Here is a 137649-nt window from a genome sequence, read left to right as displayed (position 1 = left end):
ATAGACCACAAGTTTAGGCGTCCGCAAACGGTTAGACGTTGCTACAAGGCAACACAGACTTCTGTATGAACATCGGAAACCCGTTAAGACGGAACAACTGAACATACTTTTGATATTTTCCGGCAGTGTTAAATGCCGCTCTCGTCTCTGTGCACCTTGTTGCAAAGTCTCCGCTTGTCCGGGTATGCAACATTACAAAAATAACGCTCTAAAAATCAATTTTAAATATCTTCTATTGACGCCATGGTAAAACAAATACTTTTTTGTGTGATAATGATAAAAACCCTTACAGGTATATCCGTATTTATATTGACTATCGGCGAAGTTTTTTCTTCATTATATAGTAATAACGGATTACAGACCGAGCAGCCGGTATCTATCAGTTAACCGTAACCTTCATTGTTAAATACTCTTCACACGTATAAAAAGTTTTGCCGTACAAACTACTATCAAATTGCGCGCTCTATCCGCCATACCTCCCGCTGCTTTCATACAGTTAAAAATATTGCTTTTCTGTAAACTATTTTAGCAAAAATAACAAATGAAACAGGTTACGCGCCACATCGGACAGTGGGCGCTGTGACATTGTAAAACACTATTTAAAATATAAAATTATTTTTCACTCGGCGTAAATATTGTGTTTTCGTTTAATTTTTCGAAATGAACCATACCATCAGCTTTCCGCATAAGCATTCACAGAGTAAAACTCATGACCTTCTGTCGGTGTTTCTTGCCCGGCCTTTGCCGGCAGATATCTTACAGTCTAAGGTAGCACCGGCGCTCACGGGACGGCCGCGAAGCGCGGGCCTCATCGAGCAACTCGCCGCGCTATTTATTATCATAAGTATAGCACTAATAGAAGTTCGGACCGCGATCCGGCGACCGCGAGACTTGGGAGTGCGTCGCACGGGAACGTAAAACTATAACCTCGTGTCGCGCACATACACTGGTGTGAGCGCCGTCCGGTGGAACCTCACGAGTGGCACAAGGATGGCAGCGGCCAGTAGGGTGGAGGAGATTGGGAGAGCGGAAGGCGACATGCCTGCCGTCGTGCCCGCTTGGTACGGAACAGAGCAGGTGGGCGCTCGATCTTCCACCGGCACGCATTTCTCTGCGGGCGGGCGTAGCGGCTCGGTAAGCCGCGCGTCGCAGCGGTAGCACAGACGACCCTCGCAGTGCCAGTAACAGCACTCGTCCGGCCCGTAGTTCGACTTGTTCGCCTGCGCCCCGGTCTCTGGTATCCGCGCGTCTATAATGTACATCATATTTATCATTTTTATTCCATAGAAACACTGCCTGTAATAAACACTACCAAATCTGTTATTTGCAACCCCTCCTTTTAATTATTGAAAAACGCTCAATGCAAGTCGCTGTCGAAAATATTGTTGGAAATCTATGAGGAATGTCTATGTCCAGCTGTGAACGTCCTACGGCTAAAATGCTTAATACTTTTTGTCTTCAGTCTGTTATGGATTTCGTAATATTAATGTACTTCTAGAGGTGATAGTTTTCAGAGCATTAGTACCATCATAAATGGATTTTTGCTTCTTGGACACCTAGGTTGTAGTTTTCTCCTAAATCACCATACACATATACAAACCACAATATTGAAAGAACAGATAGTTTAACCAAAAAACAATTGTTCAGTAAGTAAAGAGAAAACCAAATTGAGATTTATTTGATAAAGCGATTCGAAATGAGTGAAAAAATGCTTTTAGATAATTTCAACCAACGTAACTACTTTAAACACAGTAATCACTACAATTATATGAATCTATGATATGTAACATGCACTATGACTACGGCAATGAGATGCTAAAGCAAGAAAAGACAGTAAAAATCGTTGATTTTATAAAGCAAAATTAGATAACATAGTTAACTGTATAGAAAAAACTTAAAAATTTTAAAAAACGCAGATGGAGTTAAAAACGATGCAAGATATTTTTAACTTACGTTAAAAAAGTCTGCTTTATCTTTAAGTCTCTTTGAATATTAAACTTTGATACTTTCCACAAAGAAAAAGAATCATATTTTAAATGCACAATAGAAAAATGTGCGAACTGTAGATATTATAATCAATTCTACTACATTGTATACATGTGCACTGTAATAAAAAAGCAATCTTAAAGCACTCAACAACAGCTTCGTGATCGGTTAACAAAACAAAAGAGGATAGTAGAGAGAGAATACAGAAGCAACAATTGGCTACTGCAATGTGTGAAAAGAAACATAAAAACGTCTGCATTCACAGCAGAAGCCACTATTTGTTTCGAGCTCTCTTGTTCTGAGCCCCGGCCAAGCGATGGTGGGAGCTAATCGCGCCTAATTCAAACCTCCCCCGCTGTCTGAGCCGAGTTCTCGACACCGATCATTACCCATTGTGAAAACCAACAATGCTACGTTGCGTAACATGAGTGATATGTGTAAATTAAATATTTTAGTTGTAAGACTTGTAAAAGGACAACATTCACGTCTTTTACACTATGCGTTTATCAAAATTATTAGATGGACAGATACGCTTGTATGTAAAACATTAAAATAAACCGGTAACACCTTAATTTCGCCTGGAAATGCTAACAAATATTTAATGAGTTTTAATATACGCATACATGTATAATAAAGTACAACAACATAGTTTCAAATAGTTTAAAAGTAGTTTATTTAATTAATGTTATCATAGCATTTAAAAGTTTTTTGTCATTTAAAATGCCTGTGGTACTTGGTATGTCGACTTATTTACATGATGCATTATAATGTACACATACAGCAAACACTGTTAAATTTCATTTAAAAAAGGCAACTCATGAGTTTCTGGCTGTCTCTTCTCAGCAAACCAGCATTACGAATCGGTTACCTAATGTCAAAATAATTAACGATTTTAAAGTGCGTGTAAATGTCTAGTTGAATTAAAATATTTTCAATTAGAACTGTGGGCTAAAAATAATATTATGCAGAATGAAATCGCTTGGACTATTACAAAAATTGTCAAGTGAATAATAATGATACTAGAACATCGCGCAGTATTCAGAAGAATCGTCGTCATCATGTCAGCCGATAGTCGTTCACATGTAGGCATGGGTCTCCCCCAAAAATAGCAACAATGACCTGTTTTGCGCTGCTAATATAACAACTTCCTTGATTATTGGTTCACCTAGTGAGAGCTTACCCACGCCGCGTTTATTAATTTGTGGTCGCCGCTCGAAAGCTTTTCGCCCCAACGGCCGTCGATTGACAAGCGATATGCTCTGCCCACCGCCATTATAGATAAGGCTTCTACGATGAGACCTGGGTTTGGGCTGTTATTCGACGATATTACCCGCTTCGCATTCCGTCACAAGGTTGTACGAAAGTACCAAACTGACTTAAACGGTTACAATTGCCTGACTAATAAGAATCTTCTTTGGATTTTGGCTTTCCTGTTGACGTTTAGCATCTTACCAATTAACTTTATTGTTAACTGTGTGCTTTAGTAATAAATTGCACCAACCGAGGCATAGGAACGTGGGCTCGCCGGCGTACTGTGTCGGATAGGCAGGCGCGCGGTCCGCCGGCAGGAAGTAAGGGCAGTGTTGCTCGACCAGCTGGCACACGGAGAGGCAGGGCTTGAGGCGGACGAGGGGCCGCCCCGGGCCGGCGGCGGCGGCGCGAACCCAGCGGCCGACCACGCCACCTCCGCTACGCCGCCGGTCCAGGTGCCCTACGCGCTCCAGGTGGCGCGCGTGCCAGCGCGCTGTGTGCTCGCCAGGCGCTCGCCGCGACCTCCCACCCTCCTCCGAACCCTCCTCCGCACCCTCTTCCACCCAAAGCGGCACCATCGTGCTACACGCCCAACGACGGTATGTCTCCTGTAAATATCAAGTTTTACAATTAAAACACTGAACAGAAATATAAACGGCTTGTTATATGCAGATTTTTAATGTGAACTTTTCTTTTCAAATCAACATAAAACAAGTGTAGCTTTTAAAAGTGTACTTATGGCATATTGTTTTATTATAATTTCATAATATTTTTATATTTTCATGTTATCGCCGGTTAACGAAGCGCAGGTGGGCCTCCCTCCTCCTTCCCTGGGTGGACCAACGGCATAGTTAAGGTCCCGGGAAGTTGATGGATGCGAGCAGCGCCAGACCGGTCATTGTGTCATATTAATAATCAAACACACCCACACAGATATGTCCACCAAGACCAACAAAACAGACATCGATTCTTCTAATTAAATATTCAGTCACATTTAGATTACGTCATGGATTGTAGGTTTGAAAGTTGCAGTAGTTTCGATTGATTTTGTGTAGACTCTATCTTTAACATTGTCTAACAAGATGTATCGAACGACCTTAAGCCGTATGATCGGGGCAGCTAATTTCATAAAGTTTGGTTGTACATGCGTTTTTTCATTGGTTGGGTGGTTTGTGATACAGTTCTTTGACAACCAGACAAGCGAGAGCCAGAGATACAAGCTTGTAGTGCATATTTTTTCTGCAATTATTTATGTAATACCATAAATACTTTAAAAACGCAAATAAATTTGGACCACTGTATAATGTGATGCTTTTGTTAATTTTAAAATAAAAAAATATATAGTTTCATCATCTATGACAAGGCGTGCCGTATTTTGAATATTTTTTTTATTTGCTTTATCAAAGTAGAATTAGAATATCTATTAAAAAAAACCTAATAATTGATGCAAAGCATGTCATTTAAAAGTCCTTTTTCGATAAGAAGGGATTTCGTATAAATATTATTCTAATTCTGAGTTCAATCAATAACCAATGTAAATATTTATTTTGGTAAAAATTCCAGAAGCAACTGCCGGAGACGGCAGGTCTACATAGTTAAGTCGGAAATCTACAATTATTGTCTATAGGGGCGTTACAGGAATTTCCGCTACTTCTCCCAGCGCTAACGCATTTCGAAATGGTAGTAACATAACTAACATAACATTGGTGTAGTAATAGCAACTGACCAAGTCGAGGTTCGGCTCTTCCTACAGCCCTTGAGTCGCCCTTGAGTTTTATTGAGTAGCTGCCACTTCAAATCCAGACAAAATTTTAAAGGCAAACCAACAAATTTATCACAAAAAATAGTAAAAAAAAGTATCATAATTAAAGTACAGTCTACAAGTTATTAAGAGAAAGAAATTAATGTACTTAAGCTTAATAAACATTCTTACGTCACGTTAATAGAACTTCGAAAACAATGTACGGGATTATAAAGAAATTTTCAAATTTACAAGGTGTACGTACTGCAACATAGGATCACCTTTCGCTCGTGGCAGAGCGGTGACGCCCAACCCTTTTCTATTTTATAGCAACACCGCATTTTTCACTCCCACAGGAAATCAAACTGCGGCGAAGCAGTGATTAATTAGTTATTCAACGGCCGCGGCGAAACGACGCCCATCTCTATCACATGCAAGAGATGCAGGCGACCAATTATTATTGTCACGGAACTAAATTAATTTTCTCCTCACCATGCGATTTATTAACGATCTTCTTCAACGTTTTATTATTATGTTTCAAACAATAGATTATAAAGATTTTAACAAACTTAATATCTCATAGCACAGTATAGATTTAATAGTCGTCAAAAGTAATTGACCTAAATAAATCCAGAAATACTTATGTTATGAATAGCAAAAAAATTCATGACTTTTTTTTCTTAATTGCTCATACTGGTACGTCTCAAACAATTCTAAAGTAGAAAACAACAGTTTTTGTGTTTAAACACATCATGGTAACATAACTATTTTAATAACTTACTGGCTAGTTTTGCTCCGTAAATGTCATATTTAATCTGGCTTTTTTAATTGAATGTTAATGATATTAATCTAATTATATACGAATAACCTTTTCTACATGTGATTGTTAATTTATTGGTTTCAAGAATATATACTGATTAAAAAATTAGCACTTTGTAAAGTTATAAGAATGCTTCATCATCATCATCATCATTTTAGCCGTAGGAGGTCCACTACTGGACCTAGACCCTCTCCCTCTTGATTTCCCAATGCCCTGTCGTATTTTATTAATTTATAAGTATGTTCTCTCTTCTATTCCTTTCTTTGTTAATATCGTTAAATTTAGCAGCAAGTGGTAAGTCTTTTCAACTTCACTATTATAATTAAAAATTAACAAAGAATTAGTATGCTACACTCGATATTTTCTCTAGGACCTCCCTAGGTTTTAAAGGTTGTCTGGTAGAGATCGCCTCGAGCGATAAAATCGCCTTTTGTACCATATGAATTGTTTCTTTTTTTCCTGTATTTATTGTCTATTGTGTAAAAAAAAGTGTTAATAAATAAATAACAAATATATTTTCATCACAAAAAGAATTAGGAATACAAAACTAATACGTTATTAATACTAAAAAAAACTACTCCGGACCTATCATTATCATCACTACAATCTTAGGACGTCCACAACTGGTAATATGCCTCCTCCGATGATTCCCAAGACTAATGACAGTGGAAACTGCATTAATATAATGTAATATGGAACAAATTTGCTTCATTGTGGCAATACCTATGTATGTATAATAGGAAATTTTAAGATAAATTAGTCCCCACAGACACAAAACGGGCCACGAAGCGTAAATCTCTGCTTTGCCAAGTGACGACGTTCTGCAATTAAATCCCTCACCCCCCTGCCCTTACCTTGCCGCCCGCCCTATCTTAAGACGCGTGACAAACACCGTGCTAATATCGGACCTCGATACTTTTACAGACATTAATTAAAATGGCTACTTAATTTCTGCAAGTGTACTTTATTATATAACACAATTTTACTTTAACTTAAACGTTACACGCACTAAAAAAACCTTCTCGTACTTTTTAATTAAATCAATAAGATAAATTAATTAGATTTAATTATAGCTCGCGACAAAAGTATCGTTAATAATATATTCGTTTGTTCTGAAATAGCAATAGTTTTACAATATAATAATATAATAGAGCAGATGGCCGCTAGGGCAATAAGTTTCTGTAGTGGAAACTCTACATTAGTAAGCGCTGTGTAAGACCAGCGTGATAGGCATACGTCCTTGTTGCAGTTGTCGAGTGACGGAGGATGTAGTTCGTTTCCAAGCGGTATTTTTGGGAACCTATTGAAAAGGCCTTTGTTCATCAAGGTATATCCTACGGCTGAAATAATTACGATCATGAAAAACATAGGTTGAATTAAGTCTCTAATTTCGTAAGCAGTACGCACGGCGGCAGAGAACTAAGACTTGCGATCTTATGTCACGGTTTCGTTTTCCGGAATACAATCTTAAATAATTCACACTTTTCCATAAATTATTTATGATTGCTACTGCTCACAAACAAGTTTACAGAGGTTGGGTAATAGCGTCCTCTGCGTACTACAATACCACATTGCAATCGCCAAGCCGCCTGCGTAGCTATTGTAGTATATGCTTCCACAGACATCTTTGGGGCAGACCTGTACATTGCAGTAAGTCGACGGTGACAAGTCTGCAATTTAAAACTAGCGTTCAAGTAGTGTATATTTAAAAAATACAACAAAAAGGTATTCCCACGTCGCACATGCAACAATAGAGTGTAGATACCTGTAGTTCTATTTGATGCCCTAGAGAGTTATTAGCTTGTTGCGGTCTTTAACAAATCGGTACAAATGTGCATAGTGTCGAACAACGTCTCTGTGGATTGAACAGTTGCCGCTATGATTACTGTCGTATTCATATGTTAATCACACTGAAAACTAGGCATTTATATATAGAAATCAATATGCTACAACTGTAACTTACAATTTTTGTCAGTAACAGCTCTAGTTATTTTTACAACGTGATAAAATTTATGTAATACATACAGGATTGTCTATTCACAACACATATTATTCTCTTTAGTGCATGTGTTCGTAGGTTTTTTAACGTAGTCAATGAATAAATCATTAGCTGTCAATTAATGTTTGTTACACCGTACTCAAAAATTAATGGTTTCAGAAATAATAAATACCGTAATAATAATATAACAAAGACTTTAAAATAATTATTTTCTGTTTCTATCCGCAGATTTTGGGCTATCAGATTACAAAACTGCCCAGTCGCATTCCAATAGAAAATAAATAGTTAATGTAATATATTTCAGAGTGATCACAAATCGTACACAACTTAATTAAATGAGTATATAAAATAAGCTCATGTTATTAAGTTACTAATTGTTTAAAAGCTTAAAAATAAAACCTTCTAATTAACAAAGCTTCCAATAAGTCCAACGATTATCGCAATATCAGAAAAATTGAGGTCATTGGTATTAAGCTCATAATTAATTTAGAGTTTGTTAAATATGTTTTAAATATAACAATTAGTTATTTTTTCTGTTAAAAAATACAAAAAATTACGCTTCAAATTCTGCTCTCGTAATAAAAAAATTACATATATCTAAAATAATAAATACGTAAAGAATTAAATACAAAAAATCGTATATTTCTTTCCTGATCTTAATTTTGTAACGCGTAGTTTTAATGGAACTCAGGACACCCTGCCGCTGCTTTTTATAACTGATCACCGTTTCTGAATTGGCATTTGGCACCAAAACCTCAGTTAAGGTCATCAATTATGAAGGTTTATACAGGTACCTCTGTTCAGGCAGCTACACATTACTTTATTACTTTATTTCCGTGGAACCCTGGCCCCCAAGAAAGGAGCTTAGGTTGTATACGTTTAGCATTCAAACTCAAGGGCACCGGAGAAGGCCGAAACTTGATCTGTTATTGTTGCCTGGCTAACTTTACGACTTCGAAAAGCGTTAGCGCTCGAAGAAGTGGCTGAAAAAACTCCAGCAACGCCTCTGCCAATAATAATTAAGAGATTTCATCCCCTGTAATTTACCGGCGGTCTTCAGCAACTTTTTTGAGCTTTTTACAAAATATACATTTGTATCGGTCAGTGATCGAGCTAAAAAGCATTAAGGTTGTTAGTAAAGAATTTCGGATAAAGAAAACAATCAAGTAACCACCAAAGGCAGGCATTGTTATAAATAATTCGTCTACATAGTAAACTGATCAAATTTTTCATGGGTCTTTTTTAATTTTTATACTTTATTTCAAGTAATGGCCTAAAAAACTATTAGTACCAAGGACTTAAAAAAATCTTTAGTAACAAAAACAAATAAGGCTTTTAGTCACATAAGGTTTAACATTAACGGTAAATATGACAAGCTAGTGTTTGTACATAAGATTGTCAACAATAAGCTTATTTTAATTATATTATACCTTTCTCTGGGGAACATAAAATTAGTAACTCTTTTGTCGGTAACCGTGTACAATATACTCTCATGTAATGTCTTTAAATAAATAATCATGTAAATAATTAATGATGTCTTATTAAAAAATCCATTACGCAAAATGAACGATATTTAAGTAACTGTAAAATTAGATAATTAATTGTTCTACTACTATATTAAGGATATTGCAAAAGTGTGTTTGTGTGTAAGCTGTCTAAGCTCCGGGCGACTTTGACGTCCTTGTATATTTATGTTAAACAATGCCATAATAGAGTAAATCAAACTGTTTCTAGTTTTCTTTAAAATAGGCTCTTTATGATTTCCGTTCTTTTCATTAGAAATTAAAGTGGTCAATGTAAATCATGTGAACATGAATGACATTAATCTGACAATGCTATAATTATTAAATACTACCTTTAAAAATGTTAAACTATTCCATCTTAACTTTGTAATTGTCGGCCAATTACGTACTCGTTAAGGACGTAACGTGTTAGACGCCGGTGCCTTCACGTAAGTTATTTATTCAAGTGGAAGCGTAATGCTTCTCTAATGGCTAAAGTTGAGTCATAAAGCTATATAAGGCAGCAGTGATGATCGAACAGGGAAAACAACACTCACAGGCGACGAACCCGTTGCATATTTTAATGCTTTCTATAATTATTTAAAGGCATTACTGGTATTTTAAAATACAACGATCAAGTTTTTAATGTTGGTAGACTTTTATAAAGTTTTCTAAGATACATATCTTCATCAAATTTACTTTTTTACAAGTTTCTTTTTTTTAATATAGACTACAATGAAAGTTTGGTATTAAAATTTGTAAAAATAATGATTGATTCGACAATGCATATTTTTGTTTTTATAGCGAAATATATTCAGTGTATTTATATTTCTAAAGAGGTGTTTCGAAATTTGAAATTATTATTTTACAAGCATTCATCATCATAATCTTCAACAATACAATTTCAGAACGTTCATTGCTAGAAATATATCCAATAGGACTGGCTTGGAACATCCTCCTAATTAACATTTTTACCACTGATATAATCTATGTTATTTATAATGATTACCGTAATTAATATTTCCATTCAATGCCGGGGATTTTTCTAATTAGAAGAACGAAAGTAACCGATATAACTTAAGCGGATCGGCGTGTTAATGTGGTGGCTACATAGTGCACAGAACAGAAGAGAGATATAGAGTTTTAAAGTTCTCGAGTGGAGACCCCAGTTCGGGAAACGTGGCGTAAAACGTTCACCCAAAAGGTGGACAGACGATTTTGCGAGCTAAAATCATCAGAGGACAGTGGATGTAGACCGCTTCCTACCCGTCTTATTGGAATTCTATGTATGTGTTAAAATGGTGATTATGATGAGATCCATAAAGAATAATAGATAATGTGTTGACTGTGTGAGATTATACAATAACGTAATCATTCTAGACATAAAAAGCCCTGTTCTGACACGTGTATGCGTGTTGAAAGTATGTTAACGATGTCATAATGCGTCGGCAATTTGCGGTTTCCAGTGTCCATTTGTACGTGACAATAAAAGTGTGCTTAATAAAATCTTCCCCCTATCAGGATTGTGATTCAATTATCTTCAAACATAATTAATTACGTCTTTAGTGATCCATCTCTTATTAAAAAAAAAACGCTTTTTATGTATCAAAGCACCGTGCCGCGAGGTAGAGCGACGATGTATGTAATAACGAAGATGATATATTCATAGTGCATTATATTGTTTAATGCACATTTACAGTTGTGGGTTATTCCATGAACATAATGATTGGTTCGTGGTGAAAAAAAATCTTTAAAGGGATGAATGTGTAGCTCATTTGTCTGCGAAAAACATTTACAAGTATTTCTGATCAGTCCTATATAAAATGATAACTTTGAAATATGTTATATTAATTAATTATGCAGCGCAACGCCAGTCATCGGGGCGATCTTAGGTGGATGCCTATATCTTGCAGTGGACATTCATTGGCTGAAAAGAAGAAGCAGAATTAATTGTTTAAAAGAAATTGGGAGATTTTTTGACAGGGCGTAACATACATTAATTAACAGTAAATAAGCAATATATTCACTCCTTTAAAGCCTTCACACCTGAAATCAATAACTAATGTTTATGACATTTGTATAGTTAACAGAAAACATAAAAATATTTCATAAAACAGTAGTATGTACATACTATTTTGTGTTATGCAACACTCTCTCACGAAAGCAAATGGTAAGGAAACGCGGTACAACATCGACACAATTTTTATATAACATTTTCATGTTAAAAAAAAACTCTCAATTTTAAGGAAATGTTTTTTTTCTATACGGGCTCTAAATTTAAGTCGAAATTTCTTTCAATAGTATATTTGTTAAGGAATTTTAACTATCTCTCTCTCTCTCTCTCTCTTGTTCTCCACATCAAAACTGTCACCAGAGGTATCCATGTCATAAATGACCGACTTTGACATCTACCCATTGTAATGTTGGGTAAGATTATAGAACTACAAAGCTTTCAATTTATGATATTCCGGTCTATTAAGGAACATAATCAATTAAGGGACCGCATTCACGCAAAAAGCGCTCAATAAACCCATTCATAGAGCATTACGTCGTCTCAATAATCTAGCATTTCTAGTTAAGTCTATAACAGATAATATCCGCCGCTTGATGGATGAGGCCCGGCCGGGCAAGTGCTACGTCACGCCGATCAAATCACACCGCAGTCTGCCCTCGCATCACAATAGAGTAAGTAACCTACATCTCACTCTGTTGTAATAACTTCCATTCTTGCAAAACAATAACCACTATGATTTATTGTTTTGCACCCGATAAATTTCTGATATCGAAAACGTTTCAATACTATCCAAGTAAAATTCTTTTTTTTAGTACACATTTTGATTGGTCATAGCTGAAAAAGTTTGAAAGGGGTAAATGTGTAATTCATTTCCTGGCAGTTACTATATGGTATACGCTATGTAAAAATTAATGGTTTTAAAAATAATAAATAATGTAATGAATTAGTCAAAGCGTTTTCAAAATTCGTATTATTATACATACATATTAAAATGAATTAATCTTTACTATCTAACGTTGCAGATTTTGTTTGCCAGAAGTTACTAGCTTGTCATGTTCCAATAGAAAAAACATATATTTCAGAGTAATCACTTTATACTAGGTAATTTGAAATGAGTATAAAAGCTTTTTGCTGACTAATGCGTTCACCCCTTCAAAACTTTAATACCTATAACCAATCACCCTTATTACTTGTAATCGTTGTTATTAAAGTTTTGTAATAAGATGAAAGACGAAAACATGTTTGTGTTTTTACAGCGGAATATGTTCGATATGTGTTTATAATCTTAAAAGCGTCGATTTTTTAAGTTGAAGTTATCGCATCTGCGACTTTTCACATAATATATGTATGTATATTCTTTAAAATGATAACCATAAATGCAAGCTCACATTCGTCTGTTACAGTACAGTTTTATAATAAAGTATGTATATCAAACACCTCTAATATGCACTTCTAAAGCTTAAATCATTAAAAGCAGTAGAGGAGAAGTGACAATATTTTAAAGTAATGAAATATATAAGAATAATGAATTGAAAACATTAGTATTTGTTTTAAACGGCTTATCTTAGTTCCGGGATGGGCGCTCCCCTCTAAAGCCCGCGTGCGCCGCGGAAACGTCTGATCAACGCGCTCGGGATAACGCGATAAGAGGATTAGTCCCGACAGCCAGGAAAGCAGATTGTTTGTGTACCGTTTATATTGTTAATATCACTCTTTATTGATGCGATCGCCTGATTTCGTACCGCGCTTTCTCACCTTACGTTTTATTAACGAAATCTCCCGCGGAAATTATATACACTAGCGAGAAATCAATTCTTACTCTCTGGTTTTTAAATGTATAGAAATTTAATCGCTGGCTATAAACTTATGATTCTACATAATTTGTAAATATTTTAGGAATATTATAATATAAAGCGCATTTTAAAGGTGGTCAGACGACATTGTTAAGGCCCTCTGATATTTGTTATCTATATTATTTAAAACTAATATTATATATACAAGTTGAAGTCGACTATTGTGCATAACGAGATCGAAGTATAAATAAGTAAATCTGTAGACAAACGAAAGTTACCAGCGTAATAGCGAATTGGTAAGTTTAAGTGAGCAAGCCACTGAACGCCCAAAACGGATGACCATAGGTGCCTTAAGGTTCTGAAGTGAACCCCGCGGCGCAACAGCAAGAGCGACATAGAATGTCCACCTACAAGTCTTATTGGTAAACAATGGGGCATGCTTATGTTCCGTAAAGGAATGCCTTATGGCTGAAATGCAGTGATATTTTTATTGTAAAAGTTTGAATATAATTCTTAATTACACACCGAAATCACCAGATGTATGCATAAGTTGTTTCCCGGTTTTTGTGAAAAAAAAATACATAATTTCAAAGGAAATATTTTTTATTTATACAACATTCTGAGGCCACTTTTCAAACTTTTTCAGAACTTTTCACCTCGTAACATAAGAGGATTTGTCTTATTAGACCAGTAACAATATGCGGAAATGATGAGGATAACATTTAAGCACTACTTAGACTAAACTCAGACCTCTGATTTGCTTTCGGAACCCAGAAGGCTTTTAACATGGCCCATTCGTTCATAGTCGACAATGTTCGGAAATCTTCGGTGTTGTTCGATACTATTCGTTTCCATTATCCTTTGCGTCTTTTACATCTTCGTCGAATTTCTTCATAGTCGTACGGCCTTGAAAGAATGTTTTGTCACGGTCTTTGCAAGGCCCTTCTAATTTCGCCTAAATAATTTTAAATTTGATAATTAACGGTTGCCGTGAGATAGTGCCTGATTTTGAGATCATGCAGAATGGAGATATTGGTTCGGCGCTGAGTCCGTGATCTGGATATTCTTCTTCTGCAAACACTGATAGCGTATCAAAGCGTGTTTGTAATGATTTTTACCGTCCACGTTAAAATACTGACACAGAATCGGAAAGTAACATGAAAAAAAAAAACAAGTGTAACAACAAAATTTATAATTGTAATATACTTCAACGATGACATGAAATCTTAACTTTTTCTTACAAAGCCTAAATCTCTTCGCACTTTTCTATTGTTTCAGAAAGAATTCATATGAAGGTGATCGATGAGACAGGGAACAAATATGTTTGTTTTCGTTATAATATTGTTAAAGCGGCAAAATAACTAGCCGTGTCAACGTGTTTAGATCATTTTTTGTGAATGAATTACTTCGTCTACTTTTTTATTGAAAATTCTATCCGTGAACAAAAGTATACACGAAGAATTTTAATATTTTTATCTCTAATACTTTAGGACTAAGAGGAAATTTTTATACTAGAATATACAAGAATAATTGACTTTACATATTAGAGTCTAGTTCAATACATTCCGTTAATCTTTCACAATTATCATTTACGGTCACTAAAAATATAGGCATAGCAATGACAAAATGAGAGAATAATAATACACATATTTCAAACAGACTTTTATAAAAGAAATTTCAAAAGTACCATGCACAATGACTAACATGCGTAAAATAAAACCTTTTCTCATGTTTTTGAATGGGCAAACCTTTTTATTTCGCATTGCCGTTATATTTTTAATCACAACATACAAATATTTACGTCACAGAAATATAATTTATCTGAGAATTTATATATTTTCACAACATTAAAATGCTTACCGGTAATAATTAAAATAATTTTGTCATGAATTATGTTTGTATATAAGCGAAAGTCAGTATACGAGATAAGAAACTATAATAAATAAGTGATACACAACGTAAAATTAACGAAAACGTATTTTTTTTCATTAATTCATGATATTGGATTAAAAAAGTTTAAGTAATTTTTTAAATCTAAAATTAATTCTAGATTCTGTTTGTTTCATCAAATATTGAGCAATAATTTCTAATAATTCTATCGAAAGCAGCAATTTTAACAACACATTAAATATTTGTCTACTTATATGTACTACACTTAATTATATGCTAATGTATCAGACGCATATTTTAACTCATAAATCACATATGATTTACGTAAGACGCTGGACGCACATCACTTCCTACCGGTCCTGTTAGAAATCTATAAGGGAAGCCTATGCCTAGCAGTTGACTATTGCAAAAATTATGATGATGATATGATTGAAATATCAAATGAGGGGCATATTATTTAATTAATGGTCTGATTGGAAGCTAACAATAATAATGATTTTTTTTAACATTAAAAGGTCAAATAGAAAAGGTCTGAACAACTTTTTTCTTGCGAAGGTTGTCGGCAAAGATTGGCCGTTGTTCGCCAGACGCTCCTGCTGAAACCTGGAGGTTACATAACCTGTACGTTGAAATTTGTAAACTTCTGTCAACTGTCACTTAATTAAATAAATGTTATGCTTAGTTACTCGTTGCAAAATTATGATTAACGAGAATGAACGAACGAAAATAATAAAAATAAAAATTATAATAAATATATAATATAACATACAAAACAAAAATTAATATTTTTATTAAGTTCAGGGACACCCATTAATATTAAAGAGACGCGAACGAATACAACCTTCAAGGCTTCTTATAATATTAAAAAAACAGCCAAAAACCGAACCAAACCTCACCGAGCAAAGACCAGCCATCAAAACGTAATTTGGACGAATAAAAAGTCCTGAATTAATTGGAAGAGGACGCGCTGTATCCCTCGCAAATACTTCTCGGGCCCCTGCCTCTAACATTCTACGCTAACTTTATTAAAATATCCTGTCAAAGTACACTACGCGGCGCAATATCATTATGAAGGACGCAAAATTGTTAGCCGACATCTGTATAACTACTTTTTATACCATGTAACAGAGTATATTTAAGTCTCATTCTTTATAATTAATTATTTCTTTTGGGCGTAATTCAAAAATAAATTGTTTAATCAAAATCAATATTTTCGTTTTTTTTTTAAACATAAGATATTTCTATACATTGTCTAGCCAAAAACCTATTACACATTCTTATGCTTAAATCATAAAGTCAATGAATTAGAAAACGTGGATCTAAATATTTACCATTTGATATCTAACATGAACCAGTTTGTACTTAACTATTGCAATTTTGTAATAAGTAATAACTTGCAATAATTCCATAGAAACTATTATTAATAAAAGTAATATTCATTAAGCGTTAAGTTTTTAAAGTAACAGGCTTCATAAAAAAATCACGATTTAAAAATGATCATCATGGATCTTAAAAGGAAGATTAATGTTATAGACATATATTCCCGGAACTCAAAGCAAATAAATATTTTTAACTAAGTTCGCATATTTTCTAAAACAAAAAGTAATTGTTAGTATAATTTATACATACATATTAATAAATATTATTAATCAAAAAGTAATTCTGAGAGAAGTAGCAAGGTTAGGCGTTTTGTCACCAGGAACTACGACTAACGATTTATCATCCGTTACAAATATTGCAAGTAAATATCCACGAGAAACATCTGTCGCCAAACAATAGCATCCACTTCATCAAGACGGCTTAATTCCTGTTTAAACGACCGTAGCGATCGAGAATTCATCGTGACCCCTTATAGTTTAATGGTCCCGACTTGTTTACGTAATAGCAGACTATTTCTAACCTGCCCTACTTAGACCAATACCAGTGTTTAAATTTAAATATTCATTACACAATTATAGAACTGATTCTTGTTATTTTATACAGGTAATATTTTGAAGCGGAAAACGATTTTCTATCGCTTAATGCCGTCTCTAAGCGCTTATACATAACGACGATATGACAGCGGTTCACACGGAATAAAAATTATTCCGTGTAAATTCCGTGGGAACAAATTATTAAGACTAATGACAAGAAGTTGCTTTGTCACCTACGTGCATATAAATATAAATAGAAATAGCAACTAAAGTTAACATTTGAACAAATGCCGACAGCGGTTACTATTTGCTTATTTATTGCTTGTTGATTGTATTAGCTTTAGTTTAATTTACTTTTGCAAGCCCGATTTTAGTACACGAACTACCATAAGACTTGTTACACACTTAAACTAATTAGTCTAGAGCCCATCTGACCTAAAAGTGATATTGTGTTACATACACAGAGTGACAGGTTAAAGGTATAAAAGCTTACTTTGGGTGAATCTATACCTCAAGTGACAACAAAAACCTTTAAATCTTTAACATCTATTTCCAATTATTCTATATAAATGATTATACTTCAAATATATTTTTTTCTTTTGTAATGCTGCAGGCCAGTAACTTCTGGCAATACGCAGGACGCAAGTGCAGATAGTAAACAATTACTAATTTGAATATGTTCTAATTTAAATTTTAAAATAGCTTTTCTTACTGTATTACCGTAACCATTGATTTTTCTTAAGGTGTACCATACTTTAATTTATTTAAGTAATAGTTTTCGTAATGTTAATTCAAGACCGATTCTTCTATTTCATAATTCTCTTGCTAATTTTAATACTCAACTTGCCGTTTACATTAAGCTTTTGCTTCCATTAACTTATTTTTAGTTGCAGCTTGTGGTAACTGAATAATTAACTGTATTAGTAAAATAACTGGGTAATATTGTATATATCATGTTATTACGATTTTAAGTGTTTACTAATATAAATCGTTTAAATTCTTTTTGAATATACATATCTTCGATTTAGAATAAACGAATAACAACAACAAATCTAACGAAAGCGAAATAATGGATACAAAGCCTAAAATTATGCTGCTATCAGGAAATAAGTAATAACTTTATTAAAAACCATATGCAACACACGTAGTTAAGGCAAAATTAGTAGGAGAAAATGTATATTGCACAGATGTCGCCTTTGTAGTAAAAAACATTCGGAACATGATTTAGCTTCGAGTGAATCATCAATTCAGTCGTAACTTTGCAGTACATTTAACGACACGAACTAGATTAATTAAGCACGACCATGTTCTGTCCGAGTAATTATTTTTCAAATTAAATCAAGTTTGTCTCTTAACAAGTAATTAGATATTTTAAAATTGATACAGTTACGAACGTATTTAAAAAAATAATTTCATTAACTCAATATTATGTCGAAGTTCAAACGAGACGCCACGATTTTTATAAAAGAAGGACAGTTAACTCATGAAGTTTTAATATAAACTTACACTTCTCATATTTAATCTGAAATTAGTATAAAATATACAAGGTGATTGGTTATAGAAGTAAAAGATTTAAAGGGATGAATGTGCATATAGCTTATTTAGCAGAAAAAACCCTTAAAGCTCTTATATCTATTTTTAGTTATCCCACATTGAGCACTATGAAACATATTACATTTTTTTTCTAAGGGAATGCTACAAATCAATAACTACGGGCAGTACAAAGTCTGCAGGTACAGATAGTAAACAATAATTCATTTTAACATGAATTTGCAAATGCTTTTTACTAAATTATTATTACATTATTTATTATTTCTGAAACTATTGATTTTTGGATAAGGTATACCTTACGTTACTGACATCGAATGGGCTATTTAATAAGGTTGTATTTTAAAACATAGTCACGTCGACATATGTAGATATGAATGTCGAATTGGCTCGTTGCCTGATTCTAACGTATAAGACTCGAGTAATATGATGAGGTTGTAACATGCTTTCGGTTATTATAATTATACTACTTTATATTATATACTATAATTCTACGTTTTTTTATTAACGGAATTTTATTTTATAACTAAATTTGAAACAATATTCGATTTTGATAATAATGCCAGATTGGAATTTTCGATAAGGGTTGTTTGGATCTACGAATTGTGGGTCACGTGTTCGCGTGTCACGTTGATGGGAAGGCGGCGACACGATGCAGGGTCGTTGCACGTGCCTGACATCGATTTAGCAACTCCCTACGTTGTGTCGAACCAATAGACGTACACTTGCAGCCATATAACTACCATTACCTGTTGCTTTTACGTTTCGATTCATTGAGAACCCTTTCACTAACATTTTTTTACTAATTTCATATAAATATAAAGATAAATCAATAAAATATGTTTAAAATTTTTTCCTTTGTAATTAATTATTCCTTTCATCTAATTTTACAAAATAAAGGAACTTGATTAAAACCAGAAGAAACAAAAAGGCAGAAAAACTGTATGTCGTGGGCAAAACATTTCATTACGTATTGCAATGTTTTCATTAAAAAAGGGAACATTACTTTTAAATATTTACCACGACACATCAAACATGAACCTACACTTAATTCTACGATTTAAGCTGCAACTTAACTATTCTCGACGTGTCTCAAAAGGCGTACGGAGATCTTTGCCTTGTAGTAGGCGTATATCGGCTGATATGAATGAACGATTGAATCAAATTTTGTCCAGCTGCGAACGTTCTATGGCTAAAATGATGTTAAAGATGATAAATTCCATAAAAAAGTTAAGATAATTATCAATTGTTAAGTTAATATATAATTCAGTTTTAAAATTGTAATGACTATACATAATTTAAAGATTTATTATTTAAAAGCTACCCTCTTATATTCAGATAAAAAACAAGTTTATTAACGATGACATAATTTATACAAGAGCTGATACATAACTAATAATATTATAATAAGAGATAGTGTATATACATAAAGCGAAAATTGGGTTGCACATAACGAAACTTTTCTTTTCATAATTGGCATATAGCTTACAAGAGTGGTCAGTATCGGATTTCAAAAAGAAAATAAAATATGGCAAGCGGCCAAAAACTGAAGTAGGGTCACATCGTGATACAGCGGCCGGTATAGTGGATTAGTGACAAGGTGAATCCATACCTGACTCGTAAATCTCGTCTTACTGCATCAAATAAACATTCACGATAGATTAAAAAATAGAACGGCAATGTAAAAAATATAACATAGTTTATAACAGAACTTTATAATGCACATATGTGGCAGTGGAAAACTTATTCATATTGGTATTCTAAAAAAATAAATCATTTTTAAACAATCAAGTCATTCTATATGAGCTACAATTAATTTCAACCCTTTTATACACAAAGCTAAATCGAGGAACGAAACCATAATACAAATGCTTATGATTTTGAATAGGCTTCGGTAAGCATATAAATATAAATTTATACATATTTTTATTGTTCCCAATGTTGAAATGTCAAGGTTGAAATATTGATTGTATCAAAAAGAACGTTACAACAAACTCTGTTAGTGATTCTTGGTAACGCTAATTAAGAATTTTAACTGCAATACAAAAATGAGAAAACGGCAGTCGCTAACTAAATGTACTAAATAAATAAAACATTTAGTTAGCGACTGCCGTTTTCTCAGAAATTCCCATAATAGAAAGTAGTGACCATTTTGCAAAGTTTGTCACAAGCATATACACAAAAAAGTTTAAATAGGACAAGCGGACACGCACTGCAGATGCGATGGCGTACGAGACACGTGAAGTTGAAAACCAGATTTGGTGAAGGTACTTGAGATGGCTTTTTATTTCACAAGCTCGTGTTCGAAATTTAGTAGACTATACTGATCGCAAGGATCCGACCGTGTCGGTCGCGAGAAATTATCCTAGCGTGTTTAGCAGAGTAAGTCTTTCCCCGAGTTTCGTTTCGATGTACAAAATCATTAAGTTCGCGGACGGATGCATTCCTTGTGAATACAAGAACAAAAAATTCCGACATTTGCGATGAATATTGCATCTAAGTTTTTATTGCGTTGATATAATATAGCCATTTATTTCAATATAACAAAGTTGAGTCCATTTTAGACTGAACTCTCACTGCTGCTCAGATGGCATTTGCAGACTTCACGAGTCTTTATTCATCTTTATTATTATATTTCTGAAACAATTTTAACTCACTTTGTTTTGTAACGGTAACTGAAGTTAATGAAAGGATTGGTGATTATAAAATAATTTATCAAATAAAATAATTCACATTATTATATTATTATTCATATTATTTTTTACTTGTTATAACTGAACCTACTGCGGTAAAATGTCTGCTTAAAATATTTCCGCTGCGTTATTTTTTCGTCCGCCTATCTTCACCGCGGTTAGCATAACTCTTGAAGCGATGACTCTCCACTATAGCAGCAACTCACAGCATAATGTTGAAATTCTGTGCCAAATGATGTTTAAAACTGCCTTTTTGTAGACCACTGCAAACTAGCAGTTAATTTACATTAATGTTAATTTAATTTCATAATGTTTTTAAAGTATTTAAAGTACATTTGATTTTTATGATGTATATTTTTAAAACAAATTATATTTCGTATTCAAAATTATAATAAAAAGTTTATCATCATCATTATCATCTTTTTAACTGTAATACGTTCTCAACTGTAAATGGGTTCCATAGATTTCCAATATGACCGATCGGAAATAAGTGTTACAATCAATTTGTGATATTACTTAACAAAAGCATTCTCGCATCATCTCAGTACTAACACTACAGTCCATTTGCATTATAACTGCAGTAAATCAACATTTTTGGACGGCTTGCCCGGATGCCTAACACTTGGTGCAAACTTTCGTCTTACGATACTGAGAGATATAGGACCAAAAGATGTAAAATTGTTTCACTGGCAACGCTACCTAACCTCTCTAGATATACGTAAATTTAATTTAGTGGTAAACACTAAACTGTTGTCTTAAAGCCAACATTTTTTATTTCAGAGCGTGTCTAAGCATTTGAACTAGTTTAACCGTGTTATGCATAAATTACTGTTTCAATAAAATAACAAATAGTGTTCGGAAAAATATGCTTTGGAACTATTATGAATAAAAATTTCGATTTCCAATACAACGGTTTTTATTACATGTATTTATGGAAATAAAAATTATATTTGGAATAGAAAAGATGTATAGTGTCGTATAAGTGTCGCCAATTCTGACCGTTTCGATTGCCTTTTCTTTCCTGTAATTTAATAACATTTACTTTGTAACGTAAAGGCGGACGTGAGGTGAAAGCAATGAAGGGCTCCGAAAGAATATCACGAGTTTTCTTTATAGCGGATTTCAAACTACAAGATTACGATCGGAACGATTATGAGCGATCCCTTTTAATGTTTAAAATTAATTTCTTACGTGGTAAGTTATTATTAACAAATAATCGCCAGGTTTAGCATTCTAAATAATATAAATAAAACATTTGTTTCATCTATGCGTGAATCATATCAGCCAGTACATTTAATAGCTGCCATTACTTTCCCTCAACGCTACGGCATAATTCACACTCCGTCCACTTGATATACAGTCGCGAATACCGTAGAACAAATTTTTCCAATAACATTCCACTAAAAGATTTGACAAATGTAAGCGATAAATATCTATACGGTGTTAGAAATAAAGTTGATATTCGCAACACGCGACGCCGGGTAACTTACAGGAACAATGTAGGGGAGCGAGGGGTGAAGGGTAGGTAGGTCAACGTCCCCTCCCCCTGCGTTGTAGATGGATGAGCGAAGGTTTCGTAGACTCCAATGCGGACGGGAGTGTAGCGACACGATTTTCTGACACGTCTAAATAACCAGATATTAAATACATTAAGATTTAATATACAATTTTGTAATATTAATAATTAACTTTTCTTAATTAAAAAGTAAAAAAGTAAGATTCAAATGTTTGTAAAATTATTTGAAAATCTATAATATCGTTATTTTTATTTGCTAGAAAATAAAGCTATTATAACACTCTTACGTTAGCATATCGCGAAAGAAGAGCTATATGTATCAGTAGTGTGGTAGGAACTAACAAGTGGAGATTGTGAGCGCAGATAACAAAGCAGACGGGTGAGCGACGAACGACGAAGGCGGTAGAGTCGCGCGCTATCGGCCCGATCGGGCGCCCGCGCCACTCCACTGGGTTTTTGGGTCAAGCGGATTGTGACTAGCGCGGTTGCCTCCAGCGAACGCTCCCACGTTCTCGTTAATTTACTGCTCTCTTTAATACAATGTGCTTTATTTGTTTACTACACTATTTAATTTTGGCTCTTAATTAATGAATCTACACTTTAAGCTTAAACCATATTAATACTCTTTAGACTTTACATTTATAACGATCAGTAAAAGTTTTACAAAAATTCAATCATCATTTCAGCCGTAAGACGCTTACTACTGTATATGTCAAGTAATAGACGGCTTCCCGACGACATGTCCAATCGGATCGGTTGAAAATAACCAGCACAGACGTATCCAGCTACTTCTGAACCTTAACAAGGTCGTCTATCCACATTGTGGATGTAGTCGTTATCCAAAAATAAATTACAACAGTTGCTTTTGACAAGAGTTTAATTCATTCCTAATATTTATTTTTTTACTCTGAAATAATAAATCTACGCTTTAAAACTAAACTGCTGTAATATTTTTTTTTAAATTGTTCATTAAAAATATTTCAGCATTTTTAAATAAGTAATAAATTATTTCAAAAATAATTTTGCTACTTCTATCTATTCCCGTCAGCCTCTTGTATAGTCTGTGGACCGATAAGAAATAAAAATATAAATCTTAGTAAATATACTCAAATTGTTCTTTTACAGACGATACAAATTCCAAAAAAATATAAATTCCCTCAGCTGCTTTTGACAAACGTTTCCTTTCATAACCAAGCCATCGGATCAAAAAAGGGAATTTTATGGATTTCGAATTCTCAAGTTGTTTGAAGTAATCCAGCCTCGTCTCCGCATTGTGGAGCAATCTGAAGAGAACTTCACGATTATTAGGGGACATGAGGGCTTCCCTTGCTTATAACGTTATTTGATGAATGCGTCGTGGTAATTTTTTTTCTAGATTTTTTACAAAGATGTTATAGACATCTTTCTTAACAAGGGCCAAAAAATATTTTTGTTGTATCTATATCCTATTAAGTATATAGCCTATGTATAATAACTATGTATTTTTGTAACATATGTTTATAAAACATAATAGTTAATGTTTTTAAAAAAATTCGAAATTCTTCAGTTAATTTATTGCTATTATACTGTATACATCAAATAAAATAAGGCAGTTGACAGCATTATCTATATTGCCATATGGGATGCACTGAGCCAACACAATTATAAAAAAAATTACAAGAAGTGCACCAGCAGGGTAAAACTAAACGCAAGAGATCTCTTAAACATAGAAAGGGAAGTTCGACTGGGTGATTCCTTGTCATCCAAGAGTTTCATTGTAGTAAATATTATGAAAAAAAAATCTAAGATGGGAAACAAGAGGCATTAAGTTACAAAGCAGTTATCTCAACCACCTTAGATTTGCAGGACACTACAACAATATGGCCCAAACTGCCACTGATTAAAAAAAGCTACACAGTAGGGTTCCGAAATAAAATATCCAAAACAAAAAACAATGACAAATAGCAACCGAATTTCAATCATTATTAAATGCAAAACATGGACTAATGTTAAGTGATAGTTGGAAAACAAATACCATAAACACTCATGCATGATACTTAGTCTACTCTATGATAGCCAAATGTGGATTTTATCGATACAGTTAAACGCAGAATTTAGATCACGAAAACAGAAAGTAGCATACTCGGGATATGAACAGCTCTAAAAATCATATACGATAAGACTAGATATAGGTTGCATTACTAACGTTCACGACGCTGTCACCTAGGCTCTCAGATCATAATGGCGATATACTGGGTACGTCACACGCTGTAAAGATAAAAAGTGGACAGTGCAGTCACCGAAATGAAAAATTTCAATTGGCAAATGAAAAGTTGTTCGGTTATACAGCAAGGCTACAAGGTTTAACAAGGCAAAAGACAGTTATGCATTAAACACCCAAAGAGTGGTCCGAATCAAAGAAACAGAAATTACTAATAATATTAACAAGTATCATTAGGAAATACAATACTAACATTAACGTAAATGTAAATTTTTACGATTTGAAATTTAATGGCTTCATTCATTCATTCATTCATACTATAAGTTTTGTTAACAAGTTCGTAACTTGTAAGAGATCTTCAGTACGAACTTTGTTATAAGAATAGATATTAGTTTTAATACCAGAAATTATAATTACCAGAAATTATAATTATAAAAATATAATTCTACGCAATTTTTAAAAATTTAGGTATTGCACAAATTTTTAAGGTTTTTTTTATTAGTTCTGAAATTTAATATGGAATAAGTAGAACAGTCGTGTCTGGACTCTGAGGCACATTTTAAAAAAATGGCCATCGAAAACAAGTTATCTTCCTCAGTGAGAACTAAAGAACATATAGTGAATTTTTTCCGCCACTTTTTTTCCTAGCGCTAACGTTTTCCGAAATGGTAATAAAATTTGTTAGGTACTGTAACGAATCAAGTCCAAATTAAGCTCTTTCAAACACTCTTGGGTCGAACATATTGCTAGACACAAATTGAGTCACAGCCCAAGAAGAGGACTTCCTCTCTTAGGAGCCTTGAGCCCCGAGATTACTCTATGGAGCGAACACCTAAGTGAGATAAGAGCTCGGCGGCCTACCAAGCGGATAAAATTGCATGAGATTTAACGGCTCATATTGTAGTTCACCAGTGAGCCTTCGACCTAAGTTATGTACACAGGAGGTTTTTATTTAGCAGTGGACATTCTGCGGCTGTAATGATAAAGTATATTTCACAACGACTAGACTAGACTTAAAGTCATGCTTTCTAACGCCACGGCTAATCAAGAGTCCAGGTGACCGACGGAAAATGATGGCTCACTGCCTTACACAAACGCACTGCAGTGTTATTATTGAATTGATGAGCGCAAATCTCTCGTGTGTAAAAATAATATTAATCAAATTGAAATATCAATTTATCATTTATTACTGTTAACAAAGAGGTAAAGTCTGGTATTATAAGGTAAATGATAACCTTTTAATATTAGACTTATCCGCCTTACACTACTAGCAATTTTAAATTATTATACAGTGTAAATAATACTGAGCATTGCATTAGAATAACGCAAGAATGCACTAATAAATATTGCTTTTTATTTAAGGTTCTTAGCATTAGTGAGCTTTTTATTCTTTGGGTTGTTTATTCTTCTAGAATATTACTGAGACGTTCCTTCCATTCCTGAATTCAAACCCCTACCGACTAAGAATATATTTAATGTGCCAGTTCCCTGACAATGTTAACTCGATACTTTAGCTTCTATGTGTAGCCTTATTTTTTAACGTATTTGACAAAATGGAACTATTCTTTAATACGAAATATTTTTGTATAAATGTCATGCATCATTTCTTCTGCGATATCTATGGAAGCGAAAGTTTTAACCATTTTCGTGACACTAAAAAATCGATGCTCATGACACAATTCACCTTATCTGTCTCTCTCTCGCGAGCGCGAATTAAAAGCTAACTTCATCTCCAACAATACGCACTGCGACAAACATTGTAAACCTTCTAAACAGACTCACTAGTGGTTATACAAGCAGGATTTTTTTTAATCACACTACGTTCAATAATTTATCAAATGTCATATTTAATCGCTCTGTACAACGTACATTAATTTTTTCGTAAAGTTTCATACACAAATCGCTTATAATATATATGTTATTGTCAAATATGTCATGTAAGTCTGTTCAAATAATTTGTAACCAATTAAATTGCACGTCAAATAGACATATTGTGTTTAAGTTCAAATTTACTTATCCCTTCTCCTGGAAACGGAAGTACTTCTCGTGTACACTATCTTAGCTGTAAAAATATACGATAATTAATATTAATCTGAAAATATATCTATTAAAACTTGATATATCTACGTAACCTATTTAACGACCTAGTATATAAAGAAAACACGCCCTTTACTTTTATTTTCAAATTCTTGTAACAAAGATATAAAAGCACTAGCAATTTTTTACATCAAATAATCTTTGTTTAGTTATCACTGAGGTAAAATTTTATTATAATGGTTTCATAGATAGTGGTCAAATAATAGAGACCTATACCATTACATTATTCACGTAAAACAGCACTGCGTATTCAAAATGCCGTGTTTATTTGTGAAAATGTAGTATGCATAATGCATTCATAGACAACAGCTCGAATATTCCCAATACAAACACAAAAGTTATGGAATAATACCTCTAATGAATGTCGCCCAATATTACAAAATTACGTGATGCGGACGGATTTGGGTTACCCGCAACTTCGATGATCGTCATCCATACGGTAAACCATATTGCATTTAAACACAACCTTTAAAATTTCAATTGAAAATCATTTTAATTGGTTATCTGGAAAGTATAAGTTCTAAGTGTGGACGGCAAAGATTTTAACAATAACTAGTCTGAAAAGATCATTCATTAAGATTACGTTAATATTAAAAAATTAAAATATTATTTTTTGTAATATGTAGAGAAAAATATTAAATATCATCTATATCAACTTACCGCAACACAATCAATATACATAAGTGACATTAAATATGAAACGAAATTTACGTTGTAAAAGTTAAATGAAAATCTGTTATTAATAATGCTTGGTTTTTGTACGCTGAAATGCATCGAAACATGCTATATATAATTGCATTTATAAACATAAAAGTTTTAGAGTACTTAATAATTGTAAAACGATCTTCTGCGGCGGCATGTTCCAAGAATCCTTTAAGCGGTCACTATCGATCATAGATATTTGCATTTGGAACGCCCCTTTGCTCGCTTCATCTGCTTGTGACATATCCTAGTAGGGGTATGTCCCAGTTATGACGTAATTGCGGGCACATTAACTATAAATATGTTCCAATTCTACATTTTTGTGCAAGTACAGTAAAATAAAGAAAAACCACACTTTCGTCTTTCTAATACTATCCATTGACTGACAGAAATAGCACAAAAACAATGTTGCTTTAACCGTTCAAGATTACGTCCATGCTGGATATGGGGCTCCCGCATAGATTTCCAATAGAACCGATCAGAAGTGGCCTGCAACCTGCGTCTTCCGATTTCCAACTTCTTTACAAGATTCTAAATTGTTTATACCATTACCGTGTATACAGATTTTGAGGAAAACTGAAAATTTTATTACAATACTACAAAAGTGTCATACTTACTTTAATAAAAGCTTAGCACAACATAATTTTCTCTCTAAGTTGCACTTAAACAACACGCGAGCATTTTACAAGATGGAAGTTAGTCCTTTGATTAATAACATAGCATCAGTTAATTACAGCTTCTCGCTCGCTAACGTTACTTACTTAACTATGCCTTGTTCAAGCTATTTTTATAACTGCAAGAGCAGTTACTTAACTTAAGAACGTTACAAATTCATTCATTCATTCAAAACAGCCAATAGAAGCTCACTGCCACGCAGAGACCTCTCCAAAAGATTACCACAACAATTGGTTTGTTCCACCTAGTAAGGGGCCTACCCATGCCGTGTCTACTGGCACGTGGACGCCACTCGAGAATATTTCGGACCCAATGGCTATCGGCTGCACGAGCGATGTACCCCGCTCACTGCCGCTTCAGAAGAGCAATTCTTCAAACGGTTCTTCTACGGATCTTCTCATTAAAGAATTACCTAAAACATTTTGCGTGGACGCAGTCTAATATAAAGTGTAACCCGATCTTCAGTTATACAATCTATTAAATTTCTAGTTTAAAACATAATGTAAATATAAAAAATATCTGTTGATATTTATTCTGTTAACCCAGAAGCTTTTACAGTTTTATATGTATAGCTTTATGTTAGGTAAGGTATAAGAACCACTCTACAACATACTATATGTCCACCCTTTAATCAATTAAAGGATGAACATATATTTTGCAATCACCTGATTGTTAAAACTTAATTGTTGAGGATAGACGAATAATTGTAAATATTGTTAGTGAAAATAATAACGACGCACCGATGGCACAAGGAAGAGAGTTGTCTCGTTGCTTAAAGAAGATGCTGCCACGCTTCTGGTATACTTGTGATACAGGGAAAGCTGAGAACGCAGTTTTTTAAAAAAAAAAAACACTATTGAGGCTATTTCCCTGACATGTGTGATGAACATGTTATACACATTAATAATGAAATGGTTACGTAACAATTTCACAGATGTGGTTAAATAAATAAAATATAAGCCATTTCCTTTCATTGTTCTGTGGCCGCTGCAAAAGTAATCAATTTATCTTTCGTAAAAGCAAATTTTTCATTAGGATAAAAACTTACAGGATGTGTTTCTATATGTCTTTGAGTATAAAATAAAGAATAAAGAAACATTTAATCCAGCGGTCAGTTAGCCCGTGCATTTGTTTTTACGATCTCTTGGTATACAATACATTTTATTATCTATGATTCCCAATTCACTTTGTATAATACGACATAAAAGTAAGTTAGAATATCAGTTTTATTATTAAAATTACTTATCAAAATTCAAAAAAGGCTAAATCGCTGAGATCCGATGGGCTATAACGATTTCTTGGAACGGCTATATGGCCGTGCAGTATTCTATTCTCCGTATACCATGTTACCGTGAGTCAATTATGATAATTAATTAAGAATGAACCAACCAATCGTCATGTCAATTCCAACTGGGTTTTTGTTGTACACGATATTATTTTATTTTCGTTCTTTATTAATACTGATCTTTTTTAAAAATCTGCCTTTATATTTTGTTACGTCTGTTTCACTATTGATTAGATAGTAAAACTAATATTTCTGGTGATAAATCAATAGATCAAATTGTATTAAACTGTTGACTGTTTTAAAACAAATTACAGGTACACTTAAGAATAAAACATTAATGGGTTCAGCGTATCACATGAATATTCTAAATTATCTTTATCTTTATTTCTGCGGTAGCACACATTCACTGCCGGACATAGGCATCCCCCATAATTTTAATAGGTTGGAAGCGGCCAGATTCCATCAAGCGGTTAGTCTTCCCATAACCTTTTCAAGATCGTCTTGTGGGTCACCCCGTGGGTGAACTACGCTGCTTCCGTTTCGTGGTCTGCTACTCCAGAACATCAAGGCCCCAGCAGCAACATGTTTCATGGCTTGCTCACTGCCATTTCAACTTGTTAACCCGTAAGGCTATGTCCGTTATTTTCGTTCGTCTACGATCTCCTCCACCTTTCCTCTGCCCCTTTCCATGACTCATTGAGTAACTAAGAGCTTATCGATGAGGCACAAAGGGAGAGACCATTACCGCGCCGTAAGTCATCACTGGTAATACGAAATGGCTGTAGTATAATCTAAAATGCATCACAAATTTATAAAGCAATTATATGTGGATGGGCGACTATCCGCTTGTAGTTTCAATTTGGCGTAGGCAGCGAAGGTGTAAACTTTTACGCTGAAGTCGGTAGTTGTTTTAATTTATTTTAAAGTTTCAACGTACATGTACAATATAGACGTTTGGAACCTACTCTATTTCATAAACCCAAAATACGTGTACCACATTGGTTTGCTTTATCTATTTATTTACTTAACCTTTACTGTTGTCAGAAGGACCTAAAAATAGGTAAAAACCTAAGTAAAAAGGATGATGTTACCGCAAGTGGCTATTTCTTCCAGACAACCATTAGATGAACTTTATTAACGAGGAAAAATGAACACCGCCCGGGTCATCAAGTGATGAAAAGTTTTGAAAATAAATGTACATACACATTACTGATCACGGATTAGTTATAATAAAAATAAATTTCCTACATATAATAGATTTCAATCTATGTACTGATAAATCGTAATTTCTATGTAACCTTAGAGTTTATAGACTGGAAATTTTGTAAGATTTTCTTTTGACAAGTGGTGGTCAGCTAAGACTTTTTTAAATTTCCACCTGCAAATATAATAGGTTGAAGTGGGGTTTATTAAATTCGTGAAGGGGGAGAATAGTCAATTATACATATGTCATAAAAATAAGCACATACTATACCTAAAGTACATAGGTTAAATGCAATATATAGACATGTGCAGTGATAAGCAGAAGAATACATCTCAATATTAATTATTACTTTCTTTTCACAGTGCATGTCATGAAGCATATTCTATGCATATTAGATATGAGATTAGATATGTTAGCTTAAAGAAACAGTGCATATAGTTGTATATTTAATCAGACTACAAATCTACAATTTTTATCGAAATAAGTGATTTGCACAAACCTATGTCTAGTGGTTTCCACTCACGGTTCTGGAGTGAAGACCACAGACCGGAAAACGCAGCGTAGGACGTTCACCTTCAAGATTGAGAGACGACCCAGTTATAGTTTACTTAGGTCCTATTGGAAATCAAGAGAAAGGCAGTACACATTCTATAGCTGAAATTATGATACTGACAGTATGCCGTGTTTTGTCACAAAGTGACTATGCGTATCCCTAAGCGAATAAAAATAATGTACGATGATCTATCCTAAAGGCATATTAGTTTGGAAACCCTCACTCTGAACAAACTCCACTAGCAAGTGTTTCATATCCCCTCCGATGCATTCAGAATAGTTAGAAAACAAGACGACTGATCAAAAATTTTAATTAAAAGGAATGTGCCTCGCTAAGCAGTCTAATCAATGATAATATGATTTTCTGCATACACAAAAGCCATTAAAAAGTAATACATAACTTCTTTTTCAACCATTTTAATACGACGAAATAGCATATTACCCTTTATTTAAGGTTTCAAATATCGGTATACCGGCACACACACATACGGACACATCCACGCCTGCATATGCACGTACACAGGTTAGTGCACATGCACCAAACAAAAATGACACAAATACTGGGTTAAATTACAAGTTGAACTGTATCAATCTCAATTTGATTTAAATTAATAATTTCTTTGTAAATATTTTTATCTTTTATATGGAATCAAAAGAAATGTACCATATGGAATCGAACTCAATGTATTATTGTAATATATTAATAAGCGTTGTTATTGTAAAGAAACACGATGTCTCCTTACACCGGCACCAATACTTAAAAGGAGGCGCCTGCGACCAGTTATTGTGAATATTCTCATATAAATATAATAATAATCCAATCTTTTATAATGTTTATAAAAGAAAATCAAATTGTTTTAAATTATTATTTTTACCTGTTTCTTGAGGTATTTATGAACTCATTAAAAAAAAGGATATTGAATAAATGAATTTTTACCTTTTAATGTATTTTACCTGTTTTATCAAATCCTTTGCATGTCATTATAAGCTTGTAGACTTTGTAATTAATATTTTTTAACATTCACTAACAATGCATTGAGCAACGATAGTCCTGCGATTGAGGACTGAGACTTGCGATCGAAATGTCGCGGATTCGATTCCAGGGATACAATCTTATATAATTCACACTTTGTTCGTTAATTATATGGGATTGCCACTCACACACAAACAACTGTCCAGAGAATGAGCATCCTCCGTGTACCATAATACCGCACTGCGATCAGATATTTTTCGGAGATACCAATGCCTTGCGCAAAGCGTCTGTGTCCTGAAACGACGATGACGACAACTAACGAAGTTACCAAATTATCGTTTTCTAAGTGTCAGTCTAAGTGAAGCAAATTGAATTTTTTTTAATACGCAGAAAACCTTCAAAAATTATGTTTCTTGTAATTAGTAAAAAAATTTTGATGGAATTATTCCTAGTTTCAGGTCGTATTATGGCGGCATTTAATGGCGTGCTATAGCACAGTCTCTTTAGCTTTTATTTTATCGCAGTTTTTAAAATAATACCATTTTCAACAATTTAATAACTGATACGTAAAAAAAAAACATTTAAGATATTTCAATTTCAAGTATATACCAGACAATGTTCCCTTAAGCTAGATTTAAAATTGTCAAAAAACAAATTTTACTCTGTAAATGGCCCACAGGCTCCAGACTGTTTCAATTTTTATAAAAAAAGTAATTTTAAATTCTTTTAAAAATCAATACGTGCGTATATAGTTCCACTGAGCTTATTTTGGCCCGTTCTTCTTAGATATGAAGCATTTCTCACCTTAACAGATGACAGACTTAACGTTGATTTGAGATGTAATCTATAGTATAATTAATAAAGAATTTTTGAATTTGAATGGCTAGATGATTGTGAGAATAAAAGTATACATTAAATTACTTATTTTATAAATGTATTGTAGCACTATCTCCTTCTTTAATAGGAAACTTAACAACTAAAAAAGACCCCACAACTATCGTGTTCAATACGGACACAAAATTTATAAAAGTTCAAAGAATGTTACACATACGAAATCGCCCCAATTATATATATAATAAAGGTGACTTTTTGTTGGATAAAAATTGTTGTGATTGTGTTTTCAACCAAAATAAATAATTTAAAAATATTTTTTCTGCATATATGCAACAAGCTCACCAGTGATTGGTCTCTTTCGTTTCACTGCAGCAGCTGCACTGCAGCGTCGATTACATGCTGTCTTTTGTAATTACAAAAATTTATAAATAAGTTAATATGTAAATACTTTCAAGAAGAATAATATTTATAGGAAATCGACCGATCCACTCCGTCATAATTTCATATATTTGCCGAAGCGTTAACAGTATTTTGGCATACAATATTATTTAAAAATAATTTTTAACGTCTCCTTTGCACTCTACGCCTTTTTCGCATATTAGGAAAATGTTTTATGAATACTTTTGGACGATTTATAAATAAATAGGAATAGAAATTATGCCTTTATTGGTGATAATAACTGAAATTCTCAGAATTGAATTTAGCAGCTTCCCTTACAGGTTCGCAGTAAAGCGTAAAGCGTAATTTCCTGTACATTTTTACTATTTTTTTTAGTAAAAATGTTAATTATAACATTTTTAAAAATCATAAGCTCTGTTAATACTGACTTTCCAATAAAAGAAATAGACTCAGCACATATTATTCAAGTTTTGTTAAACGTTAATAATATTATTTCAGCAAACGGCATTATTGTTTATTTATTTTACATAATCAACAAACTCCCAAAATAATTGTTCTCATGTTGTTAACACAGTGCACCTGAAATATCAAAATGTCCTTCAAAATCATCATTATATTCATCATGTCAGCTGATAGACTCCGAATGCAAGGCAAAGGTTTCTTCCTAAAGATAATGATAACCATTCTTGCAATGTTCACATCATTCCACGTCCACTATGTCGTCGGTGGGCCTCCCGAAATTAAAATATTCGTACAATATTATACATAAAGTCTTATTCTTTGTTAGAAAATATAAAGATATTTTTAACAATATAACTGAGAAAATGTTGTACACTGCAGTATAAAAAAAGCAATATAAGAATCAATGGATTTCGCTAAAGAAATCTTAGGGAAGCATCGAATTTGTAGGCGGGCGGCGTAGTGGCGGTACGGATGGCGAGCGAGCGGTGCGGCAAGGGGGGGCAGAGGTCACGGATCAGCTGGGCGGCGGCCATATTGATTCTCCGGCTTGTTTGATCGGCGTCCCCCACCCGCCCGCGCCCTCCGTCGCCTCGTGGATTAATAGACGGGAACAACTTTTATGATTTCAACTCAAACAGTGCGACGGTTGAATATAGGCATACGTGTAGTTATGCCGCAGCGCGATCGCTCCAAAACGGAACAAACAATGCACGCTTAAAAACTTTTTAAACAATCACGGAACTTTTCGAAAATAAAACTTTAAAAGACGGTGTGTATCGCATTGTCTCGAATTTTAAACATTTTCTATAACAGTTAGTAGATGACATCAGAAGCTTGTCATAGTAAAATACGCTGGGTTTATAAAATATATTTATTTTCGATACGAGATATTTTTAGCGTACCAAATTAGATGCTGGATGTGGTAGTACCCTTCACTATCTTTCATTAAAAATAAACACATCACATCATCAAAAATAACGTACAATATAACAGGTAACAATGAAAATTCATACACTTTCATTTCCATCTCGAGAAAATGAGACCCTTTTTACTTCTACTGAACATACGACTTTGCAATTAATATAATTGCTAATTTAGCTACTTTTATTTGGGACTACTTATGCTTTTAAATATTGTTATATACACTTGAAATATTTATAAACCTAATAAGCAAATTGTTATTTGATAAATACGTACATTAAACCATGTTATTAATCATTTTCACGTTCATTGTCATCATTGTTCATTTAAATGAATACGATATTAAAAGATTGGCTTAAAAAACTTGGTTTTTAATGACGAAATAACGACGACGTAACAATTAATACTAGCATATAAAATTGAATTTAAAATATTATTAAAAGTTTTATCATATCTTTCGTACAAGCCCTCGGTGTGTAATTCAACGGTACGCGGACATCGTTGGTGGTTCTATCCTTTTCATGGAAATAGAGCCGCACAACGCCCTAGAGACTTTCTCGTCCTCGTCCTCGTCCTACTTCATAACTCATTAAAACTACTTTTTGTGGTTCAGCATTAAGTTACTAAGCAGTAAAAGCTTTAGAATAAATTGTAAAACCCTTTTCAGCAATTTTCTATATTGTTCAGTAGACATTACGAATATATCTAGGTATGCGCATTAATACATTTGTTTTCATAATTCGTTGATTATTGACAACATGATGGTTGCGAAAATTTCTTCCGCCGCTTCTTCCATCGTTCTCCGAGATCGTAGAAAGTTAGTTGTATATATAGCACCAATAATCCTATAATAACAACTACTCAATGCAAAGTGATGCTAGACGAAGACACTTAACTAATATCTTGGCGCCCACCTGTTCGGTGGCATATTTGTCTAGACCTCCATCTTAATTACTAAGAGATTCAGACTCAGCCCTAGCGCTATTCCACTACACCCTGTTTCTCTCTTCTTCTACTTTTCAACCTATAGACATCCACTGCAAGGCACAAGCCTCCCCCAACGATTATCACGATGACCAGTCCTGCGCTGCAGGCATCCAACGACTTCTTTCGAACTAAACTATACCGTCTGCTACTGCATTATACACCAAATATTTGAGACATATTTCAAATTACCATATGATTATTAAAAAAAATTCTGGAATACTCGGCGTGACGAGGCGTGACGAAAGACGCTGGCCAAAGATCATACACCAGTCGACTGCTATAAAGTAAACTTTGATGCTATATATATATATATATATATATATATATATATATATATATATATATATACTAGCTGATCCCGCAAATGTTGTTGTGCCAAGAAATTTAAGTTTTTAATTAACAAATAAAAAATAAGGGTTGATCGTGGAGGGGTAAAAATTTAGGGTTGTGTGTATGTTTGTATGCTGTTTCATAAAAAGATAAAAACGAAAAAATTTAGGAGTGGACCACCCTTAACATTTAGGGGGATGAAAAATAGATGTTATCCGATTCTCCACTCTGACCGATATGCACGCTAAGATTCACGAAAATCGGTCGAGCCGTTTCGGAGGAGTTCAATAACGCACACAGTGACACGACAATTTTATATATTAGATATATATAGACTACATTTCAAAGAAATAAAAATAATATACCGTCCTATACAAGTTAGTGTGGCAGTCTAATTCCCGGCGCCCCTAAAGAAAAACCCATACATGACGATATCATAGAAAAAAAAACGTATATAAAATAGGGTATTGTATTTTGCGCCATTAGAACTATTAATAGAAATTTAATGCAACAATTCTCTGATATTGCTAATAACGATATGGTAACCAGAACTGCACTCTGCCATAGCGTGTAAATAAAATGATTTTTATTTGATGTTACTCAGAAATCTGTCTGTAAAAACTTTCTACATAGATAAAAAAAACTTATGCGCATATTCTATATTGTTATTCTCCAGAAAAATTATAATTGGTTGCACCCAAATAAAAAAGCATTAAAGGATAGAAAAAGAAAACAGAGCTTACATTTTTCTTAAAAAGTGCCTCGCATGTATGACACTTACTTTTATTATGAATGACGTTCAAAGTGGACAGAGGTTCAGTCGACATTATGACAAAGAATAATTACAAAGGCTTAAGTCGAATGCCTTTGTCATGGATCCGCGTGAATGTTTACGAATACTGCTTAATAAAGAAAAGAGAATGGTCTATCTCTTTGTCAGCTAATTAAGGCGCAATTGTCTTAAGAGAAAATATTTGAATAAGAGCTTTAGAAAACGTTACGTGGTTTTTAAAATAAATACTTATTTAGTGTAGCGAAATTAAGATTTAAGATTCAACAAATAAAGGGATCACTGTTAATACGTCACTCCAATACGACAATCAGCTTAGTCTACAAAATATTACAAATTTTATGTATTCCAAAAAAGTAAGCAAATTTTTAAATCCTACAAATATGCTTACCTTATTTGATGTCATTTTTGTCAATTTTAATTTATTCAAGAAATTTACTAAGGATTCTGTAAAGCCAGTCGACACGAGCATAGACACACGCTGTCCCCTTAACCGCAATGCGGTGTCGCAAAATAAAACAAATAAAATTATAATTCATTTATTTTCACCTAAATTATCTTTCATTTAACTTTCTATTAAAAAGAATATACTGAAACATACAGGGTGATTTGTTATAAGTGTAAATAGTAATAAGTGTAATTTTGAACAGCGAATATAACCCATTTGCTGCCAACCTATGTATAGTTCGCTCTATCCAAAAATAATAAATAATGTAATGATAATAAGATAGTAACAAAAAGCGTTTTCAAAATTCGTTTTAATACATATTGTAATTAATTATTGTTTGCTGTCTATTCTTGCAGACTTGGAACGGCCAGAAGTGAAATGCCTGTCCCATTTAAATAGAAAAATTACATTCATTTAACATATTTCACAGTAACAATCTTAAGCAAGGAGTTTGGTAATAAGCGTAAAAACTTTAATTTTTTTTTCTGACAAATAACTATACATTGATCTCTTTACAGTATTTACATTTATTACCTATCCTGCTTATAAATTAAGATTTTAGGTTACGAAGTAAAAGGATAATTAATTGAAATATCATTGCTTATAAAGATTAGGTCGTATCGATCCGTACACAGTTCAAACGCTTTGTCAAACGTCGTTCGAAGAAAATCTTAGGTCGGTTGTAGATTGAATGAGGCCTAAAGGAAAGTAGGTGAAGCGGAGCGGAGTAGACGAATCTCGAGTGTTTCTTTCACGGTGAAGATGGCGCGCGTGCACGAGTATCGGACAGCCGGACGGACGGCCCCGTCGCCCGCTATACTCGATATTCAACACGCAAATTTTAAGCACAAGGCGCTAGCATACCAATGAAGTATCTGCATTTCATTTAATATTCACTCCAAACTTACTTTTCCTAAATGTACTTTAACCGCTATACGATTTTAATTAATTTAAAAATAAATAGGAACTTCTACTAAAATATTTTTATTATCCACTCGTAAATAACAACATAATCCTTATTAAATAATTACTGGCTTTACATAGACCGCCCACTTGCTTTTCATTTACTTTTTTAATTTTAATTTAATAATTTAGGCAGTAAACAGTTTAGTTTATAATTTATAAATTTTGCTTCTACTAATTTTTAAGGACGGATCGGTATTATGCAATGAATAATATCATTTAAAATTTGCCGGCCCGCATTGCAGCTGATCGGACTGCACTTCGAACATCTCAATAGTGGAGGAGACTGCAATAAGATAAGCAATAAGTCTACAAATATTTTAATACTATTTTACAATAATTTAAACATGTATGTAATTTATGAATTTTATGACAAAAATGTATTTGTAATTCAATGTTTTACGGAAATAAACTTTATCACTTGGCTCATTTTTCAACGATAAGCTAATCTTGTTTGCAACTTAGATTTGTCTTAATATTTCTTTTAATATGATCATAATTTATTTTGTAGTCTATTTTAAATTAACATAATATTTGTCACATTACATAGAATTGAATAAAAAAAATAAATCATCATTTCAGCCGTTCGTGCTACACGTAGGCCTCCCCGGGGACAATACCAATTTCAATAACAAAAAACGTTAGATATAGATGTTTTTAAGGTTATATTTTATAGTATTATTGTTTAAGCCAGAGATCTAACAACGTTCGTATTTTGATACAAAACATGCTGTGTTAACAGGGCTTGACCAACATTTTTATTTCGTCTTAAAAAAAAGATTGTTAAAACTATCATCTACGAAAGGTTATTGTGATTTTTTTTACCTAGAACTGATTTACAAAACGCTGAGATCTCTTATGCATTATTTTTCAGAATAGAAGTTAGTTGGATTCCTGTTCATACTTCGTTGACCGCTAATATTCTAAACATAGGATGTTTCTTAAAATTTTCTTAAGCAATAGGTGAACTAGATCTGAATTCAACAGAATAGTGCGTGAATAATCAATATAAATATATGTATGTGTATACTCTATCGACGAAGCTGTAGAAATGCAACCAAAACAATAACAAAAGCCTTGTCAATAACGAATGTCCTTGACTACTCATATCACAGGTGAAAAAATATTACGAAGTCTGAATATATAGTTTAAAAGCCGATCTATAAATTAAATATTACCGTACGGTATCCACAGCTCTGTTTTCAGTACTCAGTTTGAATCTTCACTAAATAAGTAATAACTCTCATTCAGTGTACAAACTTCAACGTTATTTTAAAATTTTGTGTGAATCAAAAAATCGGCGCGAATTTGGCGCCAAACTTCTTTTTTTGTATTTACGCCTTTTTTTCAAGAACTTAATTAATATCAATCTTTCAAAGATTCTTTTAAAGTACCTAATTTATAACTAGTTCGTCTCCCTACAAGAACTAATCAGGGATGAGGATATTAGTAAATGAAAGAAGGTAACTAATATTGCCCAGCCGATTCGCAAGTTGAAGTGGCAGTTTACAGTCCACATAGCGTACAGAACTATGGCCATGGGGCTTTAAGGTTCTTAAGTAGAAATCACGAACTGTCAAGCGCAGCTTAGGACGTCCGCCCAAATGGCACAGACGCTAGATGCAAGATTTCTGATATTTTTTAATTGAAGTTAACGGTAAACTTATCCACTTATTATGGTTTTTAATTATGCATACATCTTTTCTGATCGAGATAAAGCCGCTTCTGTAACAATAATTAATACTGAGCAAATATTAATTTGCTTTCGCCTGTTTTTACCTCGGCGCGACAACATAATATCAGAACAAAAAGTTAATTAAAATAAACATTAGGTGAACCGACGTGTAGTGAGCAGTCGCTTGATGCGCAACACCGGTCATCCTGACGATCTCTGTGGGTGGCTTACATCTCGGGCCGAAGTCCATTTCCTGATTATTGTTAAGAAGCTTTATATAATTAAATAATACTCTACGTTATATATCTGTTTCATTCAAGTTATAATTACAAACCGATTTACGAAGCGGGTGGTTAATAGCAATCACAATACTAAAACAATACGATAATTTATATAATTATTAATATATTCGTACACATTTTTACCACAAGCTATAAAACTACACTAGTTTACTATTAGAAAAGTATTTAACAGCATTTGAGCTTTTGATTTCGAATAACCATTAACCGAACCAGAAATGACACTCGAAATCCGCTCTGACGCTTTTTATGCATTTTATATACCGCTTGCGAGTTATGAAGAACGCGGTAGTTTTTACCCGATGTTATTTAATTAAATATGTGTTAATTAAATCTGATCAGTCAGTAAAATCCTTGGCTCCAGATATATAAACTCGTTTGCAAACAAAGCAGATTTCAAAGAGATATATGCATATATCATGTAACAAAATATCATATAATAATAACATTAGATGAACTTTAGCCTAAATTACTTTCGGCGCTATTTCGTAATATCATTTTTATATTTGTAATTACGACTAAAATTAATAATAATATCGCTTCATTGTTTTCTCTCAAGATAATTAACGATGATTGTTTTATGATTGAACGATCTTTGAATTTACCACTTTTAATAAATTATAATGAACTATTCACTTCATATTTCGTCATCATTTCCCATAGATTTCCTATAACACTAGTTGAAAGCGGCCTGTATCCAGCATCTTACGTGGTTCCTCTCCGAAATCTTAAGGCCATTGACCATACATTTTGGTGCAATGTGCCCTGTCGACTGTCACTTTAACTTGGCAATTTACTGGGCAACCTGCTGGGCTATATCGGTTACATTTGTTATATGTTCATCTACTGATGACGTCATTCGTAATTTTATCTAGAAGGGACGCGAACTAACTTTTTATACGATACTTTTACACTATTTTAATATAATAATAAAATATGTTTAGTTCTTTTATAAAAATAATAATAACGTGTGCATATATATGTAATTACTCAAAGTAATTAAATATTTTACACAGGAATAAATTTAAGTTTAAAATTTGGGAACCTAAAATAGAGCAACGAATGTCATATACCATATATGTATGTCATATATACACTATGAATCCGCTGGCTTATATCAGTTACTATTTTTGTTTATGTATATATGCATGGCTTACAAAACCTTCTTTTTATATTCGTATCTGCGATATACTATAGTAATACTAATTATTAGAAATACTGTTAGGCCTATGCCTTACTGTGGGCGTCAATCGGCTGACATGCTGATAAATTATTATGATTTTATTGTTATAAATTATTTAAATATTGTTTATTTTATTATCAATATAAATATTCTTGTATTATTATTCATTTTTCTGCATTTTTTTCAGTTAAACCCACAGCCGTGTGTGCATCTGGCACAGCGCCAGCACAAACACTAATTCGTTGGCGTCGTTACATAATTGCTACGTTTTTGCGGTTCTCGGCTTAGTTGAATTGTGTATTTTCATATTCAACCAACCCGAAGTCCCCGTTGATATTTTTTCTCATAAATTAAAAAACATCATTTTTAATATTTTAAAAAAATGTTTCCATAATAAAGAATGATTGTTGGTGTACTATAGAGTTGATTTATATACACAAAGTACATTAAATACCTCTACAGTTTTAGTCATCGTTATATATACTAAGCGAAGTATAACTTAATACGCACCATTAAAATCAACCTTAACAGAAAGTTCAATAATAACAACATTGAATTTAAAAAAATTGAATCACTAAATGTTAATATTTGCTAATATTCTCATACTCAGTCGCAGTAAATTATATAGGTGGCATTAATTATTTTGTATCTGTAGCGGACTCTGACAAAATTCTAAAAGTACAAAAGTAATTCGTATGTATAAATAAATTTCCAATATCGATTTTCTTGGATTGAATTTGTTCGTTATTTTCGTTGATATTATAAAAAAAATTTAACGAATATGTAGCACATATATTTCCTAATATTATGGTTTTAAATTATTGCAGGTGAAAGAAGCAACTTGTAACGTTATTATTTAGGAGCCTAGAGGGCTACGCGGCTACGAAGCGCTACGGCGGAGAACTCATTATAACGCTGCTTCTGATACTCGAGTTACTTGCACTAATTTTTAGACCGTGCATAAGTGTAATGGATATTGTTGGCCTTTCACTAATTAAGTTAAACATAGACAAAAGGTAGAAATTTTATTTATTTTTAATAGTCTTCATTGCACACGTCAAAGAAATATATAAAAGTATGATGGTCCTTTCACTCAAGGAAATTTTTTACCGACAACCACAGTATTGTTTACTTATGTACATTTAAATAGATATATTTGTTTATGATTTAATTAGATGTCGTGCGCAAAATTTGTTTTTATAATTTTAATTCCCACTAGAAATAATATTTCATTTAATGTCCATTTAATAATTTAGATCATCAAAAAATATAACCGCACGCAATACATCATCTCGTTAACAGCTTTTAATTATAATGAGCACCTTTCCTAAGCACGGCGCATAAGTTAGACTCATTTCCTAAAACTTCTGAGCGAGCGATTTCTGTAGCTTTCAAAGGAAACGAAGAGTAGGAACAAGCGGTCGCACTTTAAAAGTTTGGCTACTTTGAACCTCTAACGAGGATAATTACCACCAAAATAACACATTGTTTTTTATAGAAAATATTTAATATACAGGTAATGCTACAAAGTGGCTACGTTTAGTTTACACTTGATTTTCTTTGGTAACAAAAAAGTGGAAACTGCTAAAAACTCAATTCTGAGATAATGTAAATAAACTACTTGTCTAGATAATTTTATAACATTACTGTTACATGTTAATTTTTTCTGAATAGTACAAATATTCATATTTTGCTAAGTTCATTTATCTAACGGAAAATATACGACCTAAATATATTTTCAATTAACTGAATATTAACAAATATAGGCGTTAATTAAATTATAAATCATAAGAATCAAAATTACCTATTCGCCTAGTCATCCACATCACAAAATAATTTGATTTCGATAGTACGCCTTGATAATACGTGACGTAAATGAATGTTTGAATAATATTTACTTTAAGATATCGTTCGTCCGTTTCAGCTCAAAGACGATCACTGCAAGTCATAACCCTCCCCCAAAAATATTTACGGGGTACACACCATAAGCGGCACTCTTGGTAGACCTTGATCATGATCGCATTATGTTATTGTGGTACACAGAGGAACCTATGGTACTCTGGAAACTTGTTTGTGAACAGTGGCAATCTTATATAATCAATGCACTTGAATCAGATAAATCATATCTAGAGAATCAAAGCCGCGACTTACGACCGTAAGTCTCAATCCTCCACCACCCTGCTTAAAAATATACCTGTTTGTAAAAAAAAACTTCAATTTGCTAAATTTGTGTTTTATAATATTTCAAGCAAATAAATTACTGTTATAAGTACTTACTGTTTGTTATTATATATAAATTGTATTTACTACTTTGACATAAGCCGTCAATAACTTTTAATTTTTACTTACATCTGTCATAAAATCATCAATCACAGCTAAAATGCATTCTTATCTATGAATCATTATAATTGTATAGTATATAATAATAGTAAATGTTTCTTTCTATTTTTATACTTGTAAAAATATTTGATTTGTAACATTTCTTTACTTTAGAATAAATATTACCAGACTACGCGCGGTTAACAGAGTTAAATTATTTAGATAAATACACTAAGACATAAAATATTTAAAAAGAAAACAACGTGGTTATCAACAAGCTACGTTTAAACACAACATGAATTCCCCACAGAACAGAGCCAAAAAAAAAACAGTAAAACATTAAAAGCGTGTGCGATGCGATTAAATGCCAAAAAAGTAAACGAAAGTACTCCGCGCACTGAAAGGCGAAGAGGCGTACATATGCAAGAGGGAGCAACCGAGCAATTAAAATTACCAGCGGAAACGATGCCGTCCCGTCCCGCCAGCTCAATATGGAAACCTTCCAAACTATTCCGTCGAGGCTCAGTAATTTTCTGAGCAGTGGACAGGCGTTGCACAAAGTAATTTATGCTCCCATTAATAAAACATGAATTCGTAAACGCGTTGACGCAGGTCAGTCGGCTCGTCGCCACCTCTTCTAACGTTCTACATTTAAACTATTTACCACTAACTACCGGCCTTTGACTGTCAGCTAGTAAGCGAAATTTGATTTGAAATATTGATCTTTTATAAAAAAAAAATATTTTACTAACTCTATATTCAAATATAAAGTGAAACTGCAGGGTAGCCTTTGTGAAACTACAAAATATATCGTTTAATATTCCTTAGTGCCTTAAAACGAAGATCTACTACCAATGCGTGTAATCAGCGAAGACATACAGTAATAATCGTGGTTTCTTTTTTGAAGTTCTTTATGAGATAAGACCAGGAATGTGATGATACGTAAACGAACGGAAGTAACCGACAAAAAGCAACAAGTTGATTGTGGTATGCAGGCCTCATAACGCGTAGAATTGTTTGACTTAAGGTTTGGAAGTGGTCACCACAGACCGACAAGCGCAGCGAAAAAAGTCCCCAGGTTATCGAAAGTAGCTGGATGCAAACTGCTTCCTACAGACCCTGTTAGGGGATTTCTTTTTCTAGCAGTGGACGTCCTACGACTGAATGATGATGATGGTTTTTACATATATTGGTATATAGACGGATAGATATTTTCCGCGTGCTGAATATAATGCCGGATTCTATAACCACTTATTTCGTCCGATAAATATAATTATTTTATAGTGTCCTAATGGACACTAACAATACATTCTTACTTCCTGAAACCTAATTAATTTATTCAGTGAACGCTTTAAATATAGTGCATTAAGAAAACAATTCACAGAAAGTAAAAATACGTAGAGCTATGGAAGTATAGTTAAATGTTTCTTAAATGTTTCGGAACGGTAACGCAACATAAGTTAATGTTACGTGTTCAGAGTATAATATAAATAGAAAAAAATATCCACAATAAATAATTTTTGATCTCCCAGGATACGCTGAAAACTTCTTTCATAATTTTTATTCAAAAACAATGTAAGCGCTCTACAAATAATATTATGTAGTAAAACATTTAATTATAAGTACATGTACCTTGCGTGAATTTTCTACATATTAAATTATGTACGGTGACCACACGCTCGTTTCTTTTTACGACAAAGGCGGAACTGTCCATTACGGTTTTATCTGCTGAATCACTGCCTGCACAACAGTAAAGAAAATTCGTGAGTAAATCTACACATCTGAGGAGTAATTGAAAAAGGTTTTAAATCACACAGAGTCCGCTAATTCACAGTGAAGCAATTTTAAAAGGCAGGCTGCAGTGGGTTTTGTAAAGATTAATTGCTTAACGCGACAGAGTCAATAGGAGACTCGTACCCTTTCAAACTCTACGAAATACGAGCCGCAGTATTTCTTTTGTGTTGTCGTAACAATAAATTATTCTATACAATATATTTATGTACAAACTGCTCTACGGCATGTTTCTAAAAACAATTTTTTTTTCAATCTCTCATTCTTTATAGCAATATGCCAAACAAACATTTTTACATATATACCATATCCTTGAACATACACATATATACATACCATCTAAATAAACCCTTGAATAAAGAAGACAATCACTGATATTTTTAACGCCTAAGAAATAATGTTTCCACTAGTAAGTTTGCTTTGCACGAAAAAGACTTCTTCACTAAACCGTTTTATGACTGATAATAAGTATACTTAAATTTTTCTGTTTTTTTTTCCTAATTGGCAAATGGCATCGCTATAAGAAAGTCTCTTAAAATTAAACTCACTTATCTACTGTATGAACGAAACATTTCTCCAACATTTTCAAGGACTTAAAACGAAAATCTACACTCATGAGTATTACAAGTTATGGATTATGGCTCTGAAACCTAACAATAGGCAGGCTGGGAGCTTAAAGTTTAGGATTGGTGACCACAGACTAACGAGCGCAGCATCAGATGACCAGGCTATTGTCTATTTATAAAATTTGAAACAAGGTTTAAGTCTTACATAGTTAAGAGTCAATAGTTCATATTTTTGTTCTCAATAACTTGAACTAATTCTAACACTTAATTTTTAAATCTTTGTTTCTAAAGTGCAGGAATTGAATCCTATTTAACCAGAATTATCCTCCAAAAAGTTACAAACACAATGTAATTCAGCCAAGCAGTCTATTAATTTTCCTCTTAGACTCCTAAAAGAATATAATGTCGGAGATCTTTTCAGATTAAACAGTAACATTGAATACTTCGATTTACCACGCATATACCTGATATTGAATTTTATTTAAACAGTCGACGATATCAAGTATTTGCAATTTAAACGGGGTCAGTAGGCTCTCATGGTAAACTTAAGTGATTGGTTAATAACCATGCGGATTGCCTCGATTACACTTGAAAGATAAACTGCATTTAGAAACGTTTTATGCAACGAATAAATGATAATTTTATGGTTGTACACTAATTTGAATTTGAATAATAAGATTTTATTAGGTGTATTTACTCCTTTAGAGAAACGTAAACTTATTCCAACACTTCCTTCTTACTAACTTTTACAATTGCTTTAGAATATAATGGTAGTATTAAAATGTTTCCGCTTTACGATTCTGCTTAAATCACGCACGGTAGACTGCACATCGTAATAGCAATAGCTCGTAACTCCTACGACTGCGTCTTGCAAAAGCCAATATAAACACAATCTGAAAAATCATCTCGTCCGTTGGTCACCAGCAAACAATTCCGTCGAACGAATCGTGCTCATATAAATAACGTCTGTTTTATAAAACAAACGGTGAAACTAACAGAAAAACAATTCATGATTTTTAGAAAGGAACGACTGCGCACTGCAATAAACCGACTATTTCACGTTAATTATGCCCTCTCTGGGCATAATTATACTTCCTTACCATTCATACCGGTCTCTTTCCTAGAGGAGATTCGTTAGACGCTTATTAACAAAGTCTGTTGATAAAAAACAGATATACGTAGGCAGGAACTTCAGTTATGTGCATTTTTATGTATTTACTTATAATTTCATAATAAAAGTAACAGTGAATGTTAGTGAGTGATAGTTTTATAGCCTATCATGTTAATCGAAAATAGTGTAAAAAAAATAGTTTGTATATTTCGTCATTTAAATTATCAAACGGACGATGTGTTAATTTGACAATTTTACGCTCCTGGTCGATATACATAAATAAATAATAGAAATCTTATGAAATTGATGTAAAATATTCTGCACGTAATTTATATATTAAGGATTGAAACAAACAATTTGTGTGTCAAACATATGTTTTTTTTTGTATCTTTAAAGCTAATTTTTTATAACATACGATTAGTAGAAATTCTAGTAATAACTAAATAATATATCTTTACTTTATTTAAAACTTGCACCAATTAACTACATAATAAATTTTGAATAATGTACGGTTTTCATAATATCTTATTTAAATACTGCTTTTATTTACAAACATAAACCACATAAAAATTAACCGGAAGTTACAATTTATTTGAAAGTAACGAACAAAATTGAAACCTTTATATTTATATTTAGGGCATCAATTTAGCTGATTTTAAGTTTTTCGGATTATGCTAACTTACCTACAATAATGAAAAAAGGAAATTGTATTTTTTTTATAATAAGTAAGAAGTTTCATTAACCCAATTTATAGGTCTGGAGTCTATTTTTTAGCACATTGTGCACATAAACACGTAATTAGTATATATACAGTGAATTGAACGTTACAAAAAGCATTAATTATCGTCAATATTATTTCAACGTTGTCGTAATTCACATTCACGAGCACTTTAGTATTATCGTAAAAAAAATAATAATAAAAATTACATATGATGATCCTTGACTGTTATATTCTTTGTATTAACATGCAATATCCTCACAGCTCACAAGCTGTAAAGAAAGTTCTTCTTTTTTCAAGAGAAAACCGGTATTTTAAGATTAAAAATATAGAATTATCTATGTAGTATAACTTATGTGCCATATATAAATTGCACTAAGCCTATGTATTTAATTACAGCTCATTATCGTTTAAGCCCACAGAAGACAACTGCAAGGCATAACCCTTTTCCAAAGAAATCTATGGAAACGTATACCAAAATCGCCACACTTAGTAGGCAGTTGGCAGCCTGTGTGGTATTATCTTTCGCAAAGGATGCTGCTGCCTATCATCTGGAAAATAGTTTATGAGCAGTGGTAACCATATATATTAATGCACAAAGTGTAAAGTGTATAAATCGAACCTACAACCTATGATTGCAAGTCTCAGTCCTATACCGCTGAGCTTCCGCGGCTCTATTTATAAATTACAGCCCATGTATTCTCTGAAAGGCCTGTCAACCAACATTAGAAACGTTAAATTAATTATATCAAAAATGTAAACATTTAAATTGTTGCCGTAGATAAGGGAAATCATTTCCTGAAATACTAAGCGCATGCGCTAGTCGCACGCCTGCGCAAAGACACTTAACCTCGTTACGAGACATGTTTTTGAATGATAACTTTATTCACAACGCGCTCCGTATAACCGCTTTCAGTCGGAATCGACGAGTATACTTCTGTAAAAGCACCTGAGAGTCTCTCGGAGCCGCAAGCTCATTTACAATTACCACGGTAAGCGTAGATATACTCGTAGGTACCAATGAAAAAAATGTTTTGTCTGGCAAAATATTTTTACGGGCTCGTGAAATTTTCACCAAGGGTAAAATATATTTGCATCGTATTACAGCAATTTATAACACATGCAGTACTACATATAAAGCCTCATTTTAAGAAATACAGGCAAGGCTTGATATTAAGAAATTACTACTAAATTTATGTAAATATATCTATTACTAATATCAAAAGCTTAATAAAAATCAATGAATATGAGTCAAGAACCTTCATATCCTTACCTAACCGTCATTTCTTTACAGTTAAAATTTTACATAAATTTTTAACTATTAGTATGACGCACAAATCACTAAACGACAGCATTACAACCTCTACGAAATTTTACGTAATGAAAAACAATAACACAGCAATCCCTAAAACCTTTTCAGTTTGCAACACTCAACAAACTAAAAAAATAACACGAAGAATGCACAATCATCGTTATCATCATTTCAGCCGCAAGATGTAAACAGATTTAAGTAAAAGATTTAAGGCTGCATCCAGCGTCTTCTTATGATCGTCTTTCGTCCTTATGGGTGGACGTTCTACTCGGCGCGTGCAGGTCATTGTTTTGTATATCAATCTAAGCCGGAATCCCTTCTCGGTGGCTTTTGGTACCAGCGCTTCATTAAGCGCCCGTCAAATCTAAAGACAGGGTCACCAGTAAATTAACGATTTCTGGCGGGAGGTGATGAAGAAGTCAAAATGTTTCTAATTTGCTAGCTCATATGCCGTGATGGTACCGTCTTATAGAATAGTTCCAATATTTCTCACCATGGTTGTCACAAAAGCCAGCTAGAGTAAAAAAATTCACAAACTATGGGCAGCAACATGTCCTGGAAAAAAACTGCACTCGCCACGAGGCATGTCAAACGTTGGGATAATCAACTCATACCCCCCGTAAAATACGTAATAAGCCGCTTGTTTTGTACCCCGAATTAATACTTAACAAGACTATACATATTTTCTAAAATTTTGCTAAAAATCAATCTAATGGTCAAAGTACATAATAAATGTATGAAACATTTATTTTGTACAAAATTTAAACACCGCTAATTGTACAAAATCATTATATAAAATCGTAAACATTGCTCTATACTATGGGAGAGGGTTATAAATGTAAACAGTGTGGCCATTCCTTTTTACGTTTCATAATTTTACTTTATTTGTGTATTTTACTGGCCGTAAGCTTGCTACGCGGAGACCACATTGCATGTACAACTTTGTTTACCTAAAACCGATGTGGTGATCAATAGGTTACAAAGATTTCTTAATTTAATTAAAACAAAACAAACAAGAATCACTTGTTCGTAGATGAGACCATAATTAATTTATTAACTAGATTTATATACTTCTCATTAAAACAAATGCGTTTATATTATACATTATATGTTTCTTGTTTACATTATACATGATGCCTTTTAAAACATTAAATATTTTTACCAAGTATTGTTAGAAACACATCCATTCTATAACGAATCATATCATGATCGCAACTAATAATTAAAAAGAATTAAATATTTAATTGATGGTGTTAATATTATCGTATTAATTATGAGGTGTTATTTTTATTTTTTAAATTAATTTTACGATACGATCAAAAATTATAATTAAGAATATTTCTTATCCTTTTTTATACATACAAATTTAGAACAACCATTAAACCTACGCACTCAGAAGCAAGTACTTCAGAAACAAATTACATCGTTTGCATCGAAAAAAACAGCAATTACTGCAACTTCCGTCTACGCAATACATTTGCGAATTACGGCGTTGTACGTGACTTTGTTTCATCGATTTATATTTATAAAACATATTAAAAGAGCATATACAATGGCAAATCAATAATACGTTTATTAAGTGTTATAATTAAACAGTAAAATTAAATAATATAATTTGTAAACGCTATCATTAATTATTTAATACAATACGAGTAAATTTTACTTCGATAATAGCAAATTGGAAGTCGCTGGCTAAGGGCAATGCGACACCGGTCATCGTGGCGATCTTTGGGGGAGGCCATTTGCCCTGCAGTGGGCGTCTATCGGCTGAAAAGAAGAAAAATAATAGCAACCGATCGAGCAGAATTTCAGTCTTCTCAGGCTCATATCTTAATAGAAATAAGGCATTGTCAGCTGAAAACGATGTTCTCCCTTACGGGTCTTGTCCCTGGTCACTCCATGTAGCTTTCTCCTATGAGACTTAAGAGCTTAGCAGGCTTTTTATCCGGTAAAATATCGAATATGGGCCATGATTTCCGACGGAATTCTAAGTTGCGTGATTGAATGACTTTTCAGAGCTTTGTAACCTCAAAACACTGTTTGTGGTAATAAGGCAAAGAATGACATTTATTTAACTTTTTTAGAACACATTTCGATGAAAAAAATTTTAGGTAATGTGACGATTTTGGTGCAAGAGATATGAATGAAGTGATGATATAATCATACTGTAGTCATTTAAATCTAATAGAATTGCTGTATTTTCATAACTAAGTCAACGATACCCAGCTCTGCCACGAACATTGCGAGCACTGTAAGGAATATAATTTCTTTTATTTATATTTTAGTTGTCTTTATAATTTAGTTGCTGGGCAATCTCTTGTATATTTTATATATATATATATATGTATATATTTGGTTACTCTCCAGAATTTTTCTGTGTCTTGTCGCCACCTTGCTACTACGTTTTTTGTTTGCTATATTTTGGAAATAAAAGTCAACGTTTTTAAATCTATTCGGTTAGTTTTGTACGCTAGTGCAAATTAACACCGGAGTTAGTGGCAGAACACACATTTTTACTCAGTACACGATTTTTGTTCGTAAACGTTTTAAAACAACATCTAAATCCACGTTCTAAATTTAAAGTAATTAGTTAAAGCTACAATTTCTAAACTTAAAGTTTTCTAACGCACATCTCGGTGGCTTACAGTTTAAAACTACCTTTTTGTAGCAATACCAAAGTTAACGGCCTGGTAAATGTTTAAAAGCTTCTTAGTGTTTCAGACTTAGGTGACAACTTCACATACCGGAGATTGTTAGTGGCATTCACAAGCGAAGTGCTGCAGTAACCGTGTCGTTTCTTGTAACTATATAGTCTCATGACTATTTCAAATATAATATATCTAATTTTTAGTGTTAAAGAATATTTATCGTAATATGATATCAATTCATAATGGCTTTTATACTGTTCATTGCTAAGTATACATGTGTACAATATTTGTGTTTTAATGTATGTTTTTTAATGCTATTATGTAATAGAAACTAAGTCAGTTCTTTAATTTTACTTTTTTATCGAAACATCAATACTACTGGTATTACATATTTATCACATATCTATAAAAAACAATACGAGGAAAAGAATGGATATGATAAAAGTTTTCATTTACATTGCGCTATGAAAACAACATGAAGCCATTCGAAATTCGAAATAAATGTAGTTATTCTTTGAGAAAAAAAAAGAAATGTGTTGAAACAATCAATGGAAATACGTTATCTCTGCTGGACCTGTTAAAATTATTATTTCACTATTAAATAATTTACTTTTATAAAAAATGGAAGATTAATTTAAAAGTTTTTCAACGATATCTAACAAATTAACATTTAATAAGTAAAAATAAAATCGAATATATAAATATATGGCAATGTTTATCGAGAATTACTAACATGATGTAGTCAAATTTATGAAGGCTTAAGTTTGTTATTATTTATTTAGGTGTATGGAAAGGGAAAATAAAAAAGGTACTGGGTAAAATTTTTGTTAAATTTATTGTTCGTTTTATTGTTAACAAAATTGAAGGTGAAAACATTTTTATTTCATCGTTGATAATATTATTTATTAATTTAGTGGAAATTTTATTTATAAATATGCATACATTTTGTGGTTATATTACAGAAAGAAATATCAATGTTTTGGTTTTGTGCACATCGTCGTAAAATATTTTATGCCGAGAAACCAAGATTTTATCGCAATTTTTTTTATTATTTCACCGCAACATTATGCTACCTTTGTTATGGTTTTGTTGGAGTATATAACAAAGTGTAATATTACGATCATAATGGGCGACATGTTTCTGTTATTTTAAATTCCATGGTAATTACCATTAATTTGTTACTAAATTACTGTGATTTAAGTAAAATTTAATAGACAAATAGATTTTTTTGTAGTTTGGTCTAAAATCTTGATCGGGAAGTCGGAAGCTAAAGGTGGGCAGTGAAAGGCCGGTCATCTTGTCGATCTTTGGGAGAGGCTTATGCCTTGGACGTCTATCGGGTAATGTGATGATGATGACAAAATTTTGATTAAATACCTTAAACTACTTTTTATGTTTTACATTTAGGTATTAAATAACGTTAACTTTTCTTGTTGAACAGAAGAAAGAAACAAGGCACAATAAACCTACCGCCTAAGCTTTTACAATGATCCTCAATAACGAAAGTTGTGAGGGAGTCTCTAAGGACTAGAAAGCAATATCACATTACCAATAATCGGCGCTCTAATTTCAACTTTTAAAACTACCTAGGGAGGGAACTGTATAACAAGCTATTGAAATATAATAAGTCCGCAACCTTTAAGTTAAATATCATTTGTTCATACTTAACGAAATATTAATGCAAAAAACATTACGATAAGTAATAAATAATTTATAAGTTTTTGAAAGTTTGTTATTATTCTTATATAGTAAGTAGGGTAGTAATAAATATAGTAAATTAAACTCAATTTACTATCATTTATTTTATTTATGTAAAAAAGTAAAAGGTAATTCTTTATTTATAGTTGTTCTTTTGATAAAGTTATAAATGTAAAATTTCTTAGAAAATTACATGTACTTACTACTGCAACGATAAATAAAGCTTACGAATATTGACTTACTCAGCAGAAAGATCGATACACGCAAATCGTCTAACCAAAACGAGACGACCAACGAGACGCGCGCTACACTCGTGTGCCGATAATTTCACTCTACAAAAATCTTACCTCTTTTGTTAGAAGGTATAAATCTATCGATAGACCCATAGTCTTACTTTCAATTGTAATTAATTAATTACAACTTGGAACTTTCTGCCAATTTCCACTTACCCTGATTATAAGGTTTTACGGTTAACAATCGTATAGTGTTTGTTACGCCCATGCTACACGTGTTTAACTTGCACGTTTATTTTGAATGAACAGAACAATCTCAGCGCCTGACTATAACTCATACTTGATAAAAATAACTGACGTCGGTTTGTTAAGCCGCACATTTCGGGGATATGCAGCCTATTCAAATTATGCATTATTCAACTAGGCACTTACACGCACTTTTGAATCGTCAATTATTTTAAGATTATAAGTAGGAAGTTACCACCGGCTCCGAATACTGGTCTGTTGAGAAGAGGCGGCCAGAAACCCTACAGTTGCTCTTGTCAATAAATTACAACAACGTTTGACGTAGACATTATAATGTCAGCCATGTAGATGGATGAGTCAACAACCAAGTTTCAGCATAGAGGCAGCATAGCGTTTAGCAACAACCGCTGCCACTCACCTGACATTCGTTACAAGTGTGTACTGAGAAGGGTTGGTCGCAGTCGTAGCGATCGAGGATGCTGACGAAGTCGCAGTGCACGCGCGCGACCATATCGTCGAGGGCGAGGAGGTCGTGCAGGGTGCGCTCGCAGCGCTCCCCGCCGGCCAGCACGTCGGCGCGCGCGCTTCGGTCGAGCGCGGAGGCGGGAGAGCGTTCACAGCAGGCGCGCAGCCGCAGCTCGGCCAGGCGCCGGGCCCGCATGCCCGCCGCCAGCGCGCACAGGTGCGGCACGTCGCGCCCCGCCAGCGCGGGCTCCGCGTCGCCGCCGCTGCCGCCGCACGCCGCGCGCCCGCACTCGTGCTCGCCGCCCGCGCCCTCCTCCTCCAGGTCGCACGCGCTCAGCCAGGGGTTGAGGCGCGCGAGCGGACTCACGCCCAGGCCCGCGGCCGCCATCACCAGCAGCAGCAGCAGCGGCGGCGCTCGCATGGCGGGGGCGGCGCCGCTAGCGGGGGCCGGCCCGCCGGGCGCGGCGCTGCCTCATACCGCATCGCGCATGGCGACCTACTCGCGCGGCCCGGGCCGCGGGGCCGCCGCGCGGGGTGGGCGCGCCGCCATGTCGCTCGCTCGCCGCTCGACTGACTCCCCCCGGGCGAGCATCGATCGCCCCGCGCCCCGCGCCCTCCGCCCGCCCGCCGCACGCCGCCCGCCGCCCGTCACCCGCCGACGCCGTTATGTAATCGTGCGCGCGCACTGAGGACCCGCCCGCCCTAGCCTCTGCCCTCTTCTGGAAGCTCTGCGCTGTCGCCCGTATTACACATCACCAAGTTCCTTGTTGCTTCACTAAAGTGCACCCAGATGGCGTTGATAGTCATCCATGTTACATAAAATTTAAACATTATTAACTACATATAAAATATTGTTTACATTAGTTGATTCTCCGTAGCCCAAACATTTTAAAACTTTATTAAACACGGGGCTTCTATTTTTCAGATTCTCGAGCTAAAATAAAAATGTTGCGGCACTGATCGCATAGAACTTAATAATTTACTGGGAATGTTTTATAAATTTACTTTTCAACTGAAACAAACACCTCACCCAATGTTAGGTTTTTTTTTATATAAATAAAAGTATACTTTGTTAACCAGAAACACTTAAAACGGTGAAATAAACACATTAATATAAAAGAATCTTTTCTTCGTAGACGCAAACCACAGCGTGGAAGTAACTAAATCACTAGCAGGTGCCGTAACCTACAAAACAATCCCTCTGGGGACATTCAAACGTTACGCCGTCTTGAGACCCAGACACTTTCCGTTGTTGAGGACGATGCGACAACTATTGCTCAAACTAAAATATACTTAAACTTTAGTCAGATAAGACCAAGGCGTTCTAATACGTGCGGGGAGGACGGTCGCAAGCATAAAGAATGTATCAGGCAGGTTTTCTTAGATCGTAGATAGAAGCGTTGCTAAGGTCTCTTTCTCCACTTCTTCTCCCAGTACTAACGACTTTCTAAGGGGTAACATTACTACCCCAGATTTACTGCCCAGATAATAGCAACCGACCAAGTGGACGTTAATGTAGTCTTTCATTTCGTCTCATTGACAAGATCACAGTCACCCATCGAGCCATGAAGGTCCGTTTCTTTATGCTCGATGTTTATCTACGAGATCTATTCAGGAATGAAGAGATCCGAAGACAAGCGAAAGTACACAATAAAGAATACATAATCAACGGTTTGACAAGTTAAAATGGTAGTGAGCAGGCTATATAACACCAAAACAGTAAGCCGCTGGGGCCGTAAAATTCTGGAGTGGATATCACAGACCAATAAGTGCAGCGTAGAATATCCACCCACAATGTGGATAGGCGTAATGCAGGGCGCTCGCATCTGATCTTATTGTAAATCTTTGGGAGAGGCTTATGTCCAGCGGTGTATATCCTACGTTCTAATAATTGAGAGGGTCAAGTCCAAATTCAGTGCTTTTCGGACACCCGTAACTCGAAATGCTAAACAGCTCCTCTGCATAGAGCGTCCGCCTAAGCGACGTGAGAGTTTGGCGGCCTCGTAATTCGGTAATAATTTTATGTACCGGCCTATACCAGGGGTCAGCAACCTGCAGCTCGGAAGCCACATGCGGGGAAGCCACATGTGAAGCTACCTTCTTTCTGGTCTTTAGTTTCATACGCAAATATTATTTATGTTATCAAAACGAACATTTAAACATTTTATTTAATGCAATATAAGTTACTTTATTTATTAAATGTTTATTATTGAAAAACAAATTTTACTTATAAGTGATTATTAAATATGCTGACGATTATAAACGATTGTAATGATCTTATTTAATGAAGCTGTTTTGACTTTAACTATAATATCGTATGTAATTTATGTAATTTGTTATGATAAACACTGCTCAGCCCTGCCATAAACGTTATTACAAAAAAAAAACAATATTACTTTATTATGAGTAACATTTAATACTATTACAGTGTATTCGTTTAATAAATTAATATGAAACCATTAAAAATATATGAAGCTTCGTTTTAGGTGGTCTCCATTGGCTGCAATACAATCCTTTAAACGTAAAGGCCAGATATTAAGATGGATTGTTTTAGGAAGTCCAAATTATCATTAAGTTTAGATGATACAATACTCTCTAAAACTGACGATCAATCAGAACCCGTTCGTTTCTAACCAAGATTGGGTCGATCGAGCTTTACAACCCGACGTCTTGCTGAATGAAACATTCTTAGACATTAAGCATGGTGTTGTTAATGGGCTTAACTTCATTCTCAAGAATGGTGTCTTGATACATCAGTGTATTGCCGATGTTTTAAATCGTTTTTCACAAAAATATGGCTAAATAACTTCTTCATATCCAACACCCCATCCAGCCACCATTTAAATCGGGTGATGTCCAAGTTGTAATCTGTTGACTAATTGGATAGGTTCTTGGGAGCTTTCGGCATAAATACAGTCATTTTATTTGTTAAAATATTGGTCAATTGTAAAAAACTTCTTTTCCGTAAATATTTTTTTTATGTAAATAACTTTTTTATGTACCGCAGTAGTTGCTTTGATTTTACCACCGTATTCTTTTTCAAATTATCAGTTAAGAAATGAACAGTGCGTCTCTTAGGCTACAAGCCCTAAGTCATCTTTTAAAATCTACGACGTGGTTCTAAATGCACTCTTCATTTCCCGAGATAAAATCTTTTGCTTTCGTACAAGATTTCTTCGAATTCTTTCCCTTACTGCTTTCATCGCCTTTTTCGTAGAACTACTTGAACGGCAAGCTCTTTTTATGACATAAAATTAATTTTATTCATATATATTAATTAAAGAAGAACATAAATTTATTATTATTACTATTATCATTGTCCTCATTATTATCTTTATTTTCATTATTATTATTATCATCATTATTATTATTATCATTATTATAATTATTTATATTGTTATTATTATTATGAACAGTATTTATACTCAGACTAGTTGTAGGAATTAATAGACATTTTATTGACCTGTTTTTTTAAACAAAGACCTTTATTTATACAAGTACTATGTATTGTGGCTCTTAAAAACTTTAATTTTGTTAATCGTAACTTTCAACGCTTCTCACTAAAAGGTGATCCCCTGGTCTTATTGGTAATCTATTGGAGTAGCCTTTGTCTAGCAGTGAACTTCCTGCGACTGAAATGATGATCATGATGATTTTATGTCAATAATATATACGTATGATATACTTATACTTTATATACGACATAGACCATTTTACGATCTAGGCCACCTCTGTTAAGGGTCAATACGGTTTGTTTTGTTTATTAAGACATTGGTCTATAAAGGATCTTTTTCGTCGTTGTTTCAGCCCATAAACACCCATTGCATGGCATTGGTCTCCCCCAAAGATATCAATGGGGAGATATACCAAAATTGTCATTTGGCACGGGGATTGACAATCGCACTATGGTATTACGATAAGCAGAGGACTCTGCTACTCACTATTTGGAAACTTATGTATAGTGGCAATCCCATATAATTAATGAACGTAATGTGTATAATACATATGTTTATATCCGGGGAATTGAATCCGCAACCTACGATCGAAGTTTCAGTCCTGCCGGGATACAGCTGCTCATTATATAATCATCATGCTGGATAGGGCAATTAATACATGTTATTTTTGTTATTGACAAATGCTTGCGCTAGTTGTTGTTGTTGCTAGTGGTAGCAGAGCGTTAAAAGCGTTTAGCTTCAACGTTTTCTCAGTAAGCTCGACGACAGAGAGTACTTTTAACATTGACATTAGATATTGAATCGGTCACTTAGGAAGACGCTCCACGGAGAGACTAGACGCAAAGATCCTCGAGAATGGACCTGGACGATCTTTCAACTAAACATGATGAAGACCTGGTTCTGACAGATATAAATTTAATTTAATTAGTGACGAACGGTTGACAGTTCTACCTATTTGGAAAGTAAACCATCAATGCAACGTATTTGTACAACATTACGCATTGTTCATTAATTGCCTCTATCGTTAAGCAGGCGCGATGCGATTAAACGTGGTTGTATAGCTTCATCGGTTATCCCCTTCACTCGTATAGCGAATTGCTAGCATCTCCTTCGCACGAGGCAACGTAACGCGCTCGCAGGTTGAGTGCATTCACTCCCGCGCAGCTTCACCCGGTAAACAACATAATTTAAGTCAGACTTTGTTCCGTGCCTACAAATAGTACGTGTTTCTAAATTACATCGTAATATCCAGGATCAGTGAAACCATATGTTGACTATACTATTTTATAACTAGTCTAAACTACATTTTGCTTCTGCTCAATCAATAATTTGACGAGATTAAGAAATCGGAACGAAGGTCATATTTCATCACAATGGACGCAACAAGTAAGTATGGTTTTATACAAGTATCTTATCTTCTTAGTTTGAATTGTTTAAACAGTCTCTAAGACATTAATTATTCTTGTAGTTATAAATGAAGATCAGTATTTTACATAGGAAGTATAGGTCATTTTGGTGCGATATCCTTCTAGCGATGTAGACGACTTCGAAAATTTGCTTTGTCATAATATTTATATTCGTACAAATATATGTTTATTTGTAAAAATGAAAAAAATCAAACCCGAAGGCCGCGCTTAAATAGTACTAATTACCCTAAAGAAATCGTAATTTTAATTAACTTAATTTCCAAATACACGTTTCTTGCGAACGGTAATTATGCATGACCAGTTTTTAATACAAGTTTCATGTTACAATTGCGACTTAATTAATTTAAATATACTTTCGTTATCACTTTCGTAAGCAAGTCAAAGACTGTATTTGTATTTCCAAAATAAATTATTCTGCATATCCCTTATTTGGATCTCCACTTATTTTTTTTTCTTAAAAAATTACCTTTCAAACGTATGTGTAATAATATTTTATTAGTCATCGAATAAGTTTTTTTCGTTCCACAGAGTTTTTTATGTATAATTATAATGTCAAAATAAATTTGCAAAGTTAACAAATGCTAAAATTTTCCGGAATTGCCCAACGCGGTTTTGTTGTCACGGCCTAAATAACGCGCCGAGTAATCGTTACATCATCGTCTAATAAATCATATCATTAATTACTACAAAAAATACAGGTGAAATCGATTTAATAAAATAAAATATTAAATACAAATTGCCGGATTTAATGGCGACAAGTAATTTAGATAGCATAACTTTATTTCCCTGTATAGTATTTTTATAGTAAGATGAATAAAGAATGCACTCGAATTGCGTTATAAAGTCATGTAACGTTTATAACCGTGTAACGGAAAACTTATGACAATGCAAACGTGATCTGCGTTAATAATGTACATGCTTCTTCATTCACTTATGAAAATTTAATTTGAAATATTCACACGCGTTAACTTTGATCTACCCGTAAAAACAAATAATAATATATATGTAAACAAACATAATATTTTCTTGCTTTGCAAAAACATTTTTCACAATCTTAGGAAACATTTAATTCAAGGGAAATGGTTAGAATTAAAACGTGTGTTTACCTTAAAACGATTTAACTCCTTTAATATTTGTAAAGTTAAAATACCATCTTGAACGAGATATACAAATATCATCATCATAATCATTTCAGCCGTAAGACTGAACATAGGCTTCCCTCATAGATTTCAAATAAGACTTGTTGGAAATGGCTTGGATCCAGCGTTTTCAAAACAAACATATTATGTACAATTATGAAACTATATGATTTGCATAACGTCATGAAAATTTACAAAATTAACTGCATAATTTCGAAGAAAAATGTTACATCCAATACCATTTGTACGTTCAAGTCTACTGCACTAATGATGATAAATAACATATTCACGACAAAATCTGTTTGTTTTAAATTATAAAATATTTTTTCAGTGGAAAACAAAATGGGTCTTCCCCCTCCATATGAACCTACTGCGCCAAACCCGGCGCCGCCACCGTCATACTTTGGAGACAATCCACCACCACCTATCACCCCTAGCACACAACCGCGCACAGTTGTGGTTACCTCCGCAAATACACCAACGGAAACAAATGATATAAAAATTGGCCCAGGTCCGACAGGCATTACCTGTCCAAACTGCAACAGATCCATTGTAACCAGAGTGCATTATGCTGCTAATAATCGAACTCATATAATATCGGCTGGACTTTGTATATTAACGGGGTAAGTTTAAGTTAAATGTATTTTTTAATAATTAATTCATCGCAAGCTCTTTATTTATTTTTTCAAGTAATCGCAATTTATAATACTATTTTTTTAGAAAGTTGTTATTTACTTTACTTTACCGGTTTAAACTGTTCTAACGTTAGCATAATCTCTAAGCAGCCGGATGTAATTTAATGAAACATTTAATTTAGAATAATACAAGTAATTAGATGTAATTTATAAATCGACAACATAAATTTAAGACAAATAATAATAAATATAGAAAAAAAGAATGTTACAAGAAACGACCACTTTTCAAACATGTGCAATTCTATTGTTTTTTATAAGTAAATTATATAAATAAGTCACAAATACCTCTTTTATAAACAAAATACGAAAAATAATTAGCTGTTCCCGCTACCTTTTAAGGCCGTAATGATGACCATCAATTAATATTTATTACTATGAAAAAAAGAGATAAAAACAATCGTATCCTAACACTAGTTTAAAGCTTCGTTAGTTATAATGATAGTAAAATTAACGAATGATATTTTTTACATTATTGGTTGTTATAACCAACCTTAATTTTTTACTTTCATGATGCCGTCAGTAACCTTCTGTAATGACGCAATGGCCTGTTTTTAAAAATCGAACTGTTTGTCAAACGATGTGCTGATTTTATTACTTTTGTATATTACATTTTTAACGACCATAAAAATACGTGATATAAATTATTTAATTAATTTTTAAAGATTAACCACTTCCTATCGTAGCGCATACTGCATAAGTTCAATATAAAAATAATATACATGTTTTTATACGCAATATAAATTATCCAAAAATATGTAATTTTAAAATATATTATCACGAAGTCGTTATTGTAGTTTTTGTTATAAATGTTCTTTGACACTATTTTAGGATACTTTATAAAAAACTTACTTCTTAGACTTACGTATCAAATTCGTATTTTGCAGATGCTGTTGCGGTTGCTTCGTTCCGTATTGCATGCGATCGTGTAAATCCGCGAATCATTTTTGCCCCAAATGTAGAGCCTTCATCGGTACTTACACTCCATCGTAATTAATTCAATTAATATTACTCTTCTAATCATTATTATAAAATTAAATAAATTCTGTGCTAGAAACATTATGAATTGATAACAATTTCTAGCAGCTAGAACTTTAGCGAAAAAATATATTCATTCCATGAATTATACAATTAATAAACATGTCAAGTTTACAGTGCAATAACATAAAATTTTGGTAATATGCTTTCATATATTTTATATAATTTTAAACAATTTATCGCAAATTTAAGCAAAACTAAAATTTATTGAAACAGTTATAGAATTTAAATTAAATTGTAAAGGGTAAACTGTGTCGTTTTTAAATTAAGGCAGCAGACGTGTTCAACCGTTTTGAGAATAGATACATAAAGCAAATAATTTATCCTATAATCTGTTGTGAGAAATGAAAATTCTGTGATATGTTTATGATTCTTATTGAGCTAGTTTATAAAGTAAGGGTTTTGTAGTTTTATTTTAAGAAACTAGAATTTATTTTATATGTAATTTTTTTTACCCATTACACGATTTTTAAGTAATGCCATTGTTTTCTTCTTTAATAATAATAAAACCTATTTCCTTCAGAACCATGTTGTTCATTTTCTTCATACACTGTTAATTATACAGCTACCCCGACAGACTATGAACTACGTTCATTAAAAAATAAATGTAAAGTGAAATATTTAAAAGTAATTTATTTTTTGATTAAAAGTAATATATGTAAAATAATTTTGTCATACATTTAAAATTGATGAATTGAATGAAATTGTATTGAATTGAAAAGTGTTAAACAGTACTATAAATTTACAGCTCATAAAACGCGCAAATCTCTTAGCGAACTGTGAAAATATATTGATTTTTGATCCCAGGTTTCTTCAATTTCCATAATGTTTTCCAAATAGTATAAAGTTAATCTTTTTATTTTTATAGCAAATAAATTAAACTTAACACATGATTTTGTTTATTTGTAAGTAAACATTTAAAATATACATTTTCCTGTGAAAGTGTTCTAATAAACATATTGTACGACATTCATTACTTTGTTGCGGTCCATCCAAACATTCTAACGTCTGGAGAAACAATGTAACACAAACGTAAGATTAAAAGGAAGGTATTTTCCTTTCGAATGTGGAATAAAAGTGGAATAGAGAGGTTATGTAACTACATTTTTAGATAAATTTTATTTCTTACATTCCTCTTTATATATTGTAATTATTTATCAAAATAGTATTTCTGAAATTAATATAAAAATTATGATATGTCTATAGCAAAGAAGAAAATAATATTCGTTCAGTTTAGGACCAAAAAGTGGTATTTAAATACTGCAATTTGTTCATAAATAATGTTCCTGAATGCTTAAACTACTAAGATAAAGCTAAACATTGTTTACTTTTTTAATTTGTTATAGTATCGTTTTCCTTGTGTAAACACCAAGAAATCTTTGACAATTTGGACAATAATGCTCGACGTTTTTCCATTTTTTCACAAAATATGGTATTAAACAGCAACACAACCACCTAAAAGAAGAAACGTAGACGTTACTTGATTATGCTTTTGTTTTAAATTTTACTTTTGTATAAAATATTTTATATAAAATTTTTTATATGGCCAACTTCGTTCCGAAAACCTTGATATATTTTCGTCTCTTATTTCCTAACCTAAAAAAATGTCAAAGTCCATTTAGAGGAATTTCCTGTCTATTAACAAATGGAAGTAAAACACTAAGAATATTTCACACAAAATTTTTCAGTAGCATTCAAACTAAGCTGTAATGTATTTTTTTAGAATATTGGCTGTAATGAATCTGAAATTTATAAAAAGCTAAGATACTTTGACATTATTTACGAAAGATCACATATCTAAGCTTGAAGGATACATTTACACGCAGACCTGGTGGAACTGACTTTTAACAGTGATCGGCCAAAATTCACACTAATAATCCCTCACAGCCATACTTCAAGTTATTACAATAACCATAATAGGATAAACGGAAGTAAAAGTTATGGTAAAGATAGTAAAATGAATGCATGGCTCGTTTACTTTAAGTGACTACACACGATAGTCCAGGGATGGTTAATCATTTCACTTCGATAAAGATAGAATCAAAACTAAGCAAGACAACATTTTATTTACGTAGTGATGCTATTGTGTATTATGCAATATAAAATCTGTTGCGTCTACGTTGAGGCAAAAGATATGTATCATTTACCGAATAGTCACAAGCTACTGCACCCTCAAAAAATACCTGCTCACTACTGTAGATTTCAGAAATACGTGACTTAATGGTAAGTTATTGCTTACCATTAAGACATGTATTTCTGAGAACCCCGCTCGAAAAGAGCGTAGACATGACCTAAAAGTCAAAATGTCTAACTGATAAAAATTAAATTATCAAATAAACCAAGGTGCTCACAACTATACAAACATTAATACGTTATATTGGGTAATAGCCAATAAAGATAATTCCAGTTAGAATTGAATAAAAAGACCAAAAATATTTTTGTTTGTACTCGTGCACGTTATTTCAGCAAAAAAAATATTTTAGCCTATGACAGTTAAACTGTTCATTTTTTTTAATGTTTAAAAGTTGGTTTAATTGTTTAAAAAATACAACTTACATATTTATTCAATACCAGACATATGTGATTCGACAAATAAGATTTGCGTTCAAGCGATAAAACCCTGTACATATAAAATCGATTTAAGGCCAAAAACTATGAACACTCTTAGCTATAAAAATAACTTACCAGAACAGTACGCCCAAGAAAATAGCTACGAGATGGGTTATGGTCGTATTTTTATACGCAGCTCTGGTCATTACGTCCTCTTGGCAATGAGGACACCGCATGCCCACAGGCTCTGAACCGACACGCAATAAATCCATTTCTATGAAAACATCGTTGTTACTGTGTGTGATCGGCTGATATGTATTCGATTCCACTGAAACAATAACAATGTAACGATATACATTTATTAAAATAGAACATCTAATCCAAGTATCATTAAAATCGACACCAGGGAATAAAATTCTGAAAACATGGTGACTTGTTTGCCTTCATTTTTGGCGCTGGATGGACAGGGTCTAGGTCTGAATTACCGCTTAGGCGTTTATTTTCACAGTCAAGTAGTACAACGCAAGCATTATTAAATTACGGTTTGAGTATTTAGTAAAAAGAGTAAACTGAGCAAGCGATAGTGCGTAACTTCACAATAGCTTGATTGTTAAACCAACAGCCACAATATAGTCGGCAGAGCTTATGGCTTGTTATCAGGTAAACACACACACAGCTTTACTCGTCTTATTATTAAAGTGTAGCTCTTTTATATTTATTACAAAACATTTTTTAAGAGACCAGAAATATTACTTACTTTCTAAATATGACGAAAAACTGCGTTGCTGTTATCAAAGAAACACTCAAAAATAACAAAAGTAAGTAAATATGTACTTTATTTAATACAAATATACAAATAATATTTGTTTTTGTTTAGTTTTCACATAATATTATATTACATTTATATCCAAAATTTTAAATCTATACCGTAATTGTTTTGCTCGTTTTGTAATTAAATAGCAAACCAAGTAACACGTTATTGAATAAACTAACGCTAGGGCTCTTGTGGAGTGCAAGATATCAGAAAAACACGATATCCATGAGTTATCGAATGCTTAGATAGATAACGCTTAATGTTATAAACGCCGTCTAAGTGTGCCGTTGCGAAAATTTTTATTAAATTTAAGGGAATTTCCTCTATGATATAACATTCATCAACAGTTCTATTAATGTGTAACAATATATATTGAAACTGTAGCTTATGTTTACCAAAACTTTAGTCTCTTATGTTAGGTATTGAATTTAGTCAAGAAAGGAGTAAAATCTTAATAACTTTGATTCTAGGTATCGTCATAAAACATCTCACAACTAAAGAACAAACGCAGTAAGCATTACAAAAATACAATTAGAGAATTTGTCATATACATGTATATAAAAGCTTATGTAAGAATATAAAAGTGTCGCCAAACTTTATGTATAACTTCATACATATTATTGTTAAAAATATGGTATGAAAAAAATGAAAGTCTCTTTATATATAAGTCTCTGTATATATAAGTAATTTTTAACAACTATGTGTATTTTGAAAACATAGCAATAATTTACCACTATGGCTGAACGTCATAAAACCTTTATCAAATTTTGTAAAAAGAAAATTGCCGATGTAATCTGACATATTTTGATTTGTTCTATTATTATCATAACCTCTATTATCCTTTTGTTTTTATCGGAGTAAAATATCATCATAATAAACCAATCTATGAACTTAAAATGTTACGACAACTATAATCTTGCAATTACAACACAATAACAAGTATAATATAATCTTGCATATTAATTAGTACTTCGACTTCTGTTCATATATGAGGTGGTTTTATTGAAATTTTATATTATTAAGAGAAGAAAGAATAACTTAATTTATGTATGTAGCTGTAGCTTAAGTAATATAATTAGCTAGAAGAACAATGGATGTTGATCTTTTAAGGCCGGGCACAGTGCCCATTTCACCAGATACCATCTTGTGGTTTGAATTTCTACTTGATCCTACCCTTTTAAAGAAACATCTCAGCAAATCAAATCCAGGTTAGTAAAGTTTTATACATAGAGTTGTCATAGAACTCAATGTTTTATTCAACTTATGTAGCTTTGTATAAACAAATGACCAATACTAATATGGTTTCTATGGTACAATTTAAATAACTTGTCTTTATACATAGCAAACTTTCTCTTTATATATATATATTGTAGTTATTTTTAATCATAATGTAATTGTTTATCAGCAAAAAATATTTAACAGAGTTAATGCATACATTGAATTATTATTTTCAGAGCCATCAGCCTGTGAACTAATAGAGGAATTTTTATCTGTTGATGCTAAAAATTCATCTTCAAAGGCTGCAAGTGAGAGAGTTGTGGATGTTGACGGCCCACCTAGCTCTCCTTCAATAACTATAGCACCTCTGCAGTTTACAAGAAAACAACTTGCTTTAAAAATTCTTGCACTTAAGGTTGCCTCTACACTTCATTGGAACTTGGGTAAAACTGGATTCTTGTTTAACTAGTTGTAGATTTTAACATCATTATTAAAAATAATTCTAAGTATGGTCTAGCTGGTAAATCTGACATATGATAGCCTCCACTATTTGTCTCTGCAGGCAAGTTTCTGCAATCAGTGTGCTCATTTTGCAATGGGTAAAGGTCAACTCACAACATAGTCAAGGTCACAAGAAGTTACTAAATGTGGGCAGATCTAGACCAGTCATCATTGCAATTTTTGGTATCACCTACACACTCTTAATGATAGCAGCTATCACATTTGTTTCATTAGAAAACAAGAGATTTTTTTTGAAAACTTTTCGCTGCCAATTTGATACTACAATAGCAAGAGTATGTATGTGTATGTAGCAATAACCTAAAAAAAATGAAGCTTTCAACTGTAAAGTGTAAATTCAGAATGATATGTCTAACAATAATCCTTTAATCCTAATTGTTAGACAACTGTAGTGTTGTATACAGTGGTTATGCATTTAGAACAGATCTGATCAGATCAATACATTTAAATGTGACCAAGTACTCTTTTGCCCTCTACTTTGCCAATAATCACCATCTTTAGGCTGCCGGTGGTCCTGTTACCAATGTGTCCAGAAAATTCAAGCACTTTTTTTAGGTAAATGGCAGAGCCTAGTAGTGATTTTGAGTTGCTTGAATGTAGAGATATCCAGCTTATACATCTCTATTTCATCAACAGTGAATAACAAATCTATAATCATTTAATGTACCTTTTTATAAATAAAAAATGATTTATCTTTGTTTCTCTAAACAAGTTCTCTTAAAAATAACTTTATTTCTTGCAGATGTCTTTGAAACAAAGTTACCTCCGCAAATACAACAACAGTTAATGCAAGATCTTGTGTATATGGCCACAGATACTGAATTTGCTGTTCCTCCACAAGTAATATTTTTATTAAATATAAATATTTTTACTTATGACTTTTAAAAAATTTACTATTGTCTACTATATTGTATATTTGTACTCATTAAGTTTAGACTAAATGCTATGATTATTACAACATAGCTCAAAAAAATTTGGGACTATTGTTTCTCAGACAAATACTTTTGTTTCATGTCTGTGTATGAGAAAATAAAGATTATGAGTCTTAATGATATTATGGGGATGTTTACTCTGGTATAAAAATAAATAAATTACAATCAATAATAACAAATCAATTGATGTTACCAAATAAAACCTTACTTGTACAATTTTACATTTTTAATTATTTAAATTGTTATCCTTGTAGAATCATTTGCAGTGACCTCTTGTGTTCTCATACTATATGAGAAGAATAGCCTAATGAAACTAGAAACAGGTTGAACCTTCAATAATGGAATCATTCATTTAAGTTGAAGGATTATGGGGCTGTAAACACTCCCTGCTTTAAAAAAAGCCCACAAAATTCTCAGATGGGTTTTTTGATGCCACTTTTATAATATCTGTACAGCATTAGTGGAAACATTTATTTCCAATTTGAAACAACATTTAAAGACCCTTTACGCTACAATGGGCTTTTTTACAAGTTTTTGTTAAATTAACTTCTTAAATATATTACTTAGTAATTCAAAGGCATTACATGGGACTGTATTGTAATGTCACATGCAGTTGTCCATGTAAAACTTACTAATTTTACGAAATCTAAAGACTTATGTTTTTTAAGACATCTCAGCCAAATATAACTACATCCAAAATTATATCAATGAAAATAGAATTAAAAATATTTATATTATAATAAATTTATTTAACACTACTGTAAATAACAATTGTTTTATTTCAGGAAATTTCATCAGATTCATTACAAAAATCTCATGTGCAGTTTGCATTGACTTTGTACCATAGATGGATACTAAGGTTTCCTGTAAAAGCTGCTCTATATGCTAAATCAACAAAAATGTCGTTTGTGCATGTGTAAGTCATTCAAACTTTTAATATTAACACAATACTTAAAACAAAATATATGTAACCCATTCCGATTTGTCGTTTGACAGGCCAGGGATGCAAACAGATAGTGGATACAGTCCAATGAATCAAAATTTTGAAAAATTACTGAGAATGTGTGATGCTTCTCGTTCACAGAGTATTAAATATTTAGAAAGTGTTCTATCGGAATATGAACCATCAACAAATACTAATCACAAAACTTCAAAAAAATTGAAAGTACCCATCATGGAGACATTTGTTAACTTAACTGAAGATTGTAATGACATGAACCACAACTGGAATGCGGGAGATGTTTTTATAAGTCAATATGAATTAGCAATGCAGATTCATTTTGATTTATGCTATAACTACTTCTTTTATGGACAACATGACTTGGCAAAAAAACACATACTCGGTTGTAGGGAAAATGCAAATCTATTGGAAAAAGAAATATGTTTACATGGCTATGGTATCCACAATGTAATGCCATGGAATAATTTTCATTACGCTAGCATGACTAATGATGATATATTAGGATATATCAGAGCATTGAATCTTGGTTATGAATTACTTAACGAAGAGCCCACTCTCTTGCAAAAACTGCAAGAATCTATTGCTAATCACTATACCGGGATTATAGCTATCTTGCAAGCTGATAATTTGACAAGAGAAATTCCTTTTATTCACAGAGAAGTTGTCGAACTAGACATACAGGGTTCTGCTTCAAGTGGTGCATTCACTGTTGCGAGAGATCTCCTAAATAGAGTTTCAGCACTTAATGCTGTGAGGTACGCGCTCGAGGGTGGCATACCTTCGACGCATCCTGATTTTCTTAACAAATTCAAAACCGTTGGCATTAAGTTTTATGATTTACTATTTTGGGCAATGGGACCAGTTTTACAAACAAATTTATCAGAAGATGATTGGAATAAATTAAAAATATTCTTTTTACATTTAGCAACATCGCAATGCAAGTTGCCAATCGAGAGAATAGATGAGTATTTAAAGAAATATGTCGGAGATTCAAGCGAAAGAGTTAGAAGAAAATTGATTTCTGACATTAATTTAAAACAAATTATTAATGATCCAATGAACGGTGACGATGAAAAGATGGACATCCCTCGAGAGCTGCTCACAGATGATTGGGAAACGCCCGATTTCGAGTTCAAAACAGTTCACGAATTAGAATTGGGAAGGATTAAGAAACGGTTGATAGAGGCTTCTACTGCTGATGACGTTCGTATATGTTTAGTTAAATTAGCGATAGTGACACCTTCATGTCCCTTATGGAAATTAAGTCCTTCATGGAAACCGGCTGGTGGCTTAGGGAATCTTTTAGTTTCGCTGCCGAGAGGATTCTTGCAAGACTTTGGATATGTGGTTTCCGGAGCTGCCCGGGCGAGAGCGGAAGCCGGGTGCTCCCGTGCTGCCTTGTCTTTATTATCGGTGCTAGAGGGAGAAGCACGGAGTCAGCTTGGCAGTGGCTCGGACCCCACGCTGTACAGGCTCTGCCGCTTATTATCTTGGGAAGTGCTGTACTTACAAGTTAATGTTATGCTTAGTGAGTGGCCACATCACAGACTCAACTTAACAGCACTGGCGAATAAATGCAAGGCTTGCATCACAGCCGCTAACTCCGGTGACGGCATCGTGCCTCGCCCGCAGGTAAATAAATATTTATTATTATTTTTTCAGGTGCTTCTAAAACAAGTACATTGTATATTGTATAAGAAAATAATTTTAGGTTTCGTCTATATATTATAACACATTTATTTTCCATTCATATTAATCTCTCAGAAAGTTTTACGATAGGAAATTTTTAGTTTTTTCGGAAATTTTGTTATTCTAAATTAAAAGTTTATTTATTACAAATTTAAATTTCCTCTATCTTTATTAAAACCAAGAATGTTGTACTGTATTAATGTTTTTACAAATAACTTTTATGAACAAGGTGTTACCAGAATTCTGAAGTAATAGCCTACCATGGATAAAACGGGTTTAAGTACAGTTACTATATTTTTTCTAAGCTTTTAAAGTGTACTACATATATGTGCCTTAAATTCGTCTTATTTAGTCAGTGTTATTCCATTTCTACTCAAGTTCTCGATGAGGATTAATTTAACTTAGTCTAGAAACTTAATGTTAACTTAATCTAGAATATTAGACTTGTCTCTCTTTAGCATATATTGATGAAAGTAAATTTAGATCTGCTTAGCTGGGCTAACTTACCCTTGGACCATATATTTATGGCACACTTTATTGTATTAATATACCCTATATTGATGCAATAAAGTCGAAAGCAATGTATAAGAAATTGGTGACTTTAGGTAATAGAAGCGTGTTGGACGTGTTTGGTAAACGCTTGCGAGTGGGAGGGCGCTGGTGTAGCCGGAGGCGCCGGAGAGGCCGCTGCTGCTCTCTGCGCGGCCTGTTTAGAACTACAACGTGGAAAAGCCACTAGGAAATTTCCACGTGCATTGTGGGACCACGGTAAATACTTTTATTATTTTAAAACTTGCTGCCACGAAAGACTTCGTACTGTCAAACTCAATTTTTTTGTTATCTTTTATACCTATAATCACAACCTTTTTACACAGTAGATACGTACAGAACATATACAAATACAAATTTAAATTTGGAATTAAAACAAACTTTGTAACTATTCATCGCTATTTTATAAGGCGCTTATTACGGACTGGATCCATCCATCCAAAATGCTATCATCAGTTGTTGCATGCATAACACATTTTGTTATTTATACAAACAAAGAAATTTTAAAAAGTAAATCTACTGACAAAAATTATTATATGCCTGGCACAGTTCAAATACAAACTCCTTAAAACTAGACTTGCTGCGAAGCACCTGGTCCATTGCATTATGCATATATGGATACAGTGCTCAGGGCTGTCACACATACCAAAATGGCTTAAAGGTCCAAACTCCTCTGGCTGCCTATGTAAATTTTAAATGATCCTAGCAATGTTGCTTTAGAAGCCACTTCTAGATATATGCTGATTTTCGTAATTGCGGGGAGCCTTGTTTATTGAGCAGACTAAGAATAAGTAGATAAAACCTTTATAAGTGTGATCATTTCATTTTTTTATTTACATCATTTTATATTATTACATCAAATGTAAATTAAATATTAAACGTCGATTACTCATTACGAAATAGTGAATGTTTTCTATTTCGCACATTGCATGTTTTTTGTATGTTCACATATTTGTTTTATGTTTTGTTTAACGTGAAAGACAATGTTTTAGTATATTCTACAACTTGTACAAGAAACAAATAATATATTTTTTACTCGTTGACTCGTTGTTGCTATTTTTGTCTCCATAATATTACTTCTCGTACATTAACAAAAAAATTTCCAAATAAATTCAAAAATGACATTTGATTGATTTATACGATTCTAAAGTGTAAAAGGTTTAAAGGGCTAAATGTATAATTATTAGCTGTGAATTAATGTACGGAAGGCCAATACAAAAATCAATGGTTTCAAAAATAATATAATACTACATACGAGTACTAAAATTAGTTATTGTGTACTCTGTCTGTCCCTGCAGACTCTGTACTACCAGAAATTATTGGGCAGTTCCTATAAAAAATAATTAATGTTTCGTATTTCAAAGTGATAATTTTATATTGGGTGATTGAAAATAGATATAAAAGCTTGACTCCTATCCAAACACCATTTTACCACCTGTTTATAGATAGGTATAAAATAAAAAACTAAAGAAAAGAAAAGACGTACCTTAAAAAATGATTTCGGATAAATCTTTGCAGCACTTTCTGTATATAGCAACGGTTCAAACGGGCCTGTGAAAAGAACTGCGGGAGGCATGCCATCCCATTCACGAGATGGAGCCTTCGCCGCCGATGCGAGGAATTCCTTCAACGCATTCCTGGCAACTCTTCGCGAACCTTTGGCCATCAGTGTAATGTTCTCGCTCCTTGCCAGAATACACAATCTGCTAATAGACGACAACTCATTGGAACTTGTCGTCGAATACACGGCGCTCTGGCCTTCGAGCATATCGAATATTAATAGTTACAATATAAAATATATACTCGAGTCGCTTACGGATTTACTAGAAAGAAGCTTAAAACTGTATCCCTACAATACGTCTTGGTGAGTTTTTTTTTGACATTATTAAGTTTACATTTTAGCTGCTACAAAGGACTTCGTACGTTTAATAGTTATGGGCTAGTTGCAGTACAATAGAAAAAACAAACACTCCAGATTGATCACTTTATTCATTGATTGACTGTTTTATAAACAACGATTACATACATTTATAATTTTACTATTTCTTACACAGTAGATTTCACTAATATAGTGCTACCGAAACCAATGTACCGCTTCTTAGATATGCGTGGGGAGACGGTTGGGAGCATCAGCCGCTCCGTCCGCTTTCACTTTCATGCTTTTTTTTCCACGGCTCTCTCCTCGCCGCGCATTCCTAAGACAAAGTACAGTGGTTTTAGGCAACTTTATTTAAAAAATTATACGCCTAAGATAGAAATTAAAACAATATTAATTGAATCAGTGAGGCCGTTCCTTGGTTTCGCGCATGCAAGACAATGACTTTTTCTTAGAGATGGGCAAAATATTAATGCAAATTTTATTTTAATTAGGCATGCCTAAAGCAAAACATGGTAAACATTTCCTTAAATTTCATATAAAATTGCAAAAATCTATTTATATTTTGTCTATTGTAGGCGTACATAGGCCTAGTTATAATAACCTTATACTAAAATTAAATTAATAAAAAAAAGATCCCAACGGCTAATTTAACAAGATAAGAGCATCTCATACATTCATTACAGAGATGTTATTGGTAAATAAAATATTTTTATTTATCTATTCCGAAGTTCGGCAAATTTAACAGATTCAAATATAACAAAATATTACATTAACTGATTAACTAAGCTAATTATGAAGTACGCGCCATTACCATTTTAAATTATATAGTACGAAAGTGGATATAAAAGAAGAAGAAAACAAAACAGAGGATAGTGTATTATATTGACAGCGGATAGGGTGTGTGTATGTTTGATTAATGCTCCAGTTATAGTACGATATATATTACAAAGTACACAGGTATGTTGTACTTTGTACTATATATCTTTGTACAGTGTATACTATACCTCCTTATAATATACATCGTATGTATACTACAAGATGGTATATACAAAATATACTATGTTTTTTTTTTCAAATTATGAGTGTATCAGCAAAATTTGTGAATTTTTGTTATTACAGGCTTCGTTTATACGGAGATGTAGAAATGGCTGGTGGGCGATGGAGTGCTGCATTGCGTCGCTACTTATGCGCTTTGGCCGCTGGCAGTTGGCACTTTGCTAAGCGCGCGCCCGACGAAGGCAGCATCGCTCGCAGGGCTGCGCGCTGTTGCCAGGCACTAAATGCTCCAACGCAGGCCGCCGCCCTCTGTCAACTGCCAGATGAGCCCGACTACACTACAGCTTTCAAATGCCTTGCTGAAAAGGTCAGTCAAAATACTGTGACATCGCCATAAGCTAAGTAAGTGTCAGTCCAAGCTTATGTCTTCGGAGGCCTTTGCTTTCAATCTTTCTTTGAAGCATCCGCCATCTAAGAACTTGGAAGCCACCCAGCCTGGTGATTTAAAACAAATAAGAAAAATTAAAAGAATTTAATAATTTCCTTAAGTAATTTCAGCTAATCAAACGAACAAAGTTTCCGTTCTCGAAAGTTTTTAATCGAACCATGTTTCTCTAACAAGTTCGTCCGCTTTTTATAATCGATGTACCCATCCCCAATACTTTCCAATATAGCAGTGAGTTTTGCCGAGGAAGCTGTCTAATGTAAGCAACTACTAGAGGTTTTGGTCATATGCCTTAACGCTTTGTTACCATAGAAGCTAGGCCTCTTTCTAGTGTCTTCTTTAGATTTTCGATCCCAAGTTTTTATATTCATTCCATAGTATGTTACAATCCCGATAATTCCACTACGCAAATAAAATTGAACCTTTCATTACTTCACAATTAATATTTGCCCCTAATAAAAGTTTAATCTTACCTTGGCTTCTGTGTTCAAAACACACTTCAAAATGTTATTCATTATAACAATGAGGATAGTGTATACTTTTTTATTAAAAAAAAAATATATGTACTCTATTTTTTAAATGCAGACGGGTAACGCAGCGGATGCTATGGACGCGTATTACGGATGTCTATGGGACGGTACGCTGTTAGAAGTCGCTGTTGCCCTTCATGCAAGGAGGGGTGAGGGAGGTCGGAGGGCGCGTGCGGTAAAGGCGGCCGGCGCCCTGGAGCTCAACGCGAACAACAGCGAGGACATACAGAGGGAAGCGGCCGCTATCAGACGGGCAAGGTTACTCCGCGCGCTAACCAATCAATACGTAGCGTGAAATGATCAAATAAGTTCCAATGGATCTAATTTTGTAAAATAAATATTTACACACGCCAATTGTTTTATTTTAAAATGATACCCATATGTTTAAATTTACAGTTAATAAATTCCAATAGCCTTGCCTGTTAATATCAGGAGTCGTAATCCACCACTGCCCACTGTTGGTTGTATGACGTCTCATATTTTGCTGACTTATTACCTCAAGCCATTGACTACTAACCTTTTTTCGTTTCTTTACCTCCTGACAAAGCTTTTATGCATAACATTTCTCTGATAAAAAATCTGCTTCGAAAATGTGTGTAACTGGGAAAGGCTAATTTGCAAGGGCTATCCTTCATTTTTAACTTTGAAATATAACCAGAAGTCTCTATTAACTCTATTGTAATACGTAAATTAACACTTTTTTATTATTTATTTTATATATATATATATATATATATATTATAAAGGAAAAAAATAACGATATAGGAGTATTCTAAGTTAACAGTTGGTAGTACAGTGAATTGAAATTACAGCAAAAATTCCCGCGTAAGCCTTTTGGGACCCGCATATTGCCTATGAGTCCACGCGAACCTTTCTGTCAGACCCTGTATACCCTCTCTAGAACCCCGCGTATTCCCCGGAAACGCGTAGCAGAAGTGAAACGACGTCAGCAATATTATGAACAAAATGTGTAACAGCGAAATGAAACCCATGATTGTAAGTCCCACTCCTTAATTACTAGGCGCTATTTTCGCAATGACATTATATCAACAAATATTGCAAAGAATTTTTAATCTAAACTTTGGAAATAGTGAACGTCACTCGTACCGTGCATAACATATTACATCGTATATGCTAGAAAATGAAACAAAGTTTTTGAACTATGATCTTTATTCAACAGTTATATCATAGAGAGTAGAGGCGTAATTAAGTTATTTTATGTACGGGGCCTTATCTTAGTTAACTGCTAATTTTCTTACAATAAAAATAATTAACAAATTGTAATAGCTGATAAGTGATACATACTTTGAAATGTGGTCATTGTAGTTTTCCGTTATGCATTGGACCTCTGGGTATTGCGATAAAAGAACCTACTAGTTAAAACCGAACATTTTTTTTTCCCAATTCCATATTATTTATATTAATATTTTTACGCCTCTAACCCTAATGTAGGTTGAAATGCAATTAAATGCTTTTCAAACAAAAAGCTTTTTCTGAGTTTACAATCCACGTCAAGTTTTCACTTTACTCTCATAATCTACGTTTCAAGAAAAGCGAGTGGCGTCGAGTTCAGGGTAGTCGCAAATTAACCTCTACTTATCCCCATAAATGATTAGGTGAATAATACCAATTTGTGTTGCATACATAAACATTAAATGTAGAACAATGTATCTACATCACAATTCTAATTAGTGAGAGAATGCTCTAAGACGAAATATTGTTTAGGCAAACATGTTTTCTACAGAGACATTGAATATTTTCGAGGCTTATAAGTATCAGACTAGTACACAAATAGAATCTAAAACACTTTGGCTTTTAATGTGTAAAATATCTATATTAAATCTTGTCCTGATTCGTCCTTTTTATATGTACTGCATAACACATTTAAACATCGACTGTTACATGACCGCGTGTTGTTTAGACGATGAAGGCTTCAAGGGCAAGCATTGAGAGCGATGCTATGGCTGCAACAACTGGTACCGTCACCACCCACGCGAATATAATGTTCCTGAAATAAATTCGGTTAAATTCAGTTTATTTAACAAAACAACTTTAAGAATACTGCTTCTTATTTAGTTTATTACTGTTATAATTTTAATATTGCAACTGTAAAATAATCAAATACGTAGCAATGCATAAATAAATTATAAGTACAACTTCTAGACATTTAATTCACAATCACTTCGATAAATGACTAATACACCACCATCGTTAGGAGATCCGAAGACGTACAAATGTAACTGACATAGCTTAATCGATTGGCAAGTTTGTACTTAGCAGGCCAGAGTGCAAAACAGGTAGCCGCTGAGGTCTTAAGGTTTGTGAGTGAAAACTTCATACCAGCAAGCGCAGCGTAGAACATCCACCCAAGAGATGGGCAAACAATCTTATTAAAGTCATCGGCAGACGCTGGATACTGGCCGCTTGCAACAGATTCTACTAAAACAGGTGCATGTCTTTATGATTTCTTCAGCCGAATTTACTCTTTTTGCGTCTTAATTGCAATCAATGCATATTTACGGTAAATATGATTATGTACTATACCATTTTGTAAACTGTACTAACTGCATTTATATTTACTATTGTTGATCGCAGAGGTTTTCATGCATTTTTTTCACCACAGATCCTCAAACTTAGTCTTCATATTTTTTTTCATCAAATTTTATGTTAAAATATGAAGATTATTTTTCTACAAAAATACTGTATTAGGTACTTTTACAATTCATTGCAATTCTATTAAGAACGTCTATGAAGAATAAGATAACACTAAAAACGCAACAAATTTAATTAATTTGCAACCGTGATGTACATGAATGAACAATATTTTCAAGACAAACGTGTTTTTATAAGAACCCTCATATTTTAGGCACCGATTGAAATTTTTTTGGGCTCTTGATGGCTAAACGATTATATCATAAATTTATTACGGATCACCTTGTATAAACACTTATTAATAAATTTCGTAATTAATAATACATAACTTTCATGTTAAATAACATATAATTTTCGCATTAAATATAATTAATATAGACATTATTTTCACACAAATATATATATAAAATACCTGAACAAACTCCAATCCACAGCTTTCTCGGAGAAATAACCGACGCAAACAACGGAGCCAACTTTACAGTGCGTCGTGGAAACGGGAAGCCCCGCTTTGCTCGCCACCAGTACAGTCAGCGCGGCGCCCAGCTCTATGGTAAACCCGCTGTCAAAGCCATAGAGTTATATATTTTTACTTTAGTATTTCAAATCCTTCACTGACTTATTCAAGTATTATACAGGGTTATAGACTATAGGTGTAAAAGCTGTATAGGGGTAAATGTATATCACATTTATCAGCAAAAAGTATCATAATTTTTACACCTATTTCAAATTACTCCTTATAAAATGATTTTGAAAAACGCTGAAATTCTATTCGAATGTGACTGGCCAATAAATTATGTCAGTGCAAAGTCTGCAGGGATACATAGTAAACAACAACTTCGTTATGCTTACAGAATAAATATTTTTTAATTTTATTTAGTTACACACTAATAACAATTTCTTATGACAGGCTGATCATGACGCAATGTATATTGCCATAACAGAGGAGTAATTGGAAAAATCAGGCTGTCTTTTTTCTCAATACCCCACTCCCCGTCCACAGCGCTTTCGGTAGCGCTATGTGTAATTCATAGTATTACCAAATTTTATTTCATTTTCTGGAATGAAAACGCAGAAAGGAACACTCAAAGTCGTTAGATGTAGATCTTACAATCGGTCCTATTAAAAATCTGCAGGGAAGACGTATGTTCAGCAGTAGAAGTCTTAAAACTGAAATGTTAATGATGAAGAGCAGTTTGTTGTACTGAGAAGCTACTTACGTATCAGCAGTGATGCTGGTGAGATCTTCGCCGACGGTTTGTATGACACGCCGTCCCCACAACCAGAGACCGAGCGCGATGCCTACGCCTCCGAAGACCAGTATCGCCAATGGAGTCTCCGCCCGTGCGTGTGCACCGCCCTCAGAGTACAGAAGCCACAATGCCACCAGAGGCCCTATCGCGTTGCTAGTAAATAAAAATTCGAAAATGTTAATTAAAGGAATGTCATTAGACATCAGTTTCAAGGTGAAGACAAGAAAGCAAAGTATATTTTGTGATATCTCGAAACTTTAACAGGTGTTTCAATTCTATAATACAGACTAAAAATGTTATTCACAAAAGTTAATAAAAAAAGTCGATTAAATTATAATTCGAACCAGAATTCTAACTACAATTAAATAAGAATCCGAACAATCATTGACATTAAAATACAAACTATCAGACGTAATATAATTCGAACGAAATTTCAACCATACAACGTAGGGAGTATTTATTTTATTTATTTCGGCCACAGAGATTACGTATACTAATATAAATCCAACGCTATCGATCTCGAGTACCGTAGCTGTTTATAATTATCTCAAAAAGTTTAAGTGTTCGGGACCAAAAGAATAAAATTTCATAAAAGTATAAAAAAATGACAAAAGCCGCCACAGTTAACAGATGCATATGTTTCCAACACAAATAGCCAATTGTTCACGAGCAAGTCTTGACCGTCACTACACTTCAAGCAAACAGAGAATAGATTGTTTTGATGATAGACGTCGGTAACGCCTAAAGTGCAGGACGACGTTGACAAATATTATCATAATGAGCATCTCTGCGTCGTACGGCTTTGGGAACTTTTCATTATGATGTAGGTGTATAAATAGTCATTTAAATGGGATCATGACAGAATGACAACTTTAGATACAGAAATTTTAGCAATAAATAGACGTATTCCGAAGTAAACTTAATGGCTGTTTAAGAAAAAGTGTTCTTACGAAATCTTATACATACATACAAAGTTACGTTATGGCGATGTTGGACTGGGGACTCGCAGTTTAGCAATTAAGCGTATTAACTTAGTAATTAACTTATGTAGCTTCAATTGCGACACTTACAAGTCTATATAGACTAATGACTTTAGTATTGATCATTATGAGAATCATCATATAAGCGACATACCTGACATCGTTGCCTCCATGAGCAAAGGCGCCGAAGGTTGCAGTGAGCACTTGCAAGAAAGAAAAAAGGCGCAAGGTATCGGGCGGCGGCGGTGGGGGCGCACGCTTGGGGCTTGCAGCGCGCAGCAGTGGCGCAGCGCTGGAGTTAGGGGTCAAGGCTGGCAGCCTCGCCGCGCGACCATCGCATTCAATACTCCACGCACTACCTCCTTCAGGACCCTTCGGGAACAAATCATTGCATTTTTCTTCTATGTGCAAAAACCATAACTTCGTGACATTATATAAATATTTAAAAAAAAGTAATATAAAAAAATCCGGATAGACATTTTTGAGGCCACAGTTCGACGTATATTGATTGGTGTCAATTGGGTTGTTTTACTCGAAAATCCGTTTAAAAATATGCACCTTATACAAATTGGTTTAAACAATCCCCTTTTGAAAACTATAACTATTGTAAGACGCAGGACGGCCAGCGCATAAATAATACTCAGTAACATTTAATATTATAATGGTCATGTTTTTGATTACCCATAAAGTGTAGGATCATAGTATACAGATATAGTTTAAGAGACAAAATTTGCCAAAATAAACCTCGTCTATGTTTGTTATGGGCTCATTTTAAGGCGAGTTTGGAACCTTGGCAGCGTAAGTTGATAGATGTCATAATAACAGAACTCAATTTCGTTCAAGTTTCTATCAAATTAGGGTCTTCTGGTATTCTTTATACGACGTACAAATTAATAAAATGGGTAAAATAAAAAAAAAGAATATGTATTAAGCTTGCTTCGTATACCAATATGTCAGTCTCAGTAATCAGCACAAGTTCAGGCGAACCTAACTTATAATAGTTAGTTTTTTTTTTTTCACACAAATCGAAAGAATTCATTTTAGGAAAGAAGTATTACCTTATCAAGACGTGGTGGTGGAGTATCAAAATCCGTGGCAGGTGGCAGACCCTTTGCAGCTGCAACTCTATTGAACTCTCCACGGGCTATTGTATCACACGAGTCTCCGAGGAAACCATTCCTCGAACCTGATCCGTAACTCTCTCCCATTCCGGCGAGCTGAGAGGAATCTAAGCTTTTACAACAACTTAGTGTTTCATCAATGTACTTTAACGTATTAATTTGAGGATCCGCATCGATTAATTGCAACCTTGATTTATTGGGAGGGCTTAAGCTTCTCGACAGTATGCTACAGTCGTCCATGGTAGCTAGGAGAGCTCGGTTCCTGGCGTTCATTTCTCTTACACCCATTGAACATTTATCGGCATCACTCAAAGTAACCATTTCCGCACTTTCGGCAATTGCTTCTAGAAGTTTCCCGTCTTCCGACAAAAGTGAAGTTGGACGCTGCGGCGCTCCAATTTTGTTAAAATGAGTCGGAGTGTTTGCTGGTGTTGTTTCTAAAATTATAATATATTCGGTATATAAGACAATCATAGAGAAAAATTTATTTAAATTATATTATTAATAAATAAATTAAATTTGCATAATAATTAAATCACTAATAATGATCATTGGTTATTTAATAAAAGTATATATTTAATAAAATCAGTAACTCCTTTGGAGGAATCTGTAGACCTTGTTTATAATAAGCTACCTTTTAATGGCTTAGAATAATCATACAAAAAGTTTAAAATGTTCCTGAAATAAAAAAAAAAACAGTGTAAAGGTTTTTTTCAGTGTTTTATTACAAGATACGAAGTATTCATTCATTAGGTTTTCATTAAAAGTGCATATTTTCTAACTATGTCACTTATAGTTAGAAAACAGGTCCAAAATTCACACGCTAAAAATTAATTTTATCAAATTAGATCCTCAATAGGAAGAGTGGGCCTCACGAAGCGGAGATAGCTAACAAAAATAGAAAACGAGTAGAAAAGTGAAAATCTTTTCGTGAATGTATGTAAAAGTAGTTTTTTGATACAGGGCAATAAAAAATGATGTAGCCAAACCACGCAAAGTGATATCAAACTAAAGTAGACAGTTCATATAACCGTTCTTTGTTCCCGTGACCTATTTTACCTCGTCGTTTATACATTTTCTTGCCGCTGATTAAGAGACGTTAAAAAAAGCTTTTAAATTAAGGTCAGTGCTTTTCGCGTTAAGTTGTTTATGCCTTTTCCAGTTGTAAATAAATTATATATTTATCCTTAAAATAAGACTGTCTTCGTACACGCACTAATGTCATTCGTGAATAAATTATTATTCCATCCCGTGAATATTTTTATACGTATACAAAAGTAATAAGTGTTAAAGCTTTAAAGGTGTGAAAGAATAATTCATTTTCTTCCAACTAATGTACGATACACCCTAGCCAAAAATGATCCAGATGAAGATTTCTGAAATAATGATAGTATAGTAAGAAAAAGCATTTTCAAAATTCGGATTAATACCGATATCATATTAAAATTCATTTTTGTTTACCCTCAGCCCTTGCAGATTTAATGACGATGATGATTTTTTACTGCCAGAAGTATTGACATTGTCGTAATCAAATAAAAATAATTAATTAATGTAATATACATATTTCAGAGTGACCACTTTATACGGGATATAAATGTATTAAATATTTTTTTCTGCTAAATAAGCTATACATTGATCCCTTTATAGCTTTTACACCTATAATCAACCTATATAATATTGTATAATAATTATTGAAAATAAATAGACAGAAACTAATCAATATACAGATTAAAAAATTTTGCCTATATTTTTATTTTTTTAATTTACGAACACTGATAATTTTAAAAATAAGTGTTACCATTCGATAATCCTACAGTAAAATTGACAGGTGGCGCGCATAGTCGACGACGATAATATGGCACAAGAAAGACACGCACGAGGCCAGCTACTACCACACCAAGAGCTATTGACCCTGATAGAGCCACCCACATTGGTATCTTGTCCATTGACAACACTGAAATGATCAGAAAAAATTAACATCCTCTTTCATCAGGTATTTAGACAAAAAATTAATTAAAGGTACCTTTTAAATTTTTTAGAAATCAAATGATTTTAGTCCTGTGTTTGTCTATACAAGTTTTTGAAAAAGTTTTTTTTTTTAAATTGCACGTTTGGAAAAATAAAAATTTACTTAATGATATGTCCAAATAGTCTTAAATACATGATATTTGACTCACATTTTGGGCCATCATGAACGACACTTATCACATTGACAGCGACGGTAGCTCCATAGAAAAACGGCAACGCGCGCAAACCTGCCACCAGCGGCTCAGGAGCGCGAAGGATAAACCGACGAACCAGCCAAAACAACATGGCTGACACTGCTCCACTCAAAGCCGGCGAGATAAACCACGATAATACTGCGATTAATATATTGTAATAGTACATGCATAAATATTGTATTCATATTTAAACAAATAAGGAGCACTTAATACCGCCGTATATAATATCGGTATTTATTACCGATTCATCGTATATTTTAAGATATTCCAAGTGGTTATGAGTACTAACACTGGTTGTTTCAATTATTGCAATCAAGAATTGTTCGAAATATTATTGCACAAATTTGTTCGTTTTTTTTTGTCGTTTAAAATACAAAAAATCTGAAACATCGGTAATTGAGGCCAATTTTACATACCGCGATTCTATCTACTTGTGCCTTCATTATTTAAAAAAATATATTTTTTTATCTTTTTTGGAAAACCAACTTCCTACTCCCTATGACTTTTTTATTATATAAACAAACTCTTACAAATTTCAATACTTCTATCACATCAATTTTCGATTTTTTTTATTGTTATTTATTAAACTGTTTAACTTGTATTAAAAACTTGTGATCTCTTTTGTATTTTAATATACAATTTTGTATTTTAATCACAATATGTACAATAAGAAAAAAACACACTCTGTCTTATATTTATGTTAATTATAGATTGATTTCTTCAATTCCATAAGTAAAAAAGAAATTCTTATAAAACAATTCTTCACTTTTTGATTGCACTGTAACTTTTCTATAGTTATTCCCTAGACGTGACGTCTTCTATCCAGACATAAACTCGTGGATATTTAAAAATATATTTTTTTAAAGATTCCGGAAGAGAAAATTTGAAGCTTGTACGATAAAGTAGCTAATAATTACTTACCGATTGCTCCGAGAGTAGACCAACGTATACCAACAGGGCCTTTCGCGGTAAGTGTAAAACCAACTGTAGCACCCACTACGGAATGTGTTCCAGAGACAGGCAAGCGAAGAGCCGTGGCAACAATGAGCCAGGCAGCACCTGCGATCAACGCGGCCAGACATCCTGCAGCCAGCAGTCGTTCTCCACCATCAGTGTACAGCGACACATCCAGAATACCCTTACGCATTGTATCTGACACCTTATATCCTGGATAATAATTATTCGTCTTAGATATTCTTTCATTCTTATTTTTATTTAAATAAAATACTTTAAATAAGTAATTTATGGCAGTATTTTCTTAAAATTTTCTGTTAATATGTGTTCCAGCGTTTCACGAAAACGTTTAAGGATCTTTAATAAGGCAATGTCTTATGATACCTTATCATAGTTATGTCAGCCATGGACGCCGATTGCAAGGCATTGGCCTCTCCAAGATCGGCACGATTACTTTTTCGGCCCCAGTAGCCATCGGTTACGAGAACGATAATAAATACGCATTTAATAATCAACATCAAATATCGATATAAATATAGATATTTTGATAAATATTGTCGATATAGTATTCACCCTCTTTTTTTTATAAAACATAACTGTATACAGCGTCGTCATTAAGGATTACAAAAAAACTTTAAATATAATCAGATAAATATACATACCAATTAAAACAGCCCCGGCAATCTCAAAAATAGTTGCGAGTATGCAAGCTTGAGTGAGTGTAAGTACTTTAGATCCGACGCTGGTACCAAAGGAGTTAGCAACATCGTTGGCGCCTATACCGAAAGCTAATATAAACGCTACCAAGAATCCACATATCACCAACCAAAACAATTCGTCATCATAAGGTTCCATTCTGCAGTTTTTATAATTTTCCTGGTTTTTCTTTTTAAATTTTTCTTTTTATAGCACCTATCCAATGTATATTTATTGTTTTGTATATGCAATGAAACAACCAACAATAAGCTTTGCTTCTTTCTATAAAACAGTTAAAACATTTCAATTTTTTTTAATTTAAGCAATCATCATTATTTAGAAAAATAGGTATTAGATACAGATTTAAGATAAAAGTTATAAAGAAGAGAGTAAAGGTATTTTTCCAAACATTTAAAATAATTGAAATATTAAAAATAATACAAGTCGAGTATTAGTAATTGTGCGTCACAACGATGACAGTTTTAGCCGCGTTTCCAATTGGAGATATGTGTGTGATAATTTTGGCTTCATCTCTGGAAATAAACATTAAGACCATTAAAGGTGTTTAAAATCAAATAAATACGTTAAGCTTTTAATATTAACATAGTCACTAGAAAGTTCGCTAATACAAAATTTCTGTTAACGTGTAGTTATGAAATAAAATAAGGCTTGTTGCTTCTTGCAAATTGTAACTATTTTGAGATTCAGAAGAAATAATTATGAAACATGGACTCAAACCTGGCCTGTACATGGCATCCTGGATATTGATTATTGACCGTTCAAATTCCGCAAAAGAATGTTGAGATCCAAAAACACCAACACTATTTCACAAATTAGGACTCGTACAAGCATTTGCGCCATACATTTTTATTCTCCATGATATATATATAACCACGTTACAAAATTAAGCCGTTGCTGATGTTTATTTTAGGTTTTCACTTGAATCGTTTACGCAATTAAAGTATATAACGCACGTAATAAGTTTAAAAATGTTATTTTGCGTACTTACTTTTGAAAGGTGTAGTATTTTTTTTAATACCGAACGTTTAAAATGATTGAAGAATCACAAGATATCACCTTGGGCCTCTCAGCTGTGTACTAAAGTAAATGAGGGTCGCGCAATGCCAGAGGCCTGTTACAATAGAGCATGCGCCAAGGGCACTGCCACCCCGCTCGCACCCCTTTGCCTCTCCATATTATTATAAGGAACACTCAATTTGTCAACGCTTGCAAAAGAACCCTTGCTGAAATCACAACATTGAAAAAATCGAACAAAAATTTATCGGTTACTACTTCCTATACGGAAAATACATAATCTTAGAACCTGTAAATAAAATATACCACAAAACTAACAGAGTTACTGAAGGTGCTACCATTTACTATTTTTGAAAGGCTAATGATTAATTAATAATGGCAAATTAAATAAGACTATAGGCAGTACACGTGAATAATTAATATTTTTTCAGATCGTAAATGACGTAGTTGAACTTAGTGTTTTCAGAAAGGTAAAACCATGGTATTTTAGGTAAGATTCTTCATTTAATTATTTTTTCCAAACAATTCAACCCACTAGGTATACTTACATTTATATATTCTACGCGTATGTAAATGTAACTTTGGCCTATTATAAACCTTATCATTTTCAAACATTATTTTGTTTTAGTAGCTTTATTAGTAATTAAATTATTTAAAGTATTAGTTTAAAGTTTCTCTACTAATAATGAGTGATTGGTTATAGGTGGAGAGAGCTTTAAATAAATTAATGCATTTGCTGCCAATTAATGTACAGTACACCCTATCCAAAAATCGATGTATTCAGAATTAATATATATATATATATGCAGTAATTAAGAAATAAGAAAAGTCTTTTCAAAATAACTACATATAAAAAATATTTTCTATTTACTATCTGTCCGTGCAGACTTTGTACTTGCAGTAGTTAATAACCAGTCGTAATCCAAATGAAAAAATAAACAAATGTTACATATTTCATAGTGATTACTGTATATAGAGTGACTGGAAAAATGTGTTTAAAGTTTTAAAGTTTTATGCCGACGAATGAGCTATATATTCACCCCTCTAAGGCTTTTACACCTATAGCCAATCATCCTTTATATTTTCTCTTTAATGCAATAATTTAATGACATCTAATAAAAAAACCACAAGATTAGATATTAAAATATAAATGTCCAATACATGTTCTTAAATAAATTTATTTCTGTTCATCAATTGTAAGTTTCAATATATCCCGCGATGTTTTAATTGTCGTTTTATTCATCAGCGCTTATTCGATTAAAATCCGGACATGCCCTTTGGCGTGATTTAATAAATTGTGTATAACCCATGTTTAATTTATTACAATTCTATCACATGTATATATGAAAATCAAGGCATGGGAGGCCATAGAATAAAAATGAATAAGTCGAAACCAGTGTCAAAAGCCTCCGTCGTGCCCACCCCAATATCAATTGCACGCTCGGTTCTTGATTTTGTTAACTCGTACGTGTATTTGGGGTCAGTAAAGCAAGGTGAGTCCAACTTCGAGAAAAGGGCAATCAGTATTCTCATCTAATATTCGCCAATACTAATATTAGACGATAGTCTTCAACAAATGTGTCAGTGATAACCTACGGTACAGAAATGTAATTGCTCACTTCTGAGCTCATTGGCAAGCTCACACGTTTTCAACGAGCTATGGAAAAAGCTATGCTCGGAACATCTCTACAAGATCGAATAGACTAAGAGAATTGGCAAATGGAAGTAGTAGTGGGCAGACTACCTAGCGCGGAGAACAGGTGGTTACTGTTGGCCTTAAGGTTCTAGAATGGAAGCAACATACTTTACTTTACCTACAAGGTGGACGAATGACCATGTCAAGGTCGTCGGAAGCTAGATGCAAGCCGCTCTCCACCGGTCTTATTGTAAAATCTATGATAGAAGCCACAAAAAGCCACAAAAGTTTGCACGTTTACAATCATTTTAGTAAAATTTAATTCCCTTCTAATATAAAGAAATCGTTTCAATGAAAGGACGTTCTATAAAATTTCTTTATAAGAATTCTAGGGTACAGTTTCTTTATTAAACAACTATTTCGAATGACGATTACATAATTTAAAGAACGAGAGGAAACTTTTATATAAATAAAAAAAAAGAAAACTTGTAAACTTTTTCTTGTTGTTACTACCGATTAACGACTATCAATTTTTAAAACTGTCTAACCGGTAAATAGTGCAATTTAATCAAAAACTATCCACCACTATTTAAAATATACATATAGAAGGAGACTAATACTTGAATTATGCTATGTGTAAAAAATCCAATAATTATATACTTCACGTAGTTTGATTTTTTGAAAGCCCAAGCTTTGTTGTGATTAATAGAAGTAGAAGCCTAAATCGTATGAAGTAAAACAACAAATCAAAACATATTTGGTTTCATTCTTTGCCATAATATATACAGAGGTTTCTACAATAGTGTATTGTGGGTTTAAGTACGATATGCCATTGGCTTATTTATTTTATACAATTTATTTTATGTCATAAAGATGACATTGACATTAATCACATTTTTGACATAAGATTTCGGTTCTTTTAATATTTATTGCGAAAACGTGAAACCAAATTATTCATTTAGAAAAATATGTAACATTGAATTTAAACAATAATTTTATAATGTTTTTCCGAAATGTTCGTACTATGGGGGAGTTGACCTTAAACTGGTAAGCAAAATTTGTTAGTGTAATTTATTACTTGTGAGTAAGAAATCAAACAAAATTTTATTTTAGCAAACAAGAATTTATCAAACTAGGTTCAAGTACATTGGGATGTGGTCGTCTCCAACTACGTAATTCATTTCATAACAGCCGACGCAGTGTAAGAAAACCACGACTCGAGCCCAATCCCTTAGAAAGTCATCACTATGATTCCATTCCTTTAAACTTGAAAGGATTATTTAAACCATTTATTTTTACTGTCGGGGTAAGCCATTTTAAAAATATTTATACTAATTAGTTTGGTTTTCTCATGTTATCTACTATCTAAAATATGTAACTCTTTTCAACACATTATCATCATATCATTAACTGCATGTCATAGAATTTATTCAATGCCCTCACCAATTTTTTTTAAATCTAATAATAAAGGTATTAACTCCACCAAATCTCTAGCTTTATATGCTATATATACAAATTAACAAATATTATGATCAATTATCTCCTTTGTTTCAGGTATCCACAGGGAGTTTGGTAGGTTGTGTTATTTGGGAGTATGAAAATCTTCGTGCCCATGCAGCCACATTACTCAGAAAACCAGGCACCTGGTTGAATTCTCAACAAAAAAAATTTTCAGCCCACCTTGTAAGTTATTGTCATTCTTTAACTAAATGTCATAAAAGTACATGAGCTACTTGTAATAACATTTTATGTGGTGCATTATGATATTTTACCTTATATCTATATAATATTCTAAATAGTAGCATAAATATTAAGAAATATTATATTTCTTGACATTATCATTAAAACCTTTAACAGACTTGTTTCACAATCTGTAACAAATATAAATGTTATGTTATTGATGGAAGATATTTGCTTTTCAGAAATCGGAACCAAATCAAATAACCAAATGGTGGAATTCACTTAGACCAAGTGACAAAGTTTTCTACCCTATTCTTGCAGCTAATCTCTTGGTGTTTGGGGCTTGGCGAGTGAAGTCACTGCAGCCTTTCATGATCAAGTACTTCTGTTCAAATCCTTCTGGAAGTATGAGATCAGTTTGTACACAACTATGAATATTCAATAATTTATTTTTTTAATTTAACATTTATTGCAATTGTTCCAGGTGCAAAATGCATCCCTATGGTACTTTCAACATTTAGTCATTACTCTCCTCTACATTTAGCTGCTAATATGTATGTACTCTACAGCTTCATGCCAGGTACAAACCAAAATATACAATAATTTTAATCATTACTTATGAAAGTACATATATGTAAACAAAATCATAATTGTGACATTAGCATTTTTTTGGACAAATTCAAAGTTATAAATAAAAGATGTGTAATCATAAGGTAACAGAGAAACATTGTTGTTTATGTGCTTGGATCAGTATAGCATAAAAAATCTTAATTTTCCTTACATTAAGTTGGAAAGAAAAAAAATTAAAAATTTGGCTTGGATATGAAGAATAACTTCCATATACATTAAAACATGAAAAATTAAAACAATTTATAACTAATTGACTATGGACAAACTAAACCTTTTAAAATTTATAGTATTTTCTTTTTTTTAGCTGCTGTTGCTTCTTTAGGCAAAGAGCAATTTGTGGCCATGTATTTAAGTGCTGGTGTAATAAGCAGTTTTGCAAGTTTCTTTTACAAAGTTGTATTAAATCAACCTGGTCTAAGCCTTGGAGCAGTAAGTTCATTTTTTTATTACACTATTTATATAAATATGAAATACCATATACAGTTTGTCTTTTCAGTCAGGGGCGATAATGTCAGTTTTGTCATTTGTCTGTGTTCAATATCCTGATACAAGATTGAGTATAATATTTTTACCTATGTATACATTTGCTGCAGGAATGGTGAGTAATTACCTAAACACAAAATATTAATTTAAAGTAGAAATCTGTAATATGATTTTATTACACATAAGATAATTTTAGTTTATGTTACATTATAACATTTACATAAAACATATGGTAATTGGTTACAGGTGTAAAATCTTTAAAATTGTTAATGTATAGTTCATTTGTCAGCTAAAAGCTGTATGTTTGTTTTTTTTATATTGAAATTCAATAGGCCTTTAAGGTATGGCAGTACAGTCTGCAAAGACAGTAAACAATAATTTATTTTAATATGTTGTAACACAAATCTTGCAAATATTATTCTTATTATGTTATGTAATTTATTATTTCTGTAACCATTAATTTTTGCAGAGTATGTACCAAATGTTAATATATTCATCTTCACCCTCTTTAAACTTTTCATACCTGTAACCAATTGCCCTAAATATGGTTAAATTCATTTGTATATTTTGCATTAGCTTACACTTAAATACTTAATTTTGAAAAAAAAATGGGAATAACAATTTATATTTCCAGGCCATTAAAGTAATCATGGGTGTGGATTTAGCAGGAGTGATATTAGGTTGGAAGTTCTTTGATCATGCAGCTCATCTCGGTGGGGCTTTGTTTGGAATGTAAGCTAAATTAATTATTTTAAATTAATGTATGTAACATTATAATACTCTAATATCTAATCTTTTGTTTGACAGATCCTGGTGCTATTGGGGTGGACAGCATGTATGGGGAAACAGAGATAAATTTCTTCAATATTACCACAGCTTTAGAAAAGACACCAGATAATATTTTTATAAATAATTTATAGATTTTTTTTAAAAAATGTATGTACATCATACAAAATAGTTAAAAATATCAATAAATTATTTATTATAACATCAATTTCAATGTTGTTAAATCCTTTAATATTAATTAAAAAGACTATTTTGAAAAGTAAAAAACGTTTTATTGAACAGTAAAGAAATACAAAAAAATATATTTTAACTTAATATATATAAACATATAATCTGTATTTTATAACTCTGTTTAGTTATGTTTCTTTATAACAAAAAATGCAATTTTATACTTTGAAAACAATTAAGTCATGATAATTTTATGTTTGTTATAAGAAAAGGATTTAAGCTTTTAAGATTTTTGCATGGAAATCAAAATGTTCAGCAATGTATGTAGATATGTAGTAGTAAGAGTGATCATAACCCTCGCGCAAATTTAATATGACAGGGACTCCAGCTGATCTGCAAGCATCCACTAAGTTCTCTGGCAGCAGTTGCTTCTCAATGTAAAACTTATCTGCAGCTCCCTATTTAACAAAAAATATAAAATATTAAGATTTAAAAAAAATTGTGACTAATTTAAACATTCATCTTTAAGTATTTAGCATATTTATAACAGTATCACTAAAGTTTTCTCTACTTGAGAACATAATCTTCACCAACAGTTTTCTTTATTATTGACTAAACTATTATCTAACTATATAAAGACGTCTGTCATACATAGTTATTAAAGCATTGACAAAATAATTATATGAAGTAAAACATGTCAGGTTGTAGGATCACAAGAATAAATTAGCATCTGATGTGATTTTTCCTTTCAACATATACATTCACATAACCTTAAAAAGAAGAAATTATATTCATATACAATGGTTGGTGATCTAAGTTATTTAGAATAAGGCCATGTCATGCATCAATTCAAAAATCATGATGCCTTACTTCATTATTTTAATAGTTTTTTTTCGATTTTCGACATTAATATGAAATTAAAAAACTTAATTAATTCTCGAATATTCTGGTCTTTATATTGTGTTAGTAGCATTAAGACTTTGCTACAAAACATTAATATAAATACAAAGATTAAATTTTAAGTAGAGCTAGATGCCTCAAGGCCTTACACATAATTTAAAAATCAAATTACAGACCTAATTAGTATCTAATAAAGCATTCATTACTAGGCAGGGAACATTACTAAAATATATTTTTATTTTCTGCCATTTTTAATCAGGTGGAACTTATTTATTTATTTAATATTCTTTATTGTACACATTAAGATACATTTAATGTTTTACAATAATATACAAAAAAGTACAATGAGCGGTCTTATCACACAAGGCAATCTCTTACAGACAACCCTAGTATGGGAAAGGTAAAAGTACTAATAATGGGATATAATAAATAAAATATATAAAAATATATATATATATATAATTATAACAAATAAGGTTTAATATAATACAATATTATTGTATTATATTTATAAACATAATACAATAATAAATATAAACTAAACTTACTATTATTCATATCTATTTATATCACTAAAAGCAATTATTTCAGATATTGAAAGACATTAAAATGAAATAAATTGGAATCATCATTTTACCTGATCTAAGAACAAAGTTACTGGTGGTCCTTCATATTTCTTAACAAGTTCTGTGGCATCCCACTCTTCCCATGTTTTTTTATCTTCTCCAAGATAGCCTGTAAATGCTTTGATTCCCCATGGGCAGGCACTTGGGTTACAGATTGGTGAAAAAGCACTAACAGACTTGTACAGTCCTGGGTTTCTTAAAGTCGAGACTAGAGCACCATGTCCTCCCATACTAAAAATTTAAATAATAATTTTACAACAAAATGTCAACCTACATAAACATAAGTATTTTTAAATATAAATTACTAACAAATAATTAGTGTTTTGTATTAACAAGACACTAATTTTCAATTGTTATTGTATTGTAATTAATATATAAACCCAAATATGATTGAGTTAAATCATATGAGGTACTGCCTTTCTCATTATTGAAATCATTGTTTGTCAAAGTTTCTACTTTTTCTTCTTTTACTTATTAGAAAGATTATTTCTAATAATCTTTTCCATACATTCAGATGTTTTATTTTATAAACCTTAATAAATCCTTTTAAAATATTCCACAAGGAAAATTGAATATACTCCTTTTAATAGCTTTATATTAATCCCATCTTATTCAACACAATCTATTAAAATCATACTATAGAGTAAACCTTTTCAATTTTATGATTCTTTAATCATAAAATTTAAAAGGTAAAAAGAGCACATTGTATATGTTTCATGGTCATCAAAACATACCATACCTGTGTCCCATGATTCCGATCCTATTTGGATCAACAACATTATTAAAAGCTTTCTGTATCAATTCATATAACTCTTTGTTTAAATAACTACCCATCCTGTAATTATTTGACCAAGGATCTTTAGAAGCATCTAAATAAAAACCAGCGGAGACACCAAAATCCCAAGAGTCATCATCACCAGGTACCTTCACTCCTCTAGGTGAAGTATCAGGGCCAACTACTATAATGCCATGCTCAGCTGCATATCTGTAAATAAGATTAAACAGACAAATTACATAACAATTATTATATATTTTTATTATATGATAAAGAAGTTAAGGTCACTGTAAAAAAGTGATAATAATACATCATGAATGACACACATGATAATTAGGATTTGTTGAACCTTTGTAGTAGCAATTACATTTGTAATACTTCCTGAACTCTTTTAGCCTTTTTTAAACCTGTATATTGAATTTATAATACATTCAAAACTTTTGTAATCAGAAAAAAAAAATATATTCAACATATTACTTGACTGTCCACCTTTCAAGTTTAATCGCTATAACATATTAACACAACAAATTGCCACTTATTTGTTAACAAATAAATGTAATTTTGTTATTAAAAACACTTAAATCAATTATGTCAGCCACTTTATAAATTTCGTTTTCAATTTTCTAGTTACCAAGATATTGTATGTATATTATTATATTGAACATAAAATTACTTCATACCTTTGGAAACCTGACTTTGTAATAAAATTTTGTTCAGTGCAGGTGAGACCCGATAGATAAAAGATAACTGGCAGCTTTACATCACCACCATCAGCTTGTGGAGGTAGGTAAATAGAAAAGTTCATCTTGCATTTTAGCTCACTTGATTCATGAGAATAAACTTTTTGCAATCCTCCGAAAATTTTATTTGACGAAACCAATTCCAGGGAATCCATCTTCAATTTCTGAAAATTTAAGATATGAAATGAATTAATCTATATTTGATTTCTTAGTAATGCACAAATCATTAGATTTGATCTGTTATACCGAAACTAACATTTTTTAAATCCAAGTCGATATGTAACATAATTAAAAGAAATGTTAACTGATCTTCACCCAATCAAAACTTGTATTAAAATGAAATATAAAAAAAAACGATGGTTCTACAAGACGTAGGTAAACATCTGATAACATACATAATCGCGTTGCAAATTAAAACGAAAATATATTATTTTAGTGAACCGGCGGTTCATACATACATAATATTATTTAACAAATGAACTATACAACATATTTATTTCATCAAAATTACTCTCAGGTGATCGTTCGTGTTGATTATAACATAAAAAATAATGAAAAAAATACGGAATGATTACCTTTTCAAATAGCGTTTAGTAGCCCTTGACCTTTCTTGTACACCGGGTAAGTTTAAATGGGTTATAATTATGACAGGTAAACGATACCAAATTGTTATCTATGTATAAAATCATTCAATAGTGAAGTCCTGTAAAAAATATCATTCTTTTGCCACGTGACTACAAAAATTGCCAAATCATAAGTAATTTCGTATCAGATGACGTAATAAAAACTAATATTGACCCCGACCGGTCTTTACAAGACTGCCTGCATATCAAATTTAAGTGCTAACGACCATTTCTTTTTAATTATTCTTTGTGAGGCACGACTTTTTACAATATTTTAAGTACCTTTGATACACTACCGGCTAATTAAACCTTGTAGGTTAATTACATAACTTTTAACTAATGTAAAATATTCGAAAAAAATCTTCAAGTGTTATTGTAATATTAAATTATATCAAGTTCACATTTAACAAAGGGTAAAATGTAAAGTAAAAATACATATTCTTACATAACTAAGAATATTTATGAACATCATATGGTATTACTGAGTGTTTAATATAATAAATGCGAGTAAAATAATTATGACAGTAAAAATTAACAGTGACACACCTAACAACTCTTGTTTATTGAAAAGTTAAACAAAATTTTCAAAATTATGACTAATTTTGTTGTGAAAAACGGGGTAAACTAAATTTCTGAATTATACCTATGGTATATAAGAAACAGTAGGTAAATTCTCATAAGACTCAGAAGATCGACAATCGTTATTACAAAACATTAAAGGAAGTAAAAATATTTAAAAAGAACATTCACTTCAGCATAATATTTTTCGAACATTCATATTGATTAAGCGTTTCTGTTTTAAAAGTTTATAAAACTGGAAGAATACAATTCTTAATAATGGTATTATCTGGAGAAAGAGGCGCCTCGACAAAATATTATGTCATCATAAACTAACTTACATCAATTATTAAAGTAATAGGGGCTTTTAAAGTTTTTCAATTGATCGTGCCTTTTCGGAGCTTGTTTCAGTTTATGTACTTTAACTCTCTTGAAAATTAGCACTGGTATTCTTAACATCGGTAACAGTATAAGTAACAAAAATGGTATTTAATACATTGCATGTTACAATGAATTGTTTTAAGAGTTATTTTTCTTTGTAACGCCATCGTATGAATCAGTAATATTTGTAGAGATAACTAACATTGTGGATTTGAGTGTTGTATTTATAAAACTACGAGATCAGGAGTTTTTTTTTCTAGAAAGTTGTATGTAAGCAATTAATATATGATGAGCAGTTAAATCCCCAAGTACGCCATAACGCATGAGATTTAGATTAGTCTAAATTTATATTAACATTTTCCCGAAACATGTATAACCTAAAGGACATACTATAACTAAAATAAATTTAACCTCGAGAAAAGTATCGTTACATCATAGTGGATGTTTCTTATAAAAAATTCTGTACCGGTTTTTTTATTAAGCAGATCTCAATGAGGATCTCCATCATCATGAACATAGTGTATAAGTATACTGCTATGCGTAATTATTTTAATGGCTCAATCTTTAATTAGCATAATATTATTGACGGTATTTTTAACATTTGTTTCCAAATAACAAAAAATCCTGGTACATAATAAGGCCTTTAAAATAATGAGTGCTTCCTTCTGCTCTTTTATGAAAGATTTAACAGTGGAACTGGTGACGTAATTAATTGTCTGTAGATTTCCTCAATAAAATTTTCTTTCATCTTATTACCTTCGGCATCATAGCTTCGACGGAAATGAGATAAAGACGCACATCCGTATATTCTTTTTTTATTCTTCTTTCCACTGTGGCCTTAAATTGGATATTTAACCAGATTGCTGCTCTACTACATGAAGGCTATAGTTTTTCGTCATCATAGTTTAGTTAGTTTTTAGTCATAGTTTAGTTTTAATAATAATTTGAAAATATTCCAGTACAGTTTCAACTATTTATTTATCACAATTTAAATAACTCCTAAACAGGGACCTACTGAGAACTTAAGTAATTAATAGGAAATAACCTTATGCATTATTTTACAAAAAATAAGTTCTTAGGGCTTTGATAAGTATGATTTAACTGATGTACGGATAGTGTGTCTTAAGATTTGTTAAGGAAAAGTGGTGGAACAAACCCTCAACGCAACACATTCCCACCATCTCAAAAATGAACTCCCACTGGAAGCATTTTTTTAATCACAAACTATTTCTTACAGAACACTATTAGTATCTTGTGTATGGTTACCAATTGTGTTGAATATATTACACTGAATTAAGTCTTTAGACTTTGTATTGACTGTGTCCTGCAATTTAAAAATAATTAGGATAATTGTAAATGCCTTACGTATGAATCAACAATAGTATATATATCTCAAGTTGCATTTTTGCATGCATAAATTTGTAATTGGTAATAATGTTCTTTAAGGCGCTGATTGCTTATGTAACAGGCATGCAATTACATTAATATTTTGTTCACCCTTTAATTGTGCTAGTAAATGATGTATGTACCTACATCTTTTTTTTAAGGCCCCCGCTATTAGGGGCCTCTCATACCCCTAACTTTTTGGGATAAGGGACTTTATAATAATTTTTTTTTCAATCTTTTCTTTATTTATCACCCTCTTTCACGCGTCGCAATATCTTTCATCCTTTACTTTTGTCCTTCACAATATCTTTCGTTTTGCTCTTTTATACCCTCTTTCTTTTCTCGCCTTTCTTCCATCATCAGTATTAGTTAACAATTTATTTTGTGCAGAGTTTATTAAGTACCTTATTCTGTACAGTTTTATTTCTTTCAACCGTATCACTCGCTCCCCCACGAGCGAAAGATAGGAATGATGTACCTACATCTTGGCATGTGGGATATTAGATATTTCAATTTTAAAATGTTAATTGATGTACATGGTTTATTGTGTAATAAAAAATGCAGGATTAACTTCTTCATAAGGAGAAATAGATTTGTATTTGGTTTACTAAGAATAATATAAAGTAATAGAAAAACAAAAAATTGGTTATTGTAAATTACCAAAAAAAATTGACAATTTTGGTTACGTAAAAGTTAGCCTTTCACAGAACAAAATGAAACAAAAACCCAAATATTTAAAATTTTATTTAGTTTGCAACAATCCAGTATTCAATAAATACACAGACAAAAATTGGATGACTGAGGTTCAAAGAAAATACTTTTTACTAATACTTAGATATTAACAAAATGAGAACTTTTAATACACATTTAAATATCACAAGAGTAACATTATTGTGTCAATTCATTTCTATTAGTTTTCCATGCTAGATATGTATTCCAAAACAAAGCCACTGTTTGTACTATAAGAACTTGATATTGTAATGGAATATAATAGAAATTTACTATTTGTATAAATGGCCAAACATAATAATTTGTTTTCAATATATCTAAATAGTTGGATTGGATATCTTTTTCTATATTTTCTAAAGCTTTACCTTGCATTACACCCAAAGTAACAAGGATAAATAAAAGAAATGTTGGAGCGAAAATAACTTGATCTACAAGGACCTTTTTAAGAGCCACGGTTTTACCTTTCGACCCAATATAATTATTTAGAAATCCGTACCAGACTCTCAGTGCTGGACCCTGAAAAAGACCTTAATGTTATTTAACATTCATATGAAAATGAGCATTACAATATAATTTGCCATTTAATGAACACATGAATTAAAAGATAAAAAAATACATACACCAGCAAAAAATCCTATCGACGAAAATCGGAGGGTTCTAATCAAATCAACATTTTTCATAGATTTCTTCTCTACGAAAACTTGGGATATATAATCACCAGCACCCATTAGTGTTCCAGTTTGTATCGCTTGGACTAAATATGGTCGTCTGGTCAGGAATTTTTGATAAATTTGAAAAATATTTCGGCCTTTCATAATTTAAAACTGGCGTCTTGAGTCTTATAATTACTATGGTCATGGGATTTTGATGCGCTTGTTCTGATCCATAAAATATTACTGTGGTCATGGAAATCTATACTATTCAGATATTAAAAACAGTTAGGCTATGTATGAAATCTAAACTCTGATAATTATTGTATGGACTACGCCATGTGCATTAATTTAATATTTTTATATACAATCAAGTTATACTTAACAACAAAACTGTTTAAGCTAGAAGCTAGTTATAATACATACTTAAGTCAATACTGACAACGAGGACGCATAATATTTGGTTATTTGAAAAAAAAAAAAGATGGTACTTCAATAATAAAACAGATTATAAAATAAATGTCGGAGACATTGTTCTGTATTAACGGCAAATTAAGTTTATATTGGAAATTAGATATACTTTCTTAATAATATTTTGAATTACAAAATATACAAACACTCTGACGTTATTATTGTAACAGGTTTCTTAATATTCATATTTTATTAATTGTTATAAAATATTATACCGACATTTAAATGTACGACACTAAGAATTGATATTAAGATTTTTCTATAAAACTTATTATTGCAACAATTTGTAAATACTCTGAAAAGCATTCTTTACAAAAAAAGTATCCTTCTCTCGAGCTATATAATTTCAAACAAAATATGTAGTGAACCCACATCGATTGGTTACTCTAATGGTTATAATATATAGCAAACAGCACAATATTGATGCATGTCTTGCATATTTATCATTTCTTTGGATATATCCAAAGACTGTTTTTAGGAAGTTTTAATAAAATATTTCAATGTTAAGTACAGTATATCGATTTTGTTTTTTTTTGTGGCAACATTGATATTTCTCGGATAGGATTATTTTGATATCTGTACTACATTTGTGCTGGCTACTTCAAGCGATGGATATAATTTTATCAAGATTTAAGTCTTGTTTAAATTATTACTAATACTGAGATTGCTACCCTCTGTACCAAAATCATTTAAAACACAGTAATTGCAATGGATAAAAGAAAATTATCAACTACGGGCGACAGTCTCTACCAAATATTGCAACTTCCTAAAACTGCAACGCCTGAAGACGTAAAGAAAAGCTATCGCAAATTAGCTTTAAAATATCATCCTGATAAAAACCTTAATAACCCTGATGCCGCTGATAAATTTAAAGAAGTAAATCGTGCTCATACAATTTTAAGTGATGTTACCAAAAGAAACATTTACGATAATTATGGCTCACTTGGACTTTATATTGCGGAACAATTCGGCGAGGAAAATGTCAACACCTATTTTGTTGTAACAAGCACTTGGTGCAAGGCTCTGTTGGTCGTTTGTGGCATTTTAACTGGATGTTACTTCTGTTGCTGTCTGTGCTGCTGCTTCTGTTGCTGCTGCGGCAAATGCAAACCACGCCCACCGGAGGAGTCTGGGGACTACCATACACTTGAGCGAGACGACTCGGACGGAGTGCAAGCAGTAACGGTGCAGCCCGGTGGCGAAGGACGTCCTGGAGGCGAACAGGCACCGCCCATTGCAATGCCGGCGCCCCCTCCGGCCACCATGGGCTCTACGGCATCTGAAAACACCGGCCTCAACACAGGTGGGGTGAATTATGGAATTTCACATTAACATTATTGTCTCCACAATTTTGAACTATAGTATGTTCATCACTATGTTTTATGACATCACAGTTTCATAAATCATGTTCGATACAATATTTATTGCTATCATATTGCTTACAAATTAGTCATAAATTTAAATATCCTATCAAATCATTGCTAATTCAACTCATATTTCTCAATGTGTATAATGAAAATAGAGAAAAAGTAGTAAACATTTACTACCTAACTCCACATTCCATTTAATTTTAAAAAAGGTACCTACTATATCTTTTTAACAGGATCAAATTATTAGTGCTCTATGTAAATGATATTCACTGGTTATGAATAACATGTAACAGAAGTTTGTGTAGATTCTGAAGAATCTGTAATTGCTATACAATATAGATATTTAATGATTTATATCAAATGATCTATTGAAACACACTTCCTAACATAAAGCACAATAGTAATAATGTTGAATTAATGAGTGGTAGAGCAAAAGAAGAATAATTTTAAAACCAATTAAAATCATTCTCAATCTGTGTGAGACAATTGCTTAGTTATGCTTTTCCTTTCTAAAACACAATAAAAACTATTATAACTATGTGAAAGACAAATATGATGATTGTGTTTTAAACATATGTAATATTTAATAAGTTAATTTTTCTTATTGTATCCACATTTTCATTTATACCATTTAGTTTAAAATCTAAATAAAATATATCTTGGAATAGTTAATAATAGTACTTATTAAAGAGTGTGGTAAATAATAGTAAACATCTATGAAGATATTTGTTATAGAACTGTTGTCATTTACAAATATGCTTTATGGTATGAAAATTCTGTTGGTTTCTTAATGATGAAAATTGTGGTTGGTTATACATATAAGATATATAAGATCATTAATCTTTGGAAATTACAATAGGTTTACTATTGTATATGTCTTTGTTTTTGTGACCACTTTTAAGTCTGTAATAATTGTTGTATTAATAATCCTTGGTCTTCTATGTTGAAACAGATTTGTGTGGTCTTATATTACAGTATATAATTTTCATCAATAACATAGTTTTGCTTCTAACTTTAGTTCACATAATTTTTTAAAATATACAAGCTAGATGAGAATATAAAGTAATAAAATGAAACATAAATTCATACTCTAAATGGCAAATTAAAAAATTACTCTTGCTCATACAGTTTGCTTTCATTTCAGATTAAAAAGACATTCCAACTTTGTTGATTAAAGCCTAAAAAATATAAAAACATAAAGGTAAATTGCAACTAATTCAAGTATTGTGCGGATTTTTAATATTTTTCTAAAATTAGTGATGAATGCTGCTAAATGCATGTTGTGACACTATTAACAAAAATAGTATTTTTTACTTAGTTACTTTCTTTAACAAACATTTTTCAATCAACATACATTTCATACTTATCAAAATATTTAAATTAAAATTCTTTCCATAAATTATTGAAGTTATATAATTATTAGAATGTATAAATTAAAATGTTAATCCTTTTTGATTGTTATCAAACTTAAATAATTGTTACAGTATTAATTGTTAATATTGACAAAAAGGTGGAAACTATTTTGCATTTTGATTTTGATTCAGTATTAGAATTAAGATATTATCCATCAGATTGAATAAACAGTGTTTGAATTTATTTTAAGTATAAATAGGTTATAAAAAAATTGGTTACTATAAAATATAGTAAATCAGATGACTGTATGTACACAAGTGTTTATTAGCTTACATCTATATGTTAAAAGTGATTATATTTTTGTTGCTGTATGGCACTTCAATGATTCTGCATAACAGCAACCAAATTTCACGTATTGCTTGATTTTGTCTAACATATAATAAGTAAAAGAATGATTTCTATAGATTGTTGCACATTGTATTTATATAAGTAGAATTTGAATCTAATAATATGTATGCCATTGAATAATGTGAGTAGGCAGCTCAATTACAAACAAAAATAAATTAATAAATGACTTATTCATCCCACTTTTATATTCTTATGTAACTAGTTATGCTAGGTTAGAATGACTATAGCATTTATGTCCATTTGCTGTATATTTTCTGTTATGAATACTGTAGCTCTGTTTTTATATAGTGTATTGATATATGAAACAGACAATAGATAATGACTGAAAATTTACAGTGGTCTCCCATTGGACATAGGAGCAAATGTAAAAAATTGACATGTTCTTTAATGTTATTGTACTAGTCAACGAGTATTTATAATGACAGTGTGAAGTAACTAAAATGTTAAAATGTAATTACACTTCATAATTTTCAATCAAATAAATATCTATGTAAAACTCTCTCTCTCTATCATTAAATGACCAATGCCTTATTTTATAATTGTGTCTGTGGACTAGAGTAAGTGAATAATTGTATAATGTTTTCATCTTATTTCCAGGAAGCAGTATTCCAAAATACACATGAAGTAATCACAAGTAGTATATCATTATAATAAGAGAAATGAAGAACTGACTTCTTATATCCACCAACATACACTTTACAAATGTAAGCTTAATATTAGTTTTGTTTTATATTTAATATTTTTTATTGTATAAATAATTTTGCTACTGAATTTTTTTCTTTTAGTTGATATACTTAGGTGGTGAGAGTTTGCTTTTTCCTGCTCTTAATATGGAAAAGATGTCTATTGAAGTCTGTTTTTTTTTAAATTTACTTTATAAACCTAGTTGCATTAAATGTCCATTTTATTGTTATTTTTTTGCTTGATAAATTTAACGAAATCTTATCTATTTTCGATAAATAAAGCAAGATTTTGTTTAGTTAACACAATGTTACCCCATAGAAAAAGTCAGTATGTAAAGAAATTACTGCATGTCTAAATAATACGTTTTTTTAAAGTTTCTATCATATTTATAAATATAAAAAATGGTCTTCTTTGTCAGTTTCGTAATTACAGGATTAATTTATTATATAATAGATGGTTTCCTTTGTAATATATTTTTAAAATTATTAAGATTACCAATTTGTGTTAATGATGAAATAATGAATATGTAATTTATGTAATAGAAGATGTGATGTATATTACATAGTGATCAGTATGGTATTAAAAAAGGCATGGCATTGTATCATTATATACTACTTTATAACTTACTTGAAGCCATGAACAAGAAATGTATGAACTGTTAGATTTTTCAAATCAAAATTCTCAATATTGGGACTAGATTAGTGTAACCAGCCTAACTTTTATCAATTTATGACAATAAAAACAAAAAATATTCTTTATAACTATTTTGGATTGCTTGCGAGTTTTTATTATCTCATTTACAACAGCAATTTATAGTTAAAATAATCATTAAGGGATTTCTTTAAAACAAAATAACCCTTACTATCTGGAGATATATTTATTTAGGGTTCCCATTTTTTCCATTTATCAATATTTTTACTGTAATTTTTTTAAATCAATTTTGAATTAGTAGTTTACATTCAATTTCAGAAAACATTTTAATGTTTCGAGTTATAACTTAATAACTAATTCATCTTGAAGTAGACACAAGTATATGATGTTTTTTGCTAAAGCAAAGTTAATAAAATTTTGAAATTGGTCGAAAATTCATTTGAAGTCTTTGTTTTGTACTTTTTAGTCCAGTAAAAATGACACATACAGCTTATATGTTTTGTACATTTATGTTATTTATTTGTAATGGTAAAAAGGATTTTTGAAGGATTTGTAAACAATGTGGAAACTACAAAAAATGCAAAATAATTTATATTCTACATGCAGCTTAGGAATTATAATATAAAGGTTGAAGGAATATAACTTTTTTTCATTAAAGTCACAAAAGTTTTTTCACTTAAAGCTACAGCATGTAGTTCGCTTGTTGGTGATTTTGCGTTTTTTTTTAGATACAGTTCATTAAAAATTTCGAATAGAAATTTTAGTCATGTAAAATATTTCGTTTTAATAAATATTTAGCTGTCTATTGTGATGATCGTAATACATGCAATAGGAAATGACCTAGCTTCGATTTCCAGGTCGCTTTAATTAATCCACGTCCATACAAGTATTGTTGTTAAATCGATGTTAATAAATATGTAAAAATAATACGAGATTATCATTTATGTGAAAAAGATGGCATATCGCTTTTTTGCAAGGATAAGAAAGCAATGATTTTTGGTGATTTGCTAATTTTATTGGAAAAAATTACTTAGAACATTTATGATCTTTGCTATTATATTTCGGTTGCTAAAAATATTTTAGCATGTTCTTATCTTACTATGTATGGGGTTTCCTTAATACGTTCTCTGCTTTATAATTATTTACCATACTCATTTCCAAAATACATTTATAAATGATTTTTTCATCGAAGTTACTTACGCGAGGACTGGAAGTATTAGTCAAATAATCAAAAAACTTACTTGTTGCCTTCTAAAATTTTTATTACCTGGGATAAATAGGTGTTCGTACATTATATATCTAATTTTTGTAATCCTGTACATCAATATTTCATATGCTGTAAAAAATTATTGCTAAGCATTAAGTCCAGAAATACCAAACACTGAAACGCTTGAAGTCTACAACACTACAAAGGAGAGCACATCTTATGCATCATGTTCCAGTTCCAATTTAAATATAAACATTGATCATTTTAAAAATGACGGTCCATTCGTTGTCATTTCATAATAATATTTAACGATACATGATACTTCGTTTTGTTTGAAATCATATTAAACATGGGATAACAACTTTCCATTATATATAAGTTCTTTCGAGCAATTTACATTCGTCTAAAGTCAAGTGGTGAATGTGCAATGTCTTTCTTTTGGTTTGTACATCAAATCATCTTATCAAACATTTTCATGGCTGTCTGTGGGGACACAGTGAGTAATTATAGTTCGAACATGTTTTGCCCATATTACAGGATTGGGCCTAAATTAAATGTCTTAGAGTTAGTGGGGAACTGGATGACAGTTTATACTCAACCAAAAGCAGTAAATTGTTTTATGTTAAATATAAGAGCCATTACGGATCGTGTAAGTTTTTATTTATTACAGTGTTGTATTAATAATTTATTATGTAAATTGTTTTATTAATTTGTTTATTACTCAGGACCGAGAGCACTATATTCAGAAATACGGGAACTTTAGCGGCGCAGTTGTTTGGAGCAATTGTTATTTAGAAGTAGATTCTCCCTTAGGAAAACATGTTTTTCAAGGCGATGGAAGCGATTCGGGTGTTCTCGAGAATGTAATTATTTTTGGAACAGATGATGGTAAGTTTTGAAGGAATGTTTTTGCGCAAGCCCTGGTTTTTAAAATAACATGTGCAATATGATGTAACATCTCTTAGCCGGTATAGGACAACTTTAAAACTATAAATCATATACAGAGAAGCTATGTCTATGTTGTGTTTTACGCTTTGGAGGCAAATCTATTACTTTTATTCTAAGATTTTTATTCATAAAATATGCTAACATCTTGATAATATTTTTCTCGGCCAAAGAGGATGCCTCATGAAAATAAATGAATTTTTTTTTTGTTATAAAATATTTTTTACAAATGTGTAGTGTATTATATCACCAGATAGTAAATATATTTGGCGTTGAGGACAAAGGTGTATTGTTATATTAGATTTATAACTTTTTGCAGTACTACAGTTTTTTCTTTAGCAAAGTTGCTTACGCCTGTTAAAGAGAGCAACAAGTTTTACTGATAAATACACTCCTTACGTAACGATGCAGTGTTATTTTTCCAATACAAAATGTTGCGGAACCTGGAGTTTGTTTATGACACCACGAGGCTTATAATTCTACATGACTTCAAATCAATAATTTTCATTGAGTACATTTTATAATCATTTATTATAGTATATATTGTCAATAACTTTTCCGGTTTTGTATAAATATTTCACTTTTTTATAATTTTTGAAGTGATTAGTAAAATAAAAGAGTTACACAAATAAATAATCATCCGAAACGATATTTATTTTTCGTAACAAGTATTATAGTTAAAAAAAATAGAATACGTGATATTTTAACGGCACCTGGCTAACCCCTTCTACAGTTTAACAATAAAGTTATATTAAAAACATAATAACATTAAGGGCTTAAGAAAATTCATTCGGTTCGTGTCCGCTAAATAGTAAAACTAGTTAGATTGGTTATCTTTTTTTTTAAAAGATTGGATAGCCGGATATTTTAAAACAAGTTTTACAAGAGCAATCTGAATTAATTAAACCGGTTCAATACATCAAAATTCACAGGGAAATACACACTAAATGAACAGAGCGCGGATCAATGGAGTATGTATGGAGACCGTGGCAAAGAGCTCGTAGTAATGCGCGATTGCGCGGGAACAGCCACTGCAGTTTTCGCGAGGATTCCGTACTGGCCCACACCGCATCAACTCTACGCCATCTTACATCGCAGCGGCGTCAACGCAGTCACTTTGGGCCGTATACTGTGCGAGCCGCATAGTGTTTATAAACCTAAAAGATCCGCTGATTATTTTGTTAAACGAGTTTTTATTTAGAATATTTTTGTATGTTGATAATAAATTATGTTTTAGTGTTATTCATTTGTTTATAAAGATTCTGTAGCTGCCGCACTTGAACCTGCGAGTCTCAACCGATGACACTCAAAAAGTGAATAATCATCTTGTTGGCAGACTACGAACTTCTATTCTAATATGCAATAAGACTCTGGTAGACAATCATCGTCACACGCAGACTGTGGGAACTCTATATTATATTATTCGCGCAGGAGTATTAATAGTTACATAACTTTGTAAATACAATGCATCTCCGTAATAGCATCCTGTGTGGAAGTCATGCGGTCTACTTCACATAACTTATTAGAGAACTCTTTTCTACTCCTAAAAAGCCTTTCCTTAATATCGTTGTACGTACATGTTTTTAATACATAACTAACTAAAGGTTTCTCTCCTCAACTTCTAGGTGGATTTAAAATATGCCCTATGGATGTCCGCGTATTATACATAAAAAATGTCATACTTTTAAGAATTTAACTCTTCGATTGATCCTTAAGAATTAAAAAAAATGGCATATGCAAAAAGCATTGGGCTTTTAAATTTTTCTGAAAATGTTTTACTTCCTATAAACTATATATTAGTTTTTAATATGTATTCTAAATACGATTTTCTTTAATTTATGATTAAAATAAACGTTACGTAATATAATCAAATTATTTACGTCAAAGATACACAGTTGAAATATAGGATAATTCTCACGTGTTCCCTGAACACAGACTATAAAATATATCAAAATGTCCGTGCCAAATCTCAAGTGCTGGATATAATTTAGTGCCAACTAACGTGTTATTTTCAAGTGCATTCAGATTGTTTGCACGTGATTTATAGTTTTGTTATTGCTATAATACTTTGCAATATTTGGGATATAGACATAAACGCCGTAAAAAGTTTTAAAGACAAAAAAATATTAAAACACCGAGACGTTTGTAGTCTCGGAATTATTAATGAATAAAAATTAATAAATAATACTAATATATTAATTAATACCATTTTAAATCATAATATTAATAAAATTAAAACGCTTTAATTTGAAATATAACCAAAAAAAAATCCTTAAATTTGTAGAAATGAAATTGTAAGAATAGAGGCAGGTTTCTAAAGAATTCTTACGTTATTTGTCTAGAAGGTATCAATTATAAAACAAAGCATTAAGATATTATGTAAAAATATATATTTATGTAAAATGCAAGGATACCGCATTTTGACCGCTTATTTAAAAATCGGGGTTAATGAGCATTATAACGGGGTCAATTGACAAATTTACCAGGGCTGCCATTAGGCAATGACGATTAGTCAACGAAATTAAATGCATATCAAACTAAGTTCCTTTTTTAAAAATATTATCGGAGGACTTTTTTTTTTAATTCCGTTTCTGTTTTTATCAGAGACGGCCTCATTCATTTAAAAACAACAGTTTTTTCACATTTTCTGTATAATAATTATTTTACTTAGTTACTCGGATAGCATTTATGTATGCCATGCATTTTAGACGCTTGCGGTTTTTTTTTCAGAGTACATAATAAATATTTGATGACACTTATGGTAATTTTATACAAAAAAATTGGCAGGTTGAAAATAATATATGGTTTATTCGGTAAATTAATACGCGTTTTCATATATGTACTGTTGCCCCATAAAAATATTATGTAGTTATGATAATTTGAAACGTCAATAATTTTCTACGTTTTCTGCTTATAAAATTTAATTGTTATATACATACATAACAATAAGACAATTATTGCAAGCAGGCCGCTGTAGCCTTCTTTCTATTTATCGTAATATGTTATAAAATATAACATGTTTTCAAAGTACTACTACTAAACTAGTAGTAACTAAAAAATTAAGTAGGTTTATTTATATTAAAATATATTATTCTAGAAACATTTATAACTATTAGTTACTATAATTATACGTTTGATTCTTATTAAATTGATTATTTTATAGTTTTTAATACTTGTAAGTTATGAAATGTAACTTATGAAAATTTAGGCTTATTTTAAAGATAGGCCCTATTTAAATATGTCTCAGCGCATCATGTGTTTACAAAAATAGGGCAATTGTATTGACCGGCACTGTTAACAAAGAATTAAATAAGCAACATATTTCTTCCAGATGCCGCGTTTTCATTTTATTTAACTGCGTAGTCGGACAGTTAAATTAATTCTTTCACTTCGCTGACAAATATTTTTGATTTTCTATTTTTTTCTTATATTCATATATTTTCCTATTTTATACGTAACGTATAATATACGTAAGTGATAAATAATTAAACTATTTAAAATACTTCAGAAACATTTCTTTTCTTTGATTTTGCGGATTAACTAAAAACTTAACGGATTCTATGTATTTCTGCAAGTGAAATTAGCATAAAAGTATAATTTTTTTAACAAATAATGTTTACATATGGGTTAAAAAACATATTTTTCAGTTTATAAAACAAAATGTCCATTCATAAGGGTGATGTTGCGCCAACGAACAAAAAATATGTATGGACGGTTGATGAATAGTTCCAGTTCAGGCGCTTCATCCCATTCGATACCTAAAAACATGAACAACATTAAACAATTGTACACAACAAATGTATAGTGAATATATTGAAACTTCAAGACACTGTTCTCCACTTTATCAATTCATTGATATCCATTTTTAATCAGTCATAGTAATCTCAAATTAGAAGAGCCAGAAACTAGAATAAGATTATCTCTTATAAAGGTATTTTTTAATTTAAAATGCACGGTTACGTCGTTCCCACACTCGCCCAGATCTAAGAGCCCGGTACAAAATCAGTTTGGTTTTCTTTCGCTTATCGCTTTCACAAATACTTTTAATCCAGTATCGTCAGTATATCATTACTCCGTATATCACAGCTCCGCTGCTTACGATATTCGAAAAGTCAAACAGCTTACGGACACTGATACGGCCAGACTCGTTTATTTTGGCAATATGCTTTCATAGCATATTGTCCTATGACATATTACTCTGGGGCAACGCAGCAAATATTAAGTCAATATTTGTAATTTAAAATAGAGCAGACAATTCACTGCATTGGAGCTCAGAATTTCGAGAAGATTCTCGAGAAGTTTTTAATAAAGGTGTCAAAGGTGGTTCTTACGGTTGCGTCGCAATATATCTATAATAATGTGTTTTGTTTGTGCGCTAAAACATCCAAAATGATTTAAAAGGCAGGCACACTGTTAACACAAGAAATAATAATAAGGTTTACACTCCTAGTTTCGCCTTAAAAAATTGTATAAGTCATTTATAGCACACGCTATATACAATAAAATTCCACAATATATTCCAGATCTGCTATTGGAGAGATTTTAACTAATATTAAAAAAAAATATTATTGAAAAGAGTATATTATTCTATTCAAGAATAATTTCCTTTTAAAAATAAAATACGATTTTAATGCGTGTAATTAAATGTTGTTGATGCTCACTCAGGATGTTAATTATCATGAATTCTACTACTATTGTCAAACACTCTTTATAAGACTATATTCGTAAAGAGTACTTGAGTTTCTCGCCGGCTTTTCTCAGGAGAACTGCCTTCCGAGCCAGTGATAGCTTTGTGTAGGGACAGCAATGCTGACACTATTTTATGATTGACGATTATAAGGTGCTTGTAATAGCCTATACAAATAAAGAATATTTTGATTATGATATTGCTTAAAACCTCTTTAGACTGTATGAGGAATTTATGATTTTTCTTTAATAATCTTTTTAAGTTTATTTCGTAATATTTCAAAGTGGCCGTTTATTGTAAAATGTATTTTTGATAACTGTTATTTATGCAGGACTTTCACCTTCTTGACAATTAAACGTCTCACCCAATATTATGTTATTCAAGCTTATGAAATGCTAAATCTTAAAAAGTCCAACGTCGATTACTGGTCGAAAAGGGAATAACGCTTGCGCCACTGTTTGCCAGCGGAGATTAAGGACATAGTTATACACATTCAGACAGGTTAAAACTTACCATCATCTTTGTATGCATTTCTTCCTGCTTCGGACCAGAACATCAGCCTTTGGACGGCATGTGACAATTTTAGTTCATCGCATCCTCCTTTAATATCGACCAATTGCTTGATACCCATCTACAAACAAATATTATTATAAATGTATCATCATTTCAGCTTTAGGACGTTCTTTGCGGGATATAGGTCTCTACTATAGATTTCTAATAAGACCAGTTGAAAATGAGCCCCAGGACGGCCCTCGACGTCTTCACATAAACTTAACAAGGTCATCTGTCCTTGAGGGTCCGTGGTCGTGGTCCTATGCTGCGTTTGCTAGCCCGTGGCTACCACTTCAGAAACTTAGGAACTCTTCTGTTCTACGTGCTATGTGGCCTGCTCTTTGACATTTCAACTAATTCATTAGGATATGTCAGTTATTTTAGTTCGTCTACAGATCTCATTTCTGGATAAATCTCGACCATAGCCCTCTTATGAATGTATATATCAGTAGAATACGTTTCGTATTATTTTTAGAACTATTTTTTTTAAAAAAAGAGTTCAACTTATAATGACGTAAATTATAAAATAGCAAAAGATTTACATAACAATTCAATATTTTTAATTATTTGTGATTGCATAGTATAAAGTAAATATATAGTTATTAACGCCATAATACCAATAAATGATCATTTACGTATATTTGGTAATATTCTTTGCTATAAAACTTCACGGTTTTGACAGTTTCATCGAACCGAAAGCTCGGAATACGCGAGCTAAAAATATCAAAATTGAACAAGGTCGGACGGTTTCGAACCAGTGTACTAGTTGGAAATCTGGTTTATTGATTTTTGTAGTAATTGATTTGATAGTTATCGAGTATCTACTCAGCGGTCAAGGGGAGGCTCTGACTCGTTCTCCGACTGCACCTGAAACGGATGTTCTGGGCGATGAGCACCGTCTTAGAACGCGAGTGTTTTCAGTGTACAAAGTAGAATCTGTTATGAATAACACAGGGTTGTTGACTTATAATTTTTAAATCCGTATTTCATATTTATAACAGAATCTTGTGATCTCCAAAAATCAATAAAATATGAAGATTAGGTCAAGAACAAGCAAGTTTTTACAAGTGACAGCTGCCGAATATTTAAAACATTACTTGTCTCCATTGGTAGGTAAAGTCAAGTAAATATTTTAGATCTACACTATCGATAGGAGATGTCCTCAGTCTCCCGTGGATATCTAGGGGTCCACATAGATCTCTTTGGGAACAAAAGTTCCAGACTGATCCGTGAAAGTAGACATGTGTTAGTGTAATTTTTACTTACTGCTTCTAATTTCCCTGGTAACAGTAAAGTCATGCGGAGAGTATATAGGGGTAAGTTGACGGCGACACGAAGTGTGTACATTCGCTCCAGTACGCTGTGGATACTTGTTTCCGCCAATTGGCCCGACAGCTTCCGTAATGAACGACCCCGCGGCAGTACTATCAACAGGGATAGACCGGGAGTAGCGTAAAACACTTCTACAGCCTACGAACAAAATTACTTTTTGAAAGAAGTTCTCTTTTTTTTAATATATTAACTGTAATTTGCATTTTTAATAGTATTCACTATGCGACTAAGAGGTTAGGCAAATCGCCGTCAGCCTATTCTGTCTGCCAGCTCAATACAGCTACAGTACGTCATAAATGAAATAAACTGTGTTTTTCTCTTATCATTTTTTGAAGAATTTTTTGGGTTAATCATGATAATTTCAGTCAGTAGCTTAGTAGTAAGCTTCCCCCATAGATTTTCAATAGGACCTGCATTTACTGTCTTCTGGCGCCCTTAACAAGGTCATCTCTCCATATTGTGGGTAGACGTCCAACTCTGCGTTTGCCGGTCAGTGTTCTGCGTGCTATAAGACTTAAGAGACTTGAAATTTACTAGGAATATCCTTTTAGCCGAGAGTAGGTAAGAACGGAATGCATGAAAAAATTGTATATTTACTACAACTCTTATTAGGTTAAAACTTAGCCAACATATTTTTTAACATGTGAAAAAATACAAATTACAGATTTTTAAAATTACAGTAACAAAAGGCAGTGCTGGCTATGAGAAGCGTACGGGAAACAGATAGTAATCTATACGATGTTAATAATACGTTCTTAAAAAATTAGCATTTCAGCTGTTAATTACAAAAATGTATTAGATAATAACATTAATCATGTTTATTTTATAAAATAATTATGGAGAGAATTCAAAAAGTCTGTTACTAATATATGAGAAGTATTACCAACTTTCACCATGCTCTTACCCAAACTCTTAGATTATAGTGATGATGGGCTGGAAAAATTGTACGATGTCAAGAAAAAGTTTGATACTGCTGCCGACGAAGTTGAGACGTACAATACGAAAATGTTAACCGGCCTTACAAAAGGTTGAGAAATCATACGGAAATCGCAGGAAGGGACTGATTGAACAAAAATAACTTAGAATTCTCCCAGAGTTAATACAAATGAAAGGAAAAATTTACCAACAAATAACATTAAAGAAATATTAAACACGACGTTTTAGGTAAGTTAAGTAAGTTTTTAAGATTTGGAAATAAATGGCTTCGTTTTAACCAGTCTGAAGATAAATAAGTCTGACATTTAATTATTAAATACTATACATATATTTTGACTTATTAAAATATTCGATAATTATTTGAAATATAGTATTAAAAATGGTGTCTGGCAGCAGATATTGAGTATCGAATGACTGTTATCGAAGGGGGCGTTCATTTGTATTGGACAAGTATCAACCCATAATGAAAAATTTTATTCAAGTTTCGATTTCGTTACGGTGACGATGTATTCGCTCACTTCACTTTACGTGATTTTCTTTATAAATTATGGATTGTATTTCGTTAATGCCTGTCCAAATGAAAGAGAAGAACCGATCCACGACGAAGCTAAACTTCACAAAGATTTACTTTGCGCTTACAGCTCCGACGACCGACCCGTGAAGGATTACAAAAACTCTATAACCGTCAAAGTACGAATCGCTTTGAAATATATTAGTTTCGATTCTTTGGAAGAGACTTTCACGATGCATAGTTGGATGGCGTTGTCGTGGAAAGATGAATATCTAAAATGGACACCGTCCGATTACGGCGGAATCAAGGAAATCCAAATCGAAAGCCATCAATTGTGGACACCCCGTTTGGCTTTGTTCAATGCAGACGCATCTTTGTATCAATCGGACTCCTTTTACACGATCTGCACGGTGAATTATGACGGCGTCGTGACCTGCGTACCTCCTGTGGCACACACTGGTATATGTCGCACCTCCTTGCGCCGCTGGCCGTACGATGATCAGAACTGTACATTGTTTTTTGGGTCTTGGATGCATACCGGTGAGCAAGTGAATTTTACTTTCTATCAGAAGCAGCCCGTGGTGGTAGATGACTATCAAAACGGTCCGGGCTGGAACTTAATGAAAGTCCTTAACGAACGCTTGCCGGGCCAGTACAGTTGTTGCCCCAACAGCACTTACCCGATGTTGAAGTACACATTTATAATGAAAAGAGAGGCTGCGGGCCCGGCAGCGATTGTTGTTGTCCCTTCAATCGCAATAGTGATATTGACATTAATTTCCCTAGTCCTGGATGTCAAAGACAACACGAGGCTCTTTATGGTATGTTTCAGTCTTTTTGGTCATTTTACATTTCTTAGTGAAATAGGGTACGACATTCCCAAGCACAGCTCCGATACGCCTATAATATTGCTCTTCGTTCGGGACTCGATGCTGGTGACGCTGGCCGCTATCGTTGTGACGCTGCTACTCATGTCGTTGAGGCGACGAGCGCTGGCACCGCCCACTTGGATCGTCTCCGTGAACCGTCTTGTGAGTAGTGGCCCTGGCAAGTACGTTGTATTCACCGAGTTCGACCCGTACGAAGTTACAGAAGTTAAAACGTTGTCCGATGAAGGTGACGGAATTAACGGAATCGAAGAAAAAGGTCGCGCCGCAGCAGAATGGATACAATTCGCGAACTTACTCAACAGCGTCATATTCATTGTCGCTGTTATCGTATATCTAGTGTTGATTATTTCATACATACCTCGCGATTACTAAAAATTATGAATCGTATTTATATTTTCATAAGAAATTTGTCATTTGATATATCACCTGTATTAAATTGCAATCATTGTTGCTATAATAAATCTATTATATGACATGACTTTGCTTACTTCGGCGTCCCACTCGTTCAATTCTGTGTATCGCATGATATCGTTAATTCTGATCATCCGCATGGTTCGTGGGGGGGCGTTCTCCGCGTCGAGGAAGGCGTGCGTGCCGTTGAGAACTGTGGGGGCAGAACGCCAGCGGGCACGGAGGTACATCGTCGAGAGGAGGACCGCACAAATTCCCTCAGAAAGCTCTTCTTCTTCGAAAGTATCGTGCATCGCTCCCCCGGAATCTTTTTCAATCTATAACAATAGGATTTTAGTCCAATACCATAAACAAACGCATGTTGAATGTTGTAAGATTTATTAAACTGTTTGGTTTTATTACACGATTTTTCTTTTAGAGATCGAATCAGGAATGAGGAGATCCGTAGACGAACCAGAGAACGAAAGGATTATAAATCTCATATATGTAGACCAGGGGCTGCAAGACTTGGCCCGATCCATTTAAAAAACAGTACATTGAATTTCAACCACTAAAATTAAATTATTTAAATCATTTAAAAAAACCTTTTGTAAATATACTAATGTATATTTTCATAAGGTTTTCTTATATGATTCTTTTCCTTCTCAATTTGATTTTACTTTATTATTTTATTTTTGTGTTTTATTATATTAACTAGTTTCACCTACCTTTATCAATTTATCTCTGCATCACTGAAACGGTTAACTGGCAAAAAATGCTTTCGGCATTAATTTCGCCGTTATACAAAACACATATAAGTTATTAAATAAATAAATAAATAATTCATTCAAGGTTTAGCTTACCATATCACATATATTTCACTTCGTGTACAAAAAAGTAAAACAAATAAAACATTAAGGAGAGATGCAATTTGTTGAGCTAACAGTCGTCGGGTAAAGATTATTTAGCGGTCGTTGATATAGGTAGCCCTGTATCTGGCTGCACTCGATTGTAAGGTGGACTCGGCCTGCATACCGTGACTTTGCTTTATTTCAACTGCGATGCATTCCAGTTATCTTTTGTGTCTATTGTAAAACCGCTATCATCATTTTATTTTATTTATTTGTCTGAAATGTCAGTGGGCGTTGTATATTATATTGCTCGTGTACCCGTCAAAGCTAGCCTAGTGTCGAACACGAGGCCATAGATGCGGCGTTGGCAGGCCAAGATATAGGAGAACCGACGATATGGTGAAGGAAGCGGGACATCGCTGGTTTCGGACAGCGCAAGGTCAATGTGGTGATCTTCGGGGAAAGCTTTGCCTTGCAGTGGGCGTCATTCGGCTGACATGATGAAGACAATTTTTTTTTATTTATTTAGTGTGAAATCCTACAAACAATTGCATTTAGAGAAATAGAAGTTGCGCTTGATGTTTGAACTGAAATGTGTTTTAAAAACGTTACCATTCTATTAAGAGTAGCAGTCAATGCTTCTGTCGTGTCGTTGGTGTTGATTCGGTCTATGTGTAGCTGCTTTGCGGGAGCCAAGCCGTGTAGAAACTGCGGTTTCAAGCTGTGCCGAACTCCCAACACCAGCCGCGAAGATGTTCGAAATTTTAGTGCCTCGTTTGACTTCGGCAGTGACGACATAATTTCTTTTAAAACATATATTTTTTCCTGTATATAAGAAGCCACAAAATCTAATTAAAATATATTATATACTTCATACATTTTATATTGATAGTTGATGCTGAGCTGAGTTTCAGCTGTGTCGTGATAAGACCATGGAAGAGTACCTTCCAAATCCGCTGAGATAAACTGTTTAACGGGCCGAGCCGAGATTTATGTGGGAACCCTTTCGCTTATTTTCTGTGTAAAAATGTAGGCTAACGCTCCGTGCCAAAAATTAAAACTTAAACTTATGCGAAATATTTTATAAGTTGGTGCCATATATTTAGAAAGTCAAAATTTATCTAATAGACCAAAATGTCACTACGCATTAAAATACAAGCTTAAATATTGAATTAAGAGTATTTTGAATACCGTATCTGTGAGTTCGAGTCCAATGCATTCCTCGATCTCCTCTCGCGTGTCCGTGTTGACCTCTGACGAAATAGCCAGTAAGGCCAGCTGCAGAAATAGTCCCGTTTGAGCAAAACTTATCCCGTTCTCTGTTCGATCTGCCGGGCTAATAGTTGTCAATTTTGCAAAAGTAACCTAGAAATTACAACAGTTATAAGTTTATAACCTCTTTACGTAACATATATATTACAACGTTGTTAAATAATATGGATAAAAATAAATTACATTACAATTGAAATATATATGTTTAAGAGTGTTTAGGTGCAACATGTGTTGAGTGATTTATCGGTGGTAGTTGCGTAATTCGCTTTGTTTGCCGCATTCGCATTTATCAGCGGGCTGGCGGGCGGTGCACTTTATTGCACGACTACTGCTGCATGGCGGAAGTAGCTATATATTGGTCCTTTTTTACTTAGGATGGAATTCCGCAAAGTAACGCCTGAATCTATTAGATATATATGTTTGTTGTGTGTTGTTTTGCATCTGGATGTTAAGTTTTTTCCTTTTTTTTAATATAAATGTAAGATTATATATTCTGTTATAGTATATTAAATAAAATTCTTTGAATCTAGCCATATGACGAATTATAAAAAAATAATATCGATAACTGACTCTATTTAAAATTTTATCAATTTATAGCGTAAAGCGTGTTTTTACTTTAGTAATAAAATTAAATTGGAAAAGTTTATTCATGTAACATGCAACGGACCTTATATTATTTTATTTTATTTAAGTTTCATGTGTATTGGTATTGATACTCTAAATCAGTGTTTACGAACCTTTTTTGTGCAAGGAAATTCAAAATTTTAGCCTTTGTCAAATTCTTATTTAACCTTAACATTTATAATTTTTTATTTTATCATTTAAGAAACTTAAATTACAGGTTTTAGAAATAAATTACTTGGACATTGTCAAAAAAACACAGTAAGGTAATTTTAAAAACATATAATGATCTTTTTTAAAGTCAAATCCTAAATAACTTAATAAAGATTTTTCCATATTACTTTCATTTAGAGAGATCTTTGGGTCATTCCAGTGTGAACAACTGCTTTATTTAGCAAAATTTTTAAATTTCCGGGATTCCCCGCGAAACCTGCCGTCTGCCGCAGGGAAGTTTTCTTGACGACGCAGCAAACAGGCAGTTGCTATTACTCGCGTCAAGCGAAATTATACCTAACAATATATTAAAATCGAAATTATACCTATTCATCGCAAATAATAATTCGCTTTTTCCGTTAAATTTGGCACCGAAATCTAGTATTTCATTTAAATGACCGGAGCGAAAGGGTAAAAGTTTTGCCAAATCCATTTTCAAATTACCCCCCTTAACAATCCAATTGGCCAACTGTGCGCATGAGATCCACGTTGGTAAACACGTCTCTATATATCAATGGAGTACTGTCAACGGAAAACTACTAATTATAATCAGTGATCATTTGAGCTGATAGCATGTACCTTTGGTAACATTCGACTTAAATAAACAATCATCTGGACTCCTCAAAAGGATTCTTCGAAGCTTCACGAATTCTAATTATAAATTCCGACTGCTCGCTGGAGGAATGTTTATATTAACATTTAGGTTTGTAATTTGTTCTAAATCTCCCTTCCATTAAGTTATATATTAGTGCAAAAGGATTATTTAAAGACAATTTATTAGTTAATTGCTTTCAGTTTTATTTATTTTTATTTCGAAATGTTACTATTAAATTACTGGTTATCTTCGTTATCTAAAATATACTCATGCAGTGCCGGATTAAGCCTGCGCGGGATTGTAACAAATTTTGACAAGACACCTTTGGTTTGCTTTAAATTATAAGTATTTTAAACAAAACTGATAAAAGTTACGAACAAACTTTTCTAGATTTAATTGGGGCAAATTAAGAACTAACAGTATCGCCAATACTTTTGCTTCAACTAAATATGGCTCACAATTCGGGTATAAGTGTGCGTTTTCTTGTTAAAAAGATTTAATAGCAAAATTATGTCTTGTCTATGCTGAGCGCTTTATTGATGTCTTTTAAACATCAAATTATGCGTATTCTTCCCGTTATCTAATCTGTCTTTTGTATACTGTGAAGTCAGACTACCTAAATCCGTAATTTGGAAACAAAACAAAAGACTTTTGGTAGAAGCGTGGTTGGTTTTATATTTCGTAAATTTTCTTTGAAATCAATCACTATTCATATGTCGCACTTTCTTACTTTCTTTTGCAATTTAATTATCCATATCAAAATTGTTTGGCCTATCCCCAATGCCGTTGGTGTATATTATTTTACTTTCAATTTGATTTTGACTTGAACACGACGTTTCTAGATCGAGAAGACATGCTGTACATTTAAGTGTTGCTGTTTGGTTCAAACTCAATACTGTTGTATTAGAACCAATCGTTCTCTCTACGGTAATACGGTATAATTTTAACACTAAACATACCATAACGGGTCAAATGACCCATTTTTAACATTTTTTTTTGGGTTTATAATAGAAATGGTTAATATGCTATTGTGTTTAACTATAATAAATTTAATTTTTATATCGTTCCTAATAACTTTATTCCATACATTATAGAAAATGTAAAGTTGAGTCATATGACACGCTATGATAGAAATAAGTGCCTAGTAAGTGTTGGTATGATTAGTGTTAAATGTAGCTTCGAACGGTGAAAAGTCCTGCCGTAAATTAACAACAGATATGAAGCTCTAAAATAAACAAATAACAAATATAAAAGGTATGCATAACACTATACTTAGTTGAACCTAGTTTTTACGCATCTTACGGCTTATATTTCAAATAAGTAAATAACAAGTTGTAAGTTTACGTTCGAAGTCACGCACATCAGTAAGGTAATTTATAAAGTAATTTGAAATATATTTTTTTTATGTTTGTTGCGTTCATAACCTCGGCTTTATAACAGGTCAGATTTTTCAGATGAATACAATCAAATACTTAAATTCAATCGACTTAATTAAAAGTCATAATAATTTTAATTCGATTATTAACTTAATATCTCACTTGTTGTTTGTTTGTTCTTTACATATAACATTTCTTTTCGGTAATTTTTAATCACCATTGCAACATAATACCTACTCGTACAAAACAACTTTTTGAATACAAAGACTAGCTGGACGATATTTGGGAATACACCTGTTAGTTTTGTAGTGTTTCTATCTTACGCTCAATGTGGGTTAAACATGGATGCAAGTTCTTTAGAGCCAGTAGTGTTATGGCTCCTAAAGAAGTCAATACACCGATACCGTGGCCATTCTCATTCACCATCGCCCATGCCATAGTCGCCTAACACCAATGTACATTTCACACGTTGGCGCATCTTGTTGCGCCAATACGATCGCCCAACGTGTAAAGGAGCCACAAAAGTTTTAATTAATGTTACCAGCGCTCAGTTTTAAAAATGTACAAAAATTTAAAAAACAGTCTTACTTTTTGTATCAACTCTTTCGTGGAAAATTAATAGAGCGAAAGATACATTGATTTAAAAAAATATTTTTTTATTACCATTTATATTTAAACATTTTACGGTCTTGGTGCGCGGTGCCCGTAGCATTTACTACCCTTGCTACGAAATTTATCACCCATTTTACTGATGCAGATATTTATAAACTTGTTTAAAAAATTATTCAGGCTATTTGCGGATAAGACGACTACATACACTTTTTTCCCTATACTATCACTGTAACGAAATAATAAAATATTGACTATAATTAATGTAGCATACATCGTTCATGTTTTGTTTCATTATTATTCAGAGAACCGTTTAATTAACATTTTAATGTAGCATAATTACAGGCCTGTATACGCTTTCAATAGGCAAACATATTTAATTTTGTACTACATTACACCAAACTAATGTAAACGTATATTATGTTTTAATGCCTATATAGAATAAATATTCAAAGATGAATAGATGATTCTAGTGGGCGTCTACAATTGTAACAACAAATTGTGTAGTGTACACAGAAAATAACTTTTGCACGTAATCAAAAATGACATAGTTTATAGCATTCAATGTCAATTTATAGCTTATTTACATTAACAGTAAAATTTTCCATTATTTTCATGTTTTAATTATAGACTAAATAGACATTAGCCAGGAAATACGACAAACCTAAGGTTAAACAGGAACAATCACCGTAAGAGCAAGAGAACGCGTTGGCACCATGCAAATCACAGGTGTAATATGATATTATGATTCCGTGTAAACGTATACTTAGGTCGTTATTATTGTCTGTTGAGGTAAAAGAGCTGACAAAGTTATCACTATGTTTCCTTTCAGCTCATAGAACTTCTTTATTATTTATTATTTTTTTCTTATCCTTAAAGTATTTATAACTTCTTTTTTTGCTTTAAAAAATAATTTTGTGAGCGTGTCAGGAATTTGTACGAAGATATGATGTTATATAGTGATCAATCTTACCTTATAAAATTTTCGTTCCAAGGAATCGAGTGCTTGCATAAATTCCGCCATTACTTCATAATTGTTGTACATATTAAAATTCCACTGTTCATGTTGTGCATTTGTCGACACGTTCAATTTCTTAGTTGATGTATTTTCATGATTGTTATTATATGGCGCGGTTACAATCAAATTAGAATTAGTTCTTCTTGTGTCCTGCAGTTTACTAGTTCTTGTTGTCGATTCAATAAATTGGGTACTTCTTTTGGCAAGGATATCGTAAATATACGGATTATTAATCGATTGCAATAAATATTTTTTTCTAATAGGAGTTGCATTTAAAGTTCCTAATAATCGTGTAGGTATTGATTTACTATCCCTAATAAAATAATTATAATTAAATGATCTCTGTCCACTCGGATTTAAATTCTGGTTGACAGATTTTTCATAGAGAGCGATAGGTGAATTCAATCTCGCTGGATGCGATTCAAAAGTCCGTCTTTGGACGTAGTTTTGATTAAGAGGGTTCAATTCTCGTTTGTTAAGGGCATACGGAGGTGCGTTGGAGTAACTCGCATATTTACGAGTTGGAAAATGTGTAACATAACAGTTATCTGCGGTAATATAACACATCACCGGTGTACTGTAACGAAGATCAGGTAACGTCGAAAATTGTGGATTCTTTGTAAAAGAAATTTTTCTTAAATTATACTGATTTGATCTGATTGTTGAACATAAAATGTAAAAAACAATAAGTGACGTAACGCCGACGAAAGTCATGCCTTCTTCACTGTAATCAATTTAACTGGTTTTCGTTTGAGTTGCTTATTGATTTTCAGATGGCATATAAGAAATTCTAAATACATACTTAACGGACGTTAAATAACGTTTCAAAATACATCACGACAAATCGGTATATCACGGCACAAAACTGTTCGAGAGTTGTAATCATACTGCATTGGCCTGCTATAAGCAGCTGTAGAAAATACGTTCTGTTCCGCGTATTCATAAGTAGCTACTTAACAGTTGAATTAATGAAGGCTAATTAATGTACACCGTGGAGATAACGCCGGTTAAACACTGGGCATTGTTATTGCAGGTTTTTTTATTCGGCGCGTCTTCGACAAAGAGTACAATTCTTTTTATACATGTAATAAGTATATATATAATATTCCTATATTTATTTAAATAGCTAACTTTAAGTAATGTTATCTGAGTTTTGATATGAAAGCATTTATATCTTGTAAGGAGATTATATATTTACCTATTTTTTAATACAAACAGGGTCACTGGAATTTCAGTCAAAATATACTTTAGGTGCATGCACATATCTGTTGTAGTTGCATATATCAAATTGAAAATTAAATCAACGATTTTATATCTTAGTCTCGGTTAATAAATAATAAAGCGTAAAAATATACTTCTATCCGCCGTAAATATAGCTCTTTTTCAAAGAAACTTTGTATGCACATGAAAGAGACAAATGATTTGTGGGCGTCAACAATTGTAAAGTTACTTAAAGAAGGTTTTACATGTGACTACGTTTTAAAATGTAGTACAAGTGTAACAATTATTGTATTTATTACCGTATTTAAATATCGTATTCCCCACATGGTACCTAATTTATAATATCTATAATTATTTCATAAATTTATGTGTATTATTAATGTATGGTGTATGCAGAAACAATCAATTATTAAAAAAATATAAACTTACTACCTCCACATACTCTCCACAAGAAATGTCTTAAAAGTAAAATAAAAACGAATTCTTTATTAATTCTTCTGTCAAAATTAAAAGCTTTAATCTCCTTTATACGTGGCAATAATGACTGCACTTCTCGGTATCAATATTAAAATAAGGAATGGATAATTCGCCGTGAATTCTATTCCGAGAGAAGCACGCATCCGCAAGACGAGGGTCCCTGTAGAATTCACATATAACGTAGTTATTATTAATGTATCCATAAATAATATCATAGTTAATATAATTATATTTTATGACTTCAGATATTTTATTTTGCTAATGAAAGCAGGGATGTAGCTTTAGACACGGATTCCCTTTAAGCATTCATAATTTTTTTATTCATTCGATATATATACTACCATTTATATAAAATGTAAGTTTTTTATTTATTCTTCTAAATCAATTTTTCAGATAAAACTTTTGCCAACGGTTTTTCTAATCCTAGAAACAGTCGGAATTAGCCTTTTCCGGTATAACTTTCAAGACCTTCTTCGATTCAGTTTTATTTTTTTCAATCGTCTTAAAACGACATTGATCTTTTGAGTTGGCTGAATAGCCGGAAGTTACACGGAGCCAAATAAAGCGGATACGGTGGTTGCGGAACGATCCGTCGAGGCAAAACAGTCGCGAAGAACCAATGTAGTATGAAATCGACCAATCGAGACTTGACGCGTTTGAGATACAAAACATCTTACAAAATTGTTTAGGCTAAGGCAAATGACTTGCCAACACTATCGGGGAAGTCTCAAAAACTAAATCATTGATATTTTGGACGTGGCCCTCGTCGGTTTTAAACGACAATTTCTCTATTCTTCCAAGTTCTTTACTTTTTGATCATAGAAAATAAATGACCTATAGGAACAATATTGATGAAATAAACAAAATAATAGGCAAAGACATTTTCCACAGGTTTTTTAAACAGAAAATAATAAAGTGGTGTCTTTTAATTTTTTTTTAAAACATTTGTACCCCTGAAATAAGCGATGTTCTAAGTCCAAAAAATTTGTTAAAAAGCTTCAGCATTTTTTAAAGAAACTGTTCTAATATTACCGCCCAATTTAAAATTACAAACACATCCAGTGTGTATTACGTAAAACCATGGTAAAACTAATTAGGTCCGCAATGGAGAAACGATCTAAGATGGAGATAGGTAAAGTCTTATAGGCAGCATGAAGGATACAGACCTATTGCAAATATATAGAGGAGACCAATGTCAAGTAGTGTACGACTCATTATGTCATCACGTACACAAAATAGTCGACCCGTAAGACCCTTAATATTTCTTGTGTTAATTAGTTGACACAGAAATGTTATTAATCAAACGCAGACAGAACAAACTGACAGTAGACAGAAAGAAAACGTATTAATACCTTAGAAATATGATACTAAAACAGAATGCTGCGAATATCATCGATTCAACGCATAAAATATTAGTATTCTTAAAGATCTTAAGTTTAAGCAACATCATCCTTTAAGTCGTAGTACATTTACTTTTGGACATGGCCCTCCCGTATAGATTTGGTGCCATTGGACCGGTTGGAAGCGCCCTGCATCCAGAGTTTTCCAAAGACCTCAGATCGTCTCCACATCAACGTTGCTCGGTAATCTTTCGGTTTCTAAGATTTTTAATTACTTTTACCACGTAATGTGACAGAAAATAACGTAATGGAACGCAATTATTGTTTAGGATAGAATAAATGGGTTAAGATCCAAAGATCACCTTACTTTTGTTATGGACGGATAAAATGAAATCTCTCAGAGTATCAATGCTAAATTTGTCTTGCAAATAAACCTCTCGAAAAAAAACAAACAACAGGTTGAAATAAACATTTATTAAAATAATTATAATAAATAAATTCATCTTATTAGTATAAAAGTATTTCATTTAAATGCAATTTTATTATAGTGCTACTGATAGTAAAAATTGTGAAAAGGAACACAGAGTAAATGTTTTAAATATTAACAAGTAATTATTTAGTACAAATGTAATAGACATTTTTACTGTTAATCTATTGAATTTTTACAATATATTGTTTTTTTACTGGCCTATTGCACATTTTATAATCTCTGAATATTTTTATCGTTTGAAGTACTGTATATCTTGGAAATTAAGGCCTTTTGTAAATACTCTGTAAGTGGTAAATTCTAAAAAATAGCAGACATTTTTAACGCATTTAAAAATAATATAAATTTTACGATTAATATCTAAATATAGCTTGTACGTTCTCAACAATGTTCATGATTACGTTTGTCATGTCTTAGAAACATTACCATAGTGCTACCGGCACCACTTTATCCAGCCTTAAGAGAGCGCGTCGAGGCGGGGGCCGAGGGATAGAAAGGCATAAGCGTCGCCGGACTGAAAATAAGGAGCCGCCGATAATCACCTCCCATCACGCTGCGGTACAGCGGTCTCGGTAGCATTATAATAATGGAACAAAGGTATACAGTAAGCGTGTGATAGCAAATGCATTTTGTTCAACATTAGAAATTGCCTCGTTGTACAGCTATAAAGTATGGAGTATCTTCGACAAGAATCACGGAGAGGAAAGGCCTGTCTGCTACGAAACGCGGCACGAGAGGTTCATTAAGAATAGCCGAGCAGAACATGATGCCCATTGCTGTAAATAAATGATCTTTATAAGTAGCAGATTCACAGATTCAACATTTATATATCATAATATAATGAAAAACTTTTATTTATGACAGACGTTGCGACAAATATTCACACTTAATTTATGCAGGCATTTTGTTTACTTTAACATAATATAAACACAATTATATATATGATTGATAAGAGCATTTACGGCTTACTATCGATAAATAGGCAAATGAAACATTTATGTATCATATATTTTAGAATAATGAACGACATGACATACGTAATTCTGTTGTTAACACAAAAATATATATTTTAAGCTAAAAAAACATCTGTGATTTACGCCCAGTTTCTGAAAGGTCAATCAAAGAAGCAATCACTAAGGATTGTGTTAAAATTATCAGCTGCTAAATCTATTTAACCTGCCTAAGTTTGTGAAAGGTTGGTTTACTAATCACTATTTAAATTATAATTAAACAATTGAGTTCCATTTTACGACAGATAATATTGTTCTTAATATTATTTTTTTATTATATAAGTCCGTCATGGTCATTTTAAAATGGACAGCATTTTAAAAAAAAGGTAAAAACAATGTCACTACCATGTCAATGTCGACGTAAAATGTCTTGGCGAGAATTAAATATTTTATACACTGTTAAGAAAAATGTTTATGTAATCGTAACAAAACTTCATAAGACTTGAAGAAAATAAATTTTAAACCATATAAAATGATTTACATCGTTTATTAATATAGTAATAATAAAAGTTCTTCGTATGAGTGAAATTAACTGAAGTTTTTCTTCTGTTAATCGTCCGTTAATCGATGATTTAATTTAAATAATATATCCAGGCATTGCAGCCGCTCAAATCATATTAGAGATCATATCAGAGATCAATCTTACTTTAGCTGATTAGTCTTTCAGAACTGGACGTTAATAATCTCTTAGGCATTAATGGTATAACTATGCGTATTTAACAATATGTTAAATTTAAGCAATGGCCCGGTAGGTTCCTATGAAGAGTATCGTTTGCTGCGAGTCCAAGAGTATGTAGAGGAATGGCCGATCGGCGTAGAACCTTGGAGAGGGCGGCTTGGCACACCGCAGCATCATCACCATGCCTGCACCACAGGGAAACCGTTGCAAGCAGTAGTACAAATGTACACTAATTTACATTGAAATCTTACGAGAAAAGTATATTATACATAAGCATTCAGTTATTAACACATAAGTAATGTTTCTGTTAAGGCGTTTCTAGAGATCGGATTTATATCTCCCGTTAGTCATTTTCTGATTTAGAAATTATGAAGGGATTGAAAATATAGATTAAAGATCTCTGCACAAACAGGGGTGGTGTTTCTCGTTTGGAGAGCACTATCATTATTATCGCTATCCAAGAGGCATCAGCAATTGCCGTGGATTCGAATGGGCAGAGTGCGCTTAGCTTAAAATCTCCTCTCTCGGCTCGGGCTACCTATATATCTACTGTATTATCGGATTAGGCTCACTCGTGCAAGTTATAACTTACAGTGATTGTTTCATTCACTAATATGCATGTCTATCATATACTTTCAATGCGTAAATATGTATCCGAAATATCCAATCTCTTGTTATATCGGATAATATTCGATTAATATTGAATTCTACGTACGCGTAACATATCAACTGTTGATTAGTGACAAGATCAAGTTTTATTTTCGGCACCGCACTCTCACTTGTGGCCAATTGGCTTTTGCAGATTCCGCGGGTTAGAGACGGCAAGGCGCGGAGAGCGCCTTAGCTTAGGGTCTCTCTAGGATCGATTTTAAGATAGCGTAGCCCGAATGTTACCTGGAGCCTAGGTTCTGGCTGCTATTCACTACGATTTCACCGGATTGGTCGACAAGTGTCTGTACTGTACTGTACTGTACTGCTTGCGTTAGTTTTTGTGAGGGCAAAATTTATAAGTCGAGCCTAGGGCTAGGTCCCGGGCGCGGGCGGTACGTCGCCGCAACGGCAAGCTGGCCTTCCACGAGCACACCCCACAACGCAGGCCTCGAAGCCGTGAACTTCCGACTCGGCGTAGGCAACGAACGCTTCTTTCTTATGGCGCCCGCTACACACACACATGCATAACACAAAAACTGTACGAACAGTGCCCATCACCAAACCCGTTCTTTTAGATGTCGTTTAAATCCACGTTGGTTGTAATGGTTTACATTATTTGTTGCTAATTAGGCATACAAAACAATATTATAATGTAGTCATTTAAAAAAAAAATTATGTAGCCGTCTAAAATGTTATTTTCACTATTATGGCCGAAATTAACATTTTATAGTTTAAAATTAGTTATAATATAAATTAATTATTTCGGAAAAGAGGTCTCTTCTCCTTGGTAAGCCTTTTGGTACTTATCCGTTAACCGGGCGCAAGCGAAAATCACTTCATTTTTATTTCAGTCATACAATGTTAACTGCTGGACTGGTTGGAAGATGCTTACATACAATGACTTCCAACGGCCTAAAGAATATTTCCTGTCCATCGTGTAGGGGGAATTCTTTCGCTATGATTGCCGATACGTGGTCTCGAGTACCGTGCGAGCATCTGTTTTGCCTAATAATATGTAATTGCCCCAAATTTCTTACTGTCTCAGAGATAATATTTCCTTGGCCAGATTTTTTTTAATTCCTTTAAAACTAAGTTACTCGTTAATTCTTATTTATCCCTTAATTGTTGCAAAAAAAAGATGAATATTTGAGATTTAGCCAGAACTGAAAAAAATATCTCGGTTTTCAAGAGACTCATAAGGTCAGATTATAAAAAATTATTATTTAAGTAAACGATTCTAATTAATGCGTTTAATTTATAATTAATGACATTTGCGCCTGGTTACCGGAGAAGTAACTACTTTTTTTTAGTTTTTAAACAGTTTAAGGATAATAAAATAACAAAAAAAGCAAATTAAGCAATGATGATACATCAGAATTATGAAAGGCAATGAAAAATGGTAAGAAACAAATAGTTGAAAGATATATCGAACCTGTAGCGGCGGCGGCCTCAGCACCCTCCTCGTTAACTTCGATAAAGGCTTTTTGTACCGCCTTTGAAACGTACAGTGGCTCTGGGATATTTAAGACCTTGGTGATACCAGAGTTTTCCTGGTTGAAGATACTTTGAATACCGAGCTGTAAATAAATCCATAGATTATTCTCGTATTACATATGCAATGACATGTTTATGAATTTTACTAATTTTCTTTTTAACGGCCACGTAAATAGATAATGCTGCTACAACTATAATAATATAACAATTTTTTTGTTTAAGAAAAATATCGATCTCGTCGATTTCTTTTGATATGATTTCTTCTGTCACAAATTAGGTAAGATAGTGCTGTAGTTCATTCGCGTTAAGACTCTAAGGGTTCATTGTCCGCCGGCCTAAACGATTATATCTCTCCCGATCATACTAGATAGAAGCGTTTCTAAGCGCTAACGCTTTTCGCAATACCATCATAGTTTTATAAGCCGACAAAGTTGAGGTACGGCCCTCTTAGGCGCTCTTGGTTTGGAATGCTAAGCGGATATTATTGACCAGTGACAGCCAGGCCAAAGTCCCCTCTCGCTGGGACCCTTGAGCAGATTCACTCCACGGAGAGTCCAACTAAGCGATCTAAGAGGATAGCGACCTCCCAATCAGGTTAAATAGTAGTATGTAGCGGCCCGAGTCGAGGCTCTTCCGGAAGCGCCGTACTTCGCTACCTTAAAAGGTCTTAGGCCAGACGCCCTTTGCGTCCCCCATAAACTCATAGAATCAACAAATAAATTTTAATTTAATTTAATAATAAATTAATTTAATGTTTAGGCAGCAGTGGTATTCCTATAAAAAATCTTACTAAAAAATTCAACTAAAGTAGTGAACACTTTAATTCACACTTTTGTAAATAACGATTCTTTGTATTCTTAACGCGATCGAACTCTATAAGTCTTAGAGTTTTTATAATAGTCAGACTTTCAAAACAACGTTTGTGATCAATAAACAGTTTGAGCAATTATGTACAATTTCATCGAAAATAGCAATTTATAAAACCACAATCACATTTAACATTAAATTACATAATATCCCAATAGCAGACAAGGCAACGCTTTGACCTTCAATTTATTTCGGGGTTTTGCCTACTTACAACTGCACTGATGAGATCATCCTATTTGCCATTAGATTACGTTCTAAGAGTCACCATTTTTATTTGTTTATACCTACTCCATAAATGTGTCTATTTACGTGATTTCCACCTATGTACTGACTTACGACATCTCTAAATCTATAAGGCATGAAATTTGGTAGGAATATCACTTTCGTAGAATAGAGTTCAACTACACAGGGATTTGTCGAAATTCCACTCGGAAAAGGGTTTAAACGGCATTCATAGAAAATGCATTGTTTTAATCTCTTATAGGTAAAAAAGTAGCAGAGAAAAGTAGTAAGTGGTAGAAGTATAAAAACTTTGTGTATGCATTATATAGATTTGCCACTATTTATAAGCAAGTTACCTAAGGATAAGCGTCAACGTCCATTTAATACCATAATACCACACTGCGATAGCCAACCCACCTGCCAAGCGTGGCGATTATGTGTATCTCCCATAGATATCTTTTGACTGAAACGACGAAGTAAAAAACTTGACAACAATACTTAAATCTTTTACTTCCACATAAAACAGTACCGGTGCAATATGGACGGGTGACAGCTAGTACATATAAATATGTCTTTTAAAAACTATATTACCTTTGGAAGAACTTCGGCGAGGTCTATCTCAGTTTCAATCTTAAATTTGGGAATGGTCACTTGCACTTTGGTGTTAAACATGTTATCCACTTCAGCCATTAAATCATAGCCGTCAGCTAATTTCTTCAATATGCGACTAAGTCCGTTTATTTCTTTAGGTAGAACGACCAACATGCTAGTGTTTTCGCCTACGTAATGCATTTTTAATAACTGTGAACAAAAAACATGTTTTGTAATTAATTTGTCCACACTCAAGTATCAATTTGTATAAAGTTGTATGACTTGTGTAAATACATATACAGGGTGATTGATTATAGGTGTAAAAGCTTTAAAGGGATGATTGTCACCTTATACAAAATAATGTAATTATACTATAGTAAGGAAAAGTGTTTTTAAAATTCGGATTATTACATATTAAAATTAATTATTGTTTACTATTTATCCATGCAGACTCTTATTGTTTGTTAATCTGTTATTCCTGCGATTATATTACTGAGTGACATTAATCAGTTTAATACGTTATTAATACTTAAAAAAACACCCTATAACTATCTTCGCAGTGTTTGTATTGCTAGAAGTCATCGGCTTATAGGATTACAATGGAAAAAAATGAATTAATATAACAATTTAAAATGATCACCGAACTTTTTTGATTGAAAATAGGTTTAACAGTTTTAAATACTTATAATCAATCAATATAAATATGTGTAAATGGGAACGAAAAAAGAGAAAGTTCAAACTGATGGATGATGGTTAAAGCCAAAAAGAGACAGATGTAAATGTATGAGGGTATACGAGTTTTGCGGGTGGCAGTGAGAAACAGCCAAGTGTACGTTATTCTTCCTTCTTTATTGGCGAGGAATTAAGTCCATTCATGATGTATGTGGTGTATATTACAAAAACTATATATAATATCTAACTGTCAGCATTGTAATTCAAACGAGTAATAATAATTTAACACTAAAAAGTTTTGACAACCTTAGTGGCCAGTAATATCGAGCCTTCTCAATTGAACGTTACGTAAAAGGTGAATATGACACGAAAAATTAAATGGAATTTAATTAAGAGAGGACGAGGTCCCATTCCGGACTCAATATTTAAAAATAAAATCAAGATTTTCCCACAGTGTGTTTATTACTGTATAGTGTTTTATTAAACATAAATAAAACCTTTTTGTAACCATTAAAAAAGTAACAATAATGTAGTTGTTATTAACAAAACTACGCTATAGATAATTACAGAACGTTTTTTTTTTTCAAACAATATATCGTTTAGGCAGTAGAGTCTATTCAAGGTAACGCATAATGAGTTCCAGCAAAACATTTGAATCATGACTAATACGTATGGAAGCGCTCACTATTTGTTATTGTTACTTCGGCACTTGTATATCGCTAGCACATTTTCACTATCTATATTTAAAATATTTCGCTTTGTGCAAACAAATACGCCTTTTCTCTTCAAATAGCTCAATGTCGTCTGAAGTAGTTGTGGTTTATTGATAATTTTAATTAGATTTATTGGCACCCACATGATAGCATGTTTATTATTATTATAACTAAAATTAAAGTGTGTATAAACGAAACGAATATTATCTGACCAGTTGATCAATATTAAATTTTACATCTTTCACCGATCACCTGGTTATCACTTTGAAACTATTTAAATGCGATAGGCCAATAACTACTGGCAATATAGTCTGCAGAGACAGATAGTAAAAATTTATTAATAAAAAAAAATTCTAATTTTGAAATCATGTTCTCTTATGTTATTTATTATTTCTGAAACCATTAACTTTTGGAAAGGATGTACCATTCATTAATTGTCAGGAAATAAGCTTCCCCCCTAAATTAAATCACCCCTTTAAAGCTTACACTAATAACCAACGACCCTGTAGATCATACAATCGCATCTTTAAAGACGATGTATTTTCTATGCAATATTCCTTTTCATCTATTTTAATTACTTTATGCGTAATGTATGTGATTATAAAACAATTTAATTTTATGTAACGTTTTATAGTATTAGTTTACCTGAGCTCCAAGTTCTTCACTCTCCCCATATATATAATCATCTTCTTTGTACATCATAGGGACCATCACAGTTTTTTCTTCGTCAATATGGAATGGCTGTTCCATAGTATTTGCTGGATCAAATTGTTTCCTCCATATTCCCTGTAAATTCGGATTATTGTTACATTCATGAATATTTAAAACATATTTATTTTATATAAGGATCTAAAAATAGTAATAGAAATAGTATTTTACATGAAAAGTATATTTCTTTCAGTATCAACCGTAGACGAGATATTCTTAAGAATATTTGGAAGCACATTCATATAAAAATTAAAAAAAAAAAGCGTCCGCAACGCCTGCCTGTATGCAGGTAAAATCTCTAAAAATATATCCTTATTAATTTACCCAATAAAACACGTTGAAGCTAATTCTTAGCTAAAATAAGTAAATAAAAAATAACAGTAAATATGCCTATGAATATCTAACCTTTATTGACAATTCTTATATTAACTTGGTGGAGGTAGCCAAATGTGATATATTGATCAATAAATTTACTGAAAACAGTTTTATAATGTAACAACATTTTAATAACATTTCACAAAAGTAGTTTTTTGAGAAGTTTAGATGTTTTCAACAAAGCATTTCTATGACCTGTTCTATTGAAATTATAAAATTTTAATGAGATTTAATAAAATTAGCTGACAATAGATAAAAAAAAAATATAGCAACTTTTTTTTACTCTAAAACTAATTTAAAATGGTTTTACCAACCAGACCAAACTTTATTTACTGCAATATGAAGTTTGTTGTTTTAATAATAAAATTCTAATTATTATTCTTGTGAATAGAAAATAATCGATTATTTATGAATACAGTATTCATTTTATTTCTGTTGTATAAACCGTAAATATGACCGTTTTTTTTTATGACTAACATTCTTCTTGATAAATTACTGGGTTAATGAGTCGTACGATCTTTTGTTTTAACATAATGCACTTATGGTATAAACAAGTAAACTTTTGAACAACCTGTGGTACACATACTTTTACACAGGATTCCATTAGGAGCATGTGAAAATTATATTGGTTATGACAGCAACATCGCAGAGTTTTTAATGTTTTAAATAATAGATCTTTTTTTTAAATTCATTATAAAATCATGTACCATTAACCAGCATATCCTTGAAAATAAAAATAAAAAACTTGTACATAAAGTGTTTGTTGTAGTAACTGTAGAAATAGCACAGCCTCTAGAAATAGTTCTATATAGATGTTAATAGAAACAATTTTTATGAGCGGGTCCACACATACTCCATACTAGCTCTTGGTCACGAAAAATAAATTAAAAATTTCATGGAGTGGTGTTACAGGAACTAAAAAATATTGGGAAGCGACATCTAAAATAAATAAAACATACTTTCATAAAAATTATTTACAATACATTACCTTGAAATATAGTGCATTTAAAAGGACAAGTCGACTATCGCAATTAAGGCTGTCACTTGAAAGAAGGTCCTTAATTTTTGAATTTGTTTTGCTTTCAACCTGGAAAACAAATTGATTATCAAATCAAACCTTATTAGGCTTGCATTTTTCTTCTCAAAGTATTATATAATTATATATATTATATAAAAGTAGTATTGTAAAGTATTATATATTATCTAAAAGTAGATAAAATATTCTAATTAATTTAAAAATATTTTTATGCATTTACTAAAGGTTATGATTGCTTTATATAAATTTAATCAATAAATTAGATTTTATAAAATATATTGTGGGGCTTAAAAAGTTATTGCTTATACTTCCTTGAACTATCAGACAAATTTACTATCATAATCTTCATAATTATCACTTTTATAATGAAAATTGATTAATACATTTTTCAGTCGCATCACTTTCATGATGGATATAGAATTATGTGTCATGTACATGATAAGATATATTTATTAATCTTACACTTATTTTATATTAACATTATTATAAAAAATAAAAAGTGTACAAATTAATTACTAAAACCTTAGGAGATTTATTAAGCACTCATTACAATTATTATTCCACAAGTTTGTCAACAAATTATAACTTTTTTTTTGCAAGAATAAAAATATTTTTCTGCCAAAAAAGTTGTTCTTAAATATAGATTTGTAATTGATTTGATAATATAAATAAAAAAAATTTCTATAAATAATTACAACTTTACCCATTTGTTTATCTTTTCAGCAGCTGCAGCACCATCATCAAAATTGATCTTTTCAAAAGAAGCATCAAATACTTTAACAGCATCTTCTTTCAGGTTTTGTTCCAGGTCATAGACACCATCCTTTATGTAAACTTTATTCGCTACACTCAAAGTTACATCCTTAATTGACTTTAGTTTAGATGACACTGTAGTGAATGTAGAACGAATCTGTAAACAAAATAAGTTTAAACATATAACTCCAACATTTGCTTTAAAAAAGCAAAAATATTGATTAAGGATTCTTTTCTGTAAATTTTGCCAGAACTGAACCAATACCAACAAAAACTAACTTAAAACAAAAATGTAACCATTAATTTTATTTAGGTTTAGTTTATTATATAATCATGGATTTAACTTGTAATTATGATACCTAATGAAATCATGCTATCAGTAACACTTAAGTATAGTAATTATTAATTTACTGGTAAATTTATTCTAATATTTTCCACCTTTCTCTTTATTCACATTGGAGTTCTATGTATATAGTTATTTAAGGCCATCTAGCCAATTCTGAGTTAATATACTTTTTTGTTCATTTTACTTTCAGGTATGTTATACAGAGAAGCTTAATTCTTTTGGGAAGACCTAAGGTTTACAACAGCAAAAGTATAACTTCAAATTGAACTGAACTTTTGAGAATATATTTATTTAGTTTCTGAATTATTCATATAAACTTTTCAGAAAAATGTTAACATTCATCTATATCCACTTCAAATTAAAGAATCGATTTTCACATTATGAATAGGTTATTTTTGTACTCACGGATTCATCATCTTTAAACCCAAGACTGGTCAGTAATTCTTCATGTGCAGAATCTGTCGTGCCTAAAGTCAATAGTGCCAATACGAATTCTGCTGATAATGGGGAAGAAACAGTACTTTTTGTTTGGTCAAGTTCCTTAAACAAAAAAATATGTTTATTAATCATAGATTTGTAAATAGAATTTTATTTGAGAAATATTTTACATATATTTATTTATAAATAATTTTTGGTTAAATTTTATAAACTATTACATATAAAGGTACTTACATTGCAAAACTTCGCCGAAAATTTTGCAATTGAGGAAGACAGAGCTTTATCATCCATTTCTTCAGAAGTAGTAAATATCAAATTTGCAAACAAAACTAGGAGAACTGAAAAGAAATGTATATTTATTATTTAAGATACGATACAAGGAGAGTCGTACGAACGCACCGCCGCTACTATTTAACGAATGATATCATACAAATCCACATCGATACTGCCCGGGTAACCGCAAAACCATGTACAATTTATACGTAGAGACCAGAACCAGCGAATGAATCATAGGCGGTAAATGTATTGAACGTCACCTAAGCCTTAGTAAATTTTAGGAAAAATAGCTTACTATTTAACCAAATTCAAATCTATTTACCTTGGCCAATGTACGTCGTCATCGACGTTGTTACTATTTAAAGCAAGGTGTGACAAATAATAAATCATTAATTTTCTGAATTCCATCAATAGATAAGAAAAATAGACTGCCAGTGGAACATGATTTATTTTAATTTTGATCTTATCTTATCAACCAATAGTTAAAAACAGCGCTAATGACTGTATTGAAGTATTATTATATGTTTGTTTATAAATGTGTAATACTTTTAAATGTGTCATGAGTGCAAGGCAAGGAGTATAATCCATTCCATTAACAATATTTGATTAATAATAACAGCATCTATTCTTTACACTTGAAAACTTAAACTCAAACAGCGCAAAAAATTCTCAACAGATGGCAGAACCATAAGAACAAAATCAATAATCTCTGGTTTACAACAAAGAAGTTAATACACATTCGAAAAACGTATTAGATTACATATTTTGTAATTTTCTGTATTTAAAAATAATATATATTGCAAAATATGTATAATTTCAATAGAAATAACTCTTCACTATTTAAAAACTTTTCTAAATGATATTAGGTATCAACTACAGTGATGATTAAGTGTTTATTTTTTATGTTTTTTTGGCACTATTTGTAGATCACAGACAGACATAATATTACAATTTTATTAATTAAGGAATGACTCGTATAGGTATTTTTGATTAGTTATTCAATTCATGGAATTGTGATAACATAACATTTATCAAGTTTTCAACTCCGGTCTGTCTTTACATCGATTCAGTATTCTTATTGTTCTGATCTTGTATTTCGTCACAT

The 137649-nt window shown here is 32.5% G+C and overlaps 11 protein-coding genes and 1 long non-coding RNA gene across 17 annotated transcripts; 6 read left to right on the top strand and 6 right to left on the bottom strand.

Moving 5' to 3' along the window:
• Positions 1-920: 920 nt before the first annotated feature.
• Positions 921-55173, bottom strand: Mid1. The gene is made up of 3 exons (XM_068772988.1): positions 54706-55173; positions 3488-3845; positions 921-1249 (listed from the first exon to the last, which is right to left on the bottom strand). The coding sequence occupies exons 1-3, from the start codon at positions 55171-55173 to the stop codon at positions 921-923; spliced, it is 1155 nt and encodes a 384-aa protein (XP_068629089.1).
• A 4156-nt stretch (positions 55174-59329) lies between these two features.
• LOC137929526 (lipopolysaccharide-induced tumor necrosis factor-alpha factor-like) lies at positions 59330-62974 on the top strand. The gene is made up of 3 exons (XM_068772518.1): positions 59330-59593; positions 61105-61396; positions 62353-62974. Exons 1-3 carry the CDS (start codon positions 59581-59583, stop codon positions 62456-62458), a joined length of 411 nt encoding a protein of 136 aa, XP_068628619.1. The 5' UTR covers positions 59330-59580; the 3' UTR covers positions 62459-62974.
• Positions 62975-66736: 3762 nt separating this feature from the next.
• On the top strand, positions 66737-75929 carry IntS8 (integrator complex subunit 8). The gene is made up of 9 exons (XM_068772318.1): positions 66737-67075; positions 67322-67528; positions 68347-68444; positions 69322-69452; positions 69533-71129; positions 71792-71954; positions 73254-73599; positions 74734-74977; positions 75641-75929. The coding sequence occupies exons 1-9, from the start codon at positions 66958-66960 to the stop codon at positions 75878-75880; spliced, it is 3144 nt and encodes a 1047-aa protein (XP_068628419.1). The 5' UTR covers positions 66737-66957; the 3' UTR covers positions 75881-75929.
• Positions 75930-76791: 862 nt separating this feature from the next.
• Positions 76792-85619, bottom strand: NaPi-III (Na[+]-dependent inorganic phosphate cotransporter type III). Its single transcript, XM_068772669.1, has 9 exons — positions 85427-85619; positions 84732-84977; positions 83766-83948; positions 83387-83542; positions 81526-82025; positions 80622-80839; positions 79455-79640; positions 78650-78796; positions 76792-77593 (listed from the first exon to the last, which is right to left on the bottom strand). The coding sequence occupies exons 1-9, from the start codon at positions 85617-85619 to the stop codon at positions 77503-77505; spliced, it is 1920 nt and encodes a 639-aa protein (XP_068628770.1). The 3' UTR covers positions 76792-77502.
• Positions 85620-89032: 3413 nt separating this feature from the next.
• rho-7 (rhomboid family intramembrane serine protease rho-7) lies at positions 89033-91978 on the top strand. Its single transcript, XM_068772169.1, has 9 exons — positions 89033-89178; positions 89245-89437; positions 89686-89814; positions 90054-90216; positions 90296-90391; positions 90746-90870; positions 90938-91039; positions 91559-91656; positions 91732-91978. Exons 1-9 carry the CDS (start codon positions 89132-89134, stop codon positions 91820-91822), a joined length of 1044 nt encoding a protein of 347 aa, XP_068628270.1. The 5' UTR covers positions 89033-89131; the 3' UTR covers positions 91823-91978.
• Positions 91961-95704, bottom strand: LOC137929299 (S-formylglutathione hydrolase). 2 transcript variants are annotated; one of them, XM_068772171.1, is made up of 5 exons: positions 95495-95704; positions 94860-95083; positions 94144-94389; positions 93416-93635; positions 91961-92336 (listed from the first exon to the last, which is right to left on the bottom strand). In XM_068772171.1, exons 2-5 carry the CDS (start codon positions 95072-95074, stop codon positions 92154-92156), a joined length of 864 nt encoding a protein of 287 aa, XP_068628272.1. In that variant the 5' UTR covers positions 95075-95083; positions 95495-95704; the 3' UTR covers positions 91961-92153. The 2 variants fall into 2 exon arrangements, with proteins under 2 accessions (XP_068628272.1, XP_068628271.1); XM_068772170.1 differs by lacking the exon at positions 95495-95704 and adding an exon at positions 95176-95280.
• Positions 95705-98626: 2922 nt separating this feature from the next.
• Positions 98627-99684, bottom strand: Mpv17 (Mitochondrial inner membrane protein MPV17). Its single transcript, XM_068772868.1, has 2 exons — positions 99217-99684; positions 98627-99112 (listed from the first exon to the last, which is right to left on the bottom strand). Exons 1-2 carry the CDS (start codon positions 99409-99411, stop codon positions 98756-98758), a joined length of 552 nt encoding a protein of 183 aa, XP_068628969.1. The 5' UTR covers positions 99412-99684; the 3' UTR covers positions 98627-98755.
• Positions 99685-100298: 614 nt separating this feature from the next.
• Csp (Cysteine string protein) lies at positions 100299-105082 on the top strand. 2 transcript variants are annotated; one of them, XM_068772243.1, is made up of 2 exons: positions 100299-101020; positions 103446-105082. In XM_068772243.1, exons 1-2 carry the CDS (start codon positions 100426-100428, stop codon positions 103469-103471), a joined length of 621 nt encoding a protein of 206 aa, XP_068628344.1. In that variant the 5' UTR covers positions 100299-100425; the 3' UTR covers positions 103472-105082. The 2 variants fall into 2 exon arrangements, with proteins under 2 accessions (XP_068628344.1, XP_068628345.1); XM_068772244.1 differs by lacking the exon at positions 103446-105082 and adding an exon at positions 102232-102394.
• Positions 105083-105683: 601 nt separating this feature from the next.
• Positions 105684-107571, top strand: LOC137929796 (uncharacterized). Its single transcript, XR_011108853.1, has 3 exons — positions 105684-106039; positions 106116-106278; positions 107268-107571. It is a non-coding gene; the product is annotated as an uncharacterized lncRNA (long non-coding RNA).
• Positions 107572-108654: 1083 nt separating this feature from the next.
• Positions 108655-123070, bottom strand: LOC137929798 (serpin I2-like). Its single transcript, XM_068772906.1, has 8 exons — positions 122991-123070; positions 122144-122912; positions 117676-117849; positions 117097-117309; positions 115732-115971; positions 112841-113044; positions 111536-111653; positions 108655-110093 (listed from the first exon to the last, which is right to left on the bottom strand). The coding sequence occupies exons 2-8, from the start codon at positions 122900-122902 to the stop codon at positions 109984-109986; spliced, it is 1818 nt and encodes a 605-aa protein (XP_068629007.1). The 5' UTR covers positions 122903-122912; positions 122991-123070; the 3' UTR covers positions 108655-109983.
• On the top strand, positions 114345-115689 carry LOC137929799 (neuronal acetylcholine receptor subunit alpha-5-like). The gene has a single exon (XM_068772907.1). It carries the CDS (start codon positions 114347-114349, stop codon positions 115613-115615), a length of 1269 nt encoding a protein of 422 aa, XP_068629008.1. The 5' UTR covers positions 114345-114346; the 3' UTR covers positions 115616-115689.
• A 2691-nt stretch (positions 123071-125761) lies between the features above and the next one.
• LOC137929797 (antichymotrypsin-2-like) lies at positions 125762-137053 on the bottom strand. 4 transcript variants are annotated; one of them, XM_068772904.1, is made up of 9 exons: positions 136867-137046; positions 136503-136606; positions 136236-136370; positions 135435-135641; positions 134684-134782; positions 133258-133398; positions 131228-131437; positions 129486-129630; positions 125762-126489 (listed from the first exon to the last, which is right to left on the bottom strand). In XM_068772904.1, exons 1-9 carry the CDS (start codon positions 136886-136888, stop codon positions 126353-126355), a joined length of 1200 nt encoding a protein of 399 aa, XP_068629005.1. In that variant the 5' UTR covers positions 136889-137046; the 3' UTR covers positions 125762-126352. The 4 variants fall into 4 exon arrangements, with proteins under 4 accessions (XP_068629005.1, XP_068629006.1, XP_068629002.1 ...); XM_068772905.1 differs by having other exon boundaries at positions 126398-127587; positions 136867-137050; XM_068772901.1 differs by lacking the exon at positions 125762-126489 and adding an exon at positions 128373-128561 and having other exon boundaries at positions 136867-137053.
• Positions 137054-137649: the final 596 nt, after the last annotated feature.

Source organism: Battus philenor, unplaced genomic scaffold (assembly GCF_028537555.1).
Source record: "Battus philenor isolate CCGP_79_NKW_IND1 unplaced genomic scaffold, ilBatPhil1.0.hap1 SCAF_5, whole genome shotgun sequence".
NCBI classification, from domain to species: domain Eukaryota; kingdom Metazoa; phylum Arthropoda; class Insecta; order Lepidoptera; family Papilionidae; genus Battus; species Battus philenor.
Note: the sequence above shows the minus strand (reverse complement) of the source record. Positions and strands in the feature narration are given on the sequence as shown.

Bases quoted from the DNA above. Each gene is read 5' to 3' on its own strand.
- Mid1 (XM_068772988.1), bottom strand. From the start codon at position 55,173: ATGCGAGCGCCGCCGCTGCTGCTGCTGCTGGTGATGGCGGCCGCGGGC. The intron at 3,846-54,705 runs GTGAGTGGCAGC...TGATATTTACAG, and splicing joins ACACTTGTAACGAATGTCAG to GAGACATACCGTCGTTGGGC. The intron at 1,250-3,487 runs GTTGGTGCAATT...TGTACATTATAG, and splicing joins GCCCACGTTCCTATGCCTCG to ACGCGCGGATACCAGAGACC.
- LOC137929526 (XM_068772518.1), top strand. The intron at 61,397-62,352 runs GTAAGTTTAAGT...CGTATTTTGCAG, and splicing joins GGACTTTGTATATTAACGGG to ATGCTGTTGCGGTTGCTTCG.
- IntS8 (XM_068772318.1), top strand. From the start codon at position 66,958: ATGGATGTTGATCTTTTAAGGCCGGGCACAGTGCCCATTTCACCAGAT. The intron at 71,130-71,791 runs GTAAATAAATAT...TGGTGACTTTAG, and splicing joins GCATCGTGCCTCGCCCGCAG to GTAATAGAAGCGTGTTGGAC. The intron at 73,600-74,733 runs GTGAGTTTTTTT...TTGTTATTACAG, and splicing joins TATCCCTACAATACGTCTTG to GCTTCGTTTATACGGAGATG.
- NaPi-III (XM_068772669.1), bottom strand. From the start codon at position 85,619: ATGGAACCTTATGATGACGAATTGTTTTGGTTGGTGATATGTGGATTC. The intron at 79,641-80,621 runs GTATGTCGCTTA...TTTATTTACTAG, and splicing joins CATGGAGGCAACGATGTCAG to CAACGCGATAGGGCCTCTGG. The intron at 78,797-79,454 runs GTAAGTAGCTTC...TGGCTTTGACAG, and splicing joins ACCAGCATCACTGCTGATAC to CGGGTTTACCATAGAGCTGG.
- rho-7 (XM_068772169.1), top strand. From the start codon at position 89,132: ATGTTTTTCCGAAATGTTCGTACTATGGGGGAGTTGACCTTAAACTG. The intron at 90,217-90,295 runs GTATGAGATCAG...CAATTGTTCCAG, and splicing joins CTGTTCAAATCCTTCTGGAA to GTGCAAAATGCATCCCTATG. The intron at 90,392-90,745 runs GTACAAACCAAA...TCTTTTTTTTAG, and splicing joins ACTCTACAGCTTCATGCCAG to CTGCTGTTGCTTCTTTAGGC.
- LOC137929299 (XM_068772170.1), bottom strand. From the start codon at position 95,205: ATGTTACATATCGACTTGGATTTAAAAAAT. The intron at 95,084-95,175 runs GTTAGTTTCGGT...TTAAATTTTCAG, and splicing joins TCGACTTGGATTTAAAAAAT to AAATTGAAGATGGATTCCCT. The intron at 93,636-94,143 runs GTATGGTATGTT...TTAAATTTTTAG, and splicing joins ATCGGAATCATGGGACACAG to TATGGGAGGACATGGTGCTC.
- Mpv17 (XM_068772868.1), bottom strand. From the start codon at position 99,411: ATGAAAGGCCGAAATATTTTTCAAATTTATCAAAAATTCCTGACCAGA. The intron at 99,113-99,216 runs GTATGTATTTTT...GGTCTTTTTCAG, and splicing joins CGATAGGATTTTTTGCTGGT to GGTCCAGCACTGAGAGTCTG.
- Csp (XM_068772243.1), top strand. From the start codon at position 100,426: ATGGATAAAAGAAAATTATCAACTACGGGCGACAGTCTCTACCAAATA. The intron at 101,021-103,445 runs GTGGGGTGAATT...TCTTATTTCCAG, and splicing joins AAACACCGGCCTCAACACAG to GAAGCAGTATTCCAAAATAC.
- LOC137929799 (XM_068772907.1), top strand. From the start codon at position 114,347: ATGTATTCGCTCACTTCACTTTACGTGATTTTCTTTATAAATTATGGA.
- LOC137929798 (XM_068772906.1), bottom strand. From the start codon at position 122,902: ATGACTTTCGTCGGCGTTACGTCACTTATTGTTTTTTACATTTTATGT. The intron at 115,972-117,096 runs GTAACGTTTTTA...CTATTGTTATAG, and splicing joins CTGCTACTCTTAATAGAATG to ATTGAAAAAGATTCCGGGGG. The intron at 110,094-111,535 runs GTAAGTTTTAAC...TCATGTTTTTAG, and splicing joins AAATGCATACAAAGATGATG to GTATCGAATGGGATGAAGCG.
- LOC137929797 (XM_068772901.1), bottom strand. From the start codon at position 136,888: ATGACGACGTACATTGGCCAAG. The intron at 131,438-133,257 runs GTAAACTAATAC...TTTTGTTCACAG, and splicing joins GTGAAGAACTTGGAGCTCAG to TTATTAAAAATGCATTACGT. The intron at 128,562-129,485 runs GTTCGATATATC...GTGTGTGTGTAG, and splicing joins TGAGGCCGCCGCCGCTACAG to CGGGCGCCATAAGAAAGAAG.